Source organism: Panicum hallii, chromosome 6 (genome assembly GCF_002211085.1).
Source record: "Panicum hallii strain FIL2 chromosome 6, PHallii_v3.1, whole genome shotgun sequence".
NCBI classification, from domain to species: domain Eukaryota; kingdom Viridiplantae; phylum Streptophyta; class Magnoliopsida; order Poales; family Poaceae; genus Panicum; species Panicum hallii.
The window spans coordinates 41491329-41631826 of NC_038047.1; the positions used below are offsets into that span (position 1 = coordinate 41491329).

Sequence of the window (140498 nt, forward strand, 5' to 3'; positions counted from 1 at the left end):
GGGAAACAGATGTTTTGTACGTGGCCCGCGAAGTTTACCGCATCGGTACCAGTTTAAGCATTAAATGTTGCTTGTTTCCATGAGGTAAATAATGATGGGATAAGTAGGATTGATAAGTAACGTTTTTTGCCTTGGTCATTGTGCCCATCCCAAATAAGACTATCATCTGTGAATGGAGGGAGCATGTCGGAGCGGGGGTTATAATACCCTAGCAATATGAATATGTGACTAAAGAGTAAGAATTTTAATCGGGCAACTGTGCATCTCAAGAAAACAAAAATCAGGTCACACATGTAACAGAGTTCAGCGTGCATTGTCACCTGTGGGGGAGCTGCAGCCCCCTTTTGTGAAGGGATCACCATAGGTTCCATCCTTACATCGGCAGTGGAAATTTCCAGGCATATTTATGCAAAGTCCGTAGCATGAGTGTCGATCGGGATGTGCACACTCGTCAATGTCTGGAAAGATGCAGCGTAGCGAACATATGAACAAGTTACACATTGGAGAAGCAAGCCATACATGTACTGAATCAGTAATGAGCAGCAGGATCGATGAGAGAGATTTTCCATAGCAATTCAGTGGCCTGAATGAAGCTTCTCATACTATTTATTTGCGATATGGTACCTTTGCATCCAGTTGGTACAGAGGCGTTGCCCTCGAAGCCAGGAAGGCACTGGCACTGGTGTCCCCCTTCCGTGTTGCTGCAGACGCCATAACACGGGTACGTCTCTAGATCGTCGCATTCGTTGATATCTGAGCCAACAGTGAGCTTGTAACACCCATTATATTGGTATAGATGTTCATAAACAGGGATAGGAAATTAGTAACTCAAGATGATGTTGGGTTACTCCATCCATTCTAAACTATAGATGGTTATAAATTTTTTTTTAAGTATATAGCTTTAACTATACATATAGATATGATATATATAGTAAAAGTTAGAAAAGTAAAAAAAAAATCTCTATCTCTGTCTTTTCTCTCTCTATATATATATTATTACTACAGCAAGTAATGATTTCTTTGCCGTCAATCGAAGTTCTAATTGGAATCCGGGTGACCATATATTTAGTTAAGGGATTGAAACCGTTTAGAATTAGCGTTTGGCGAGTAAAATAGAAAAAAACTGGAGTCCCCGACCGACACGTACTATGTTATTATAAAATATATATACTAATCGATATATTTATATGGCTTCCCGTAACAATGCACGGGTATATTTGCTAATCTATAATTTAAAACTGCAGAGTTATCTATCTATTTAGTACTAGACCATTCATTACCTTTGCATCCGTTGGTAATGTAAGGGTTGCCTTCGTAGCCCTGAGCGCAGTCGCAGAGGTGAGCCTGAAGGCCACCAGTGGAATTCCGGCAAAGGCTGTGGCTGCTGTGGCACGCTGCCGAGGACGCGTTGCCGTAGCACGTCGTGTGGTTGATCCTCCAGTCGAGCACCGCAGGGTGCCGCCCCAAATGAAACCCTTCGTGGAAATTGGGATGGGAGCTGATGAACTCCGAATCCACTATCCAGACAATGGCGTCGGAGGTGGGGCCCGGCATCCCGTTCATCCGGAGTACCTTGAACTCGTAGCTGCTGCGCTCCTCCATGATATTCGCCTGGCAGCATCCGACGCCGGAGCAGTCCGGGGTCACGGGAGTAAACCAGCTGCTGTCGTCGTCGTCCCAGTCGCACAACGCGGCGCAGCTGCTCAGGGCCCGGCCGCGATCCCCGACGACGACGACCTGGACGTTGCACCCGCGCACAAACAGCTTGTTACTCCACCACCCTAGAGTGTAGGGTTCCCCGAGAGCGCCGCTCCATGTGCCATTTGTTATGTTGTTGGGCCCGATTCTGGGGTCGTAGGTGCCATTACTGCCGGGGAAGTAGGCGAAGGTGGCGTTGATGCGCACCGTGGCGTTGGGGATGGAGATCTCGAGCGCCTGCACGGTGCCGTCGCCGAGGAAGAGCTCGGGCACGCCGGACGTGCTGTTCCTGCAGGTGACGTTCAGGCCGGGGAGGAAGCAGCCGGGCTCCACGCCGAACGGGTGCGGGATGCTGATGTTGCCGCACCGGCTGGTGCAGCCGGGCAACGACGCTACATCGTCGTCGGTGGCCGCCCCCGCCCCCGACACTGGCGGCGGCGGCGGCAGCACCGCTGCCGCAACAGCAACCGCGAATAGCACCGATCGCGTGCTTATCATCCCCACCACCCTCCTCTCCATGGTCGCAAGCACCGCTGCTAGATGGCTCAGTCTCTCTCCACTAGCTAGCTAGTACTCCTAATGGCGACTGTACCGGGTTAATTAATTGTTCTTCCAACACTGTTTCTTCGAGTGGAGCACTGTTCAGCCACTATATAGTGTTGGCGTATGTACTCATTAGCCTCTGCTCCTCCACTATACCAAGCTAGCACATTAAATTAGACCAAAGTTACGAAACAACGAGGAAACGACGGGTCCTGATTCCGTGAATCACGTGGCTGGATTTGCCGATCCTGCATCCAACATTACAGTACTCTACACAGCTAATACCGACAAGCAATGCAAGCTAATCCCCTGTAATAATACACATACCTGCAGATATAGTTCAGACCAGGCCAGCTTTGGGCATCACGCGGGCACCAGAAAACACGTGGTGGTTGCACGACATGCTCATTAGCCCTTTTCACCTTGTTCTAAAGATTCTATCTGATGAGGATCATTAAGCCCCAGCTTTTGGCCCACGCAAGGGGCGCGCGTGCGATTTGTTTATGACCCGGCCCCTGCTAGCAGCTTTGGCAAAAAGGCGAATGAAACTACCTACAACTTTGGAGATGCATGTGTCATGCGCATACGAACAAGCTGAGCCTAACTCAGGTGGCCTGAGGTGTAGAAATAAATGACAAGGGTTTGTTTGGAAGCCCGTGTTCAATCTAAAACTCCTGTAAATTAAACCTACGGAAGTTTTTCCGGAAATTTGATGCTTGGGTGGCTGGTGAGCCGATTAATTTTACAGCTGTTTTGGACCAGACCGCCGGATAGAAATAGTTGTGTGCTGAGATCTGGGAAAAAAATACGACAAATATCGGGCTCCCGCGCTGCGGAGGCACAGCGCCACCAGGTGGCACCGCTTGCTCGACTCGGCGGAGGCTGGTGGCAGTAGCATGCAGGAGCGATCCTATCAAAGATGGCAAGCGATCGAATCCGCGGAGACGGCCGGGGAGGGAATCCACCGCACCCGCTGCAGCAAGGTGCCAATCCACGGCGACTGGGAGCGAGCGAGTCCGCGGCAGCGGCAACCAGACCGACGGCAGCGAGGAATTTTAGCCTCAATTCCTTAGTTTAACATCTTCCACTTGTGATCCACATCTCTACTCTTGTGTTTCTCTTCTTATGCAGCTGTGGCTGGCGAATCGACGGATCGTACATGGCGAGCAATTTGTGTGCTGGCAGAACCGCTGCAGCCACAGCCACCGCGATGCACTCCTGCTAGGTTTCGCGCGCTGTCATGATCGTCTCCATGATATATATCTCCGGCCTATCGCCGCCCTCGTCTCCATGATCGCAACCACTCCTGCTAGACATCTCAGTCTCTCTCCACTAGCTAGATATATATCTAGAGGCAGCTTCACCCATATGAGATTCTATTTTGAAGAAGTAGTACAAACTACTTTTCTAAAATAAGATTCTATTTTAAAAAAGTAGTACAAATATTTAAACTAAACAGGGTTGAGATGCCCCCTAATGATCACCGATTTGCACCCCCGTAAACATTGCGTTTCAGTCGAGCAATCACCATTAGTATCAGCGCATGCAGAGTTCATATCTCTGATCTGCCTCCTCGGTCGCTTTGTAGTAGTGTTCGCGTCTTAGACGTACTCGGTCGATCTCTGCCAATTAGCTATCAAGAACCAAACTAGTCACCAATTAAGCAACGAGGAAATGGGTCCTGATTCGTGAATCATGTGGCTGGATCTCTTTTTTTCTTCTTCTTCTGCATCCAACAGTACGTGCTTTACAGCTAGCTACCGGACATGCAAGCTGCTAATCCCCCAGGATAATTAATGTACCTGCAAAGTAAGTTCAGATTGTGCCAGGTTCGGGCGGCATCCATCACGCGGGGTGGCTACCGATGGATCGCAGCAGGATTCCCCCGCCGGCCCCGCGTGGCCATGCATGCTTGCAGGCCATGCATGCTTATGGCCTCTTCACTTTCAAATGAGGATTGTTAAGCCCCCAGCTTTTGGCCCACCCGTGATTTGCCACCGCGTTTAGTAGGTTTGGCAAAGGCGAAAGGCCCATCCTGCTTGGTGGTGCTATCGTCGATTCTCTCCGGCAGGCCCACGCTGCTGTAGCGTTCATCGCCCTTCCCGGTCATGTCTGATGCGCATGTAGCGTAGGGTGGCCCATAGACTACCATTCGGACCGCCCGACACGGTCCGGCACGAGCTCGGGCTGGCCCGGGCCAGACCCAGCATGACCCTGCTAACGGATCTTACAGTGCCGCCCATCGTACCGCGTCCTCGGCCAAGCACGAGCCCGCAAGTTCATTTTGTGATCCATTTTGTGCCGGGCTGGTCCGAAAAGCACGGGAACTCCGTCGTGCTCGTGTCGTCCACCGCCCGTGCGCCCGCTCGCTGCTGTCTCCACCGCCTGCGCGCCGTCTCCACCTCCTGGCTCCTGTGCTTCACCGTCGCCATGCTCGCCACGGCCACCCCTGTGCTCCGCCACTTGCCTGCTTCCTGTGGCCATCGCCTGCCAGCCAGCAGATGGGAGCCTGGGAGCACAAGCCACTGCAGCAGCAGCCGGGAGGGACGAGGGAAGGTGGAGGCGCGTGCGTCCGTGCGTGTCTCTGTGAAGGTGAGCGGTCCCTGATCCCCGAGTCTAGGAGCAATGGGTAAGGTTTGGGGTTGTGGGGAGAACCGGAACCGAGCACGTCGGGGTGATTTATGGGGTCGAAGTGGAGGTAAAGTTAACGGGACATTTCGGACCGGGCTCTAAAATCCGTGCCGGGCCGGGCCGTCCACCGTGCCATGGTGACAGCCCAAGCACGGTATGAAGTACCGGGCCGTGCCGGCCCGGACACAATGAACATCGGGCCGTGCTGTGCTTGGACTAGGCAAAAAAAATAGTGTCTCGTGCCGAGTTGCCGGACCTTAGGCTTTCTCATATATATATATATATATATATATATATATATATATATATATATATATATATATATATATATATATATATATATATATATATACCCATGACCTCGTCACCCTTTCGAAGACGAGACATGTGGATATGGGTGGGTGTCGCCTTCGTAACCACCGGCACATGACGAAGACTCGACGATGGGGAGTTGGTGACGGACTGACCGGAAACCTCTATGGAGAAAGCTTGCTGGAGCGGTCGCTGCACGAGCAAGAGGCCTTCGATGAGATCCCCGTGCCCGCACGACCAGGGCACCACCATATGATTGGCAGAACCGGGTTACTCGATGGACGGAGGAGAAGACCTGGCGCGCGTAAAGCCAAGTCAAGACAGCGCACGCGTTCTCTTTTCAATTTTTTTTTTCTCCTCGAGAGGCAGAAGGGAACCTCTGCAGTACTGCAGAATAGCTGATTCCACGACGACCACGACCAATAAACGGTTTTGTATTTAATAAGAAAGCAAGATAGCATTTTCCATCTCGCTTCTGCTCTCTCTCTCTGGCGGTCTGGCCTCTGCCTCATACTTGCTCCCAGTTCGTCACTGCTTGAGTATTTGCATCAAGCCGCCGCCCTCTTGTTCTGCTGCTCTGCAGTCCACATGAGGAAGGCAGCTAGTAGAGGATTTGCAGCCTCGGCTGCCATTGTCGGCACAGTACTGCTGCTGCTCGGCGGCGCGGCACCAGCGGCGGCGGCGACCACCGGCCCGGGGAGGAACAACTGCACCAGGAGCTGCGGTGGCACTGACATCCCGTACCCGTTCGGCGTCGAGCCCGGGTGCTACCACGCCGCCTGGTTCAACCTCACCTGCGACCGCTCCTTCCAGCCGCCGAAGCTGTTCCTGGGCGACGGCACCGTGCAGGTGCTGGAGATCTCCGTCCCCAACGGCACGGTGCGCATCAACAGCAGCCGGCTGCTGCACACGGTCATCGGCGCCGGGGCCAGCGCCGCGAGCGGGCTGTGGGGCCGGGGCCTCCCGCTCGGCGGGCCCTTCTTCCTGTCCGAGTCCAGGAGCAGCGTCGCGCTGGTGGGCTGCGGCGCCCTGGTCCAGCTCCGCGGCGGGGACGATGGCAGCCTGATCGCCTCCTGCGCTGCCGTCTGCCCGCTCGACGGCGACCGCCGGATCGTCGTCGAGTCCAGCGGCGCCTGCGCCGGCGTCGGCTGCTGCCAGGCGAGCATCGTCCTGGGCTACGACTCCTACAACATCCAGGTCAACAAGCTCAACGCATCAGCTTACGCCGAAGCTGCCGTCTACTTGGTTGACAAGGGGATTAGCTACGCCGACGAGGTCGCCGGCAGTGTCTACGGCTACTTTCCTGAGGCGCTCCCGGCCACGCTCGACTGGGTGATCAACCACACAGGGTGCCCGTCTGTATACAGGGACGGAGTCGCCAGCGAATGCGTCAGCTCCAGCAGCAGATGCGTCGACGCAGGTAATAATGTTCCCGATCGTGGGCGTCGGTGCGCCTGCGGTATTGGCTATCAAGGCAACCCTTACATCCTGGATGGATGCCAAGGTAACCATACACTCGCGCTCCCTTTGTTTTTAATTAAGTAGGCGTATTAGGATTTACTAAAGTCTGCGGAGGTATATAGCAAATTTTTATACCACCTTTGTCCCAAAATATAGCAACTTTTAGACTCAGTTAAATTTAAACATCTCCATCTTCGACCAATAATATCTTAAAAAATAATTATTTTAAAATAGAAAATGTTACATGTTAAGTAGGCTCATTACGATGTAGAACATCTTTGGAGGTATGTTTCGAACCATTGATTTCTCTTATCACCAATTGGCTACAAAGTCAACATCATAGTAAAGAATTTTTGGAATACGAATCTATATGTATAGCACGTGTGCACTAAGCATTCTTAATTTCTTATACGTTGAATGACTGTTGGTCAGAATTTGTGAAGTTTGATTTTATGAAATCATAGTATACACCTACTAATTCAATTTCAAATGGAGAGAGTACTATCCATACATGAATCTGCACAGTACGGTACTTAACATCCCCTCCTGATCAATGACGTTTTAATTTGTTCTTCTCTAGATATCGACGAATGTAAGTCTCCAGACATCTACCCATGTTATGGCATCTGCACAAATGTATTAGGGTCTTTTATTTGTGAGTGCCCTTCTGGGTATTACGGAAATGCTTCTGCCCCAGATGGATGCCAAGGTACGTACAAAAATGCAAACAAGATTGCTGATCGAACATTATCTCTACAACTAGTACACTAATTCTTGCCTGATTTGCTTTGCTTTGCTTCCGAACATACGCTATGTTCCCATGAATGATTATTGTATATTTTTTGTTCCAGACATAAACGAGTGTTTGAACCAGGAAGCCTACTCGTGCTATGGCACCTGCCTAAACGTGCCTGGAGCTTTCCACTGTCAATGTCCAACTGGAACCGATGGAAATTCTTCCAGAAAAGGGGGATGCGTTACAATAAAGAACTCATCCCCAGGTGACAAGCCACTTTGTGAACCTATCGCTAATTCATCCGATCCCCCACTTAATCTGTTCGCTTGCACGAGGTACATGAATTTTAACCCCCAAACATTTTATATTTCAGTTTCAGGTTTAGGCATCGGGCTAGGAGTATCTGGTGGTACAAGTCTTTTGCTTCTAGCATTTGGTGCTCCCTTCATAATTCGGAAACTCAAGCAGAGAAAGGTGAAGAAGATGAAAGAGAAATATTTCAACCAAAATCATGGTTTATTATTGCAGCAAATGATATCGCATAAGGCGGACATTGGCGAAAGGATGATAATTACATTAAGGGAGCTGGAGAAGGCTACAGACAATTTTGATAGATCTCGCGTAGTTGGTGGTGGAGGACATGGTGTTGTGTTCAAAGGAATTCTAGATCTGCATGTCGTGGCAGTCAAGAGATCAAAGATTGTAGTGCAAAGAGAAATTGATGAATTCATAAATGAAGTTGCGGTTCTTTCTCAAGTGAACCATAGAAATGTCGTGAAGCTTTTAGGATGTTGCCTTGAGACAGAGGTTCCACTACTAGTTTATGAGTTCATATCGAATGGAACTCTTTATCATCATCTTCACGTTGAAGGACCTGTATCACTTAGATGGGATGACAGGATACGGATTGCACTAGAAGTGGCTAGAGCGCTCTCCTATCTACATTCAGCAGCCTCAATGCCAATATTTCATAGAGATATTAAGTCCTCGAATATACTTCTGGATGACAATTTAACTGCCAAGGTATCAGACTTTGGAGCTTCAAGATATATCCCAATTGATCAGACAGGTATAACTACAGCGATTCAAGGTACAATTGGTTACTTAGACCCAATGTACTATTACACAGGCCGACTAACAGACAAGAGTGATGTCTTCAGCTACGGGGTTCTTCTTATAGAATTGCTTACAAGGAAGAAACCATTTGGGTATAGATCTGATGGTGGTGATGGCATTGTTTCATATTTTGTCTCACTATTGACGAAAGGCAAATTGTTTGATATAATAGATCCTCAAGTTATAGAGGAAGAAGACGGAGAAGTCCAAGAAGTAGCCACACTGGCAGCAATGTGTACTAAACTGAAGGGAGAAGATCGGCCTACAATGAGAGAAGTAGAGATGACACTTGAGAATCTATTACTAGTTAAGAAGAAACATGTTCCGTGGAATACAAAATCAAGAAAATATGGCGATGATGAAACTATGGCTCACTGGATGTCAACCGAACAAGTTTCTACTGAAGTAAGTAGGCAATATATAATTGAAGAGGAAACATTGTCATCAGCAAGGTAGATGATATTATGCTGTATTGAACAATGTTGCTTCTATATTCAGTCCAAATACCTAGGAAGTAGTAGGAAGGAAAAAAAAAAGGTCATTTCCTATGTTATTTTCTAAATTATAAATCCTATTTACCTTTTTAAAATTTTTATCTCCCGTTAATTTTGCATTGCGGGCTGGTTATAAACTATAGGATTAATCGGATATCTAACATTACAATTTTCGTAATTCGAAGATATACCATACTATTCACGATGATGTAAATATAATATTACAATTTCACAATTCAAGAAGATATACCATTACGTCCCACTTCAACCTGTTTATAAAAAATTTTAGACCAAAATACCCTCGTTTTTCTTCCTCCCCTCCCCTATCTCATCCTCTCCTCTCTCTCTCTCTCTCTCTCCAAGTCAAAAGCTACATCACAACTGCCACGTCCGCCGCCCGTCCTCCGACCCCGGCCCTGCGCGTCCACCGACCGCCGTCCTCCCGGCCTGCCCTGCGCACGCCCCGCTCCAGCCGAGCCCTGCGCATCCGCGCGCCGCCGCGGTCCGCTCTGCCCCTCGCACGTCCGCAAGATTCTCGGCGCGCTCCCTCCTCCCGGCCTATCGCGCCGCTGCCGCGATCCGGCTCGGCCGCCCGTCCTGCCGCGCCGGCGGCGCTCCGGCCCAGCTCCGCGCGTCCGCGCGCCGCGGTCTGGCTCGGCCACCTGGGCGGTCGCGCGTGCGGCTTTCCGGCTCGGCACCGCCCCGCGTGGCGGTGGAGGATGGGCACGCGTGGCGCCAGCAGCACCCGAGGGCAGCGCGGGGGCGGCAGATCTGGAGTAGGAAGCGCCAAAAGAGAAGCTGCGGTCCGGCAGCTTTACCACGCGATCGATTCGGCGTCATTCTACCGAGCTCCCTCTCCCTGCCTGAATTCTTGGCACTCGCTTGTGACTCACGCTAGAGAGAGACCAGGACATCGCAGCTTCTTTTGGAAGAAAGCGAAACACTACTATCTACTGGTCCACATGCCATGCACCAAGCATGCATGTGCCCTGCAACCATGTTCACCAAAGAGCCCGAATCGTGAGGGAGCAGACGGCCGCTACGCCGTGATGGTAACGAGGAGGCGGTTGGGGGAGTTGACGGAGAGGAGCGCGGCGAAGGGGAGCAGTAGCACCGGACGTCATGAGTGAGAGGAGAGGGGACGAGAGGAAAAAAAATACAGAGCGGGTATTTTGGTTCATAAGTTTTTTAGAAACACATGGAAGAGGTAAGTAAGTAGCGGTGTATTTTTAAAAATTGTAAAATTATAATGGCATGTTTATAATATCGTGAATAGTAATAGTATATCTCCGAAGCGTGATAATTGTAATAGCATAGATCCAATTAACCCTAAACTATAACGTGACCACTGCTTACTCTTTGTGTTTGTCGATTGAATACGAAATGGTCTTGCCAACTATGTGTTCCACTGATCCAGTCAGTTGTGAGGACTGGACAAAGGAGTTCCAAGCAGAGCATTAGAATGTCTCTTTATTCTTGCTGTAGTGCAGCCTAGCTATTTTTCTTGCGCAAGCCCCGACTAAAGATTGTGGTCTTTCAGGAAAAAAATAGAGAACTTGTTTGTGAATGTAACAGCATAATTTACATCAACTTTCAATCTGCAATGGAGAGAAGAAACGCTACCTGATCATACGTAGGATTCTGTTAGCACGGTAGGATTATGGTTTGTTGGTGTAGGCAGTAGTGAAACCAGGAAATAATCTCAACAACATAATACTTTTGTGCACGGAGAATTGTCTCGATGAACCAAAGTCAACGCACACAGGCGCAAGAGCATACTATCTGAAACGGGCATCTGTCTCGGATGCAAGGGTACCAACGAACCATCATGATCGGGGCAGGGAGCCTCCCTGCTACCCACCCAGAAAGCTCAACCATTGTCGCTTATAATCTTCCACGCAAACAGTCCGGAACATAAACTGGACCATGATGTTATCAGGTGCATCAAAAGACTATCGGGCTGAAGATGCAGAATCCACAGCATCCTGAATCAAACAGACATGGGGCTGAACATTTACCTGCTATTCCGGAGAAGACAGCAATCACCTTCCTACACACTGCAGCTGCACGGTGCCGTCTTGTACTAGTCGACTAGACACTAGTGTAAGCTGCACGGTGGAGGAGCCTCTGCTCGTGCGCAGGATGGTCGTCGGATGGACACGGACATGCAGCCTGCCCGCTACAAGCTGCAGCACGCGCTGGGGAAGAACGGCTAGGGGACGAAGAGGAAGGGACGGCGCTGGCGACGAACAGGCCACCGATGGCCGCTGCTCTGGGTCCAGAGGCCGATGCTGCACTGGAACTACCGGCCGGGGGCAATCGCACAAGGCCTAGCTAGGCGGCGCCGCAGCAGCCGGCGGCCAGCGCGCCCCCTGTTGCTCGCCGCCTCGCCGGATCGTCGTTACAGGCATCGCTTCGCCGGCGCAGCGAACAGCGAACATGCGTTTCAGACTAGTGCGGCACGCGCGCTGGCTGCTGGGCCTAAGATTTTGGGCCGGCAACTACGTGCGGCCCCTGCAACTGCAAAGCAAAGCTGTGGATCAAAATGAAGTGAAGAACCTGAGTAAAGTGGGCCCGGGAGTAAAGTGGGCCGAGCTGATTTAGCCGCACACCAGCCCGCGCGACGCTCCCGCCCATCTCCACGGGCTAAGGATCCTGCCGCCCGTTCCCGATCCGACGGTTCAAGTGGCCCCAGGGGTGGACGGTAAATGAAACACCGTCCACCCGGTCGATAAACGAAACACCGTCGTCCTCGGTTCCCCGTCCCTGCGGACACTGTCCTTCCCGCTGCCGTCCGCCGGCTGTTGAGGGGCACCGGGAGTGAGAGAACAGGATCGTCCTGCCGCGCCAAACTCAGCGCCTCCACGATGCAGCTAGACCATCCCCGTCTGGGATTTTCGAATCCTGCCGCCGACACTCAGCACAAGCAGTGGCGGAGGATGCGACGAAATCGTGGTATGGCGGCGGCGCGCGGGGGGGAGCAGGGGCGGCACCGCGCGGGGGGGAGCAGGCCAGCAGGCGGTGGCGGCGGCGCGCGGGGGAGGGGGGGAGAGGGGGCGGCTGAGCGCGGGGGGGGAGCAGGGGCGGCGGCGCGCGGGGAGGAGCAGGGGGCGGCGGCGCGCGCGGTGGGGGGAGAGAGGGGGCGGCGGCGGCGGCGCGGGGAGGAGCAGGGGGCGGCGGCGCGGAGGGAGCAGGGGGTGGCACGGGGGGAGCAGGAGCAGGGGTCGGCGCGCGGGGGGAGCAGGAGTAGGGGCGGCGCGCGGGGGGGAGCAGGGGCGGCGCGCGGGGCGGAGCAGGGGCCGGCACGGGAGGAGCACGGGGCGGCGCGCGGGGGAGCAGGAGCAGCGGGCGGCGGCGCGCGGGGGGAGCAGCCGAGCAGGGGCGGCGGCGCGGGGGGAGCAGGGCAGGGGTTTAGGGCGGCGGTGCGGGGGGAGCAGAGCAGGGCAGGGGCGGCGGCCTAAAAATTTTTCTCCCATTCCCGTGCGTAGGTATGGCGGTTGCCATACCTCGTCACATTAAATCCTCCGCCGATGAGCACAAGGGTTGCCAAGGGTCTCGCCGCGCCAGCGCGTTCTCGCCCACCGGGCATCGCGGCACCGCTACCACCGCCATCGCTGCCGCAGGGAAGGGTTCCTGGAGACGCCTGGCATATTTAATTTTACTATGCCCCAAGCGTACAGGTCAATTTAATCCGTCCCAGATTTGCGGCCGCCTGCATTGCCGGGCGTGCGTGCTTGCACAGTGCGGTGTGCGGAGGCTCAAGATGGGCGTGAGAGAACGACGGCCTGGCGTCCGCCGGCGCGGCGACGGAACTCCACTGATCCAGGTTGAACGCTTAGTGTACCGCTGCAATCGCGAGTTCGTTCGCCAAAAATTTTGCTGGTTTAAGACTGTTCCATTGTGTCTTCGACTCTTCGCGTGCCGTCGCTGTTCTCATCAGAATATTTCTTCTGTTGGTGCTTGTGGTGGAGCGAAAAATTCCCAAAGAGCCGTCGCCTTCTTACCATGTCTGTAGTTGGTCGTCCCCTACTCCGCCGTTGTTTCTTGGTTAGCTGATGCATGATGGGGGTGGACAGCCACTTCTCTCTGAAGAATATGCAGACACATCTGTGCTGGCTGTTCATCACATTATATTCGGTAGCTTCCAGTCCATAAATCAGAGATTCAGAGAGGTAGTTGCAGCAGCATGTAGCGATCTGTTTCTTCCACCAGGGAGAACTAACTGGAGACGCAATCACGAGGCACACACGGGCGCTGTAATGGCGGTTTCAGCCCGCCGTCATCGATCAACCTTCTGCTGCTGCTGACGGACATGTTCTCCGCCTAGATCCGGGAGCCAGGCGGTGGCGGCGGCAGAGACGGCGACGAGGTACCTACCAGCTTGCGGCCGCGCGCAGCCGCCGAAGCCGGGCGTCTGGCCGTCCCATTGCCCGTGGCCACGGACGCTTCTATTCTACCCAGAACGGATCGCGAGCGCTTCTCTTGTGAGCTCGTCTTGAACGATGAACCGGCGAGGTTTCCGGGGCCTCGACGGCCGGCGGGCCCTCGCCGACGAGCCCGAGCAACGCCGCGTCAAGCTCCCGCGCCTGCCTGAGGAGCGAGGAGAGGACGACCGAGTCGTTGACGCAGTCCACTGCCGATCTGGACCGCTCGTGTTTGATCGGACGGTTCTAGGGACCCCAGGGGTGGACGGTAGATGAAATACCGTCCACCCCCTGGTCGGTGTTTTGTTCGCTGTCCGCCCAAGGCCGTCCGCCTCCACGCCGGAGCTCCGCGGCGTCCCGGGAGTCGATGATTGATTCCCTCACGCCCTTTCCCCGGTGAGGCGTGACGACACCAGCTTGCATTGCACTGGCCATGGCCACGGACAGCAGGCAAGGGCGGAGCATGGGAGGCGGCGCGGCAGGCGCTCGGCAACGTGCACGGCCGCGCGCGGCGGCGCAATTGTCTGCGAGCGCAGGGAGAGATGCGCGGCGAGGCGCGGCGCGGCTTGCAGTGCCGGGATGATGTGTGACTTGCTGTTGTGCTCCGCCACGACAGGCGAGCACGGCGACGAGAGCCTCCGGGGTGGGACGTGGTCGTTGGCCACTGGCCAACAACTTCCTCCTCGCCAGCGGCGAGCGCGCGCGACACGGCTCCGTTGGCGCTGACCATGTGCTTCTGGACGGTGTCCACGTTCACGACACGGCCAGGACACGCTCGCGCTCTCGCCGGCCATCCAACGACCTCTGGTGCTGCGGCGTCGTGCTCTCCGTCCGCGAGCCTGACCGGGGAGAACTTAGCTTCAGAAGAAACGCTTCTTGGGTCGACGGAACACACGCCTCCCGCTCCTCCTGTACTCAGAGGAGCGTCCAGCATGAAACATTTGCATTTGGTTGCATCTGTGCAGTTCTTCGACACACGCTGAAGACCCTCTGCTCTGAATTGCCTACAAAAACTCACCTCTGAAAGTACATCCGCGCATCCATGATGCCTGAGTAATCGTTTCGAGCATGTGTTGCTCGAGTTCTTGCTTGCTTGGGTGAAACTGAAAGGCGGCAGTGGATGATTGAGGTCTGGGATGGTAATGTGGACGGCTGGACATGAGTGGACGACTGGACGTGTAGGTCTACGACTGTCTCCTATCAATCCATCAGCAACAAAATAAACACGATAGCCATTCACTTCAGATTACATTAGCAAGACAAGATACGACAGCCACTCACTTCAGATTACAACGCGAGGTCACCATCCAGAGGATTGCAACTTGAGGAAATTCATCATGTTGCTGACGTTGAGCATCCTCGCCGGTGAGATGGTGGCCTCGTGTAGACATTGCACGCGTAGCTTGCAGAGATTTTCGTCCTCAATCTCTCAGATCTCAGCCGCAGTAAAGCTGAAGCTTGGAACTGCAACGCAAGGCCAATCTGAAGTCTGAACCTGCAAAGCAATCCTCTGGTCTGGTTCTGAATGTCTGATGCTCCAATGCTCCAATGCACGAGACGATATGGAGTCTGAGCATGCAGAAGAGCACACTGCCGTTAGCGCTGCCTGCTCTGTTCCGTCGATCCTGCGTCCGCGTCGCACGTGCACCAGGAGGCAGCCGGCGCTGGCATAGGCGGCGGAGAGGCAAGGACAGTGTCTTGGAACATCTTGGCGTATGCTGCTTTTGCATTCACACAGATTCGTCATCACGGCACCATTGGAAATACTAGCTGCATTTTTTTTCTACATTAGTTGCTGATAATGTGGTTAATAATTGTACCTAGTTAGTATAATTGTGATTAAAGCCGGAGGATGTTTATCTGTATGGTAGATGGTGAGCTGTTTGGGTTCATGAATACTCGTAGCAACTCATTTGGTGCCTGTGTTCAAAGCTCCGGTTGAATTTCAGTGTACTGTGAAAATTGAAAAACGGTGGAGATTTGCCTGTCTGGAAAATGCTACGCCCTTTCGTGTCTCTTGATCTGTTAGGCTACAGGGTTGACGATGTGCTGTTTGGACCTGTGCTCCAAGCTAACAATTCAGTGGATGCTGATCGAACCTGTTGTTTTTGTGATTGACAGACGCGAGGGCTCGATCAAAAGCTTTGTGTTTGCAAAACCTTTCGTGATCCAAACCCATCAACAAGCACTCTTGCAGCACCTGTCTGCTGGTACCTCACTTAACTGCTCATGCTCTTGGGTGACTTAATTTTCCCTTTCTGCACGGCCTGAGCTTCGTGCCGTTTGTTCCCGAGCTGTGGTGTCTCGCATGTGTCACGCGCTGGTGCGGTGGAGCCTCGTGGGGAGGAACCGGCGATCAAGGACCGAGCATCGCCGTTCCTCGGGCGCTCCTCCGCGGGTGGTGTCCAGGCCTCTCCGAGGAGAGGCCATCACGCGTGACGGCGGCCGGAGCGTCTGCTCCGCTCCCTCCTGCCGCCGTATGTCCCCAGTCTACGCGGCCCATCGCTACAGTGGCTGCCGGAGCAAAAGCTGGCCTGGACAGCCGCCTCCGTGCGGTGTATGAAGAAGTCCCGTCGCCGTCTCAGGGCTGCAGACCATGCGGCCGGCCGAATCTCCGGAGGAGCTCGGACAGTGAGCACCGAGCGCAGTGAGCCGGAACGTCTACGGGTAGGCAAGCGGATGTTGACGAAAGCTCGCACGGAGCACACTCGCGGCACGGGGCTAGCAGAGCAGGGGTCGCCGACGGCGGTGCGGGCTCGTGCCGGCTGTGCTCTGCTCCGGCGCCACCCCGGAGTATTTTTAAAAGCTCCAGTTTGGATCGCGATTAATAGCCACGATCCGATTCAGGAGTCGTTTAATAAAATATGGGATGAAATATTTTTAAAATACCTCTGATTTGGATTGCGACTACTGGTTGCGGATCTTTTTCGAAAACTTTCGGATCCAATATTTGCAAAAAAAACCCCCCGAACTCGAACGGCCCCGCTGACGCCGTCGCCGTCCTGGACATTTTTGATCCGTCCGAAGGTGCAGAGATGAGAGGTCCATTCTTCGATCAGGCCCTGCTCCGCGTGAGGAATGGAGCTAATGGCCCCAGTCAACTCGGATTCCGACTCCGACTGGAGCATGGCGGCGGCGCTCCCGCCCCAAGCTCGTCTCCTGCCGCAAAGGGAGGGGACGGAGGGCATGGAGCCCACCTGACCGCGAGCGGCGGCGTTGACTCCACAAGACAACCCTGGAGGCTACGACGGCGAGCGACAACAAGTTCACCAACAACTGCGACGGTCACACCTGCAACTACCTCGTGGAAGACAGATTCAGTGAGTTCTCCTGCCATCCCGACTGATCCCTGTTGTTACCCGTGCGATTCGTTGGGGATTTTATCCGATCTGTGTGGATCAATGATGGTGCATGCTTGATATGGTCTACTTGGGTATAGATCTTCGTTCTGGATTTGTTGGATATATGATTAGGTCATTTTGGTTACCGTCGGTGGTCGGGTTGGTTGGTGACTTTATGCACTGCAGTTCGTGTCGTATGGGGAGAAAAATGCTCCGGGTTGTGCTTGTGCCCTTAGTTACATGGTGATGCTCTTAGCTGTTAGGCACTATTTGAAGACTCGAGTTTGATAATACGTCTTTAGGTGTGGGAGTACTGTGGTATTTTTTGTTGAACACTTGCTGTTTAGTTAAGCTCAGGGCATTTGCAATAGCCAAAAGCAGCAGTAAAGGAATAACAGTCCACCGGTTTGCCTATAGATATGTCTGCTATTTTTAGTAGACGTATTTGGTGGTGACTGCTGTGTGATTGGCTCTTTGCTACACATGCTCTGCATGCACATTTTTGACACACAAATGTACATTGTTCAGAGGAGATCTCATCAGTGATGAGTGATGACTTCATGAATAATAACTGGATATGACACAGGTGTGGTAGGTAACCTGTCTTTGCAGTGTAGTATTATACTAAGGGTTTGTTTGTCTGTTTGATTAGCGGTACATGGATCAAAATCCCTAGGATTCAGTCCAAATTTGAACTGAGTTCTAAGTTTCTGAAGCAACCCCCCCCCCCCCCCCCACCACACGCACGCGCCCACACACGCGCGCAAAACATGGGGTAAATAATTCCCTTATGACACTAAAGATTGATGCATCATGTTAGAACGACTCTTCTAAGAATATTTCTATATTGCAACAGAATAAAATGTTCGTTGTACAGGTACCCTCGTTTTTCCTTTTTGGTAGTTGTCATTTATCTTGTTTAGTTGTTTTGTTCTTTGGCTGGGCCTTTTCCATGTTTTCCATGCGATATCGAATAACACAAATGATAGGATGATTTGGAGGAAATGGTATTGGACTATTGAATGTTAATGTTTGTATATGTTGCCTGATTGTTGTTGCTTCACATGCTAAAATGGTGTATTGCACTTTAAAAAAAATTGTGTATTGTTCTCGTACTTGAAAAACTATCCAATGAGGGCTGATGCCAAAAGTTTTACATTGCAAACATTAGCATTTTCTTTTGTAAAAAGCCAGATAGTACTGTCCACTGCTCTGTCTTAAATTACGCTCTTTCTCAAGAAAAAAATTGCTCTCAGCAAAAAACAAACATCGAAGTACTCGTACTTACAGCTTACAATCTCCTTGCGGATGTGTAAGAGTAAAACACTTCCAAGCCAGTCAAAAGAGAACAAGTGCAACAATGCATTTGGGAATCAAATCGAAAGGCAACATTTTTGTTCAGGCCACGACGGTATCTCATAGAGGATACCTTGCCGACAATAATATTTCCTCTTCCATGGTGTATTGTCTGCTTGTGTCTAGAGTGAGTTCTCCAGATGACATGTAATGATCCTTCTTGTATTTCCTCCTTGAATTCGTATTATGAACCTTCTTCTCTGTGCCTCTCAAGTTTTCTAATGTCATCTCAACTTCTCTCGTTGTGGGCCGATCTTCTCCATTCAGTTTTGTACACTTCGCCGCAAGAACGACAACTTCATCGACTGCTTCACCCTCCTCTTCTATGATTTGAGGATCTATTATGTCAACCAAGGTACGTTGAGTGAGTAGTGATGCAAAATGTGAAACAAGACCTTCACCATCGTCAGACCGATAGACAAATGGTTTCTTTCTAGTAAGCAGTTCTGACCGGGCTCCACGCCGAATGGGTGCGGGATGCTGATGTTCCCGCAGCGGCTGGTGCAGCCGGGCAACGACGACGCTACATCGTCGGTGGCCGCCCCCCCCCCCCCCCCCCCCCCAACACTGGCGGCGGCGGCGGCAGCACCGCTGCAGCAACAGCAACCGCGAATAGCACCGATCGCGTGCTCATCACCCCCACCACCCTCCTCTCCATGGTCGCAATGCAAGCACCGCTGCTAGCTAGATGCCTCGATTAGTCTCTCTCCGATCCACTAGCTAGCTAGTATCTAGTAGATGGTGATGGCGACTGTACATGTACTGGGTTATTTGTTCTTCCAACACTGCTGTTTCTTCTTCCAGTGATGCACTGTTCAAGGGTTCACATCTGCTGCCTCGCCACTATATAGTGTTGGCGTATGTACTCTTTAGCCTCTACTCCTCCACTATACCAAGCTAGCAAATTAATATGTATATCCCCTAACTCAGGCGGCGTGAGGTGTAGAAATAAAGGACTTAAGATACCAACTTAGTCCCTTGCAGCAAAATTAAACTAACACTATGCCACAAATTATTTTGTGGGCGCACCTGATTTTCTTTCCCAGGATCGGCGGGCCCCATCTTATGAAGAATGGTATCGCGTTATTCAATATAAACAGATATATTTAGATCATGGAAACTAGCACACGTCTTACCAATTTTATGGCCAATCAAAATGCATTGAGAAGGTGAGCAAAAGCAGTTCCTCAATGTTGTTGAGAATAGAGAAGAGCAACATTTGTTCATTGCTCTTCTGCGCACCAGGAATAGATTTTAACATTGCTGTTCAGGACACCGAGGATAACCTGCCAACAGGAACATTTCCTCTTCCATAATGTATTTTTTTCATATGGCTAGGTGAGATGAATCATGGGTACGTAAAAAAATCATATGTAGGTAAAATGTACATGGGTAGATGAGGTGAATCAGTGGTTGGATGGAGAGAAATCAACGACTGAGATAAGGTATGTGGTCACATGTACATGTAGTTTTACATTTTTCGTTGTGTGAGTAGCAGCATTGTCATTGTCGAGCAACAACGGGAGTAGCATGTGTTCCTCCATGGTTGGCCGCGTTGACTACCTGAAAACGAAATTTTCATGAGAGTGAAAAACCATCACGAAAACTATGAATCCCGCCACGAAATTATTCCGTGGCGGCCACCCATCATGCAATAACCCTTACGAATCTAACGCCACGAAAATTGAGTTTTTGTGGGGGTCAACCGTCACGTATCTTTTTCGTAGCGGCCAGCCACCTCCACGAAAAAGGAGCATCGTCGGGTTTATCAAATCCTACCCATGATGGGTAAAAGTCACGGAAACATGACATGAAAATGATTCGTGATGGTCTAAAACACACGGGAATAATTATTTTCATGAGAGTTCAAATCCGCCATAAAAAATTGCTTGCACTGCCACATCATATGTAATTTCGTGGGAGCACAAACCCGTCATGAAAATGTATGTACCACCACGAAATATATCATTTTCGTGAGAGTGAAAAAAGGTCACAAGAATATGTTGTACCCTCACAAAAATCTTGACAAGCAGATCCACCAAATCTGGATACAGCACAGATGCATGCACATATGATCAACAACACAAATTCAGCAAAGATGTATGCACATATACTATCTACAGCTCACACCAACATTTCAAACCAGCGTACATAAGAATATGTCCCAATCATTTGACTAGCCTAGTGGCGGGTCCAGGGACCCGGGGTCCTCAGCGAGCTCACTTCTCGTTGACCAGCCCAAGGCCGCGCTTGGAACAAGCGTTCGTCTGCACGAGGCGACAACTTCATCTAGGCCGCCTTGGCCCACAACCCGGACTGACAGCTCGGTCGGGATGACCAAGGCCTATATCCCCGACCGTGGGAACAATCGGAGACCGGATCCGTACCAAGACTCCGACCGAGGACTCTGACTGGGCTCCGCCTTGCACGTGCCCACCTCCCCGACCGGCAGGCTGGTAGGGAGGCCAGGCCAGGCCCAGCGTACCAGCGGGCCCTAGGAGTAGGTGTGGAGGATAAGGATGAGCCTTGGGGTCAACTTGTCGTACACGGCCAACCACTCCCTCCACGCATGATACACCCTTCGTGTAGGTTTAGCTGCCAGCCATTTCCGAAACCGACCCCTAGTAAGGCAATAATATCTTACATATATAGCATGTTCTAGCCATCATAAAAAAGGCACAACATTAGCATAAAGGCTGCCATATAATACATGGCATGCCATAGTTTAGTCATCGGTACCACAACACCAAAAGGTTTGGTATGAATCAAAGGTACCAGTTACCAAAAGTAGCCATGCATCAGTAATGTCCCAACCAAAAGAGTCCAAAAGTTAGGAGTCATGTGCTGGTTTCATTCCTCCCCATTCCATCAATTGCCGTCAACCTCTTCACTACCACTATTGTTACCATAGCCATCATTTTCATCTGTGTCATCCAAGTCATCATCATCATCACAGCCATCTTCATCATCCATAATGCAGTCATCGTCTTCTTCACTATTCATTTCATTGCCATTGTTGTGCATATCGTCCGGGTTAGTGCCAGCATGTGATGATGCGGTAACCTGGAAAAATATACACATGTTAGAAAGTTTATCCACTAAAATAAATCTGATCTAGCAACAAACAAGTATGCTCATATTCTACCATTATTTCAGACATTCTATACTCAGGAATTGAAGGGGAGACCATAAGACCTTGCTGCCTACATTTAGCCAAGTATATATAGTCGTCTAATTTGCTCAGCCTATATTGCGTTGTGTTTACCTGCTAATGACGGGTATCAATATTTTCTAGACGGTTTACCAAATCAGCAGGTAACGCCTTGTCAAAATCTGCGTACAATTATCGATAGAAAAAGCTCAGCTCAGCCAAACATAACCATACATTTTCTGGAAGGAAGCCACAAAATGCAACAGGGAGCAAGCGTTCCATGAAGATATGGTAATCATGACTCTTTAGGCCAAAGATCTTCTTTTGTAATAAGTTAACCCCTCTCCTAATATTGGCTGCATAGCCATCAGAAAATTTAAGTGCTTGAAACCATTTCAAAATTTTTGTCTTTTCATTTTTGTTTATGGGCCCCACAGCTTGTCCGATTTACCATTGGCCTTCAGCTTTAAATGCTGTGATGGACGATGGCAAATGTCAGCTAGATCTTCCCTTGCCTTAGCATTGTCCTTAGTCTTATCAGTTACATCAAAGCACGTGTTCCATATAGCTTCAGCTACATTTTTCTCATTGTGCATCATATCAATGTTGTGTGGCAGCAACAATTTACAATAGTATGGAATTTGCCAAAGCCCAGACATATGGGTCCAATTGTGCAATATTACATAATTTTCTGTGTTACCTACAAATCTGTTCATTTGTGCAAAAATTTTCTCTCCTGTTAAATGTTTTGGAGCCTCATCTAGAACCACTGTGTTCTTACGAAATGCATTGACTTGAAATTTGAATTCGTGGTCGCTAGGTAAGAAGCGCCTATGGCAATCAAACCAGCAAAGCCTTGCGACCATAACGAAGTGTAAATGCTAAACTATCACACAAACAAACTGGACATGCAAACCAACCATGTGTGCTCCATTCAAAAAATTTACCCTAAGCAGGAAAGTCATGGACTGACCACCTATAGGCTGCTCGCATATTAAAGTTTTTTCTTCAGTGAAGCATCAAAAGTTTCTACCCCTGCCCACAAACACATTAATTCATCAACTAATGGCTGCATTAAAATGTTGAATTTCTTTCCAGAATGTTCAGGACCTAGGACCACAAGGGTAAGGAATATATATTCTGATTTCATGAGTGTGCCCGGCGGAAGATTCAAAGGAGTGACAAACACTGGCCAACATGAGTAAGGAGCTGCAGCCAAACTGAAGGGTGTAAAACCATCTGTTGCAAAAGCAAGCCACACATTCCTATGGTCATTACTAAAGTCTAGAAAGTCTCTTTCAAATTGCTGCCACGCTTCTCCATCACAAGGGTGCACCATCTTACCAGAAGTGCATGGCTTTTGAGACTGCATTAGCTTAGCTTTGTTCTTATGTGCATATAACATTTGTAGTCTAATGGTTATGGGAAGATGCCGCAACACTTTACGTGGCACTCGACTACTACCTTCCTCATAGCGAGAGGTACCACAAACATCACACTTGTCTTTACTTTCATTATGCTTGTAGTAAAGCATGCAATTGTTATAACAAACATCAATTTTGATGTATGGCATACAAAGTCCCTCTAATAATTTCTTAGACTTGTAGAAATCCTTGGGCAACTTAGATTCTGGTGGCAAAAGTTCATGGATTAATTCTAAGTTAGCTTCAAAGTGTGCAATTGACATGTTGTATTGAGATTTCAGAGCTAACAGACATGCTATGGCAGAAAGAGATGAGTGTGTTGAGTTCTCATGGACCGACTGATCAACACTCTCAACCATCCTATAAAAAGCTTGGGCATACGCTGTTGGCTCCTCATCAGTTGGCGGTGGATGCTCACCAGCTAGATCACCCAACATTTCAATATTTCATCCATGCGGTCAGTTTCACCAAATCCCTCATCAGGTCCACCTTCAATTAAACTATCAATAAGTCCCTCACCATGTGCTGTCCACGTTCTATAGTCATCCTTAAATCCAAATCTCCACAAGTGCATTTCTATTGTCAGCATTTTATTCCTAACACAGTTCCGACACTTAGCGCGAGGACACTTAATGGTTCGGTCTTCAACTATATTAGGTATAGAGAAAGCATAATCCATGAATATGTTAGTATTCCCAATCCACTCATTAGAGGGCGCTTGCGTACAAGACCAACCAGTGTACATCCACTCACGATCTTCCATTATTTTGTTCTGATTAAAAAAGATAACATATTTAGAATCACAATAATTTGACCCAAGTATGAACCTACTACAAATAGTATACAGATTTACCAAAAGATATTAGCTGTAACATATGAAAAGGAAAGGAAGCTGCAGCGTCTCTTTTTAGACTCACACTTTAGTGGTAAAGATAATGCAAAATAAATTTTAGTTTACTACCAGAACAAGCAGCACAACAATGCAACATTACATAAACATTGTATTGGTTGGCAAAACATTATCCAAAGAAATATTCAATTTTAACAATATGCATTCAATGGTAGAGCGCAATATACAACGATTTCTGAAGAAAATGAATAAGAATTACCTCATCAGATTGAAGGAATCTGACGGCTACGGTGTCGTTGTGGCAGAGGGGTCGCTACAGCAGGCCCTGCTCCGGTCTGGCGTTGGTGTCACGCGCTCCTCCGGTCCGATGTCGGCGTCATGGGGGCCCGAGGAAGGGGGGGTGGGGGGGGGGGAGCTGGGCGCAGGCTGCTGCAGCTAGTAGTCGTTGGCGGCAGCCTTGAGTGTTGATGGCTTTTAGATTTCAAACTTAAAATGTGTTTGTCACACAAACCATGGACACATTTTGAATCTGTTTAACCACTGTGGTGCTGAGAATTAATACATGACATTTGAGATCTAATACCAATATGTTTTACTTTTTTAAGAGTCAACGATTTGGCAGAGGCAAAACTAGTTCAACATATTGGATATACCACTTCAATATTTTCATATCAAATGCTGGACTAGTTTATCCAAAATGTGAAATTAGGTTTCTATGGATTATTGAATCAAGTTTCGAAATTGTTGAAATAATATAGATGTACAAATCATAATTCAATAAGCATGATTTTGAAATACATTCAACTTATTGACTATACGAGCTTAACTTTTTTATCTGAACTAGATTGAAATTTGTTGAACCAACCATTTTGTATTATTGAATTCTTTTAAAATGCACGAAATTATAAATATATAATATATATTAAAGTACACTATATGGATTAGGAAAAAAATGAAACACATGGTTTTTGTAGGACACCACAGCTTCTTCTTGGGCTGTGCTCTTGTAGTTGTTTGGCGCGTGGGCATTCAAGATGGGCCGCCCGTATTTCTGTTGTTGGGCTGTCGCTCACTCGCTCATTTAATGAAGCTTATCATTGGAGAACATAGATAGGAAAGCCCCAAAATCGCTGGGTACAAGGGGGTTCTGTGCCGATCGTCGGGGTCGGCGGACCCCCGCCCGCTCTCATCTTCTTCCTCCCGAGCACCAACCCTCCTCCTCGCCCACCTCCACCGCCACCACGGCCGCCTCGCTAGCACCGTCCCCGGAGCCGGCGCGGCCCGCCAACGACATCCAGCGCGGCCTCGCCGGAGCCGTCTCCGGCGCCTGCGCTGCCCTCCGACGGCCTCCACCGCCGCCCTCGTCCTCTCTCCGCCGGCTTGTCCTCGCCGGATCCGCTTATTAGGAAATGGGCATACCACCCTCACAAATCCTGGCTCCACGACTACCGACGCCGGGCCCCGTCCCGGCCGTGGAGGCGCCGGCTGCTCCCGCCGTTCCGACCAGGTCGCGCTGGGCCGCGGAGATCAAGGTCTATTCCCGCAAGTACCCCCGCAAAAACCCTAAACCTCCTCCTCCAGAACCAGGCCTCGTCCCCTCTCCAGCTCCAGCCCCCGCCCCCGCCTCAGTCCCTAACCCTAATCCCCTTTCCGAAACCCTATCTTCGATTCGCCGCTCCATCCGCCGCGCGGAGGCCGGGGGCGCTGCGGCGCGGCCCGATCCGGTTGCGGCTGCCTCGACTCTCGCCTCGACGCCGCCTGGGGAACGCGATGCTTCCTCCGCGGACCCCACGTTGGGGCGGAACCGGGACGGCGGCGGCATCGTTCCCAACGGCCACAGTGACGACCGGGAGGCTGAGAAGGCCGAGAAGGCACGGAAGCGCAGGGTGAGGAGCGAGCTGCGGCGGCGGCTGGCGGGGGAGCTCGATCAGGTCCGCGTGCTCTCTGAGCGCCTCAAGGAGGCTGCCGAGACCCTGGCACAGCAGGAGGCTTCCGTGCCCGCACCTTTGCCCCTGGTGGTAGTGCCGCAGCAGCAGGTGGTGGATGCTGGGTACGTGCAGTCACAGTTCTCAGCTGGTGATATGGTGACGCCCATGTCTGCGCAGCTCACTACTACGGTTCCACCTGTCCGCTCGCTGCTGCAGCGCAGGCCACTAACCGTGTCGGTAGTTCATAATGAAGCATTTGAGAAGGAGAAACGGACGCCCAAGGCTAATCAATTGTACCAGAACTCCGAGTTTTTGCTTGCCAAGGATAGGATCCCAGCCTCAGATTCACATGGGCGCAAGAAATCCAAACACCACAAGAAGAAGCACAGGTCCCTAGAATCTCGTGGCACAGATTTTGATGCCGAGCGGAGGTTATACTCTCATGCATTCAAGAAGTCCTCATCTCTTCTGAGCCGGCTAATGAAGCATAAGTTTGGGTGGGTGTTCAACAAGCCTGTCGATCCAGTTGCACTTGGTTTGCATGACTATTTTACAATTATTAAGCACCCAATGGATCTTGGCACGATAAGGGGGCGGCTCAGCCAGGGGCAGTACAGGAACCCAAAGGAGTTTGCTGACGATGTGCGGCTCACTTTCCATAATGCAATGACATATAACCCCAAGGGACAGGATGTTCATTTCATGGCAGAGCAGTTGTTAGGAATCTTCGAGGCACAGTGGCCTGAGATTGAGGCTGAGGTTAACTATCTCGCATCATGTCCTCCATTGCCAAAGAAGTTTCCACCTCCACCGATTGACATGCGCTTCCTAGAAAGGTCAGATTCCATGAGACACCACATGGCATTGGACTCTTCAAGGCCAATCAGTCATACTCCTACTTATAGCCGGACTCCATCGATGAAGAAACCAAGGGCAAAGGATCCAAATAAAAGGGACATGACAATAGATGAGAAACGTAAGCTTAGCGAGAACCTCCAAAATTTGCCTCCGGAGAAGCTTGATGCTGTTGTACAAGTCATTAAGAACAAGAATCTTTCAGTTAGGCAGCATGAGGATGAGATTGAGGTTGAAATCGATAGCATGGATGCTGAGACACTTTGGGAGCTTGACAGGTTTGTGGCTAACTACAAGAAGAACCTGAGCAAGCAAAAGAGAAAGGCCGAGCGTGCAATGCTTGCCAGACAAGATGCAGAGTTGCGCGCACAGCACTCCGTACAGCAACCACAACCAGTATGAGCACTTCATCATTTAATTTTAGCAATAGTACTATTGTTTTAAGCAAAACTATAATCAATAGTGAAAGCTACGGTTTCATGCTTTGCAGGTTCAGTTCACCCAAGAACCCAATGTTGGTGAAAAATCTCCGAAGCAAGTTGAGAAAGGTTAGCTCTATTTTCCACTTTATCTTAAGAACACATTACAAGTAAGAGCATAAAATTAAAAATTTTCCGGAAACAGATTCAGTTGCAGGTAAGCAACTGGCAAAAGGCACTGCACCAGAGCAAAATGATGAGAATAGACAAAACGCGAGTAGTTCAAGCAATTCAAGCAGCTCCAGCAGTGATTCAGGATCGTCTTCTAGTGGTAATACTTCCCTCAACTTCCCTTGCTGACGTATAGCTCATAACTGCTATGTTAAGGTGTTTGCATTAGTAGTAAGTATATGTACAGACAGCATAGTAGCCTGATCATCTACCATTTTTTTGGCAGACTCGGACAGTGATAGCTCCTCTTCAGATGGATCTGATGCTGGCAATTCTTGAGATATAGGTAAGTTTCAATATGAAGATTTTGTGCTTTTATTGCTGTATATATTTACCTTTCATGCAGTACTCTTGTTGCAAATAATATTGAAAGAGACATGTAGTGTTTGTACTATGCTGTGTTGGAACTCCTAGATGTTATGCTTTTGGAATGTTTTACACTTACAGACTTCATGCTGAATAAACAATCTTTGTAGTCATGTGTGTTGCCATAATTGCCATATTCTAGTTCACTTTTACCAGTGCCTGTATGCCTACCTTACTATCTGGTTACGTGGGATCTCGGAGGCCTGATTTGTTGAGTACCACTAAGTATTTGAGGTCAAACCAGATGATGATGTTATGAAATTATATTAGGAAATTATAGACCCATAATAGAAAGAATCATGGGGTGTGAAAGAAGATTAAGAAAAAGTCCCAATGCAGACCTTGGTTTCCTAAAATTTCATGACTTTGTGGCCCATCTTTCTCTTGCTAGGTGCTTGTATGCATTTGACTATGGGAAATTTATAAATAGGAAAGATAGATACTTAGTTCCCAAAATGGATTAGCTTATTTATTTGGTTTCGACCTGATTCTGAAAAATTTCCTAAAAAGATATTTTGTATTTTTTAGTTTTTCTGGAAATTAGTTTATTTAATTGTTAAGGATGTTTGTATATGATATGATGGTGATCCATATTTTCATGGCCAAGCGATGGAATAGGAAACTGTTTACCCCTGTTTGTTCACATGACCTCAGAGCCTTGTACAAAATGAGGCGAGCTTGACTGATCAATGGTGAACGATGTCCTTGTCTGTAAGGCCTTGCCCAAATCCTTCAAAGACTGGAGCCTAATCTAGTTGTTGTAAGGAAATTTCTTGGCATATGGATGGTTAAGACAATTCTTTGTTGGGAATTGGGACATCTGTAGGAGAGGGGTTCTTCATGTTCGCAGGACATGAGCAACATAATTTTACTTTAAGCAATTGTAACAAAAATGGACATTTGAAACCCTTCTTTTTTTTTTTTGAGATATACACACAGGTGATGCCAGAGTCTGTTTTGTGAGGATGTCCCACTAAGATTCTGTTTGATATTACGGTGACTTTTCCAAAACAATCTCTACCAAATTTTTGGATTTGCTAGCCTTTTTTCATTTTTTGCCGTCATAGCCTCAAAATCCTAATGCAGTTGACAGATTCCGCTAAGTAGTTAGTGATTAGATTCCAAGCACGACACACCACATCAATTGCAAACTGGCCTAATGTTACAAATTAACCTGGCATTGATCCCTTCTAGTGCCAAATAAGATATCTGCACACCTGCCAGCCATGTTGGCGAAGTGTTGACATTGTGATTTGAATAAGATGTATGTTTTCATTTATAGCTTGTGATTTATGGAGATGGGATAAGCAGTTTTGTTCAGCAAAGCATATTCAGATGTTTGTGTAGACGATGTCGTCATTTCTAACATAGTGTAATACTCCCTCCGTTCCAAATTATAGGTTGTTTTGTTACATAGATATATACTATGTCTAGATACATAGCAAAACTATGCATCTAGAAATGCCAAAACGACCTATAATTTGGAACGGAGAGAGTACAAAACAATGTTATTGTCATCATAAGCAATTTGAGGACTTAAAATCTTTTCTGGGATAGCTGAGTAACACCATGCAGGTATGGCAATTGTTGTCTACCATAAACCTGAGCGAGTGCTTGCACATCTTAACATTTCGTGTCAACATCTTGACGGTCTCTCTAAAAACTATATTTTGTGTCTCCAGAGGTGTAATGGAACAAAGTTCATTCTGTTGATTTCTTGTACATCTTAGAGAGTGGATCGTTATATCATTGCTAATCTATGGAATACCTTTTCCCCACTTTGATTTATTGAGCTTTTTTGCAATGTTTCTACTATTTTCCTGAGGTTATTTCTATTGTAACGCAGGTTACCTTGGTTCCCTTTGCAGGTTCAGAAGTTGCTCGAGTAGACAGCAACTGTCTAATTGTATTTGACATGACAATGGCTTCGTAAGATTGTACATGTTTAGGAAAAACCCATGTAGTTTAAGTAGCTTTGTATGTGGATTCACCCGCTGAAGGCTGTAACTTGTAGGTTCCAGGGTGTACCGCCTAATTAGACTGGGCTTGTTGCTGACACTCGTCTCTCTGTACACCGTTGTTGCCAGGAGCCCCCTGGCTGTCTCAGTAGCGTGGCTGTCTCAGTAGCATGGCTGTCTCAGTAGCGTGTACATTAGCAGCAGCTTAATCATGTTTTGCTGTGTCGATTGCAGTATGTAGGAAGGTTATTGCTGTCTTCTGCAGATTAGCAGGAAATGTTCAGCTCCAAGTCCGTTTGATTGAAGATGCTGTGAATTCGGTATATCTTGATCCCGATAGAGTTTGTTGATGCACCTGACGTTAGCATCATGGTCCTGTCCAGTTTTATGTTCTGGAGTGTTTGCTTGGAGCTTTGGTGGGTGCGTAGCAGGGAGGCTCCCTGCCCCCCCCATCATGATGGTTCGTCGGTACCCTTCAGTCTGAGATGGCTACCCGTTTCAGATAAATATGCTGTTGCGCCATTGTGATGTTGCGTTTGGTCATCGAGGTGGCTGGACTGGCGACTTGCGCTTGCAGGAACTGTTGGTGTGACGAATATGCGTAAAGGCTGGGATGCAACTGTAGACATGTCAGGCTGTTTCGCTTGCAGGAACTGTTGCTACCGTATTTTCCTCTCGAAAAGAAAAGCTACCGTCTGCGCATAAGACACAAATCAGTGCCCTGCTACTCCAGGAAGGCAGGAACGTGGTGCCAGCATCATTGGTGTTATATATGCATGGGAAATGAATATAATTGAACAGCGTTGGTGTTCAGGCCGCAATAGTAACAGTATATCTCATCGTGGATAACTTGCAGACAACAACATTTCCTCTTCCATGGTGTACTGTCTGCTCGTTTCCGCAGCGAGTCCTCCCAGTGACATGTAATGAGCTGCAGTTTGATCCTTCTCGTATTTCCTCCTTGAAGTTGTGTAATAATTTTCCTGCTTTCTTGCGACACTCAGGTTTTCAAGTGTCATCTCAACTTCCCTCATTGTGGGCCGCTCTTCTCCATTCAGTTTTGTACACTTTGCTGCTAGTGTGGCAACTTCATCAACTTGTTCAGCATCCTCTTCAATGATTTGAGGATCTATTATGTCAGCCAGGCAACCTTCAGCGAGTAGTGATGCAAAGTGTGAAACAAGACTGCCACCATCATTGGTCCGAAAGACAAATGGTTTCTTTCTAGTAAGCAATTCTACAAGAAGAACACCGAAACTAAAAACATCGCTCTTGTCTGTGAGTCGGCATGTATAATAATACATGGGATCTAAGTAGCCAATGGTTCCTTGGACGACCGTAGTCACTCCAGTTTGATCGATCTGGATATACTTTGAAGCTCCAAAGTCTGATACCTTTGCTGTTAAATTATCATCAAGAAGTATGTTAGATGATTTGATATCTCTATGAAGTATTGGTGTTGAAGCAGCTGAATGTAGGTAGGCCAGAGCTCTAGAAATTTCAAGAGCAATCCTCAATCGGTCATCCCATGATAATGACTTTGGTCCTTCGACATGAAGATGATGGGCAAGAGTACCATTTGATATGAACTCATAAACTAACAGTGGGACTTCTGTCTCAAGACAACAACCAAGAAGCTTGACGATATTTCTGTGGTTGATCTGAGAAAGAATTGCAACCTCATTTATAAAGTCATCAATCTCTCTCTGTACTATGATCTTTGATTTCTTGATTGCCACAACTTGTAGGTCTAGAAGTCCTTTGTACACAACACCATGCCCTCCACCACCTACCTTATGAGATGCATCAAAATTGTTTGTAGCCTTCTCTAGCTCTGCTAAGGTAATAATCATCCTCCCACCAATATCTACTCTTTGTGATATCAACTGCTGGAGTAGCAACCCATGATTTTGCTTGAAAAATCTTTCTTTCATCTTTTTCACCTTTTGTTCCTGGACTGTACGGAATATGAAAGGAGCAGCAATGGCCACAAGCAAAAGGCCTATGCCACCACCAACTCCTAGCCCGATTGCCCGAACTGAAAGATATGAATTAACCGCAAATATCAAAGAATTAGAGAACACGCTCGATTTTGAAAGTACTAATTAGTTGGTTAATGCTTGTCACCTGGGAAGATCTTGGTTGCGATGCATCCTCCTTTAGTCAAGGGGTCCCCAGAAGTTCCACTCTTGCATTGGCAGTGGAAAGTTCCAGGCATGTTTATGCAAATTCCGTAGCATGGATATGTATCTCTATGTGCACACTCGTCAATGTCTGGAAAAATACAATACATCATAACAGAAACCATGAACAAGCTACGTGTTGTAGAACAAGAAGATGTTATCAAGAAACTGAACAAAAGGGTAAACCAAGTAGATAAGGAAACCCATCTCTCTCCTATACAGCATGAACAACTAGCATTTCGAAGACTTAGTGGGCTCATTTTTTTTTTACATGAAGCCCTGACAATAATAGCCTGGTTTGCGTTACCTTTACATCCATTTGGTATGGAAGCATTGCCCTCGAAGCCAGGAGGGCACTGGCACTGATACCCTCCTTGTGTGTTCTTGCAATCGCCATAGCATGCCCCTGGAGACTTGCATTCGTCGACATCTGAACAAACAGCAGAACACATTAATTTGGAGAAATTAGATGCAAGCTAGCTGGGGGCAAAAAAAAGGTTGAGTTAGTTGATGATCGATTCAGATATACAGGTTGATTACCATGGCAACCGTTAGGAATGTAAGGGTTCCCTTCGTAGCCCCGAGCGCAGTGGCAGAGATGGCCCTCCTCTTTGCCAATGGTCGCGTACTCGTTGGTGATGTTCTCGCAGAAGCTGTGGCGGCTGCGGCACGCCGGCGAGGACTTGTTGCCATGGCATGTCCCCTGGTTGATCCTCCAGCCAAGCACCGCGGGCAGCGCCCTCGGATCCACCATTTCAAGCTGGTTGGGGTCAGCGTCGAGCTCCGACTCCACCACGCACGCCCAGCCATTGGATTCCGCCTCTCCGTTCATCATCCCGATGGTCTGGAACCCGTAGGAGCTGCGGCCCACCAGTATCTCCGCCTGGCAGCAGCCGACGCCGGAGCAGTGGCCGGCGACGTAGATGACCGCTCCGCCGTCCCGATCCTCGTTGCAGAAAGCCGAGCAGGCGCTGACGGTTTGGTTGGGATCGCCCGTGAGGAGGACCTGGACGTTGCAGCCATTCGCGACCAGCTTGTTCCTCATCTCCGCCAGGTAATACGGCCCGCCGTCGCCGAGAGCGCCTCCCCACGTGCCACGGGCACCGCCGCCAGCACCGCCAGGAAACTTGACGACGATGCTGTTGATGCGCACCGTGGCGTTGGGGACGGAGATGCCGAGCACCTGCACGGTGCCGTCGCCCAGGAACAGCTGCGGCGGGACGTGGGAGCGGTTGCAGGTGAGGTTGAAGCCGCCGGTGAGGTAGCAGCCGGGCTCGATGCCGAACGGGTACGGGATGCTGATGTGGCCGCACCTCCTGGTGCAGGCGCGTGGAACAGTCTCGGCGGCGGCCGTCTTCGCCGCTGCGGACAACGCCGGCGGCGGCAGTAGCATCGCTGCAGCCTCGACCGCCATGAGTAGCGCCACTCTCCTGCTGATCGCCAGCTTCACCTCCATGATCGCAGCCACTTATGTAAATGTAAACACTAAACAGAATATGTCTCTGTTAAGCTCAGTAATTATCATCGGAGAGGACATTATTCCCTGTCCCTGCGTCTTGCAGCCGGCATCGCACATCAGCCGAAGCGGGCTGGCGCCGCTCAGACTCTCTGGGCAGGCGGACGTCGACCCCCACTCCGGCCGGTCTCGATCGCGTCCCGTCCATCACCAATTCACCACAAGTGATGCAGGCGCGGCGCCCCGCTCCGAATACGACAGGCACCGTGGAGATGTGAAAGCCGCACCACCGGCCGCGCTCGCCGTCGGCCACTGATTTCCTCGTCGAATCTCCTGCCGGCCGGGCGCCACCGGTCGCGCCGCGAATCTCGCCACGCGTGCCGCGAAGCTACTGCTAGCTGGTGTTCGCGCGACATCATCTCTATTAAGTTTTTTTTTTGAGAAAAAAGGGCCAACAAAACCGAAACAGGCCAACAAGAAAAACAACCAAGACAAATCAGACCACACCGTCCCCGCGCACTTGGCAATTTCCAAAGCACAGCATTTTGGGCCGGATTCCTAGGGCCTACAAGGAAGGCCTAAGGGTGGGTTCGGCTCTTCATTGGGCTTCGTGTCTTGTTCACGGCCTCACCCGCACTGGTGACCCGGAGCCCACGAACCTGTGCGGCTCCGTCGCCGGCGACGAGCGCCAACACAACCATTCCCGCCGCCACCGCCGTTGGGGGTTCTCACGTCCCGTCTCCACGCGAATGGCAGGGCTTCCGTCGTCTCCTTCCCGCAGCGACCGCTTCCAACTCCCGCCACGCCCCCACACCATCCTCTCGATCTCCGCACCAGCCCCCGCCCCGCCGTCGGCCAATCCCAATTCCCAAGTATCACAACGCGAAGGTGGACGTGTGAGAGTGAGACGAGGAGATTGTGGAGCTCCAGCGTAGGTTCAGGCGGGAGGTGGCTCACACCGGCGTTATGGAGGAGATCAGGCGGCGGTGGAGTCACGATGAGGCGAGGGACAGGCGCAGGCCTGCTCCGCTGTCCGGACCCTGGAGGTTTTGCAGAAAGTGAGCCCCGCATCAACCGATCGATCGGAAACTTGCTTCCACGACCTTCCTGGCACCGAGCAAAAATTACTTTTCGGTAGCTTGCAATGGCTGCGGTCTTCTCCCCTGTGCTCCATTCCATATATTTCCATGCGATTATCATTTAGGCGGTAATAAATCATGCAATTCATCAGTATCACCAGAGTACCTTTGATCCGTCTAGTGTTTGGCGTGGCATGGTTCGAGAATTTCATCTCTTGTTTGTGTTTCACTTTAGGTTCCTGCGGAGGCTTTTTATTAGCGACTGATTTCATTAATAACACCAATGCAACGCTGTATCTGAATCGGGGAATTCATCTCATTTTAGATTTTATGATGTATTGAGAATTCCTGAATATCATTTTTAGGGCATATCTGAATATCGTTAGCATTTCAGTCTTGTAAAATGGTCATGCTCCAAATGCGTCAGTTGGATTATGCTATAAATTTTCCTAAAATAAGACTATTATAAGTCACTCCAGTTCTGAATGGAAGCAATATTTTGGTTATATTCCGAGCCATGAATTCATGATGGCAATGTGCATTCTCTACATGTGGAAATAACTAAGAAGCACCAAATTGATCATCCGTTTTACACTAGCGTAGTGAATAACTTAACTTTGCAATGTGCATGAGGATTGTGGAACATTTCTGCCTTTCCTGGCATTCTACTTGGCCATTTTAATCATCACAATCTCCTCATTCGCAGGAACTTCAAGGGTCAATATTCATTTGATGAGTAGCGGCAACCAAATAACGGCATTGTGCACGCCGTTGAGCTTGACAATCCAGAACTTCATGGAGAAGAGTTTCCTTGATACAGAATGGCACGTCATACTGGTGTTTTTTACCTGACGGGTATGGACACTTCAACTTCACTTTTCTGTCACTAAAATCTAGCACCATGAATACATTAATTATGAGAGCATTTGTTGCAAACATATTTTGTGAAGTGTTTGGAAGGTGTTGGAGGGATGACTTTGAAATGGTCAACAGTTGATATCACTTCTTTTAAGAAGAGTTGGTATTACTATGGAGTGGAAGTATATCTAGTATCTAAGCACCATAACAAGAACATGGATTACGGTTAGCACTGTCATGGTGGTTTTGATGTTATTGTAGAATAAGCGAATTTGTGTACAGTGACCCTCATCTACCTCTTGGACAATTTGTGTAGCATCACTTTGGTTGCATGTACATCTGCTATCCTATCTCTTGGTTGCATATCTTATCTAGTTTAGATAATTTTCACCAGTAGTTGGAGCGTTAGATTATTTTTTTAAGTCATTAAGAACCGAATAAGAACTAGTATATTCTCCCCAATATTCATCCTCCCTCATCCCTAGCTGCCATGCTGCCAGAATATCCTCCGGCAGTGTTTACCCTTCATGATCTCAGACCATGACACAACATGAATATGATATGCTAGATACATTGCGATGACATAATATATCTTTGAATAATTAAGCACTCACTAGTGGCTACAATCACAATTCAGATACAAAGGGCTTCTGCCAACTGCAGAGCTTTTGGGCGTACGTTGAGGACTAACTAAGTGAAGATGATGGTACAGATGGGATGCATGGTGTAACATTATGGCGTCACAATTAACCATGAGTGCCAAGCTATGAAGCCAACTAGCTTAGTTACTGCTGGCGCTGCTTGAGAGAGAGAAGGGTTTTGAAGATACCCACGAGGACACCGATGATGGAGAACACAGTGACGATGGTTTTGAAGTTGTGGTAGACAAACTTGTGCACAGCGATCCTCAGCCACCTCTTTTGCTTGTATGCGTCAAGATCTTCCAAGAGTAGGGAGTGCTGGTTGGTTTTGCAGATGAAATCAGCAGCATTCTTTAAGAGCCTGAGTGTGCGCTCGTCACCGAGATCGCCATGCAGGATGTGCTTCACTCGTAGCTCATGCACATCTTCCTCCCGGTTGATGAGCATAGCGAGGAGAAGTAGGTATGAGCTGACAGTGTATTCCTCATTCTTGCCAGCTGTGGCCGAGCAAGCCTCTAGCGCCACCATATTGAGGAGCCAAGATGCATTGAGGTCGTCCACGACCAACGGCGCTAGAAAGAGCTCACCAAAAAGGAGGCCTTTCCTGATGTCCATGTCTTTGAACTGTGTTGTCTTGCTGGGGACCAGCTTGATGCCGATCTCTGCAAGCTCAATTGCACTGCTAGGTCGGTGGGGCGCAGATGTTGACTCCCTCCGTTCTGGGACACTGACGTCCCTGCTTTCACCATGACCTGATTGGTAGCACCGAAGGAGGCCAAGGAGATGTGCTGGCGTGTTGCTTTCATTTAAAGCAAGGTCAGGTTGTCGTTGTTTACCAGCTGAATTTACCTGGGCTGGAAATCTCCCCCCTGCAGATTGAGTGATGAACTCCGTCACCATTACGGGCCTGAACTCCATGAGAGCTTGAAGCACCAGCCAGGGGAGCTGGTTCTCCATCATAAAGATGTCCCTCAGGATTGCAGTTTCGTTGGACCTGAACCAGCGTTCCAAGGACAGGGCGACATTGCCACCAGTAGTTTTCCACATGATTACCTGCAGCAAGAAACAACCATCGCGGAGCAACATTGCTGCAAAGTCAGCTTTGCGGTAACCCATCACCGCGTTGTCATCGTAGCAGCTTCGTGTGTCGTCTGCGAGGGAGAGGATCTTCTGGTACACTGCCGCCTCATCCGAATGGTCCAAGCCCTTGCAGAAGTAGTATGCTGCTGTGCCCTTCACTTCCTCCGCCCTTTGGAGGTGATCTATCTTGTGGTAGTACGGGCCAATGGCCACACTGCTTGGAGTGTAGGGCTGGTTAACACCTCTGTCAATTCCACGCCTGATTGCTGGAGGATACCTATGCATCTTGGTTTTGAACTTGGAGAAGTCGGCGTCGAACTTTTCTGCAGCTCTCTTCAGCTCCTCTATAACTGAAATCTCTACGATTTCCTCCTGTGCAGCAGCGCCCATGGTGTTTAACGGTTGGTGTTGCATTAGCTATAGTAGCCCCCAGCTATGCCTGCCCTCTGCTAGGAGCAGTGACAGAAAGGTCTGCTATTTCTAGCTTAGGTATGGAGCTCGGTTGCTGTTCTCTTCCTGCTACTTGCCACTTGTTTTTGATGTGGTTCAGTGTTTCCTAATTCATACTGGGTGCGCCGTTGGTTTTGCATGGACCAGTTCCGTGGCTTAGCTCGAGGCTCAAGAGCCATGCCTCAATAACAAACTAAGTGGAAAGTGCAAATACCGACTCAGTTCTTTATGTGTCCTGAAGTGCCATGCCTCAATAACAAACTAAGTGGAGAATGCAAACACCAACTCAGTTCTTTATGTCTCCTTTCATAATATACATGTACATGCAAGTTTCTCAACATGAAGCGTGCTAGCGGCTGGTTGACTTTTTTAGACCAAATACCATTGGCCCTAGCGGCTAGTTGACTTCATCGATCCGCGGCGATCTTGCTTCCATTCTTGGAAAAATCAGCCTTAAGCCCCTCATTTGTCTTCTTCAACCCTCTCTTTTACAGGCCGTATTATTGTCGTCACCTCTGCAGCATCAGGCTCACGTCTAGTGTTCATGGCGGTTCATTTTGGTCAGTAAACATGTAAACCATATAGCTTCCTCTTCCGATCCTCTGTTTATGTACGAGTGGAGAGATGTCTATGGTAATCCATATATTGCTTTATCGGTTCATGTTCCTGCAGTTTCAACTTCAGTAATGCCAGATATTTCTGCTGACATATTCAAATTTACATACCAACATACTTATACTTTGAAACGGTATGAAATTAAAGTATGAATGTATAGTGGTGCAAATTTTATACGCCCACACTGAAGGCAGCCCATCCAGCCTTGTGCAGCTGGTTAGCAAATAAATTATCATGCGTAGGTAGAACTAGTGACTTGATTCTGTTCAGAGCTCTGTAAATAGATGAAGTTGGAATTTCAATTTGTGAACTATGTAATGATTCAAATTGTCAGGCCTGTTGCATGAATTAAAACATACATTATTGTGATGCTCTGTTATGCGAACTGTTAGGGATTATTGCAAAGCTTCTGCATTTCAGTGGTACAAACATCATTACCGATCACAGCTAATAGTTTTCGTGAAGTAGAGGGGAGATGTGCCAATCTTTGAGCTCACATCAATAATCAATTCCCTATTTCTGACCCAATGTGATGCTGATACCACGTGCAATACCAAAGATTCTCAGGAACAGATCAACGCAAGCTCCCTCTTCTGCCGATCCGTCAGGGCTCGAGACGCCGCCGTCGGTGGCCAACCCGGCCGTCCCTCAGCGCGCGACCTCCGCCATTGCCTCACGCGGTCACGCCCTTACGGCCTCAACCCTACTGTGCTACGCGCCGCCACTTGCATCGCATTGCCTCCTCGGCTCCGCCGGTCGGCCGCCTCCTCCGCGCTCGACCAACACCCTTGTCGCCTCGGCTGCACTCGCCGGCTCGCCGCGTTCCGCGGCCGCGCCTTGCGTGAAGGGCCCAGCTTCCATTTGCCGCTGTTGGCTCGAGGGCAAGCTCTACGGTATCCATCGGACATGGGGGTCGGGGGAGAAGGCGGAGCAGTCCGACCAAAGCGTCCTCGCCTTCCCCACGCGACCCACGACCTCTCCCGACATGTCTCCCCGAACCCTCGACGACGGAGTAGGAGGGGGCGCGGCGGGGAGATCCAACGGGGCAGGAAGGGAGCCGGAAGCCCATTCTCCGCGGCGAGGCGGCTGTCCCCGTCGCCGGAGCAGAGACGGGGGAGTAGATATGGCACCCGAGAATCCGAGATGGACCGTTTTGCAAAAAGTTAGACCCAAGTTAAGGGGTTTTATATAAAAGGTCGGATCGCGGGATTAATAATCGTCATCCAATTTAGAAAAAAGTTATATAAAAATATTTAGGTCGCAATTAATAATTACGATCCGTTTTTATAAAAATATTTGAGCCACAACTGCCGACCAGAAACCGTTATGCAAAATAATCCGCACCACGTCGGGTCTGCCTGGCGCGGCCGCGATCTCACAGTGGCCGCCGGCTCCGGTCACCCACACCCGTTGAGGCAACACCGCATCAACTCCATGCCCCCTTCATTGCCGGTTCCGTCGCCTCCTCCGCGCTCCATTAACGAGAGATTTGCGATTTCGCCATTATCATAATTGGACTTCGCCAAAATGATATCTCGCATTTGGATTTCGCTATTATCATAATTAGGCTTCGCCAAAATGCTATCCTGTATTTGGATTTCGTCATAATAGTATTATGAAATGGTGCCAACACGCTGAAATGACTTTTCAACCTTTACCATTTCATTTTATCATATTTCACTTATCTTTTAGGTTTGAACTACCCAGACTGCCTCCGGTCCTTTTGATTGAACTCGTTGGCTGTTCTGCACGAGTCCAACGAGACTTGCTTCATTTATTTTTTCCTCACCGTCCTCCTCCAGCCTTCTTCTTGAGCGCCACCACCGGCCACCACCGGCCACGGACCTCGGCTTCCCGGCGTGCCTTGAGCCGGTTCACCGCCTCGGAGTCCTCGGGTGCCCGCAGCCTCGGGGTCGCCGGCCCCGGCTCCCACGAGGATCGGGGGATGACGCTTCCCACAGCTGTGGACGCTGGGTGACGGCATGGCGGTGTTAGTGGTGCTCGTCCAGACCGCGATTAGCCCTCCGGCGCTCCCACGGTTAGTACATGTGCATGTTCTATGCGAACCTACCTCGGCGCGGCGTACCTCGAGGTACTTCTTCGCGACCGTGCCGATGAGGAGCAGCTCTGGCTGGCACCGGAGAAGGAGCTGTATTTCGCCGTCCTCAGGTCCTCTCCATCCGTATCCCTTGCCCAATGGTGCTAGGAAAGAAAACAGGAAGTAAATCGAGCACAAATGGTGAAAGAAAAAATAGTAGAGAGCAGCTCAAAGCCCCAAATCGAGACCCAACCAAGCAGTCTTATAAAAAAAAGCAAGAAAGAAAACAGGAAACGCAAGCAGGCCCCGTGGAGCAAGAGCCGGATGAACCAAACAGAGGGAAGCTCAAATCAACCTCCGTAGAGCTTGCGGCTAGATTGCCTCCATCTCGGGGTGTGCAGATCCTCAATCGAAATCGAACCACGCTTCTGCAGCACCTGGAACGAGTTGCTGCATCTGCAGAAGGACTCGGCTTCCAATTTTAGACGGGATTAGGAGGGGCAGCGTGCCCCTGCACCATGACTGTGGCAGTGGCATGCAGGACAGAAGAGAGAGGGAGAACGAGAAAGAAGAACAGACAGTGAAGAAAGGGAAGGATAAGCCTGTGTGGTCCAAGAGTATATTGATCAGGTTATATAACTAAATTATTCATAAATATAAAACAAATTGATAAATATTGAGAAGGCATTCCAGCAGTCTGGCATCCTTTCATACTGGCATCCGGAATGCGGGATGGCGTTCCAGCGAAACCCAGCGAACGGCGAAATCCCAAATTTCAACACCTACTCCTCCACGGCGATTCGGCAACCGTAAGCATCTCGAGGAATCCAGTTTGTTGGAGATGCTCGCTCGCCGTCATCGGAACGCGCGTTACGCATTCATCCCCTTTCGCGTGTTTCTGCAGCGACGGACGAGGTCGAGGGCTGCCGAGTTCCGATGCAGCCCGCCACTGCTTCCCTCGGCTCCGCTCTCTGGGTAGCTCTCTCGACTCGAATCCCACCCCGGGGCGGAAGACACGCACCGAGCGGGTGTGATTCACGGCCACCAAGCGGCATCCTCGCGCTGCAGCTGCCAAAGCAAGCGAATGCTTCAGTGGGCTAGTCGGGTCTACGCTGCGCCGGCGCCGGCGGTGGGGGATGGGGAGGATGGGGATGCAGGGGTGAGGAGTTAGAGGCTCGCGGTGCTCGTGTCCGGCGGAGGCTCCAACAACCGGGCGATCTACGAGGCTGCTGTCAGTGGGAGGGTGAACGTTGGTGTGGTTCGCCATAAGCCAGGCGATGATGATGCTTGTGATTGCTTGCTTCGTCTTCCAGCTCTTTGGGTTGTGGGACAGTGAGGTGGCGTGGCTGAAATTGGACAATTGGGATTTTCTTACCTGTTAGTGTGTTGCAGAGTTTGCAAGGGGGAATGGCGTCCGGGTTCCACCCACAGGATTGCAAGAAGGCACTGGCTGGTATCAAGAATGTATTTGTTGACATATGCAATCAATCTGAAATGCTTTTTATGTCTAAATTTTTACAAGGAACTCAAGGTAGATTGTATTCTGCTTGCTGGTTACTTAATTTATGTTCTTGTTGAGCTTGTTCAGGCGTATCAAAGATCAATCCTGAATATCCACCCTTCTTTGCTCCCAGCATTCAGATTCAAAGTTTATTATGGTTTGAAGACGCATAAAGCAGTCATTGCATCTTTTTTTCTCACACACTTCTTTTTTTCCTTCGAACACCAGCAGTTAGTGCATCTGGAGCAAGGTACATTACAATCTGTAAATGCCCACTATTATTTTAAAGTAAAGTGACATCTTAGAGTTACCTCCAATAGTCCACTTTATATGTTGCACACTGTAATGGGAATATTGGTGTAACTGTTTTACAATGTATGATTAAGTTGGTTTTTTTCTATTGTATTTATGCTAAACCATTAATTCTATTTAACTTCTAGAAGAGTTTATTCTTTAAACCTGATCATAATTCCCTATAATTTGCAGGTACTCAGGACCTACTGTGCACTTTGATGAGCATAATGACACAGGGATAACTCTAACCCAAAGAATTGTGCCTATGTTAGCCAATGATACCAGTGAGCAATTGCCTGCTAAAATCCTTAATAAGGTAACATAGCACATTTATATGGTGCATTATGATGGATATCCTGATTACTTAGTACTTAACAGAGGTTGGTATTATTTATATTCTGTAGACTAATATCTCAATTGAACATTTCAGGAGCATCTTGTTTATGTTGAGGCAGTTCCTTCCCTGTGTGATGACCAACTTGTGTGGCGTGAAGATGGTGTTCCTCTAAACAGAAGCCATACAGATCCAGATGAGTGCACCTAATTCATTATATTGTTCCATGGACTGCTGAACACCAGGAAATGAGGCTTGTAGAACTGATACTGTTTGGGAAAAATAACATGTTTATACTCTGACAACAAAAACACGATGCCTTGCTCGTTTTCAAATGACACGTTGTGTGGCTTGCCATCTCTTCAACTATAATTTATTGTTGTATGCCTTAACTAGACAAGAGCAGAGCTTCATGGAGCTTCGCCCTTCCCTTAGTACAGTTGCACTTTACAGTTTCATGTTATCATTTGAGGAGGCTTGCTGCCATGTATGGCTACTGCCAAATCAATTGTAGAGGATAGTGAATCTGGTTGTATGCAGAAAACTTCCGACAAGTGTTCCACCTAACGAGCTTTCCATATCCTATTTTCCTTCTTAATTCTACAGATGTTAACACTTAGCACCAGTGATGTTTTTTCTTAGGTGCTGTGTTGTTTCTTCAATTGTAATAATGTAGCTTTTGTGAGAGGGATAGAAGAAGGGGGTGGTGCAAATGGTAGCCATTCTTTGCGAACCCTCTCGAACAGAAAGGTTCTGTGGCGTCTTCGGACATAGATATGACATTGCTGTCTCTATCCAAGTTGCCTCAACTAGCTTTGGATGAAGGCTTCGTCTATCCTTCTTCCTCCCTTGTTCCTGCCGCTAATCTTGGACCATACGATTCCTTCACGTTCACACCTCATTTTCCACTCAAAGTCTCGTGTATCGACTTGTGATTACTGAGTGTTAGTTCAGGAGGGTTGCTAACATGGCCCCTGTGGATCTGTCAAATTGCAGCGCTGCCATGCCGCGGCGCTTCAGTTTGAACTCCGAACATGAACCCTCTCGGCGGTGCTCGCCAGTCAGCACAACACAAGCTCAGGACATTGGCTGATGGAAGGCTGGCGGGCGCCATCATCCCTGACACTTACTAGCATTGCTAGCCCTCGGTTTCTGGGGTTCAGAAAAAAATTCACATTGGCACCAATGGTAAGTGGACTTTGCTAACAGAACGAAGCAAGATAACCGTCCAGGCAAGATGCACAGGTGGTTTTGTCATTGCGAGGCAATCAGCATATTTTCTCGATTGCATACTGGGCTAGTATTTTAATGCACTAATTATCTGCATAAATGATTATCTGCAGTGGAGAAAAGAAAAGCGAAATGATCCACGAGCATGATCTGCAATGGAGAAAAGTCTACTGGTCATCCAGGCAGGAGAGGCAGGTGTCCTCATCACTAAGGCTGTAAGGCAAGCAGGATTTCTTTTCTCAGTTGCAATTTGCATAAACTATTGTACTTTGCTGATGCACACACAAGCCTCAAGAAAACAATAATTATGGCATTACCCCATGATTACGGAGACACAAACATTACTCTCTGGTCGTTTAACTTCGTGTTCATTACAGCAAAATGAAAAAAATTAAGAAAAAATTATGCTGGATAAACTACACACGATACTGCTGTGTCTATAATATCCGTGAAAGAAACTGTTGGAATATTTGGGCCCAACGGTGCAAAAGTCCACCATGTAAATCCAAATAATTCTAATAAAATCTTAAAGGGCTATTTGTGCAAAGGTGTATGGCAACAAGTTAGTTCCACCTTACTAGTGGAGGTGGAGGAAATCCACTTAAACAGTTGGATGCTTTCCATGCTCTTGCAAGTTTGGGTGAGAGGAAAAAGAAAAAATATGCGCGTGCTCGCTCGCCTCGCCTCGCCGGGCACGGGCGAAGGGCGCACACGACATGCGCGTGAATGGTCCCCCAAAATCCGGTCCAATCCTTGCGGGAACGCGGCTTCCTTTTGCAGATTTGTTTTGCCACTTTGAATCTGTTACGGATTTCACGTGCGGAATTTTTGGGACTCGTAACCGACTTGATTTTTAGGACGCCAAAAATCCTAGCAGTTCTTTCATATAAATATGCACGGGTGCTGGCTAGAAACAGAACACAACAGAAGACGCACAACACGCCTCGACCTGCATGCTGCGCTGCCGCGTACGCTACTTCATCCCGTTCGTCGGCATGCACCGGCGATCGGGAGAGCAGGTCTCCGGAACCTCATCCTCAGCGATCCTGCACCGGGAGAGGGGGAATAAGGTTTTTGGGAAGCGCTCCGCGCGACTGCTCGAACGCTTCCACATCGCCGTCCTCTACGTCCTCGTCGCCACGGCTCGTCTTCCTCCTCGTCAGTGGGGCGCGACTCGGCGTTGTCAAGCGCGTGAAGGTGCTAATCGTCGCCGTCGTCTTCTTTACCCGGTTATTCCGGTCAGCCTAGAGACGTACGGTTTTCTGTCCCTAACTATGTCTTTCATACCTAGTATGATCTGGTTATAGTTGATCTTACTGCTGCAATATTTTATCTTAAATTATTTGATCAGCATGTTTACATATGTTCATTTTCCGTACGCAATTTTCTTCAGGCTGGTGCTAATGGGGGGCGGTACCGCCCCCCTGTCGGCCCAGCCCAGGCGAGAGGCAGGCGAGAGGGAGAGAGAAGGCGGTAGCAGTATCGCCGGGCGGGAGCGGGCGCTATCGCCCCACTCTCACCCGCGTTGGCAGGTGCGCGGGGGCGGTAGGCGGGCGGTAGCGAGGCGGTACGCTGGCGTCGGGCGAGAGTGGTGGGGCGGGAGTGACGTGGCGCGTTTATATTGGTCCACGTGGAGGTTGAAATAATTAAATTTAGAAAAGAAAAACTGACGTGGAGAAGAGAGAAGTGAGAGCTGGCACTATAGCCTGTGCATTGGAGGGGTGGGGTGAGAGTGGGGTGAGAGTGAGGGTGAGAGCTGACGTGGCGGGACGATATCTCCCCCCCCCCCCCCCCCCGTCATTGGACTCAGCCTCATGATCATGATTTATTTTCGGATAATTTAAAACTAAAACTCTTATTTATTCCATCAGAAACTATATATGTAGGATCAACCACAAAGCAAATGCATACACCGAAAAAAAATCACAGAATAATTTGTATGAACGAAGGAAGTTCATCGTTGTACATGGCTGCAAAACTTCATCGGGGGTAGCTTTCCGACAACAATACCTCCTCTTCCATAGTAAATTGCCTGCTTGCTTCACCAGTATTCGCTTCTTTAATAGTGTGTTGCCTGCTCAATTCGTTACTAACCAGTTCAATTGACATGTAGTGAACAGGAGCTTCAACCTCATCATGCCTTCTTGTATTAATACATGGAACCTGCTTCTTCTTAACCAGTATGCTTTCGAGTGTCGTCTCCACTTCTCTCATTGTTGGCCGATCTTCTCCCCTCAATTTAGTACACATTGCTGCTACAGCAGCTACTTCTTGGACTTCTCCATCTTCCTCTCTCATGACTTGAGCATCTATGATGCCAACAAGGTTACCTATTGCGAGGAGCTTTCTAAAATGTGAAACAAGGTTGTCCCCATGTTCGGACCGATAGATGAATGGTTGCTTTCTAGTTAGCAATTCGATAAGAAGAACACCAAAACTAAACACATCACTCTTGTCCGTTAGTCGACCTGTGTAATGGTACAAGGGATCTAGGTAACCCTTTGTTCCTTGAACCTCTGTAGTTACTCCCGTCCGATCAATTGGGATGTATCTTGAAGTTCCAAAGTCAGATACTTTTGCTGTTAAACTTTCATCAAGAAGTATGTTGGTGGACTTAATATCTCTATGAAATATAGGTATAGAAGCAGCTGAATGTAGGTAGGATAAAGCTCTAGCAACTTCCAGTGCAATCCTTATTCGGTCAACCCATGGTAGTGATATCGGTCCTTCAATATGGAGATGCTGATAAAGGGTTCCGTTTGAGATGAACTCATAAACTAGCAGTGGTACTTCTGTCTCCAGGCAACATCCAAATAGTTTCACAACATTTCTATGGTTCACTTGAGAAAGAACAACAACTTCATTTATAAATTCACCAATTTCTCTTTGTACTACGATCCTTGATTTCTTGATTGCCACGACCTTTAGATCTATAATTCCTTTGAACACAACTCCATGCCCTCCACCACCAATCACACGTGCTCTATCAAAATTGTTTGTAGCTTTCTCAAGCTCCCTTAAGCTAATAATCATCCTTTCCCCAATATTTGCATTCTGTGATATTAGCTGCTGCAATAATAATCCATGATTTTGCTTGAAAAATTTCTCTTTCATCTTTTTCACCTTCCGCAGCTTTATTTTATGCATTATGAAGGGGACACCTAATGCGAGAAATAAAATACTGGTGCCACCGCCAACTCCAAGCCCTATGCTTAACCCTGCAAAAAAAAAAGAGAAAAGGTAATGTGGGCCAAATTTACGTACGAATAGAACCACAAGAAAGATTTGGTCAGGAAATGATTACGACGAAGCTCTATATTGCAGAAGCATATTTGAAGCTGTGACGATACGTATGAAGAAAGTAAGGTAATACGTGCATACAGTAGTTGACTACCTGTGAAGGATTTCTTGACGATGGTAATGCATCCCCCTTTTGTGAAGGGATCGCCATAGGTTCCATTAGGACACTGACAAAGAAAACTTCCGATGGAATTTAGGCAGATTCCATAGCATGGGTAGGCTTCTGGGTGCTCACACTCGTTGATGTCTAAAAGAAAAGAAGTGCTATAGATTAAAAAAATTGAACCCAACAACTACAGGCAAGGAAATTAGATAATTCAGTAAGCTGTGACATTGCAGTACCATGTTTATCAAAAGGGATAAACCTATGAATGACACTGAATATATAAGAAAGCTAAATTTATAGTTGAAGATCAAAGCAAAAGTCATGGTAGACTTGATAGCTACCACTTCCTCCAATCCAAAATAAATGATGCCCTATTCTGATCGAACTTAATATTTTTTTCCCTGGCAATAACTTTCAAAACTAGTATATATATTATAAACATTGATATTATATGAGTATTGTCTTCAAATGCACTTGTGTAGTATTATGATATATTATTGATTGTATAAATAAATTCTAGTAAACTAGTGGTAGAAGCTATATCTAATGGCCGTGTTATTGTCGGAAACATGAAGTGTTGTAACAGATCGAGCAGTAGTAGGTTGTAACTGTCTTTTCAGTTTTCGCCATGTACCTATACATCCATTTGGGACGGAAGCATTGCCCGTATAGCCATGGCTGCATTGACAACTAAAATTTCCTGGTTTGTTCTCGCAAATACCATAGCAAACATATTTGTCTGGAAATCGGCACTCGTCGATATCTATAGCAAAACAAGAACACTAATCAGAAGTAAGAAAGGCTGAATGTAGTATAGTTTATTAGAAAAGTTAGTTAACTACTGTACCTTGGCATCCATCAGAAACATAAGGATTGCCTTCATAGCCCGTAGAGCATTGACACAGATACCCACTATGCACCCAGGAAGTGTGGTTTTGGCAATAGCTGTTGGTACTGCGACACTCGAAGGCGGTCTCATTTGTTGGGCATGTCGAATTACTAACTATCCAGTCTAGTGTGGCCGGAAGCGCTTTAGGATCTTTCCCATTAATCATGTCCAGGCTGAAATCGAAGCTCTGGTCAACTATGTAGGCAGCAAGAGTTAAGGCTATGTCACCAGGAAGCCATTTCATCTGGATGGTGTAGAAAGGGTAGCCGAGGACGATGCTCGCCTGACAGCAGCCGATGCCCGTGCAGCTACCATTTCCCGCAGTAACGCTGCCGGGGCCTATCGATGGGCATATAGCAGTGCAAGAACTGACCAACCTGTTATTCCCACCCCCAAGGATGCTAACCTGGATGTTGCATCCTATCGCTTCGAGCATGTTCGTCGACTCCGACAGGAAGAACGGCCCACTCTCCGGAAGCCCGAGTCCCCATGTGCTGTTCGTGGCGCGACCACTTCCATCATACGGCAACTCCACGACGCCGGTGCTGTTGATGCGCACCGTGCTGTCTTCAACGGAGACCTCCAGCACTTGCACGTTGCCGTCGCCGAGGAACAGCTCCGGCGGGCCGTGCCGACGGGAGCCGTTCCTGCACGTGAGGTTGAAGCCGGGACCGTGGTAGCAGCCGGGCTCGACGCCGAACGGGTAGGGGATGCTGATGTTGCCGCACCACCTAGTGCAATTATTACTCCCCGGCCCGGTGGCTGCCGCAGCTGGTGCCGCGCCGCCCAACGGCGGCAGCATCAGCAGCAGCGTGGCAACTACAGCAGCGAACGCTACGACGACCATCCTCTTACTTTCTACCTTCCCCATGTTTTCGTGTATGCAGTTATGCAAAGATAGCGCACAATGATTTCCTTTTTTGGGGGTAAGGAGGAAGCACCTGCTACGACTATACAAATACAAAGTCCACGTGTACTGTTCGTCGATGGAAAATTCTTCGCGGTTGCTTGACTTGGACTACAGATGCTCACGAATTGGTCTCTCGTTTTTGGCATCTCTTCAGTTCCAATCCTCTGATCGATACAAGCTGTGACCTTGACTAGTTAGCCGGTTACTCTCAAGATCGATCGGCTTGTGGTGTAGGATGATCATCTAGATAGGCCGCCTCTGTTTTCCACCCATCTTCCTCGCTACAGCTAAAACTACCGACCGGGTTCTACCTGTGATTTTCGGTACATATCACAGTCGTTTACTCGTTTGCTAACGAGTCAGTCCACTGTCCACTCCATCCCCAGAGACACACGTGTTTGTCACTGCACCCCCGTGCTCCTTCCTGAAGACCTTGCTCGGTCGTCGCTCCCCCACGGCCACACTGTACCTATCAACGCCGAGAGAAAGTGCCATCGGGAGTATATACGGCTTGAAGAGCAGCTTCGATGCGTAGCTGCGTACGCTATACCTTGTTGTGTTCCGTTCCTAAGAGACGCGCGGCTTCCTCTACGAAACTTCTGATACCGAAAATTCCTCTTGTCATTCAAGCAAAACCATATTTTAGTCAAAATAAACTATGAGGGGGTTAAGCAATGACGGATAGATTTCTAAAAATGATATAGTGAAATCATGTATGAAGTACGTCTAGAATAGGGGGCCACCCCGGGTCTCGACCCTGCTCCTCTCTTTTCAGTTTGGTGCTAATGCCGTTAGTGCAGCTACTTCTAGGACCACTCCATCTTTCTTCTCTATCTTCAGGATCTATAATGTCAACTAGATTGCTTTGTTGTATGAGCAGCGTAGCAAAATATGAAACAAGATCACATCTATTATGTCCACTTCTTTTTTTTTGTTGGAGGAGAGCTCCTCGTATCTTACTATTCATGTGTTCATATTTGACATGATGTTTTGAGTTTCAACTAGTGTTGTGGTGCTAAGCTCATGTATGTTTAGTTTGCAAACCGCTTATGCACGCTACGATCTTGATTACTTGACTTGTACGCTGGCCTGTACATGGATAGCCATTAGTTAGACAGGTCCTTGGTTCACACTTAATCTTTTCTGTCGCATTTGTTAGCAGACTTCGATGTACATTCTTCACATCTCCTTGTTCCATCCCTGAAAAAAATTGTTCACCAGGCAAGCTGCATGCATCTCCTTAATTGTAATTTGTACTTGTTAGGCCTAAATTCAGAAACGTCCAAACTATAGTATTAATGAGTTTCCATCATTACATGAACAAATAGGCCTGGAGAAAACAGTTGAGTTGCATTATATATCTCTAGAATATAGGCACATCATTTACTATGATTTTAATTTTATGGTGCTCACAGCAAACCAGAAAAAAAGAGAAAAATTTACGTTCATAGCAAACATATTACACACAACACTACTATCTTTATAGTATTCATGAAAGGATCTATGCAGAATCAACGATCAATAAGCAAACACATCTACCGAAAGATATATAAAACACTATAGAAGCGTAGTAGAAGTTCATTGTTGTACTACAAGACTGTACAAGTTCATCGGGGATAGTTTGCGGACAATAATATCTCCTCTTCCATAGTGTATTGCTTGCTTGCTTCACAAGTATTCAACTCTTCCATAATGTATTGCCTGCTTGCTTCAATAGTAACCAGTTCAATTGACATGAATTGAGCTGGAGTTTCATCCTCATCATGCCTTCTTGGTGTTATGATACATGGAAACTGCTTCTTCTTAACCAGTATGTTTTCAAGTGTCATCTCCACTTTCCTCATTGTAGGCCGGTCTTCTCCCCTCAATTTAGTACACAATGCTGCTAGTGCAGCAACTTCTTGGACTTCTCCATCTTCCTCTTGTGTGACTTGTTGATCTATTATGCCAACTAGGTTACCCATTGCAAGCAGCTTTATGAAATGTGAAACAAGGTTGTCACCATTTTCGGACCGGTAGACAAATGGTTGCTTTCTAGTTAGCAATTCAATAAGAAGGACATCAAAACTAAAGACATCACTCTTGTCCGTTAGTCGACCAATGTAATAATACATGGGATCTAGGTAGCCCCTTGTTCCTTGAACCTCTGTAGTTACTTCAATCTGATCAATAGGGATGTATCTTGAAGTCCTAGAGTCCGATACTTTTGTTGTTAAACTTTCATCAAGAAGTACGTTAGTGGAATTAATATCTCTACGAAATATAGGCATCGAAGCGGATAGAGTTCTAGCAACTTCTGGTGCAATCCTTATTGGATCAAACCATGGTAGTGATATCGTTCCTTCAACATGAAGATGTTGATAAAGGGTTCCATTCGAGATGAACTCATAAACTAGAAGTGGGACTTCTGTCTTGAGGCAGCATCCTAATACCTTCACCACATTTATATGGTTGACTTGGGAATTCATTGATTTCTCCCTGAACTAAAACCCTTGACTTCTTGATCACCACGACCTTTAGATCTGTAATTCCTTTGAAGACAACATCATGCCCCCCTCCACCAATCATGAGTGCTCTATCAAAATTGTTTGTAGCCTTCTTTTAGTTCCCTTAAGGTAATAATCATCCTTTCTCCAATGTTAGCACTACGTGATATTAGCTGCTGCAATAGTAAACCACGATTTCGATTGAAAATTTTTTCTCTCATCTTTTTCACCTTTTGCAGCTTGATTTTACATATTATGAATGGAACACCTGATGTGAGAAATAAAATTGTGGCACCGCCGACTCCAAGCCCGATACCTAAACCTGAAAAATAGATTGCGAACTGAAATCCTTAGTTTGAGTGAGTAGGATGCGATAAAGATTATTTTGTTTCTGGATGATTCAATGAAGTTTTATATTGAAGAAGTATGTTTGAACATGTGAATGATACAATTACTGAAAATAAGGTAACATGTGCACACAATAGCTGACAACCTGCGAAGGATTTTTTTCTTGATCGAAATGCATCCCCCGTATGTGAAGGGGTTCCCGTAAGTTCCGCTAGGACACTGACATTGAAAACTTCCATTGTAGTTTTGGCAACTTTCCTAGCACCAGAAGGCTTCCAGATGCTCACACTCGTTGATGTCAAGAAAAAAAGTTCAATTTACAAAAAATATAAACACAACGACTACAATCTGAAAAACATCAAGTGCTGTAACTACTAGAGTAAAAGTACCCCCTCCGTTCCAAATTGTAAGTCATTTTGGCAAATCTAGATACGTAAAGTTTACTATGCATCTAGATAAACGCTATGTTTAGATACATAGAAAAAATTAAAACGTCCTATAATAATTTGGAACGGAGGGAGTAGTATATATAGTAGCAGTAGCTCATAACTGTTTTTCCGATTTGCATCATGTACCTGTGCGTCCATTCGGGATGGAAGCATTGCCTGCATAGCCAGTGCTGCCCATACAAATAAAACTTCCTGATGTATTCTTGCAATCACCATAGCAAGCATAGATGTTCAGAAATTCTTATTCATCAATGTCTAAACAAACACATGGGCATCAAATAGTAAGGGTCCGAAGATTCATGAAGATAGGGGAATAAAGAATGAAAATAAAAACAATTTCATTGACTATATTGTGTACCTTTGTATCCATCGGGAACATAAGGATTGCCTTCATAGCCCTCAGAGCATCGACACAGATACCCATGATGGATGAAAGAAGAGTAGTTTTGGCAGTAGCAGTGGGCACTTCGACATTCGGGGGCAGTCATATTTGCTCGACATTTAGAACTACTAATTATCCAGTCTAATGTGGCCGGAAGCGCTTTAGGACGACCTCTCCCGAGAATCATGTCCGTGCTGGAATGGAAACTCCGGTCGACTATGTAGGCAGCAAGAGGAAGGCCTAGTATGTCAGCGTCAGCGAGCCATTTCATCTGGATGGTGTAGAAAGGGTAGCCGAGGACGATGCTCGCCTGACAGCAGCCGATGCCCGTGCAGCTCCCATTTCCTAGATCAACCTCTCTGTCGAGGATTATCGCCGGGCAGATCGCAGTGCAGGAACTGACCAAGCTGCTACTCACACCCCCCAGGATGCTGACCTGGTTGTTGCACCCTACCGCCTGGAGCATGCTCGTCGACTCCGACAGGGAGTACGGCCCGCTCTCCGGGAGCCCGAGCCCCCACGTCCTGTTCGTGGTGCGGCCGCTGCCATCACACGGCAGCTGCACGCCGGTGCCGTTGATCCGCACCGTGCTGCGCTCAACGGAGACGTCCAGCACTTGCACGGTGCCGTCGCCGAGCAAGAGCTCCGGCGGGCCGTGCCCGCGGGAGCGGTTCCTGCAGGTGAGGTTGAAGCCGGGACCGTGGTAGCCACTGCACGAAAAAAGCGAACTTCCGACGGCTAAACCGTCGGAAGTTACGGCTAAACCGTCGGAAGTTCCCTCGTCGGATCATATTCGTCGGAAATTTTCAACTTCCGACGGCTTGACACCAAAACAATAGGAAGTTTATTAACTTCCGACGGCCAGGTACAACCATCGGAAGTTAGCCGCGCAGACGGCGACTGACAGCCGTCTCTTAACTTCCGACGGTTTCCCTGGCCGTCGAAAGTTAAGCCCCGCAAACTTCCGACGGCTGCCCAAAAACCGTCGGAAGTTAAGCTTTCCTAGCTAACAGCCCCAATTGAAACCCCAAATCCAACGACAAACATTATATATAATCAAATTTCATCCACAATTATAATTCACAATCAGAAATTGCACGCAAGTACACAATTTATATATCCACATATATAAACTTCATAGGTTCATAATCAAAGTTCACAAACTTCATACAAGTATCATATCGATCAAATTCATACGACAATAATGTTTCACTTAAGTTTGGCCACCTCCATCACCTGGTTGAATTGATCCGCCACTTCCAATGAATTGATCCGCCCAATTCGATGTTGGATCAACGTGTGAGTCTCCCGATGCCGCTAAGTTAGCTGGTGGGGTGTGAAAAGGCTATAAAAGATAAATAGACAAGATTAGTTTCAAAGATAACTAAACCATATTTTGCAATGACTATAAATTAACATTTGAATCCTTGACTATCATACCTGAGTAGAAGCTGACGGCCAACCGGCCTGTGCAAAAGGTGGAGGTACCAGTGGTGGCACTTGTATTTTCTGTTGGGTCGCTATTTCTCTGGGAAATGCTTTTGAACTCATCTGTGGTCCAATAGTGACATAAGGCATGATAAGCCTCCTCACGTGTGGCCATCCACGGAATCATTTCCTGCACAACAATATTTCGTTTCAAGGTAACAAACTGAATCATACTAATTGCACTATTAACAGTTTACCTCGCGGTATTGCTCCTCAGTCAAGTAATATTTTCCAGCATCCCATTTCTTCTCAAATCTTCTCCCTTGAGTCCGTTCCAGATAAGAAACAACAACCTGAATTCTGGCATAAGAAATCATATCTCTAACCACAATGTGTGCGTTATGGTGGAACACACGTCTGGCATGATCATCATAAGCTCCATCCTCAAGCAACTTGTAATATTTCTGCAAAAAGTTTACACAATCAGTAGCCATCGTATGTAGAAAATTAAATCAGTACATAAGAGCAATCATACCCAAAACTCAGCCCAAACTGCCTTTTGGGTATTGCCGAACGTTACATTGACACCATATCTATAATGATTCCAAGATGTAGCAGGGATCCGTTCACCAGATAGAAGTTCTACCATTCCAGGCCAAAGCATACGGCATATGTTACCTAAAATTTTGTTCACCTGTCTTAAATATCCAACACCTGGGAAATTAAGCTCAAATCAAGACCTACAAGTATATAAAACAATTAGAATCAATTCGGAATAAGGATTATGTACTAAAACATAGAAAAAACATACTAACCCATCTCCATTCGGTGTGATCACGCACTTTTCTTCTTCTCGTGGAGGTTTAGGCGGCTGAATCCAACCAATCTTTGATCGCCGCCTACATGTCCGACCCTGCCCTCCAGATCCCCCAGCTTCTGACCCTCTAGCCCCAGCCTCTCCAGCTCCTACCCCTTCATCACCAGCTCCTGTCCCCGCATCACCTATCCCCGCATCACCAGCACTAGTCTCTCCAGCTCTTGACCCTCCAACTCTTGACCCTTGACCTGCTGACCCTCCACCTGCAGATCCTTCAGACCATCTATCCCAACCACCTAAGTCATTCTCCCGGCCCGCCTCGTCTGACTCCTTGCTATTTGTCTCCTCGTCCGTCTCCTCTTCACTCTACAAAATACATAAAATATTTCAGTAGTTATATTGAATCTCAAAATTAGAATAAACATATGAACATTACATATATACCTCATCTCTCTAGAACGCAATCTGCCCCTGCATCTCTGGAGGTAAGTGTTCCAGCAATTGTCTACGCCTTGAAGCTCTCACAGAAGTGCCCGCAAACAGATCGTCATCTTGTCTTTTTGATAGCTTAGTGCTTTTCACGAAACTCTTTGCTAGATTTTTTTAGCCTTTTTGACATCCTGTTAAAAAAAAGAAGTTAGTATATCAATACAAATATAATTAATAGTACATATAAAATAAAGGAAACATAAGATAAAGGAAACATAAGGTATTTACTTATCAATCATATTCAAAATTAGGACGCCAAGTAACTTTTTTCTTCCTTGGCACTCGTTTTCTTTTTGGAGGAACTACTGCATCATTTTAATCTCCCACTAATGCATCTGACAACAACTCTATATCTATATTGAAAGAGCTCGGGAGTTCATCTTCTTGATAAATTTCTTCAAACCTGGAGGTTGTAAGGCTGCGTGAAAAAGTAAGACAACAGGAGCTACAACAGCAGTGGTTCCAAGCTCAACTTGCACAACAGAATGCAATACTGCAGGTAAATCTTAATTGTTACGACTTAGGTTAAGTTACATTCTTACTGAAAAATTTGATCTTTCAGCAAATAGCAATCCAACAGAATATACAAGTGCCACCACTAGTACCTCCACCTTTTGCACAGGCCGGTTGGCCATCAGTTTCTCCTCAGGTATGATAGTCAAGGATTCAAATGTTAGTTCATAGTCATTGCAAAATATGGTCACTCTAAATAAATGTTATCCAATTAGTTATCTTTCAAACTAATCTTATCCATTTATCTTTTATAGCCTTTTCACACCCCACCACCTAACTTAGCGGCACCGGGAGACTCACACGTTGATCCAACATCGAATTGGGCGGATCAATTCATTGGAAGTGGCGGATCAATTCACCCAGGTGATGGAGGTGGCCAAACTTAAGTGAAACATTATTGTTGTATGAATTTGTTCGATATGATACTTGTATGAAGTTTGTGAACTTTGATTATGAACCTGTGAAGTTTATGTATGTGGATATATGAATTGTGTACTTGCGTGCAATTTCTGATTGTGAATTATAATTGTGAATGAAATTTAATTATATATAATGTTTGTCGTTGGTTTTGGGGTTTCAATTGGGGCCGTTAGCCTAGGAAGCTTAACTTCCGACGGTTTTTGGGCGGCCGTCGGAAGTTTGCGGGGCTTAACTTTCGACGGGCAGGGAAACCCTCGGAAGTTAAGAGACGGCTGTCAGTCGCCGTCTGCGCGGCTAACTTCCGACGGTTGTACCTGGCCGTCGGAAGTTAATAAACTTCCGACGGTTTTGGTGTCGAGCCGTCGGAAGTTGAAAATTTCCGACGAATATGGCCCGACGAGATAACTTCCGATGGTTTAGCCGTCGGAAGTTCGCTTTTTTCGTGTAGTGCATGTTACTGCATATGCATATGATTAAGACGGCAAACAAATAATTTAGGCATAAGCTAGAACCTTAGGTGCACTATTACTGAAAGAAGTAGACGCCATATACACAAAAAATGATTTATTCAGTAGATATCAATGCACACTGCATGGTTACTAGTTCATACGTCATAGTAGCTACTAGCTAAAGACAAAAGCACTGCCCAAATCCCTTCAAAATGACATGGTTTGTAATGTACTAAATGTGTGCACAAATCTAGAGTTATCCTGTCTTGCTACCACTGCGCTGTTAGCAGTAAACCTGATGCGTGCGTGCGTGTGTTAGTGATCAATAAGTCAGCCATTTGCCAACGGCTGTGCGTGTGTGTAGGAGCTCGGTGCATGGAAACATGCAGAGCGCGTCCTCAGGGATGGCACGGCCTGTTCGCCGGACGTGGGATGGCACGTTCAATGCTGTGGCATGCCGGACTTGTAGGAGTTGGTTAGGGTCTGTATTTTCTTTATAATGATGCAATCAAGGTCAGAAAACGCTGCTAGTTAGCAGCCCGAAAATTCTCTGTTTTTCTTCTGTTCTTGTTGCGCCTGTGAGCTCGAGCGATCTTGGGTGAACGCCGGCGACGGGAACTCGCCGGGTTCTCCAACAGTTGGCATCAGAGCCGAGGGAGGAGCCGATCTCGATCGCGGTGAGGTACCGCTGCTGGAATCGTGATCCGGCGATCCGCTACGCACTCATGGCGGGCGACGGGAAGAAGACACCTCCCAGCTCACCGAAGAAACCTGGCTCAGGCAAGGGTGACGGTGGAGTTGGTGGTAGCGGGAAGGAGGAGGTCATGCGCGTCATCCGGGAGGTTGGCGGAGGCACGGCTACCTGGCCGATGCTGACCAAGACCAACTACACGCAATGGTCGTTGGTCATGAAGCTGAAGATGAAAGCACGCCATCTATGGGAGGCAACGGAGCCCGGCGGCGTGTCGGAGCATGTGGATTGCCAGGCGCTCAACGCGATCACGAGCGCCGTGCCGATGGAGATGGTGGCGTCGTTGGCGGCGAAGCAGACCGCGCTGGAGGCGTGGAACGCGGTGAGGGACCGGCGGATTGGCAGCGAGCAGGTCCAGAAGACGGAGGCGCAACGTCTTCTTCGGCAATTCGAGAACATGCGTTTCACCGACGGCGAGTGCGTGGATGACTTCACGCTCCGACTCCAGAACCTCGTCGCCGCATTGGAAACGGTGGGGGAGACGATTCCGCCACGGAGGGTGGTGGAGAAGCTCCTTCGAGTTGTCCCCAAGTCCTTGCGTCAGGTGGCCATCGCGATTCAGGTCACGGCGAACCTGGCGATGCTGACGCTGGAGGACGCCAGCGGGCGGCTACGTGCGGCGGAGGAGTGCGAGGCCGAGGATGATGGGCCACCACCACCATGCGCCGACGGCAAGCTGTACCTCACGCGGGAGCAGTGGGAGGCACAATCGCGGCAGAGAGGTGAGGGCTCCTCCTCCGGATCCAAGTCCGGGAATTGCCGGGGGTGCCCGCGGAGATCCCCGTCCGGCGGCGGCTCGAGCGGTGGTTCAGGCTAGAAGATTGGGGTGGACCAATGCCGGAGGTGTGGGAAGACGGGTAATTGGGCCCGGGAGTGCCCGACAAAGCCCAAGAACCAGGCGACCCATGTGGCACAGGCGGAGGAAGAAGAGGGAACGCTACTGATGGCGAGGATGAGTTTGATCCAGATCTCATTCCCCTCTCCCGCAGCGCAGGTCAACGCGCCGCAGCCGGCGACGAAGAAGCCGGAGGCTGGGGGCCCTGTGCGGCTCGTGGAGGCGAAGGTCTTCGCGCAGCTCGACGGTGATGGATCCGTCGACGACGCCCTCTGGTACCTCGACACGGGCGCGACCAACCACATGTCTGGTTCGCGTGCCGTCTTCTCCGAGCTCGATAGCGGTGTCATCGGCACGTTGCGGTTCGGGGACGGCTCGGTCGTCAAGATCGAGGGGCAGGGGACGGTGCTGTTCTCCTGCAAGAATGGGGAGCACCGCCAGCTCAACGGGGTCTACTTCATCCCGCGTCTCGACACCAACCTCATCAGCGTGGGGCAGATGGACGAGGAGGACTACGACATCCACATCAAGCACGGGGTGATGCGGATCCGCGACGAGCAGAGGCGCCTTCTTGCTCGGGTACGGCGCTCCCCCAGTCGCCTGTACACCATCCGGCTCGAGATTGCCCGCCCAGTGTGCCTAGCAACGCGGCGGGTGGATGATGCTTGGCGCTGGCACCAGTGTTTCGGCCACATCAGTATCCAGGCGCTTCAGAGGCTCGAGAAAGGCGACATGGTGCGCGGGCTGCCGCACATTGATCACGTCGATCAAGTGTGCGACAGCTGCTTGGCCGGGAAGCAGAGGAGGAGCTCTTTCCCGGGGCAGGCGCAGCGCAGAGCGGAAGGCGTCCTCGATTTGGTGCACGGTGACATCTGCGGGCCCATCGCGCCAACGACACCAAGCGGGAACCGCTACTTCTTGCTGCTGGTAGACGACATGAGCCGGTTCATGTGGCTCTGTCTTCTTGCAAGCAAGGATCAAGCGCCGACAGCGATCCGGCGGTACAAGGCGGCGGCGGAGGTGGAATCAGGCCGCAAGCTGAAGGTGCTGCGCACCGACCGGGGTGGGGAGTTCACCTCGGTGGAATTCGGGGCCTACTGCGCGGAGGAGGGAGTCCAGCGGCAGCTCACGGCCCCCTACTCTCCGCAACAGAATGGGGTCGTGAAGCGCCGAAACCAGACGGTGGTCGGCATGGCAAGAAGCATGATGAAGGCGAAGGCACTCCCGGGCGCGTTCTGGGGCGAGGCTGTCAACACGGCGGTGTACATCCTCAACAGATCGCCGACACGCAGCCTCGATGGCAAGACGCCCTACGAGGCCTGGCACGGCGAGCGTCCCGCGGTGAGTTTCCTCCGCACCTTCGGTTGTATTGCTCATGTGAAGAACACGAAGCCCCATCTGAAGAAGCTCGAGGACCGGAGCACGCTGATGATCTTCGTTGGCTATGAGGCGGGATCCAAGGCTTACAGGGTGTACAACCCTGTGAACGGGCGTGTAAGCGTGACACGCGACGTCGTGTTCGATGAGGACGCCCAGTGGGACTGGGGTAGGGAAGCTGGGGGAGAGCAGGATGGCGGCGCGGAGGTGTTCACCGTCGAGTTCCCGGTCTACACCGAGCCTGCAGGAGGGAGTCCTGCAGCCGCGAACTCCCCGCCCGCGGTCAAGACACCATCGACAGCAGGGGCGCCCACGACACCGCCAGCGCCCACGATGTCGCCCACGGCTACACCGATCGCGACGCACGCGTCGCCCGAGCCTGTCGAGTTCGCGACGCCACCAAGCAACCTCCACGACGCACTGGACGCCGACCACGACGACGAAGCCCCAGTGCGGTTCCGCAAGCTCGACAACGTGTTGGGGCCTGAGTCTCCGCCGGGGCTGGCACCCCGTGTGCTGGACGGCAGGGAGCTGCTGTTTGCGTCGGCGGAGGAGCCAGTGTCTTTCAAGGAGGCGGAGAAGGAGGAGTGCTGGAGGCGAGCCATAGCGGCGGAGATGCAGTCGATCGAGCAGAACAAGACCTGGAGTCTCGTCGACCCACCGCCAGGCAACAAGCCCATTGGCCTGAAGTGGGTATTCAAAGTCAAGAGGGACGAGCACGGTGCGATCGTGAAACATAAGGCGCGCCTGGTGGCAAAGGGCTACGTCCAGCGACCAAGTATCGATTTTGAAGAAGTTTTTGCACCTGTGGCAAGGCTGGAGTCTGTGCGGATGCTGTTGGCATTGGCGGCACATGAGGGATGGGAAGTGCATCACATGGATGTGAAGAGCGCCTTCCTGAATGGAGAACTGCAGGAGGAGGTGTATGTGGCGCAGCCTGCAGGTTTTGTCATCGAGGGTGCAGAGCACAAGGTACTGAAGCTCAAGAAGGCACTCTACGGCTTAAGACAGGCGCCCAGGGCCTGGAATGCCAAGCTTGACAGCACTCTGCTGGCACTTGGTTTCCAGAAGAGCGAGGCAGAGCATGGTGTGTACTTCCGTGGCTTGGGAGAGGCAAGGCTCATTGTTGGAGTGTATGTGGATGATCTGATCATCACTGGACGCTCTGGAATCAACAAATTCAAGGCGGAGATGAAGAAGATGTTCAGTATGAGTGATCTTGGATTGCTGTCATACTATCTTGGTCTTGAGGTTCGGCAGACGGAGGAGGGGATCAGAATTGGACAGGCTGCCTATGCTGCTAAGCTTGTAGAGCGGAGTGGCCTAGCTGACTGCAATGTCTGTGCAGTCCCCATGGAGCCAAGGTTGAAGTTGAGCAAGAACAGTGAGTCCTCCTGTGGACGCAACGGAGTACAGAAGCCTTGTGGGAGGGCTTCGCTATCTGATGAACACACGACCTGACATTGCTTTTGCAGTCAATTACGTGAGCAGATTTTTGGAGAAACCAAAGGAGGATCATCGCGCTGCTGTGAAACATCTGCTCAGATATGTTGCTGGAACCTTTGATCATGGGGTGTTCTACAGAAGGGGAAAGAAAGGAGATTACCAGCTGATTGTGATTATGCTGGTGACATTGATGATCAGAAGAGCACTAGTGGCATGCTGTACTGTCTTGGAGGGAGCCCTATCACCTGGAATTCTGGGAAGCAGAAGGTGGTGGCTTTGTCTTCATGTGAAGCTGAGTATATAGCAGCTGCTTATGGTGCCTGTCAAGGAGTTTGGCTGGCTCGGTTGCTGAAGGACCTGGTAGGCGGCAAGCCTGGAGCACCAATTCTCAAGGTAGACAACAAATCTGCCATTGACCTTGCAAAGAACCCCGTCCACCATGAAAGGAGCAAACATATTGAAACTAAGTATCACTATATCAGGAAGAGTGTGGAGGACGGGAAGATTGTTCTAGAGCAGATTCCCACCGGTGATCAGCTCGCGGACATCTTGACGAAGTCACTTGCTCGTGTGAAGTTCCAGGAACTGTGGGATCGAATCGGCGTCATCAACATCAAGTTTCAGCATCAGGCTTAGGAGGAGAATGTTAGCAGTAAACCTGATGCGTGCGTGCGTGTGTTAGTGATCAATAAGTCAGCCATTTGCCAACGGCTGTGCGTGTGTGTAGGAGCTCGGTGCATGGAAACATGCAGAGCGCGTCCTCAGGGATGGCACGGCCTGTTCGCCGGACGTGGGATGGCACGTTCAATGCTGCGGCATGCCGGAATTGTAGGAGTTGGTTAGGGTCTGTATTTTCTTTATAATGATGCAATCAAGGTCAGAAAACGCTGCTAGTTAGCAGCCCGAAAATTCTCTGTTTTTCTTCTGTTCTTGTTGCGCCTGTGAGCTCGAGCGATCTTGGGTGAACGCCGGCGACGGGAACTCGCCGGGTTCTCCAACATGCGCGTGATTCAGAAGACAAACAAATGATTTTTATATGTTAATAATTCAATAACTGAAACTACATTAAAAAATGATGCTACGCCGCACATTCCTGGACATCGATATGTGAACTGAACTAGAAAAGTTAAAATCCAATACGTGATGGTAGCAGATCCAAGCGAATGAGAAGATCGAGAAGGGGAACGGGAATGCACACAAGAATTAGAAGAGCAGAATTGTGAAGATGGGAGAGAAGTACCCTGGAACGAGAAGATCCATCGGAGACCACGGGTGTCGGGGAGCAACCCAGAAGCACGGGGAGCCGAGCATGAGTAGATACCTTCCGGCGGCGCACCTGCCCCTAGATTCCAGCGGCGCACGACCGGAAGCGTAGTTGGATTGCGGCGGGGAGTGCGCGGGGACGCCGAGCGCGGCCACCATGCCCGCTGCCCGAATGTGGGTTGCGGCAGCGCACAACCGGCAGTGGTAGCTGGATTACGCCGGAGAGGTTGACGGGGGCGCCGGAGCCACGGCGGCGAGCAGCGACCGGCAGCGCAGCTGGGTTACGCCGGAGAGTTTACGGTGGCGGCGGAGCCTGGATGTGAACGGATAAGGGCCCGGCAACGGGTAAAAAAAACCTGCGGGTCCCACGCATCTGGGAAATACGAGGTGCGGGAAAAGCAAAATACGGTTGAATACCAGGAGAGAGGTAACGGCGCACGGATCTCGATGCGCGGCATCCATCTACGCGAAATGAACGCTACGGCCGCTGAGCGGGTACACGTTGGCTTGTATTTTCGCTTGCTAAAGATATTTTAATTAGTTGGCTCTTCCAAACATAGAGGTAGCCTCCTCACGTCATGCTCGCTGCGAGCTGACTGTCATTGATTCATGGCGTGTGTTACGAGTATCTCAGTTAGTTCTTCCCATCATGAAGAGACAGCAGTAACCTTACTTAAAACTGATTTGTTGTGCAACGTACTTCCATCATTATCTCGTCCAATTATGAGTACAACAGACCATTAACTACTCACACTGTGACTCGACTGTGAGTCGGTGGCAGTAGGACTAAGTATTCTTATTTGCAAAAAGAAAAAGAAAAGCATGTGGAGTAGAAGAGAAGAGGTCAAGAATGCCAACACAGCAAAGCAAAAAAGATTTGTTTTTTCATGTCTTTCCCTCTTAGTTGTCTCCTTATAACTCTTGCTCTTGCCCTTCGTTTTATTTCGACCTTCAACTGTGGGTGGTTGAAGAATGTCATACTGTTCTTGATCCTTGAGGCTTGAGGTTTCATTCATTTTTTTATTTCCGTCCAGATTTTCGGCCCACCGCCTCGGGTACACCAAGGCCCATCACGGCAAACACCAGGCAGCCCAACACCCCCAAGAAGGCCCTTGCCGGACTTTCCAGTCACCCCTCGGCCCTCGCTCGCTCCCACCAAGGCCCACAGCCCACGCGAGCGTGCGCGATGCGTCGTTCCCACCGCGCGTGAGGTGCAGCGGCGGCCAGCGGGTGGGCGCGCACGCCGCACGGGGGGAGGCACGGCGGAGCCGAACGGAGGAGCGGCGTGGAGGCTGCTTAGCCGGCGCGGGTCAGGCCGCCTCTGCTTGCGCCGTTCGAGCTCGCTCTCCACGCCCACCATTGCATCCGCGTGAGCCAACGCCACCGGCCGCCGCTTCCTGCTCCAACTTCGGCCGCTGCCGGCCGGGAGCCTCGCCGCCGGTCGCCCTCTCCGGTCAGGTCAGCCGGAAGCCGATGGCCGAATGAAAATCCGGGTGCCCGAGATCTCGGTCAGATTAGCATTTGTCAATATTTCCCCACTTTCTATAAAAAATATTTTCCGATTCTGGAAGACGGAAATTTACAAAAACCGAGGGAGCCGGACAGAAATCATGGGTTAAAACTTAAAACTTCAAAACTTTTTTTTTTGCGTAACTTCAAATCCGCCTCGTCGCCTGCGAGCAAACCGAACAGTAGCTCGCCTCGCACCTCGCTCCCTTCGATTCCCCCTTTTCTCTTTCCCCGGCCAACAAGGGTGCCCGCGAAACGACTCCTCCCTCCACCATTCCGCACCCTCCTCACTCCCACCATTCCGGCGAGGCGGCTCCCCTCCCTCTCCGGCGGAGCCTTCGTCAGCTGCGGTGGCGGCTGCCCGTGCCCCGGTGCCCGCGCCTCGGTCGGTTAGTCCCCCCTCCTCCTGCACCTCCCCTTCCCCCACCCGTCTGCCCCGGTTCCCATCCCCGTGCGAGTGTTCCCCCCATCTCACTACCCCTGCCCCGGCCCGCAGATCTGCCGCTCGTTGGAGGGCCTTGCAATCCGCCGTGGCCTCGCGCTGCTGGAACTCGCACCTGCTGACGCGAGGCAACGGCGACCCCGATTTGAGTGCCGGCCGGAAACGCGCGGCTCCCGTCACCTCCGGGGGCCTCCCCGGGGCCGTGAACCCTTCTCTCATCGCCTGCTGAGGGCCAAGGTCTCTCCTGGTAAGCCCTAGCTGCTGCCTCGCTCCACCCCCGATTCCCGAGCGGGCAGTTCAATCAAGCCCCCGGCTTTATGTTGCTGGGGTTACACAAATTCGCGGTTCCTGTAGTTGTTGATCGGGGGCTGCACTTGGTCGTGGGCTTAGGTTTTTATAATTCAAATAATGTCAGTCTGACCTATCTGGCTGTGTCTCTGCTTGCAAAGCTTCCTTCAAAACGCCTAAAAGACATGCTGTGTTAGAATGTATTGCTAAATTTCACTCCTGTATAAAAGCCAGTTTCTGTTGGATTTTGAAACAGTAAGACGATCAATGCCATTAGATTTTGTTATACCTAAATATGATGGTACAGAGATTCATCCTTGAAAGTTGAAACGTTTTCATTGTACTCACACTAAGAAGATACCGGGGCTAGCTCTAGGTACCTCTATAAATGGTGTAAATCATGGTAATCACTTAAGGGCCACAAGGTTTCTTCTGAAATGATGAAAAGCCCTGCACCTCTTGCTTATTCTGTGATCTATTGTACTCTTTCCTGGTCTAGGTCAACTTGATACATATTCTCAAAATGATATTGCATCTTAATGTTTAGTGCTGTTTAGTGCCAGTAATTGACGGGCACTAAAAGTTGTTGATTTTGCATTTAGTAGCATTGATATACCCTCCATGCCTCTTGTATCTTTTTTTCCCCTTTCCATGCTCAAAGTGAACTCAGAGCTCACTGAAGATGAAGTTAGTTGAGGACACTGAATCACTGATGGATCAGAGGCTGACTGAAATGGACCAAATTTTCAGCATCATGGCATAACCTTATGCAGAGGCTATGAAATTCCCGAGCAGGCACACCTTTAAGTTGTACTCTGACTCTCTGAGAATAGCTATCCTAATTCCTAAATTAAAAATGGAAGTGCTTTGGTAATTGTGATGTCACACATATTCTAAATTTTTATAAGCTACCTGTGGAAGGAAGGTGCTTATTCCTTGAGTGATTACCATATAAAGGATGCGTTAATTCCCATTGTTCAACAATGTCCAAAACCTTCCAAGCATGTATTTTTTCCCCTGTTGTGAATGCAACTTATACGTTTCCATCTACTGATTGATAATATCAAGCGCCGTATATTATACTACTTACCATGCAAAATGCTTAAATATATGGTTAGCGGTAACAAGCAAAACATTGGCAATGTAATACTTCTAGATCTTATTGTAACAATCTTAGTGGACAGTGCAATACTCCTATGATATTTATCAAGGTTGCTTTTCTGAGTTGCCAAATGCCAACTGGAAAAGGCCTAGCCAAAAGAAAAGGAATTTACTTGAAGCAGATAGGCTGAGATCAAAGCAGAAAATTTCTTCATTGTATGGACATGGTTGCACCAGAGTATTTATTAGGATGTCTCTTGTTGCCTCATTGGGTGATGTCGCTGCACCCAACCTTGGTGACGCCATGGCTTCCACCACTGCTCTAGGATGAGCTGTTGCAAAGTGAAGGAGAAGTTGTCATGTGCAGCTCATTAATGTTCTTGTGATGTTGGAAGGGATTGTACCATACCTTCATAGGGCTCTTGACAGCTAACTTTATTGTATCGTATCTATGATGAAGTTACAGTATTATTTTCTGTTATGCAATGAATGCTGAGAAATGTCAAGGGTTTAGGTCTCAAAGACATGTGATTAGAAAAGGCTTAGACATTTGTTCATGTAGGTGTACGTACCATCTTAAAGTGCCTCCTGATTTGTGCATGGACGTTTGGATGATTATATTTCATGGTGATTCCAATATTTGAAATTAGTGCCAATCTCGAGGCATGTTTGATTTTGGTGATCATACATGCACCAAAATAGTCTTGTCATCCAACTATTCTCTTGAATTTCTCCTTTGCCTCTTTTGCTAATGTAAATGAAGAGCTTAGCAATAATCTCTAATGGACTGTGTTTTTAGGTAGTTTGAGTGATTTCCAATGGCTTCTGCAAGGAAAGTGAGAAATGCGAATAAACGCTATGCCAAAATCAATGACGATTGGAAGACTGAAGATACAGCAAGTGTACCTAAAAGTAAAGTGCGAGTAAGTATACATGAACACCTATATTTTTCTTCTCACATGCAACTTTTTATTCCTTTTCCTTTATCTTCAAAGAACATAATTGACGTCTATGGGATTATGTGACAGTATGAGTGTATGACATAGTAGTACTCTATGGACTATCAAGTATATTTTTTCTAGGTATCTTATGTTTTCTAGGAGAAAGTGTGGTTTCAAGCATGGTTTTGGGTAGTGCGAATGCATTTGAGTAGTTAGCAGTACCTTCACTTCATTGTTAATCATTGGTAAAAGAAAAAAGAACTCATTTGCAGAAGAAAAAGTTATCAGACATGCTTGGGTCTCAGTGGAGTAAAGAGGAGCTCGAGCGCTTCTATGGTGCCTATAGAAAATATGGAAAAGATTGGAGAAAGGTATGTCTTGAGCTTATCTAGACAGAATTGGGACAAGGGAAAGACACCTATGTGATATGTACTGATTTTTCATTTCACTTTCCAGATTGCTGGTGCTATCCGTGATAGGACATCTGACATGGTGGAGGCTCTTTACAACATGAATAAGGTAAGAATTGGGCCTTTTACATTATATAACCACTCGTATTTCCATTTGATAACCTAAATTTTCCTAGATCAGTTCAGTGGATTGCGAAAGTAGCAATGCTTAATTTGACTGTATTCATGTTTGTCTGCTAACTTCACAACTATTTTCATATACACACTTCATTGCGCTAGATTAACATGTGCGTCATATCCAGGCCTATTTGTCTCTACCGGAGGGAACAGCAACTGCAGCAGGGTTAATTGCGATGATGACTGACCACTACAATATTCTGGTGAGACTATATTTAAGTGGATTACTATACCTACAGCTTCTGTAATTCTTTTCTCCACTAGAAAATCTTGTGAATGTTTATAAAAGTTGGTGCCTGAACAAGACATTCTGTTTGCATCTTTGTGACCATGGACTAAAAAGTACTTGTTCCAGTCACAAATATAAGTCCAGTAGGACATCGACACGAAAATATCTATAGAAGTATGTTATCTTAAATGAAAAGCGTTATATGTTATGAAAGTGTATTTCATGACGAATCTATTAATATCAACATTGTGTTCTCAATCTATATAAATTTTTACATATTGATGGTCAAAGTAAAAAATGTTTGACAAACATCAGTAACATCAGTAACATAAGACAAACCTAGATAAACTTTATTTGTTATCAAAGGAAGTATATCATATTCAAAGTCTCAAAAACATGTTCTTTTACTTTTTGGTACATGCAAGATCAGTAACTTTGGCATCAATCACAAATTCTAAGATCTAGAACTATTTGTTCCATCCATGAAAACAGTTTTACTGAATTTCCTGGCTGTCGGGTCTACTCCTTATGTGGCATATGCAGCTTCAGCAGCCGTGATGTGCATTTGAGAATAATGCTATATTCTTTCACTATATTTGCTGAAATTACTCACAAGGACATCTGCTATGGATTGTAGGATGGAAGTAACAGTGATCATGAAAGCAATGATTCGCCAAAAACTTCTAGGAAGCCACAGAAGCGTGGTCGTGCAAAGTTTCAATCTGTGTCTAAGACATCAGATACACGTTATCCTGATCAATTGCAATCTCAGCCTGCATCATCGAGCTATGGATGCCTTTCTTTGTTGAAGAAAAAACGTTCTGGAGGTAATTGGAGATATTCCTATGTGCATGCCTGGTCTTTTTATCAAGACACCGGTAATGGTTTGTACATTTAGCAAATCTACATGATCTGATATATTATATTACCTTGCTATGTGGGAATCTGAGGCATACATAATCCTGTAGAATAGTTTGGTCTTGGTTTCACAAATACAAGATTAAGGGAGCTAGTTCTAGCAGGCAATGAAAATCAATCATTTTTCTCTACTATCATTGTACTCATAATTGACCTTGATGTCACTTATTTGCTAAAATTGGAGTGGACAATTTATTTTCGCTCTGAAGAATACAATCATACAATCCTATATGATACTAGAATGCAGACACAGTTATGAATTATGTTTTTAGTTTATTAACTTCAGTCATTTCGGCACTAGAATTTTTAGGCAGGAACTTATCAGCCAGTTGAGATCTTGACTGCACATGCATCTGTCTTAAGTTTGGATTTACAATAGTAAGAAATTAGTAGTACCCTGAATCTATGGCACTGCCTATCCTGTTCTAGAAGCCAACAGTATGAATAGCTTATGATGATCTTAATTCTGAATTTCTGATATAAGATCTCTCAGGATACAGTCTTGATACTAGATATGATTCTGCAAGTGCTAGAAGCCAATAATATGAATATCTTACGCAGATAGTGCAATCTTGAGTCTAGACCTCTTTGTGATTTGTTATTATTACTACTTTACTAGGCATCTGAGTTAATTGTCTAATTTTCTCCTTGAATATATCATCTATCTTTTACTGTTAAGTTATTATTCTTAAATTGATTCTGCAACTTCTTCTAGAGCACAAACAGTAACATCTGATTCCTTACCAGTCCAGTCTTGACGTCAATATAGTCTACCCTAAGCCTTGCAAGTCCCTCTGGACCTTCTTTTTGCACATGAGATTTGTGTCTGTTTCAGCAAAGCTAATTTTTTCACAATTTCATATTGTTCCTGGACCATAAGTAGACAACCCAGAACACTTAGGCCCTTTTTGGATCCACTCTAGATTGTGGAAGCTAGCTTTAGATTGTGGACTGTTGAAAGCTGGATTGTAAAAGCTGGGAGGTTGTTTGTATTCGTGGATTGTGGGGTGGTTGGAGCACACAAACTGGTAGAAAGCTAGGTTGAGGCAGCTTGTGGGATTCAACAATCTGGGGTTGGTGGATTGTAAAAGCTGGACCACAATAGAGTGTTTGGACTTTGGAACAAGCTAGATTGTAAAAGGCTGTATTCAATAATCTGGGTGAATCCAAACAGGGCATTATTTTGCCCTTTTTTTCTGTAGAAGTTTTCATATTTGCACCTGATTTATGTGGTTGCATTATCTTCCTTCAATATCAACAACTTATAAGTGCTTGTGAACATGACCTTGCGACTTAACTGAAGTTAAGTACTTGCTTTCTATCAAATATTAGCACCCAACGCTGTCATAACATAAAAACGAAGATGTTGCTGTTTTGCTTTCCTCAAACACTGATGATTGGACTGACGTCTTGAAATCTTTGTAGACCTGTTTGTAGGGAACAGGCCACGTGCCGTTGGAAAAAGGACTCCAAGAGTACCTGTTGCCAGCATGTACCATCGAGATGAGAGGGGTGCACCAAATAGACAAGCAAAACCAGATTCTAACAATGGTGATGATGAAGGAGCTCATGTAGCTGCGCTTGCTTTGGCAGAGGTATATCAAAGAGGAGGCTCACCTCAGGTTTCTCAAACACCTGGGAGATCTGGCGATCATATGTTCCTGTCTCCCATTAAAAGTAATGACAGAAAAGTAAGAAACTAGAATTTTATTATACCTTCTCCCATTTATGTTAGTCACTCATTAGTAAAGTAATTGCATGATCAAGATACCTGTATGGCACTTGCAGAATGCTGATTCAGAGATGGGTAGCTCAAAGTTGCATGGATTTCAGTTGGATGCTGATTACCCTGAAGCTAGCTTAGGAAGTAGGGAAGCTGAGACTGGTGACTATACTAAAGGTGCATCCTATTTGATGACTAACAAAGGATCTCCATCTGGCAAGCCTCAAAAGAAAGTAAAGAGGTCTCAAAAGAGGAGGAAAAAAGCTGCACGCAAAACAGGTGATCAGTATGAGTATGACAGAGAGGCTTGCAGTGGTACTGAAGAAGGGCATAGTGGAAGAAAGGCGAAAGAGGAACCAGAGCTGGAGACATTGGGAAGAAAAACTGCATGGCCATCTAGCACATCAAATAAAAGAAGCCGTCAGCTATTTTTTGATGGTATGTCTGTATTCTAGCAGTTACCTTTTGTTTCCTATAGAGCAGTACTGAACTACGAATGACAATAGCATTCTCTTTCGTCATGTATGAATTGAAATTTGGGCAATGGATAAATGTGTTTATTTTATTTTCTGTAATTGTACTGCACAATATTTTCTCGATCTTTGAAATTAAAATAGAAAGTATTAAAGCAAACATGCCTTGTATTATGATATGACAATTTCCTTCTAGTGTGAGAAGAAAGTTTCAGCAAGTTGATCAAACATGTGAAATAACCATGTTCTGAATCATCTTTTTCACCACCCAATTTCTATTTCAAAATATTGGTCGTGTCTTATGTGTTTGTTGCACTATAAAATAAGATTTAATGATTTCTGTAACCTTGGAAACATAGATAGAACCATACTCTGTTGTTACTTATCACACTAAAAAAGTATTCCTACTGTGGGGTGTCCTGATTGGGTTCTTGCTTTTGGTCCATCTATACAGCGCAAACTGAAATCCACTCTTGTTTTGCAGATGAAAGTTCAGCTCTAGATGCGTTACATACTTTAGCTGATTTATCTGTGAACATCCTACAGCCATCTTCAGTTGTTGAATCTGGTTAGTCTTATCTTATACTATAACTAATTTTTTGTGTTAATGTTTTAAATACTAGTTCAGATGCAACCAATTTTACTCCTTTATTCCATTACCATTTTGTTTTTTCTTGTACTATGTGGCAAGATGGCAGAACAATGCAATTGTTGCATCTTAGCAGGTGCAGTTGTTTATTTTGTGCGTGCAACTTTATCTGCCACTCTTCTCACTCTGATTTGCATAAAGGTTTGGACAGTTTATAGACATGTTCAGAGGTATTAAGCTACGTGACTTGACAGTGCTGTATTTCACCAGCAATGCAGTAATGCAGGGTTTTGTTTTCTAATTACTGACCACAGGAGGACATTGCAAAGTTAATAATTCTACAAGTGACACTAAATAAATCAGGGTCATTTCCTGGAAAACAGAGCTGGCAAAATAGTTAAGTGAGGGTTCCCCTCCTAAAATGCTGTTATTGAGAAAGTCATCTTTACTATTTGAGACATGCCCTATTTGGATGTGAGATTAACCAGCACTCACATGGTGTGCTCAGATATATAGAGCCATAGAGGGGCAAGTATCTATAGGCAAATATGAATTGGAATAGCTGCTGCCTTCCCCATGCCTCCAAATCGTTGCAAACTGATAGTTTAATGGACATACGTTCTGGAAATTTCTGAAATTTTGTACGGTCACTTAAAAAGTATCAACTCTGTGATGTCCTCCAGCCAACGCCACAATCGATGGCATAAAACCTATACAACTTTTTATACCACAACCCCATAACTCCATGCATAGTGATAGACCATTGCTCACATAGCGCTTTTTAGCACATTGCTTCTGTTAATGATAGTATCATTAATAGTTCACCTAATGATCTTCCAGAATCGTCAGCACAGATTAAGGATGAAAACAAAGACAATGATTCTGATGGAAAGCCTAGTATGCCTGCCGCCGTATCGGTGTATGAGCAGAAAGATAACTCCAAAAGTATAGCAAAAAAACTCAAAAGGCAGTCAGAAATTGCAAGCACTGATATGGTTACTAGGAAAAAAGCCAAACATTCTAAAGATCCTCATCATGATGGGAGCACCACTTCTGAAGTAAAGCAGCAAGGTTGTACATGTGGCGTTAAAACAGAAAAAAAGAAGAGGAAATCTTCCACGGGAAAGGTACTTTCTAAATTATTATTTGTTAAGCATTTCTTCAAGAAATAGTATTGTTTGCTCTATAATTGAAGGTTATTAATTGTGTAGTCAAGTTTATAAACTGCGGATTGATTTTGTTGTGGATTTGTTGTAGTGTACATGCTGCCATTGGTTGCTGTAGTCTCATATGCTAATTCTAAAATTACTCACAATTTATGTTTTAGTATTATTTGTTTCTTATGTCATACTAATGCGAATAGATATTGTGCATCGATTTGTGAGCATAATATATGTATATAGATAACCTCATGGGCTATATGGTCCTATAGTATTACTAGCAAATATGTACGTGCGTTGTGACGGCCGAACAAACAATATATACATTATCGTACGAGGTGCGATCACCCCCTCGCAAGTATGAGATACCCCTCAAAATTCTCGTGCATCACTAAGCACCGGTTGCCATCCACTGCTCGCATGCTAGTTTTGAAGCACATTCCGACCGGTTCTGTATGTACGTACGCGAGGCTTGGTTGGCAGGACCTCGGGTGGCTGTGTCAGCTTATATGGAGCTGGCGCGCGAGGAACACGTTCCTAGGTGGAACTCGATCAGACAAAGTGCAGCTATAAGACAAACTCTGATTAGGACTCCGACTAGAACTGAAACAACGTGTGGTGATTACCTAGGTTCCGATTAGTACTCCGATTGTCGGACCCGGTGCTGATTAGAATTCCGATTGACAGACCAAGGAACCATTGCTTGCTTTAGTAATAGTAGAGATGGGCTTTAACATATGTTACATAAAATTTGCCAACACAGCCTGCAATATTGGTAGGACTGCAATATCGGCTCTTACTGTGATAGCACCACTATGTTATATATGTAGTTTCTTGACCTCACTACTGTTATTATGTATTCTACAACCATTATTTAGTTCCTTGCTTTAACCCATTTATGGTGTGCAATAAACCTGTATGCTTTATTTATATACAGGTTTCAAAAGATGAAAAAAATATACTAAAAGATGTGGAGAAGACTGAGGTATCTAGCCCAACTCTTTCTCTCTTTCTTTTTTGCATTCTAGACTTATGCAATAGATTAAAGGGTTATTTGTTTGAAGTTCAAACCACCCCATACTAGATTGACATGTCCATCATAGGATCACTCAATTCTTCATGGGATGGCCGTGTGCTTTTTTCCCCTACTAGCTTTGTTCTTATTAGAGACAGGTTGGTTTGTGATAGACCAACTTCTTCCATTAAACCAAATAGCCCATAACGTTCTGGGACGCGTACTCAACTAAAGTCTAAACCTGGATACGAGTTTATTTTTGCATACAATGGATGTAAATTAGTGATGTAGGCATCCTTATCCTGTTTAGTTTGACTGGTTTTTAGAGCTTGGGTTTGGCTATACAGAATCTTCTCTAAAGTGGTAAAGGCCTTTTTGTTGTTGGATATAGTGAAGAAGTTAAAATGTAAGTGTGTAGGCTAGGTCACAACTGTGATTTGATTTGTAGACTGGCTGCTATCTGTAAGCTTTTCAGAGTTTTGTTCATAGTTTCTTACTGTGCAGCTGTTCGTAATAATTGTCATATTCCTATAAAAGTAGAATACATTCCTTTTTTCTGTTGAATTTTGTTATGTTGTAAATCCTTCACACGCAAATGATATATCTAGATGGAAATTTATTTTTACCAACATCAGCATTTCAGCCATGTCTGTACTTTTGGGATTTAGCTTTCAAATTTATTGGTAGTTTGTTGTTTGGATCACAGCTTGTGACTCCAACTGTGACAATCATAATACATGCTATGAAATTGAATTTTAAATTCTGTAACAATAATATCAAAATGGCATGCATCATATGCCTTGATTGCAATATACACAATTATACCAAGCCTTCACTGAATAGCTCTCTAGCTATTTATTGTGTCAAATTTTCACCCACCAATGCACAGTCAAATTTTACCCCTACAAATCTTGTTATGCTTGCTGGGTACAACATAATTCTTGTTCTGGTATATCTGTATATTATAGGTTTCTGCTGAAGAAGGGAAGACATCTTCTAATAAAGGTAGGCATACTCATATTAGTCCAATTCTAAAATAAAATAAGTTCAAAGCACCTGGATGTTCTCTAGCACATACTGATTTTGGAAAAGTGTTCATGGATATCACAGAGACAACTACACAAGGTGAAATGACTCCGCAAGCTGACTTGACCTCAAAGGTTAAAAGCCGTCGTAAATTAGGCATTCAAAAATCGCTAAGTCAAGAATGTAAACCTACTGAGGGTGCTGGTGATTCCGGAAGTGAGAAATTGTCTTATTCATTGAGTAATATTATTGATGTCAAGGTATTGCTTTTTTATCTTGTTACATGTGCTGATTGATGTGTTTCATTACTTGGCATGGTTGAAGAGTCTTATTTACTCTAACCTGTTGCAGGACAAACTCTCTCACTGCTTGTCATCACGTTTGCTCCGTAGATGGTGCATGTTTGAGTGGTTCTATAGTGCAATTGATTATCCATGGTTTGCAAAGAGTGAATTTGTCGAGTATTTGAATCATGTCAAGCTGGGTCATGTTCCAAGACTGACTCGTGTTGAGTGGGGTGTCATACGGAGGTTTGTAGTCTTCAATATTTTTGTTAACTTTAGTTGTATTTGTCCCCTAAATTTAATGTTTTGCAGTTCTCTTGGAAAGCCCCGTCGGTTGTCAAAACAGTTTTTGCGTGAGGAGAGAGAGAAGCTTTCCCAGTATCGTGATTCAGTCAGACAGCACTATGCTGAACTTCGATCTGGTGTTAGAGAAGGTCTACCAACGGATCTTGCACGACCTCTAGCAGTTGGGCAGCGTGTTATAGCCTGCCATCCTAGAACACGGGAACTTCATGATGGGAATGTTCTGACTGTTGATCATAATCATTGCCGGGTGCAGTTTGATCGACCTGAACTGGGTGTTGAGTTTGTGATGGTAATCAATTACTATCTCACCTATGTTTGTGATCATTTAGTTTTAGTTCCATTTAGTGTCTTTGGACTTAAATGCTTTCAGCTGATCTTTGTGATTACTTATACTCCAGAAATTACCGTGACTTGCAATAATTTAGTAGAACAGTTAAGTATAGAAGATTGTTATGTCTTATTTCCGCTGGAGACCGATATGACTAGATACCTTAGTCTTCTTGACACTGATTGCTTGTTAAATATGGTCTATTGAGAGGAAATTGTTTTTGCAGGATATTGATTGCATGCCCCTGCATCCCCTGGAAAATTTCCCTGAGTCTCTCAGACAGCAGAATATTGTCAACGAATATTATAGCCGCTTATCGGAAGCAAATGAGGATCAGATTAAAGAGTTGGGTACCGGAGGTTTAACAAGATTCACATCAAATTTGAATAGTGCTGATGCAACCTTCCATATCCCTTCTAGTCATCCGATAAGTACTTTAATGAAGCATGCAAAGGTAGAATGTTTGACATGGAAGCTACTTACTTTTGTATAGCCAATGTGGAATAAGCTAACTGTACTCCTTTTGGAATTTACGCAATAGGGTGACTCAATTGATTCCATTGCACAGGCCAAAGCGACAGTTAATGAGGTTACAGCTGCTACACAACAGGCAATGTACAATCAGCCATCCACTCTCTCACAGATACAGGAAAGAGAAGCTGATATAAGAGCCCTTGCTGAACTATCACGTGCTCTTGATAAAAAGGCAAGTGCAACAAGGCTTGTGCCTTATTTTTGTCTCTCTCTAATGTTTGCAAATGGACACAAATCGCATAGCTCAAATTGGAATCTCCAACATCTTTGTTTTCTAATAAGTTCAGTGTTTTAAAGGTGACCCAAGGTGAGCTGGGTACGCCTGGACGCCTAGGCGGCGCCAGCAGCCGGTGCCTAGGCGACAAGGCGTAACTGTTGCCCAAGGCGAGCTGGGTCCGCTGGACATCTAGGCGACGCCTTTGAAACACTGAATAAGTTACAGCTGTGTTGCATTGCAACCAAGAATTCGGTGTACACAAATCCATACACTTAGGTTTATACTGCAGTTGACACTGAGTTGACCATAACTTTTACAGTACTGCACTTTCAACAATCTGTCAGCTGATATTGACGGTTCACCTATTAGTATATATTATTTTCCAGTAGTGTTGCCTTAATCTTATCTATTCAGGCTGGGTTATTGTGTTGTCTTGATAATCCATCAGCTGTCTGATACTTAAAATGCGCTGCCAGCCGTAGAGTATAAAATGGGGATAGTCTGCTCGTCCGGTATGAGAGATTAGTTCCTTTTAGTTCCCAGATTATGTTGTGGCTACAGAGCACTGTAATCGTTTGAAGCATGACATCGGTTCTGCAGTTTGTAGTGGCTGACATCTATTATTATTTTTTGAATATACATGCTTTTGAAATTTACATCATTCAAGTGGGTTATGGTGAACTACAAATCTGTTGTAGGAAGCTTTACTAGTAGAATTGAGGCACATGAATGAAGAAGTGTCTGGAAAGCAAAAGGACGGGGAAATTATCAGAGACTTGGAGCATTTCAGGAAGCAATACGCTATGGTGCTTGTGCAGCTTAGAGATTCCAATGATCAAGTAACATTCCCAAGTTCAAGCTATCACTTTAATAACTTCAGTTTCATGTACTTAGGTGAATGACAACATATTTTATACTCAGGTAGCTGCAGCCTTGCTTTCACTTCGCCAACGTAACACATATCATGGGAATCCAGTACAGTCATATCCTAAATCCATGGAAAATGGCATGGCCTTTGCTGGAGCACCAGATCCGTATAACCTTTTCGGTTATATTAATCCAGAATCTGGTTCCCAAGTAATTGAAGTTATTGAGACTTCAAAATGCAGAGCAAAAATGATGGTCAATGTTGCTATCCAGGTCTGTTTGCCAGAATTGTTTGTATTCTTTTCTGTATCATGTCATTCTATCTGCACCTACGATTCCTCATGGTTCTGATCTGCTTATCGCTTTACTTAGCTTGAATTATCAGCTCTGATTTCCACATTTCTGAAGGGGATGATAAATTTTAAGATTTACATTGACAAGAAATCAATAGACTGGTGCTGTATTACTCGGTTCTCACAACTCGCTACTCTGTAGTGGCTACTTAAAGAAATATGAAACTGCCTGCCTAACTTCTAGATGTTGAGTTCATGATTTAACCTGAGACCTGGTTTTCTATGCCGATTACCGATCATCTCTGTTTGGAATCTTTAAATGGGTCATGAACCTGTTTTCAGGTGGACATTTGCTTTTGAAATGCACTGCTGTCAGCTTGTTGGGGCAGCTTGCGTATATTGTACTCTTGTTAGTTATTTCTATTGTGTGGATTAGAGCATTGCCTATTTTATTCTCCTTTTTTGGTGTTACATAGATGTAAGTCTTTTTTCCCTTTCATGTTTTAAATTTATTTCGTCCCATTGAAGTCATTGCTGTTTTTTTCCCCCTTTACTCTTTACCAGGCGATGTGCAAAGTTAGTGAAGGAGAGAATGCTTTTGCCAAAATAGGTGAAGCACTGGATAACTTGAATAGCCGTGGTACTGGCTCTGGTTCAAGCATACTTGGCATAAGACGGATACCTCCTGATTCAGGTCAGTCAAATGCATCGTATCAAGATAACGGCACACCTGCTCCTGCAACAAATAGCAATTCAAGATTGCCAAACGGGTGTGATTCTGATGGCCAATTTCCTACCGAGCTGATTTCATCCTGTGTGGCTATGATGCTTATGATAAAGGTAAATCATCCAAGCTCGGTATGTTGTTCAGAATTAACATTCCAACACACTTTTGCCTAGTATCTAACACTGCCATCGGTACCATTCGCCAGAACTGCACGGAGAAGCAGTATCACCCTGCTGAAGTCGCGCACATCCTCGATTCAGCGCTTTCTGGCTTGCAGCCATGCAGCTCCCAGAACATCCCGATCTTCAGGGAGATCGAGATGTGTATGGGCATCATCAAGAACCAGATGCTGGCGTTGATACCCACTCCAAGTGGCTAGCTCCACTCCTGCTGCGAGCATCCTAGCTAATGTATTTGGGAAGCGAACACCCAGACAACTGTATGTGGCGTGTATTATTCATTTTTCTTTTTCTTTTTGCTGTCGTACAGGATGTATTTTATGTGTACATTATAGATTAAACTGCTGAAAAATATGTGCGCACACTTGCATGCTCATGTGGTTGCCCCAAGTTTTCTGTCTGGTAGTTTTTTCTTGGGATTTAGAGGTAATTATTTCATGGGGACGGGGGTTGATCAGGTGCAAACCTGAAGCATATGAGGAGCTTCTGGTTCCGAATAATTCAGTTCAAATTCATTACTTTTTCTTTTTACCGTTCGTCGATTTATCACAATGAGTCTTTGCTGAAACTATACAAGTTTTGCACATGCCAATACCCGAAAGTACCCATCTCCATTTGAATTTATAATACCCATACCCATAAGGGTTAGAGAAAATTCACGATTTGATACTAGTAAAGTTGAGGTTTACTTATTTCGCCAGTATAGGAGGCATGACTGCACGTAGACGAGTTCTGTTGATTTCGTCTTTTTTCTTACCCTTGTACACCCGAATGCATGCAATAATCGACTTGACCAAACAAAACAAGGCAATTAACGGTATATGCAAAATCATTTACAAGACAACACAAACAGCATTTGCCTTCACCTCCAAAAAAAAGGAAGAATATTTGTCCCTTTGTTGATAGAAAAAAGAATATTTGTTCTTTGGCTATACATTCATCGGAAATGACTGCCCCCTTGTAATTTTACTGTTCACGAGGATCTGGAAAAACATCACCGAGCATACCTTGCTGACAGCAAGATTTCGTCCTCAATGGTATACTGTCTACTTGTTTCATTCGCAACCCCTTGAGCTTGCACGTAACGAGTTGCGATCTCGTCCCCATCGTATTTCTCTGACGAAAACAGGGTATTTCGTGGAGCAGGATTCTTCTTAACTCGCAAATTTTCAAGTGTCATCTCCACTCCTCTCATTGTGGGCCGACCTTCTCCTCTCCATTCAGTTTAGTGCACGTTGCCGCTACTGCAGCTACTTCTTGAACTTCAGAGTCTCCCTCTTCCATGACCTGTGGATCTACTATGTCAACCAAATCACCTTCTGTGAGTAGCGAGACAAAATGTTAAAATAGGCTGTCACCACTGTCAGAGTTGTACAAGGACCGTTTCTTTCTAGTGAGCAACTCGACAAGAAGTACACCAAAGCTCAAAACATCATTCTTGTCTGTCAGCCGACCGGTATAATAGTACATGGGATCTAAATAACCAAATGTTCCCTGAACAGCTATAGTCACTCCTGTCTGATTGACTGGAACATACCTTGAAGCTCCAAAATCTAACACTTTAGCTGTTAAACTATCATCTAGCAGTATATTAGAAGATTTAATATCTCTGTGGAATATTGGTATTGTACTAGCTGAATGTAGATAGGCTAGCGCTCTAGCAATTTCAAGTGCAATTCTTAGTCGATCATCCCATGGTAGTGATATCGGACCTTCAATATGAAGATGATGAGAAAGTGTTCCATTTGAGATGAACTCGTATACTAATAATGGAACTTCTGTCTCAAGGCAGCATCTTAGAAGCTTCACAACATTTCTATGGTTGATTTGATAAAGAATTGCAACCTCATTTATGAATTGGTCGATTTCTCGTTGTACCACTATCTTTGATTTCTTGATGGCCACTACATGAAGGTCTAATATTCCTTTGTACACAACACCATGTCCTCCACCACCAACCTCACGAGATTTGTCAAAACTGTTCGTGGCCTTCTCCGGATCTGCTAAGGTAATAATTATCCTTTCACCAATATCTGCATTCCGTGATATTAACTGCTGCAGTAGCAAACCATGATTTTGATTGAAAAATCTTTCTTTTGCTTTTTGGGCCTTCCGTAGCTTGACAAGAACCAATAAAACTGAGCCACAACCGACTAGCAGGCCTATGGTTAAACCTGAATTTTTTTTTTGAAAAATAGTGTTACATATTGCGCCCATCACTCTTACTTTATAGCACAAAGAGCATTAAATACTGTTAAAGAATACATTGTGTAACAATTTCTCATGTATAAATGGCACTTGAAAAAATTAGCCCAATTGATTTCCCCATCTATGAAGTTGGTGTGTAAAAAACTTAGGTAATCCATGATGTGATTGTCACCTTGAGAGGAATTCTTGATCTTGATGCATCCCCCTTCCGTGAAGGGATTCCCATAGGTTCCATGAGGGCATTGTCAAGGAAACGTTCCAGTCATATTTATGCAGGTTCCATAGCATGAGTGGAGTTCCCAACGTGCACACTCGTCGATGTCTAAACAAACAAAAATACAAGACCATGAGTTAACCTAGAAGATTGGTAAACCTGTTTAGTAAAGTAGTAACTCCTACGGTAGGCTTAGATATACCTAAGCAAGTATAAAACTGCCATCACATCAATCTAGTATCATTTAAACTTTGTACTGCTAGTGTAAGGAATTGAACCTAGATTGGTTTAACATGTATACCTTTGCACCCGTCTTGTATGTATGGGTTTCCTTGATAGCCAGCAGAGCAGCGACAACGGTAGCCATTGTAATCATAGCTCGTATAGTTTGCACAGTAGCTGTTTCTGCTGCGGCATGCAGATGCGGTAGGTGGATGTTTGCATGTTGAGTTGCTTATCACCCAATCCAGCAAGGTTGGGAGAGTATCAATAGCTTCAAAAATCAGGCGTGTGGTGTTGTAGGATCCCTCCTCAGCTATGTACACCGAAGATTCTGCATCAAACTCAGAAATACTATTGGGGGGTTGGACTTGGACCTCGATGCTGTGTGAAGTGTAGCCTTTTGGGATGGATGCACTGCAACAGCCAATTCCAGAACACTCATTGCGCAGTGGGTACTGAAAAGATTGGGTTTTCCCGGGGGCTGGTGGACAGTAAGTGGCGCAGGCGTTAACAGTGCTGTTGTCCTCTCCAAGGAGGAGGACTTGGACATTGTTGCATGACAACACCAGGAACCTGTTCTTGTCTGGTGAGACGAAGAATGGACCACCCTTTCTGAGGCCACTCCATGTGTGATAGCTCCCTGACTTGTTCATCTTGCCATCACTAGAAGCACTAGGACTTGATGGCACGATGCTGCTGCTGTTGATGCCTATGAGAATGGAGATCTCGAACACTTCCACTGTGGCATCACCAAGGAACAACTTGGGCGGGTCATGCGGATGATCGCAACTGAGGTTGAAGCCGACAAGGTAGCACCCAGGCTCAATTCCAAAAGGGTAGGAGATGCTGATCTTGCCACAGCTGGTGCTGCAGTTAGCTGTTGCTTGTACCGCTGCAACTGCACGCGATAGCTGCAGCAACACTGCTGCAACTACAGCCACCTTGAGTACAACTCTCACTCTCCTATTTGATAAAACCATACATCCAACTGTTGAGAGATCTTCACAAACTGATTGTTACGAATTGATGATCATGGATTTCTTCTAATCTCCATTCTCCAAGCTATCTACTTATTTCTTACACTCTACCCACCACAGGAAGGTACATGGAATAGGGGAAGCATCCACATGGCTAAGGTAACTTGGGCTGACACGACATTTTGTGTTTTATCAACCACACACCCAAGCTTAGAATACTACCTTTTATCCCGAGAGGAAAGACAGTCAATGTCTCATCTTCTACCGCATCAGCCCCTGATAAGACAGGCTATCTCCAACCGTCCTTCTCTATATCTTTCTCTATATCCTTCATTTACAGAATTCTCTACAAGATTCTCTCCTCTATATCTCATTTCTCTCCAACAACGTTCTCTAAATCTCGTTCTCTATACATTAAACCCTATATTAAAAACGTATTTTGTTCCAAATTTTTGTACGTACATATTTATCATACCTCAAATGCTATGGACATATTTTATTTTATTTAATTCAGTGTTTAAAACGTAAAGAAAAAATAGAGAAGAGGAGAGAGAATCTCTATATATAGAGGAAACCTGTAGCGTTCTCTATTTTAGAGAACCATTTAGAGAACGCTGCTGGATTAATAGAGAATGGAATCTTCTCTATATATAAGGTAGAGAACGATTTAGAGGGCACCGTTGGAGACAAAGAACGGCACTCTACTTTTCCAAAGGATAAGACAGATCTAGTGTTTAAAATATGAGCGCAGATTACGATAGTACAAGTATACAACCAACAGGGGATTCAAATGGGTTGCATTTGCAGGAATTCCAAAGCGTGATGTTATTGTCTGCACTAGATTTATTTCTACTTTCAGCATGTTGCAGCTTAAACCTGAGAAAAATGCTAACACAAAATTATTGTGCCATTCATTATCATTATTTGGATTTATGGAAATACTGTGCGCGCACTATTTCTTTTACAAAACTTATGTAGCCATTGATTTCCATCACTGCTCTTGATCTTCAATGTATAACAATATTTCATAAATAGTATCTAGAATGGTGTGTAGCATTGCTCTTAACTGACATAGCTAGTGAATCTACCTTTTGTTAAGTTGAAAATTCTAAGACCATACCTTACTTTGGTTATTCCCTTTTTCTTCAGAATGAATGCATGGTATAGCTATCCAAACAGGACCTGTATTGTCTAGATCCGCTAAAGATTGTTTTGTGTTGAAAGTATGATCTCATTTTAATTCCATCTATGTACTTCAATGTGAATTCAGAGCATAAAGGTTGATACGTACAAAGTACCAATGTTGTATTATCAACACAGCAGTAGTATGTATAAGTCTGCGAATATAGACATAAAATAGGTGGACGATGCTACATATCGATATCAGAGGTCACCTGAATAGTACTTATCCACCTTGATGCATCCTCCTTGTATGGAGGCATTTCCATAGGTCCCCTATGGGCAATGTCATTGAAATGTTCCAGGAACATTTGTGCAGATTCCATGGTGAGTGGACTTCAGGATTCACACATTCATTGATATCTAAACAATTCAGAATACAGAGAAAAGACCATTAAACAAACAATAAGCAAGAAGAGTAGGCCATCTAAACCAAAACTGATGGGTGAAAATGTGAAAGGAAAATTGCATCAAAACCATTTAGCATGGAAAATAAGACCTTGTAAACTAGCAATTCGATGGTGACGTGACATTAAAGCCATCATGGTAGCATTCCGGGCTCAACACCAAATGGGTAGGCAATGTAATGTTGCCACATCTATTGCTACAAGCTGATGCTGGTGGCACTAGCAGCACTGCAACTACATCCAAGAACAGCATCTTAATCTCCAGGAGCAGATGCGAATTCTTCTAATCTCCAGGTCCAGGAGACCAGGACCACTATTCCCATTATATATTCTGCCTGCCCAAATAAGCAGAGGAGATTGGATCCAGGTTCATCTCATGAAGCATTCACATATTCAAATGAACTCATTCTGACTATGCACAGAATTTCATGCTCTATCAGTTAGAATACTACAGAAGATGATACACGAGATTCGTTCAGTTTGCACAATGTGGATTGCTGCAGGATTCCTGGACCTGATGGCTATATTTCGCATTCCTGGTAATTATTTTTAGACTCAAAATCACACGGAGCGGCGAGAATATGAATTTTATACGAAAAAACAAATGACAATCAATAATTCAATATAAGTGGGGAGATGCATCAGTTTAACTGATGCTATGGTAAACTAGTACAATCACATGTAGTATCCCCGGGAGCACAGCAACAGAGAAGATTATCTCAGCGCACGATGTATCAAAGTTCACGAGTAACTTTTTTCCAAAAAAAAAAAGAAAAGTGGGGGAAAAGAGTAACAAAACCTCAGCCAATCCGATTGGGACGCCAGTGGCGGCCATCCGACCGTCCCCCAGCGTTGGACCTCCATTATGGTCTCACCCGACCGAGGTGGATGCCGGCGCTTTGCACCGCCTCGGTCAGTCCGCATTCCCCTCCGCTCTCGATGAACACCTTCCGTAACCACTGCTCTTGCCCTCGTCGGCGGCCGCGGATGCAGCACCGCCCTCCGGAGCGCCACCATTTTCTCCCGCGACGGAGACATGCCGCGCGGTCTCCATTGGCGCTGGAAGTCCATTCGCCGCGACGAGGTGGCCGGCGTCGCCGCCGCCGGAGCAGAGCGGGAGAATGTACAGAGAGGGACTCTTTTACAAATAATCAAGGACACAGATAAAAGTTGTGATTTAACTTAAGGACTTTTTGTAAATATTTAGATCGAAATTTTTCATATAACCTTCTAGTTTGGATCGCAATTAGTAATCGCGATCCGAACTAGGGATTTTTATATAAATATGAGGGTGTATATGTAAATATTTGGATCGCGATTCCAGTTTAAGGGGTTTCGTGGAAAAAAGTTGCATCGCTCCGAATCCGCTGTTCCCGGCCGCGACGGCGCGACCTCACCGTGGCGGGCTGGCGGCACAGACCGCCCGCCCCGAGGAAGGAGAAACTCGCCGCGGTTCTCAGCGCGCATCCACTCGTGCCCCCGGCTTCGCAGCTTTTCATCGCCTCAGCCAGTCCGTTTCCTCCTCCGCGCTCGATCGACACCCTGACCGCCGCCACCGGCCTCGCCGGGGCGCTCCGCAAGGTCCCGGGCCTCACGGCTCCTGCCTCCGCGTGCTTCCCCATCCTGCGTTCCCGTGCCTTGAGGCTGTAAGCCGCCGCCGTTTCAGATGGCCAAAAGAGGAGGGAGCTCCGAAATGTGGCCGAGGTTTGGTGAATCCTTCCTGTAAAGTTCGAGTTCAAAATTTCATTGCTCAGTTCAAAGTTTCTGTTTGAACTCGTAGTCTTGCGGTTGCAGTTGAAAGTTAGACTAACTAGCCTTGAATCCCAGTTGGAAGGTCTTAGATTGTACGTCTGCACTGTCCAAATTTCAGTAAATCAGAAACTGCAAGCGCTACCTCTGTTTATGGTGAACCATATGCAAATCAGAATAAGATTTACAGTTTTACACAACCCAAAGTATGTACATTTACACAACAGAATGTTTGCCGTTGTCAGCACCTATGTATGTACATATACTGTATCTTCAGTTTGGTGAATCTTTTGAGTGTGGCCAAGAGACGATCTAGAATTTTTTGTTCCATCCCAAACACTGTCATCGTCTCATCGAGGATAGCGTGCTGACAGCAAGATTTCCTCTTCCATGCTGAATTGTCGGCTTGTTTCCTCCGTAAAGAATCCTGCTCCGGTTGTCACACATTGTCCCACAATGTGGTGCCGATAACACTTCCATACCTCTGCATTATGTGCTTGCAGACTCTCCAGCTCCATCTCCACTTGCCTCATTGTTGGTCTTTCTTGTCGTTTCAATCTAGTGCACCTTGCCGCAAGCTCAGCGACTTCTTGGACCCTTCCATCCTCCTCTGTGACCTGTGGATCAATTATCCGTACCAGATTTCCCTCTATTAGAAGTGAGTGGAACTGTGCAACAAGGCTGCCATCATTACAAGTGAAGATGGATGTTTTTTTCCTGGTAAGCAACTCTATAAGAAGAACTCCAAAGCTGAAAACGTCACTTTTGTCTGTCAGTTTACCGGTATAATAATACATGGGATCTACATAACCCATGGTTCCTTGAATGCTGGCTGTCACTTCAGTTCGGTTAAGTGAAATGTATCTCGAGGCTCCGAAATCTGATACTTTAGCAGTTAAACTGTCATCGAGAAGTACGTTTGAAGACTTGATATCTCTATGAATATCGGTATTGATGCAGCAGAGTGTAGATAGGCTAGAGCTCTAGCAACTTCGAGCGCAATCCTCAATCGATCATCCCATGATAGCTTTGACGGGCCTTTAGTATGAAGGTGATGATAAGACTGCCATTTGAAATGAATTCGTAAACCAGTAGAGGCACTTCTGTCTCAAGACAACACCCAATGAGCCTCACAACATTTCTGTGGTTGATTTTGGAAAGAATGGCCACCTCATTTATGAAATCGTCAATTTCTTTTTGTATTATGATCTTCGATTTCTTGGACAGCAACAACGTTTGGGCCATGAATTCCTTTGTACACTGTTCCGTGTCCTCCAAAACCAACCTCATGAGTTTTGTCGAAATTGTTGGTTGCCTTCTCTAGCTCTTCCAAGGCAATAATCATCCTTTCAGCAATGTCTGCCTTTTGGGATACTAATTGCTGCAGCAATAGCCCATGATTTTGTCTGAAGAACTTTTCCTTCATTTTTCTTGCCTTCCGTAGCTTGAACTTATGTTTCATGACACGAAGACTGACAACCAGAAGTAGAAGAGCAGAGCCAACCCCGACCCCTAGACCAACACCAAGTGCTGCAAAGATATTGTCATGTTGAGAAGAGCCCATGATCAACTTATATTTCTGTCATAGGAATAGCAGTTTATATTGAAAAGAGAAGAAATAATTGGTTCAACATCACATCTGCACCTCTGGTTTGCCACTCAGAAATAGAGCATGAATCATCTTACTCTAGTTTAATGATTCACTACAGCCCATTTCATCACAGGTTTTTTCTATCATACAATTTTTAAACAAAGCAAGTTCTTTTTGTTTGAAACATGCGGAATTATGCTAACTATTTGGTTGATATCATAGCAAAGTCTAAAAATTCTTAGATGTGGACTACTATAGCTAGCTATTTGTACCTGTGTAGGATTTTTCTACTGAGATGCATCCTCCTTTTCTCTTGGCATTCCCGTGTGTCCCAAATGAGCATCTGCACTCAAATGTTCCAGGCAAATTTATGCATACGCCATAGCACTGGTAGACATCTGGGTGCGCACATTCATCAACGTCTAAGAAAATCAGAGTAAGTTCTCAATCTACCATGTTATCCTGTCATGTGTAGAGGTCATGCAAGTTTTAACCAATACGTTGGAGTATACCTTTGCACCCATTTGAGACAGAAGCACTGCCTGTATAGCCAGCAGGGCAATAGCATTGGTACCCACCCTGAATGTTCTTACATTCACCATAGCAGTAGTAGAATTCTGGATACAAACACTCATCGGTATCTATACAAATCAGAGGGTAAGGCACTGCAAAATTTGTGCACATTTTGCAGTGGTGCAGACAAAACTGAAACAAAATCTAGTGACCAGTCTTCAGAACCTCACCTTGGCACCCATCTGTGACGTAGGGGTTGCCGGCGTAGCCGGCCTTGCAGCGGCAGATGTACCCTCTGTGCCCCTCGGCGGTGGAGTTCTGGCAGTAGCTCTGGCTGCTTCGGCACTCCGGCGCCGGCGCGTCCGCGGGGCACATCGAGTTAGCGCCGGCGATCGCCCACTCCAGCACGGCCAGGAGCGCCGGCGGCGGCGCGTACTCGGCCGCGGCCGTGCTGATCGTGTAGTTCACTCCGCGCTCTGCGACGTAAAAGATGTTGGTGCGCGTCGCCGCGCCATTCAGCTTGCGGACCTGGACGGGGTAGGAGGCGTAGCCGAGGGGGACGGTCGCCTGGCAGCAGCCGACGCCGGAGCAGCCGCCGTTGTAGTACAGGTACCGTTGCTCCGGCGTGCTGCCATTGTTGTTGAGCTGCGGCAGGCAGAGCGCCGAGCAGGCGCTGACGATGCCGCCGCTGTCCGCGCCCAGGAGGAGCACCTGCACGTTGCAGGCCACCACCGCGAGGAAGTACGGGCCGCCGGGACTTAGCCCGGCGCCCCAGGCTGTCCCGTTCGCGAGGTCGCCGCCGCCGGTGCCGGACGGGAGCACCAGGTCTCTGATGTTTATGTAGGCGCTGCGGATTCGAACAGTACCACTGGAGACGAATATGTCGGTGACCTCGGTGGCGCCGTCGCCGAGGAAGAGCTTGGGCGGCTGGTAGGAGCGGTCGCAGGTGAGGTTGAAGCCGTCGCGGTAGCAGCCCGGCTCGACGCCGAACGGGTAGGGGATGCTGATGTTGCCGCAGCTGGTGGTGCAGCTACTCCATAGATCATCTGCCCCCTTCGTCGCGGCCGTCGCGTCGCGCCGGACGGCCGTGGCAAAGCAGCTGCTGCTACCGCAAGTGAAATTAGTAAAGCCCTACACGCCATTGATGATCGATGTAGCTGCTTGGTCGTGGTCTTCTGAAGTCTAGGTGTTCAACTATTTATCCTTGCTTTGGTTCAGCACAAGGTATCCTACGTATGATGTACGGCACGAACATAACAAAGGTTATTTTTACTGTCTTTCGTGTGTCAGAACGTCATTTGCAGGCAGGCGATACGCCATGGCCCATCAGAATTACCGTCATTCAGTTTGGGCAGGTAGTAATTTATAGTAGTGCCCCATCTCACAAACTTTATGGTCCATCAGAACGATTGTGCTAATGTTGGATGCATGTGGCCTGAAGTCACATCTTCATTCTCTTCACAAATTACAATGCAGGCCTTGAAACTCATGATTCCAATCATTTTCTGATAGTTTGAGGCTTTTCACATGCAACTTCTTGAGTTCTAATATAACATTCTTCGGAAGATGCACAGATGTTTCTGCAAACTGTATTTTTTTTCTTTGTATTATGATTTTTAAAAAGACAACAAAAAGGGAGCAAGCCCTGCTGATTATAGTATAAAAAACACGCAGCTCTCCTGCGTATTTGAGAAAAAAATTATAATATATCAAAAAATATCTGTATAAAACACAAAACGAAAAGGGAAAAAAGCTATATTACAAAAAAATAAGACTATACAGTTACTGATATCTGGGAGGCAAATCATCTTTGTCCTATGCATAAGCTTGGCAAACTCGTGGCTGAATGGCCTTCCCTCCAGCTATTCTTGGAGCAATGTGATTGAAGATGGGGTCAATTCTGTTACAAAATATCTTTATTTAACAATTAATGCAGCCATAAGGGATTCAAGACCATGGTAACAGCCATGGTTAAGGATATGAATTGATCTTATTGCTGGGTTATGGATCAACTTTATTGCTGCCATAAGAATGAGAAACTGATGTACTAATGCCTAGGAATAACTAGGCTTGTAATCTCCCTATATAAGGGAACCTTGAGATTAATAAGAATTACCAATTTCACTATTCTCTTGGTCTCTTTGTTCCTACACTTATATTTCACAATAAATTCTAACTGTCCGAATAAATGTTGCAGGCCATTAGGATAATCACTTCCATGAAGAAAGGCACCTGTAGATTGCATCTGAAGAAGTGCTGTACTCGGAAGGTATTACGAAATTTTCAAATACTTAAACATGACACTCTGTTCTAGAGTGGCTTAAGTGAATTAAAATCAATAGTTTGAGTATTGACTGCCGAAGCAAAGTAATAGGATATGATGCCATGATCATCTTTGCAAGCTCGCTGATAACATGATTTCTTCCTCCATACTGTACTGCCTACTTCTATAGTTGTCGCCAACTCCGGCATCGCCTCCTTGACACGTTTGGCCATTCAGGTCACCCAGCTGCTCTTCCATCCCTGAAATGTAAATGTCTGAACCTTGCAGTCCTTGAAGCCTCATCTCCACATACCGCATCATCGGCCTGTCTTCTCCCTTCATCCTCAAGCACATTGCTGCTATGGCGGCCACTTGTTTGGGCTCGTCCTCTCCTTCTTCCGTGATCTGCTCATCAAGTATCTCGCTGAGCTTATCTTGATTCAGTAATGTGACAAAGTGTGCCACTAAACTGACACCTTCAGACGACAAGTACATACTTGGCTTCTTTCTCGTCAGCAGTTCAACAAGCATAACGCCGTAGCTGTACACATCACTTTTGTCAGTCAATCGTCGTGTGTGGTAATACTCAGGATCCATATATCCGTGTGTTCCTTGTACACCAGTTGTCACTCCAGATTGATCGATTTCGATGCCTCTTGAGGCACCAAAGTCTGAAACTTTTGCTGTCAGTCGGTCATCTAGTAGTATGTTGGATGTCTTGACGTCCCTGTGCACCACTGATGTCGAAGCGGCTGAGTGAAGATAGGCCAGAGCACAAGCAACTTCAAAGGCAATTCGTAGCCGATCCTTCCATGGTAGTGATTTATGACAGCTTTCAACATGGAGGTGGGCATAAAGAGTTCCATTTGGAATGAACTCATAGACCAGCAATGGCACCTCTGTCTCGAGGCAACATCCGAAAAGCTTCACTACATTTCTGTGGTTGATCTGAGAAAGGATCGCCACTTCGTTTATGAACTCATCAATCTCCTTCTGAATTACAACTATTGACTTCTTAATGGCAACAACATGCTGGTTTGACAATATGCCTTTGTAGACGGTGCCATGCCCTCCGCCACCCAGGATGCGAGCCTCATCAAACATATTGGTTGCTTTCTCAAGCTCTTCCAAGCTGAAGATCATCTTTTCGGCAATGTCTTTATCTACTAGTTGTCGAAGAAGCAGCCCATGGTTTTGCTTGAAGAAATACTCCCTCATTTTCCTAGCTCTACGGATCTTGAGTCTTTTGGTTGCAAAAATTGGTGCAAGAACCAGAAGCAAAAGGAACATACCAATGCCAAACCCCATCGCGAAAACTACTCCTGTGGAAACATATGATCCTCTAATCTCAATCTTGAAAAATCATCATCCTCAGTGGACATCAGAGTTGAAGGTGATTCGATCAAACTTACCAGATCCAACATGTCTTCGAGGCCCCTGGCATCCATCTGACACGTATGGGTTGCCATCGTAGCCGTCGTTGCACCGGCAGACATAGCCGTAGGCGCTGCTCGTGGAGTTGATGCACTCGCTGTTCTTGCTGACACAGCCGAAGTCCGACCGCTTCGCCGCCGCCGCGCACGACGACTTGTTGAGCGTCCAGTCCAGGACGGCCGGGATCACCAGCCCGGCCGCGTTCCCGGAGGAGAGAAGCGACATCTTGACGGCAAACACGTTATCCCTGTCGCGCCACCACTCCTGCTCCACCGTGAGCACGCTCGCGCCGGGCGTCACCCACGGCGGCCGTGCCGTGGCGTTCTGCTCCTGCCAGGAGAACCGGATACGGAAGGACCTGAGACCCGTCGGTATGGGCGACTCGCAGCAGCCAACGCCGTGGCACACGCCACGCCGGAGCTTCTGCTGCAAGTCGGCGGGACAGGACGGCGCGCACGAGCCGAACGTGGCGGTTCCTTGCCGCGACGGCGCCGCCGTCCGCGCGGCGGCCTGGAAGCCGCAGCCGACAAGGACGAAGCTGTTCCGCGCGGCGGAGAGCACGTACGGACGGAGTTTGGCGGGGAAGACCCTGACCCTCACGTCGCTCGCGTTGCCGGCGGCGAAGGGCCAGGCCGTGGCGCGGACGCGCACCGTGCTGTTCCGGACGGAGATCGCCAGCACCTCCGGGCCGTCGCTCTGCAGGAAGAGCCTGGGCGGCTGGTACGCGCGGTCGCAGGTGACCTTGAAGCCCGTCCGGTGGCAGCCGTAACTGGTGCCGAACGGGTAAGGCACGTCGACATGGCCGCACTTGCTCTCGCAGCCGGCCAAGGCGATGTTCGCCGCCGCCGCCGCCGTCGCGAGCTGCACCAGCAGCAACGGCACGACGAGGCTGCGCATTGCACCTAGCAGATGGCTGTGTTCCTCTGAGATAGCAGATGGCGCGGCGTGCGGTAGCTGATAAACAGTGGAGTGGGTGCGCAGGACCGTGGCCTGCCGGGTCAGGACCGTTGGCCAATTATTCAAAGTCAACCGTGCCTCCGCGACTAACAAAAAAATTACAAAGCTAATGATAAGATTAACTAGTATATCTGCATCTGCATGTGTAAACATGAAAGATCTTTACATTTATGCACACCTACGTCGACAGAAAACTTCTGAAATTTCAGTGAAATTTCTGACGTAAGTATCGTGCTTGAAGAATTCTGTCGTCCTTAACCTTCTTGGCTATGAGTTGGAGTTCAGATTCACCTGGCTATTGCTAGAGATGCTTTTACTATTTTATAGAATCAGCTATGACGTCCTGCTTCATTGACAGTTTATTTGGAGGAAGTCCAGGCTGTCTTAGCCTGTTGTTTCAGTTTAAGCTCCTTTTCTAACCAGGAGTATATTGAAAGGCAAAACTCCGGCCATTTTGCTTAAAAATATAAGAAGTACAGAAATGTGTTCTGTTATAGGCTCCAATTCAAATGCCACGAAAAGTATCTAGATATAGCGTTTACCTTGATGCATAGTAAAAGCTCCGCATCTAAATTTGACAAGACGATCTACAATTTAGAATGGAGTAGCATTTTCATGTCAAGATCCCCCGGATGGCTCGCTCGGCCTTGAGGGGACGCCGGTTGCCACAGCTCTCCAGAAGCCTGGCAAGTTCTGCAGCCAGACAGCGAGAATGGACGAGCAAGTCAAGAAAGAAAAAGAATTTAGCAGACTAGTCATCTACTGTACTTCTAGTGGAACATTCAGAAAAAAAAAAGAAACTGAAGATTTTTTTTTCTCTTTACAAGGATATATTGATCAGAGAAAGCTGTTGGTGTGCAACGCCATCTTATGGCACGGACACAAGGCCTGGAAAAACTACCGTGGCGCGCCGAAGCCTGGAGAATCTTAGCCGCCGCACTGCCGCTTGCCAATTCAAAGTCGACCAGCGGTTCTCTGCTTGTCTAGAGAGGTTACCAGGTGAGAACTCTGAAAGTACTATAGAATTGAAGGATCTTCCCGTTAAGCATGGTTGCGTATACAGCTCCCACTAAATGACTAAAATAATGCTCCTAAATGGATTGGTACGCAACCATACATCGGGAGAAAAAAAAAAGCAAAATTTTAGTCAGATTTTTTGACTTTAAGATCGTGCATTTGTGCTTGAAGAACTAGTCTACCATGCCTCCCTTATCAATCAATTACAAAGATTTCTTTTTTTTTGAAACGGAATCTACAAAGATTTCTGAGTTAGCTATCAGTTGAGTTTAGGTTGTACAGCCCTACGGCCCGAAAACTAGCATGGGTGGCGGCGGCCCGGCAATGGGAGGCGACGAAGCGATGGTCAAAGGAGGGCGCTGCCATTCGCTTGGTTTGCTGTCTGTCTGAATATTTGTTTGGGTCTACAGAAGCTCTGACTACGACATCTGGTCCGTCGTTCAGAACGTGATTGGAAGCACAAGAACGTTTATGTTGGAATTCAGATGCATGAATGAGTACACACTGTTGCAAGCTTGCTTGTCTTCGTGACGAATTGATGACAGGGTTAAGAATCTGCTTTCTGAATTTTGGCGTTCTTGTTCCGTGTGTTAGTGCCTATGGTCGTGCTTCTTTTGAAATGTTGCTCAGAGTTTGTTCGGTAGACTATGCTCTGCAGACTGCAGGGGAGTCACACCTCCAGTCTTCACAAGCATTATCGCCGGAATTTTGTATTGGTGCCCTAAGTATTAACACATTTTATATTTACTATACTATTTTTGTTAACTGAGCTAACTGCTAAAGGGGATGGCCAATTATATCAACATATGCCTATGAAGCAACAAGAAACCATGAATTGGAGCTGAGAGTTTCGTTCAACAATTTTTGGAAACGTAAATTTGAAACATCCCATTGGGGTTAGATTTAGGGGCGTCAATTCATAAAAAAAGAAATTCTTATTCCTGAGGCCTAATATGCTCGTTGCTGCTGTCTTTTTCTTTTTGGAAAAAATAGCAGGAGCGCTGCCATATCATTTTGTTGCTACAATCTTGCTAGATACGAACACGGCAGCATTAATCATCGCAGTGTATGGAAAAGTTAGACATGGACTACAGCTTTCCAAGCAGTTGAAAATAGCAAGATTATTGCTCTTTTTCTTTGACCAATGCAGCTTACAAGTCGAATTATTTACTTTCCAAGTTCTGAAACTGCCATATTTTCTCACCACAAATAGAAAAATTCTAATATTTGTAGAATGGTGCAAGTGGGATAAAAGCCAGACGTCTATTGGCTGGGTGAGTACTAGTCTGCATATAGGCAACCGACTATAAAAACAGTATACTAGAGATGACTTTGCTGTTGGATGGGAATGTAGCATGACGATCAGCGCTCCAAGCTCGCAGAAAATAAGATCTCTTCCTCGATGCTGTACTGTCTGCTGCAATAGCTGTCGCTGGCATTGGCAGTTCCTCCTTGAAATGTTAGGACGTTCAGTTCATTCACCTGATGATCCTCTTCCATCACTGAAATGTTAATCTCTGAACCCTGCAGTCGTTGAAGTCTCATCTCCACGTTCCGCATAGTCGGCCTGTCTTCTCCCTTCATCCTCAAGCACATTGCTGCTATTTCTGCCAATTGTTTGCCCTCCTCTTCCCCTTCTTCGGTGACCTGCTCATCTAGTATCTCATTGAGCTGACCCTGATTCAGTGACGCGACAAAGTGTGCCACAAGACCGACACCTTCAGGCGAAATGTACACAACTGGCTTCTTTCTTGTTAGAAGTTCAACGAGCATGACACCGTAGCTGTAGACATCGCTTTTGTCAGTCAATCGCCTCGTGTAGTAGTACTCGGGATCCATATAGCCGAATGTTCCTTGTATGCCAGTTGTCACTCCTGATTGATCGATTGCGATGCCTCTCGATGCACCGAAGTCTGACACTTTCGCTGTCAATCGATCATCAAGTAGTATGTTGGATGTCTTGATGTCCCTGTGCACAACTGATGTCGAAGCAGCTGCGTGAAGATAGGCCAGAGAACTAGCAACTTCAATGGCGATGCGAAGCCGATCTCTCCATGTCAGTAGTTTTTGAGGGTTGTCAACATGAAGGTGGGCATAAAGTGTCCCGTTTGGAATGAACTCATAGATCAACAACGGAACTTCTGTCTCAAGGCAACATCCGAAAAGCTTCACTACATTTCTGTGGTTTATTTGGGAAAGGATGGCAACTTCATTTATGAATTCATCGATCTCCTTTTGAATTACTATCTTTGACACTTTGATGGCAACAACGCGCTGATTTGACAGTATGCCTTTGTAGACTGTGCCGTGCCCTCCACCGCCCAGGATGCGAGTCTCATCAAACCTGTTTGTTGCTTTCTCAAGCTCTTCCAAGCTATAGATCATCATTTCGGCAATGTCCTTATCTACTAGTTGCCGAAGCAACAGCCTGCGGTTTCGCTTGGAGAATTTCTCCCTCATTTTCCTGGCTTTATGAATCCTGAGTCTTTTTGTTGCAAAGATGGTAGCAAGAACCAGAAGCAAAACGAACATACCAATGCCAATCCCCACAGCAAGAAATACTCCTGGGGAAACATTTGACCATCAAATCAGAATCTTGAAATTGTGATCGTGAAAAGGAATTGAGAAGGCGATTGGATCAAACTTACCAGCTGCAATGTGCATTCGAGAGCCTTGGCACCCATCTGGCACGTAAGGGTTGCCATTGTAGCCGTCGTTGCACCGGCACACGTAGCCGTAGGCGCTGCTCGTGGAGTTGAGGCACTCGCTGTTCTTGCTGACGCAGCCATAGTCGGACCCCTTCGCCGCCGCCGCGCACGACGACTCGTTGAGCGTCCAGTCCAGGACGGCCGGGATCACGAAGCTGGTGGCGTTGCCGGAGTTGAGAAGCGTCAGCTTGACCGGGACCACGTTCTCCCTGTCGCGCCACCACTCCTGCTCCACCACGAGCACGCTGGCGCCGGGCGCCACCCACGCCGGCCGGGCCGTGGCGTTCTGCTCCAGCCAGGAAAACCGGACGTCGAAGGACGTGGCGAGGCCCGTCGGGATGGGCGCCTCGCAGCAGCCGACCCCGTCGCAGGGCCCGTGCCGGAGCTTCCGCTTCTTGGCTCCCGGACAGGACGGCGCGCACGAGCCGAACGCGGCGGCGTCCTCCCCTCGCCGCGCGGCGGCCTGGAAGCCGCAGCCGACGAGGACGAGGCTGTTCCGCGCGGCGGAGAGCACGTACCGGCGGAGGGTGGCCGGGAGCACGTCTACCTTCGCGGTCCTCGTGGCGCCGGCGGCGAAGGACCAGACCGCGCCGCGGACGCGCACCGTGCTGTTCCGGAGGGACACCTCCAGCACCTCCGGGCCGCCGCCGCCGCGGCCCCCCAGGAAGAGCTTCGGCGGCTGGTGCGCGCTGTCGCAGGTGACCTTGAAGCCCGCCCGGTGGCAGCCGTCGCTGGTGCCGAACGGGTACGGCACGTCCACGCCGCCGCACTTACTCTCGCAACCGGCCAAGGCGACGCCCGCCGCAGCCGACGACGACGTGGTGGCGGCCATCGCGAGCTGCGTCAGCAGCAGCAGCGGCACGGCGAGGCTACGCATTTGCATCTCACGCGTAGTAGACGACTGTTCCTCCGTTCGTTTGAATTTGCATGCGTGCAGTGCCATGTTATGGCGCGAGCACGAGGTGTGTTATGCACTTAAGCAGGGGTATGGTAGATTAGCAGGACGGGGAGGTATCACCATGTCCTGGCGAGTCAGGAGAAACTTTTGCTTATTCAAAGTCCACCAGCAGTTGGTAATTTTTTGCCTTGAGAAGATAGCAGTAGCAGGTGATACCGTAATTTCCGTGAGAAGAAACGTAAACTACAAGACTTACAGAGCTGATGAACTGAAGGTCAAATACGTGCCTGCATAGACATGAACGATCTTTTCGTACGGGCAACTTCCATTTGAATAACAAACAGACTAGGTGTCCATACGGTGACATAAAATTTTTGGAATTTTCCATCCAACCTCTGACATTGGAAGGTGTTTGCTGAACGTCAGTATAGGAGGGAGCAGTACCACAGCACGAGAAAGAGGCCCAAGACTACCAGCAAGCAACTCCGGTGCCTTCTCGCCAGTCGCCACCTTCAACCAATGAGTTGCAAGTCGAGGAAGCATTTCCTCCGGTGCCTCATCAGTCGTCATCCACCTTTGCCCAAAAGTGGCCAGCAGCCGCTCCGATCCAGAACATTCGCAAGACGTCAGGAAACAGCAGCTATGGCGCCTCCTGCACCTTCATCACTTAAGAGAGTCCTGTCCAAAGTCCAGCAGTTGGTACTTCTTTTTGCATCGAGAGTTTAGCAGTTGAGACCGTAGCTCCGTCAGATACTAAATTACAGACTTACAGTGCTGATGATCTGCTGCAGGTCAGCACGAGATGCTTAATTTACAATCTCATGAAACAACTTCCACTTAAACAACAAATCAACTAGGTACGCATCCGGCGACATAAGATTTTTGGAATTCGGTTCCAATTTCCAAACCCTGACATTGGCTGGTGCTTGAATATGTCGCTCAACCATTACTGATGATGTGGTATTGTAGTTGTAGATCGTATGGGATGCTATAATTTTTATATAAATATCAACTTCATTCGTGATCATATGAAAGAATTACAAACTTTTTAAGATCATCTGTGGATGGATTCAATGTCACCCTTTCGATGGATGAAAATTAGATATTTTTGCACCACGATTTGGTGAAAATTGGTATTTTTTATCGCTTCATTGTGCAAATATAATTTTGCACTTCGAAATGGAGAAATTTAGTTTTTCTGATTTTCTAAAATTTTGTAATGCAACGGTGAAAATTTATTTCTGTCTATTGAAATGTTCACAGAGATACATTTTTGTATTTTTTTTGTATCAAGATTTATTCTTATAATTACTACATCAAGCAATATTATAAATAATAATAATAATAATCTGGTTTTGACTGTAGAATACCGGAAGAAGGGAAATTCCCATGGATATCCCTAAGAAATGCACAGATGGGCATAGAACATTGCATCATTGTACAAACTTCATGACAGGTAATATATACATAGAGGAAAAAAGTTAGGAGATGCAAAACTTAAGACATAATGATCTTTTGCTCCTCCTTCAATGTGTATAATACATATAAAACCACGATTTCATAGTGTCCTAGGATCAATATCAGACATAAGGGTGCCCCATTGGAAAAACCATGTTTGTTCACATTTGGAAGAAAATTGTCTTCCAGGATGCCATAAGTGAGTTAAGTATGTAGGTCAGGTACCGCACAAGCAAAAAACTGAAGAACCATAAAACAAAGATACAATAGATAAATTTGATATTGGATCTGGACGTGCTGCCAATATCATCGCTCCAGGCTCGCTGACAGCAGGATCTCCTCCTCCATGCTATATTGCCTACTGCAATAGTTGTAACTGGCTTCACCATTGCCTCCTAGGTATGTGAGGTGTTCCTCCACTCCAGAAATATCAATATCTGAACATTGAAGTCTCATCTCCACATTCCGCGTTGTCGGCCTGTTCTGTCCATTCAACCTTAAGCACTTTGCTGCAATTGCAGCCACTTGTTTGGCCTCATGTTCTCCTTCTTCGGCAACCTGCTCATCTAGTATCTCATTGAGCTTATCTTGATTTAGAAGCATGATGAAGTGTGCCACTAGATTGACACCTTCAGGTGACATGTACACACTTGGCTTCTTTCTTGTTAGTAGTTCCACAAGGATGATGCCATAGCTGTAGACATCACTTTTCTCCGTGAGACGTCCTGTATAGAAATATTCAGGATCCAAATATCCATGTGTTCCTTTTATACCAGTTGTCACTACTGATTGGTCTACAGAGATGCCTCTGGGGGCACCAAAGTCTGAAATTTTTGCTATCACTCGATCAAGTAATATGTTAGTTGTCTTGATGTCCCTGTGTACCACAGAAGTGGTAGCAGCTGAATGAAGATAGGCCAGAGAACTAGCAACTTCAAAGGCAATCCGCAGTCAATTTTTCCATTGCAGTGGTTTTTGAGGGTCATCAACATGAAGGTGTGCGTAAAGTGTTCCATTTGAAATAAATTCATAGACCAGTAACGGAACTTCTGTCTCAAGACAACATCCAAACAACTTCACTATGTTTCTGTGGTTGATTTGAGACAGGATGGCGACTTCATTTATGAACTCATCAATCTCTTTTTGGACTACTACTCTTGATTTCTTAATGGCAACAACATGCTGATTTGACAACATGCCTTTGTAGACAGTACCATGCTCTCCATCACCCAGGACTCGGGCTTCATCAAATTTATTCGTTGCCTTCCTGAGCTCTTCCAAACCGAAAATCATCTTTTCAGCAATATCTTTATCTACTAGTTGTCTGAGCAACAACCCACGGTTTTGCTTGAAGAAATACTCTCTCATTTTCTTTTCTTTACGAATACTAAGTATTCTGTTAGCAAAGATGGCAGCAAGACCCAGAAGCAGAAGGAACAAACCAATGTCAATTCCAATTGCAAGAAATACTCTTGCAGAAACATATGGTCCCCTCAATTCAAAATCTTGAATTTTGTAATTGTGTAATGGACCAGGAAGGTAATTGCATCCAATTATCCAACTTACCAGCTGTAACATGCTTTCGAAGAGAGCCCTGGCACCCATCCGGCACGTAAGGATTGCCGTCGTAGCCATCGTTGCACTGGCAGACGTAGCCGTAGGCGCTGCTTGTGGAGTTGATGCACTCGCTGTTTTTGCTGACGCAGCCAAACTCAGGACGCGTCTGGGCCGCCGTGCATGACGACTGGCCTACCTGCCCGATCAGTGCCTCAAGGAGAGAAGCCATACCTTGAACGCAGACGTGTTCGTGTCGCGCCACCACTCCTGCTCCACCACGAGCACGCTCACATTGGGCGTCATCCATGGCGGCCGGGCCGTGGCGTTCATGTCCAGCCACAAGAACTGGATATTGAAGGACGTTAGACCTGTCGGGATGGCCGCCTCGCAGCAGCCAACGCCAGCGCACCTGCCAGCAGGCTGGACCTTCTGCTGATCTTGTACGGTACAGTTCGATGTGCACCAAGGGAACATGGCGGCTCCTTGCTGCAACGACATCGTCGTCCGTGCGGTGGCCTGGAACCCGCAGCCAACGATGACAAGGCTGTTCCGATTGGCAGAGAGAACGTAGGGCTCGAGGTTTTCAGGGACGACATTGAACACCTCGTCGCTCGTGTTGCCGACGGCGAAAGACCAGACCGTTGCGCGGACACGCACCGTTCTGTTCTGGACGGAGATCTCCAGCACCTCCAAGCCCACACTGTCGCCACCAAGGAAGAGCTTGGGAGGGCTGGACGTGCGGTCGCAGGTGACCTTGAAGCCTCTCCGGTGGCAGCCGTAGCTGGTGCCAAACGGGTAGGGAACATCCACTTCACCGCACTTTCTCTCGCAGCCATCCAAGGTGATATTTTCCGCCAATGGCGTGGCAGCAGCAGCCGCGAGCTGCATCAACAGCATCGGCAAGACGAGGCTACGCATGGCATGTATGAAACTGTTCTGGAAATGGTAAGGTAGTTAGCAACTGTGCAATGGCAAGAGGAGTGTGTAAAGGCCAGCGTGCTAATCTGTTACGAGCTACTGTGTATATATAGTAGTCTAATACTCCCCACATTTCAAAACATAGGATGTATTAGGATTTGAAATGTCAAAGTTATAAATTTAACCATAAATGAATCAAATTATGCGCATATTTAATGTACAAAAGATGCATCTACAGATTCGTTTTACATATCTCTCAATAAAATTCAATTTCATAGCAATTGATAACATATCATAGCTCACAAGAGAAATTGAGATCGATTTATACTTTGAAATACTTTGTTATATTTTAATATGCTACAAAACGGAACGAGTAGTAGGTAGTTTTGTTCATTGGAAATGGCAAGTGTGCAATGCCATCAATCAGTGGCTGGCATTTTTTTTATGGGGCTATGGAGCTTCCGGCATACTAGGAAAGGAATCGGGACTGGGTCCGAACCTGGGTGGCATCAGGCAAAGCGACCTACTCTACCAAATGAGCTAGACTCGTTCAATATAGCGCAGGCAGGTAGAAACTGGGCGGGAGGTTATAGCAGTAAAGACCGTGTTTAACATACATTACAGATGATGGCACAAGCGTCTCAATCAGCTTGAAATACTTAATTGCTATCAGCATACCCGTAATGCCAGTGCAGAAAACGGACCTATGCTTATGGGAATATTTAGTGATTCCAGCATGAGTTTATTGTTAGAGATCCACTTGAAGATAATTAGTATAATTAAACTTAGTAATAAATAAGCAATTCTTAAAACTCACCGTCAGTATAGGTTTTCCTGATGATGTATATCATGGAGTGGGTCTTCTTGAAGCTTTCAAGTGCTATCTTCATCAGTCTTGCTGAGTTGCTGCAGTGTAGTTCGCTTTTGTCCTTCAGTTAGTACGCATTGGCATTGGTCTTCCTCGTCCAGATTTTATAGTCTTTAGTCCATCACCACTGGGACCAAATGTGGAAGACAGAGTCATATCACTATGGATCTTGAAGATGAATGGCGCCGTTGTAAAAAAACAATTCCACGAGAAGAATTCCAAAAGTGAGAGTGCCTGTTTCGACAGTCAGCTGACCTGTATAGTACAAAAGATCTGCATAACATAATTCCTTGAATACTACTAGCTATCACTTTTGTCTGATCATCTGGGGAGCGCCTGGAAGATCCTAAGCCTGATGCTGCTAATATTTAGCACTCTGAACATTAGCCGAAATGGAAGAACATCCAGCTCGAATGAACTAACCAATGGCACTGATGCTGCTATTGACAATAAAGTGATTGTAGGAGTTGTAGTTGTAATGTACAGTTTTTGGACCCGGTTTACCTATAAACTGGTTCAATTCTCTTCTTCTTATTAATATACGCCGAACAATAAAGTGATTGTTCATACAACATCGATATGGCTATCTTCTCACCAGAAAGCTTCCAACGAGAATCATGATATTGACCAGCAGCATGACAGTCTCTATCGCCATCTTCCTTTTTGAACGAATAAGATCGTTTGGTAGAAAACAGAAGCATTCTTGTACCAGAGCCTGCTAACTGTACATACTTTTTGATAAAAGTTTGCAATGCAATGCAAACTTTTATCAAACAAACACAGTGACCATTGAAGAGGTAAATATTAGGATCAGACCACATTAAAATATCCCAAGCCAGCTCATCAAACAACGAATCAGTTTTCAAAGACTGATTAAAGTGGCTTCCCACATTTGAATGTTTCCTTGCAGACTTCGATGCAACTTGAAGATAATACAGTAACTTCAGAAGACCGCAGACTAACTATCTCACAAAGCATCTGACTATCCCATACATTACTGCGGAGTGTAAACACCGGGGCCTGATAATGGGAGGTATTTGCAGCTGAATTTCATATTGTTGTCTAAAACAAAACTGAATTTCCCATTGTGGCACATTGAATCCAATAGCTCACCAATCAGGCCTGTATAGAAGGTTCACAAGGCCTGTCCTCAATGTCGACGATACCTTTCACAAATGCAGCACTCCAAGCCATCTCCAAGAAAGCTGATTATCTGCATCCTAGTTGAAGCATAGCAAACCAATTCAACCTCTTTGAATCCCTGACAGCAAGGACAATACAGCACTGCAGCCTGTGAGCAACACGCCAGCACAATTTCCTTGTACCTACGATCCTACACCATCTCCTCATCAGCATCCAAGACAGCCACCCGTATGCATTCCTGAATCAGCTACGCCCCGTAGCACCAGGCAGACTGTAAACAAGACGGCCCTCTCGGTGACTACTACTCCAATGTTCTCGTGCCGAATGGCAGCCTGCATGGTGCACCGAGGTTGCAGAAGAATAGGTCAGACCTTACATGGCCCATGGGGACACCACCACTTCGTAGACATTTCGTCGAGCAGCTTGCGGCCCACCCGTTCTGGAACAGTGGCGTGTACAACTCAGAACGTAGGTGCGAAAGCTAGGCTCGTTTCCCTGCATCTCCTTGCCGGATCACCACGATGGCAGCGCACGCGGCGGCGGCGGCGGCGGCGGCGACCACGCCCTCGGCTCATAGGAGCATGGGCATGACGTGTTAGAGCTTAGTGATCGACTAAGTGCTAGATGGCTCGGTGATTAGCCAAACAAGATAGTATTTGGGACTTACCGAGAGTGAAACAGAGAGAGGGAGAGAGAGATTGCAATGTGTCGTACCTCCGGTCGACGAACCGGATTCGTTGTTGTTTGCCATAGCGAAGAAGAAACCCAGCCGGAGTCAAGGACGAGGAAGCGCTTGCGGCGGTGATGCAGTGCGAAGACGGCGGCGCTTCCCGTCGCTTCAACGCCACCACTAGATCGGATTAGGCTAGGGTTTTTTTGGTGGGGTTACAGGCAACACGGTAAACCTCATGACGTGTGCCCCGGCCCCCACCTCTTGCTTTTATTTGGCGCTGCGCGACGGGGACCCACATGCCATTGACTTGGCTGTGCGGCCCCGATCAGGGTGCGTAACGGACTCCGGATCGGTCGTTGGACTGATCCGGGGTCGAGATCAAACTAACATTCTCCCCTTTGATCTCTACTCACTTACTCACCTCTTACGTCCGATTTCATTCAGATTAGTGCATTGAGCATGCCTCGTCTCAACAGTTAATACTGTTGGATTAACAGCCACAACACACTCTTCTATTTGAAATAGAACCTTGCTTTTGGGCCCTTACTGTCCAGGAATCATAGGCTTTCCCGTAAACCCATGCCGGCTAAGTGTTCTCTGAACACATTGGGTGGTAAGCCTTTTGTGAGCGGATCCGCTAACATCTTCTTTGTGCTCAAATACTCAAGACTAATTGTATGATCCTGGATTTGCTCTTTAACAACATAAAACTTTATGTCAATATGTTTGGCAGCTCCACTTGACTTGTTGTTGTGAGCGTAAAATACTGCAGGCTCATTGTCGCAGTACATCTTTAGTGTTTTTTCTATGCTGTCAACCACTCTTAATCCGGGTATAAATTTTTTTAGCCATTTAACCTGCCCCGATGCCTCGTAACAAGGTATGAATTCTGCATACATCGTAGATGATGCAGTGACTGTCTGTTTGGAGCTTTTCCATGATATAGCTCCACCTGCGAGAGTGAACACGTAGCCTGACGTGGATTTTCTATCATCCTTATCTCCCGCAAAGTCTGAGTCTGAATAACCCTCTATCACTAGGGATTCAGATCTCCTGTATGTTGGTATGAGGTCTTTCGTTCCTCGCACATAACGCAAGGCTTTCTTAACCATTTTCCAATGTTCTATCTCTGGATTACTCTGGAATCTGCCAAATATCCCGGTGACAAATGCTAAGTCAGGGCGCGTACATACTTGAGCATACTGTAGACTTCCGACAGCTGAAACATATGGTACCGCTTTCATTTGATCGATTTCATACTGATTTCTGGGACACTGAAATTTCCCATAACTATCGCCCTTGACTACAGGAGCAGGTGTTGGCTTACTCGCATGCATACCATACTTCTTTAGTACCTTTTCTAGGTATGCTTTCTGCGATAATCCTAAAACCCCCTTACTTCTTTCTCGGTGAATCTCAATTCCTAAAACAAATGAGGCTTCATCTAAATCTTTCATATCAAACTTTGAGGATAAGAATTTTTTTGTCTCCAATAGCAGATCAATATCACTGCTAGCAAGCAGAATATCATCCACATACAGAATAAGGAAAATGAATCTTCCATTCTTAAACTTTGCGTAAATGCAGTTGTCCTCCTCATTTTCTTTGAAACCAAACTTTCTTACGGTTTCATCAAATTTCAAATACCACTGTCTGGAGGTTTGCTTTAATCCATAAATGGATTTCTTTAGACGACATCCCATCTTTTCTTTTCCTTCCACAACAAAACCTTTTGGCTGTGCCACATAAACATTCTCATAAAGATTCCCGTTGAGAAACGCCGTCTTTACATCCATCTGATGTAACTCTAAATTATAATGTGCCACTAACGCCATTATAATTCTGAAGGAATCAGGAGAAAATGTTTCATTATAATCTATCCCTTCTCTTTGCGTGAAACCTTTCGCCACAAGTCGCGCTTTATATCTTTCTATATTCCCTTTGGAGTCACATTTTGTCTTGTAGACCCATTTACAGCCTACTGTTTTGGCTCCTTTAGGAATTTCTTCTAGATCCCAAACATCGTTGGTACTCATCGATTTCATTTCATCTTTCATGGCTTCCAACCATTCAGATGAATGATCACTTCTCATGGCTTCTTCAAATGAAGTGGGGTCACCCTCCATCTGAATTTCCTCGCTATTATAGATTTTATAATCGTTTGAAATAGCGGGGTTTCTAGTTCTTTGAGACCTTCTCGGTGCCACAGCTATCGGCACTTCTTCTACTTGGGGCTGCTATTGCTCCCCCTCATGTGCGGCTATCGGTTCTGTCGAATCCTGAAGGACAGGTTCCTGATTCTGGCTCGTCGCCGCAGCTGGAGGACTAACAACAGGTGCTGACACCGTAGGTGAAGCAGCAACAGGTGGAGAACTAACAACAGGTGCTGACACCGTAGGTGAAGCAACAACAGGCAACACGAAAAATGGATCTTGGATCATCGGAGTAGGTACAAAGACCCGCTTCTCCTCAAGGTCAATCTTTCGAGCTACCGTGCTCCCCCTCATCATCTGTTCCTCCAAAAAGACAGCGTGTCTCATTTCTACGAACTTTGTATATCCATCGGGACAGCAGAAACGATAACGCTTCAACTTTTCTGGATAACCAATAAAGTGACAACTTACTGTTTTAGGGTCTAACTTTCCAATATTTGGATTAAATACTTTCGCCTCAGCTGGACAGCCCCACACATGTAAATAATTTAATGTGGATTTTCTCCCCGTCCATAACTCATACGGTGTTTTAGGCACCGACTTACTCGGTACGCGATTAAGAATATGAATAGCGGTTTTTAACGCCTCCATCCATAAATTAATCGGTAACGTGGAGTAGCTTAGCATACTTCTCACCATATCTATTAAGGTACGGTTACGTCTTTCAGCGACTCCATTTTGCTGAGGCTCGCCCGGTGTAGAATACTGAGCTACTATTCCATTTTCCTGTAGAAACCTTGCAAAAGGTCCAAGAATTTGGCCATACGGGGTGTGTCGACCGTAGTACTCACCTCCACGGTCAGATCTTACTACTTTTATCTTAAGATTTTGCTGATTTTCTACTTCAGCCTTAAAAATCTTGAATTTATCTAACGCTTCTGATCTTTCTTTAATTGGATAAATATAGCCATAACACGAATAATCATCTGTAAACGTTATAAACGAATCATAACCGTCTACAGACTTTATGGGAAATGGACCACAGATATCTGTGTGCACTATCTCCAAAACCCCCGAACTGTGTTTGGCTCCTTTCTTTATTTTCTTAACGTACTTTCCTTTAACGCAATCGATGCAATGTTCTTCATGTGAAAAATCTAACGGATGGAGAATATTTTCTTTAATTAATCTCTCAATTCTCCCCCTCGAAATATGGCCTAAACGACAGTGCCATAATTTCGCTAAATTTTCGTTGTCGCATCGTTTGCGCTTATTGCTTGCATCGTTAGTCGTACGTTCAATACTCGTAGTATTGCTAACAGAATTCACAGTCTCATGCATAGGCAACATATAAAGTTTGTCTTGTCGGATAGCAAGACCAACACACTGACTATTAGATATAATCTCACATTGTTCTTTGCCAAAATGGCAATCATAACCATCATCTGCCAAACATGATACTGAAATTAAGTTTCTAGACAAAGAGGGTACATAAAGAACATTATGCAGCTGGAATCTAAAGCCGTTCTCTAATTATAACGTGAGTTGACAAACTGCTTCAACATCGGCTCTAACTCCATTGGCGACTTTCAACCATCTATCCCCTCTTTGTAACATCGTTCTTATACTTATACCCTGCAAGGAATTAGCAACATGAACAGTTGCACCTGAGTCAATCCACCAAGTAGATTTAGAATAACTTACGTACAGGGTCTCATCTATAAATGTGATAACATTCTCACCTTTCTTAATTAAATGCTTTAGAAAATCTGGGCAATCTTTCTTGTAGTGTCCTGTCTTATGACACCACATGCATTGATCTTTCTCAATGTGCGGTTGATCTTTCTTTGCACCCTTGCCAGGGTGAATCGAAGAAGAAGAAGAGGAACCCCGTTGAACTGAGGTTTCCCTTGTGGCCTCGTGAATTTATCAGAAGAGTTGTTTCTTTTGTTGTGCCTAACATAGTTAAGCGTGTCACCATGCGAGGCTTTAAGTCTTTTCTCTTCTTGCACACACATCGCGATGAGCTTCTCTAGATCCCATGTCTTTGGGCTGATGTTGTAGTTAACCACAAAGGTTTCAAACTCTTTTGGCAGGGAAGCCAAAACCAAATGGACAACGAAAGCATGAGGAAGATCCATGTCCATAGGTTTGAGCTTATATGCCATGTTGCTCATCTTCAGTATGTGCTCTCTCACACCACCGCCAGTGTACTTGTCATTTACTAACCTCTGAATCAGAGTTTGCGCATAAGCTTTTGAAGAGCCAACAAATTGACTCTCAACTTTCTTCAAGTACTCAACTGCGGTGGCGCAATCTGGGATTGCTCCCCTGATACTGTCTATAATGGAACTCTTGATGACCATCAAGCACTTTCTGTTGGAAGAGTTCCATTTTGCTCTCTCAAGATCATACTTCATTTGAACATTTGCATGTTCTCTCTGGCGAGCTTGCCAAGCGGCAGAGCTCTCATCCGGGTCCCTCACCAGCTCCTCGGGACCAACGGGAAACGGTGAGGTGATGGCTAAGTCAATATCTGACAGTGCGAGAGCCACTTCTAGCTTCTGTGCTATAACATCCCAGTTTTCATCACTATTGAAAGAAATGCAAAACAACACTCTAGTTCCTTCTCCATTAAGTAAGAGTGGGATATTTTCAAGGCAACACTCTAGTTCCTTCTCCATTAAGTAAGAGAGTGGGATATTTTCAAGGTAACAGCCTAGTTCCTTCTCCATTAAGCAAAAGTGAGATATTTTTAAGGCAACCCTCTAGTTCCTTCTCCATTAAGCAAGAATGGGATATTCTCAAGTCAACCCTCTAGTTGCTTCTCCATTAAGCAAAAGTGAAATATTTTCAAAGAATACTCTAGAATTAGTAATAAGTAAAATTTTAAAAATGCTAGGATATTTTGGAATTCTCTAGAAAGGGGATACTTGTCCTAATACCATTACTTCCCTTGACCTATAAATAGAACCCCCTTTGCCATGCCATCCACCCACGAGCAAGGTAGATAAGTTGTGGTAAGGCTAGAAGGGCGAGTGCTGGACTAGCCACTTAAAGGTGTGCGTTCCTTCGTGACTTCGTCGCCCCAATAAGGTAAGTGTTAGTCTCCTGGTTAAACTTGAGTACTTAGTATATAGGTTGTGATTCATCTGTTGGTAGGCTCCACCTCGCCATAAATCGGGGTCGTCGCACACCATGCCGGCCGAGATATTTTTCCGCCGCGCGAACCACCTCACCTCATTTAAAAAGGAAGCCGACGCACCTCCCTGCCGTCCCCACCCGCGCTCGCTTTCGCTCATGCACGCGCGACACACCGGCCCCACGACGGGACCGCGCACTGCCGCCGGCACCGCGCCGTGCCGCCCACCTCCGCGTCCCCACCTCGCCCACGCCGCTGCAGCGTCCTCGCCGGCTTTGCCGCCTCGACGCTCGCACCTTCAGTGCTGCCACTGTTTGAGTTGACGGCGAGCTGCCGCAGCCCACGCCATCGCCGGTCCCTGTGCGACGCCGCTGCTGCTCTCCTCGCCTATAAAAGGAGCGAGGCCGTGATGAGCTCCATCATCAGCCCAAGCACACCGAGCCGTTTCACTTCGCTAGCTAAACCACTTCTCACGAGCCCAGTTCACTCATGAGACGAAGCCCCAACAGTTGAGCCTCTTCCTCGAGCTGTTCCACGCCAAGGTGAGATGGCAGGCAGCTCCCCGGTCGTTACCTCCGCAATACTAATAAAGGCCCAAAACACCCACCAGGCCGTGAGCACCTAATCCAAATCGTTCTATATAAACACCAACCAATGCTGTAAACCCAATATCTCCTTCGTATCAACTCCTTTTCATATAACTCTTTTTCCTAAACTCTCCTCAAATCATATAATATCTATTCCTCCTATTTTCATCTCCATTTGAGCTTATTTTATAGCTTGATTGTGTTTGTTTTCCGGTTGTGCCATTTCCACCGTAGATCATGGAGTGATCGAGGAGGAGCCGACCAAGGAGTACGAAGGCCAATACAGCGGGCCGGAGCCAGAAGACCCGTACCGCGAGCAGGAAGCCGCCGCCGCCGACGCGTACGTAAGTGAAGGCAAGTTTCATCGACCCCTACGTGAGCGGCTGCATCCATGTGAGGACGTCTAGTTGTAGCTCTGGGTTAGGATCGATTACATATACCCGTGCTTGAGTGATTATAAGTGTGCTCATACATGCATATGAGTAGTTATGCATATCCAGAGTTGAGACTAGGATATGAAGGGATTTGACTGAGGCTAGGGCAGCTGGGTATGCTGGAGCTGGTGCTACCATGGTGGTAGACTGGCAGGTGAGTGCTACCGTGGAGGTAGGCTCGAGTTGACATGTTGAGGGATGGTTGCTGCCCTGGCGAACCTTAAGGACCGAGTTGTTTTGACATCTCACCTAGCTTACTTTAGTACGACCACAGGTTCCGTTATGGGCCGGACTTAGCCTAATCCCACTGGTTAGCCTGGCGGTCGCAAGGATGGTTCACGGGTATAGACCATTGGGGTCAGGGCCCGAGGGTTTGTGCGGCCGGGCTGGGGCGTGACCACGGCTGGGTGTCGGCTATGTCGGTTGTCCGTTCGGGCAGTCGAGCTTGTGGGTACAGTGTACGACCTCTGCAGAGTATAGAATCCATTCGAATGGTCCGTGTCCATGGAATGGACAGGCTACGGTGTGGTCCTGACAACTAGTGAGCTACCTACTGTGGGTTATGTCGGGAAGAGTTGCATACCATAAGTTGTATTACTAATGCTTTGTGCTTAATGTGCATCGTGCATGTCATTTCCCCTCCCGTAGGGTGAGGTGGAACTTGCTGAGTACTTTTGTACTCACCCGTTTATGACTTGTTGCAGAGGATCCTGATTTCGTGCCTGAGGAAGGCGAGTAGTTCGTGCCCTATACCCAAGTCTGGAGTGGTGCCATTGCAGTAGAAGCCACCATGTCAGTTGAAGAGTTTACCCTTGCGTTTATCACCGCTGCTGTTGTATTCCTAGTTTATATTATTATTGTAATCGAACGTATTAAATAAAGCTATGTATGACTGTGGCACCACTTGTGTAATGTATTTTCACCAGAGACTGTTTTCTGGTGTTTAAATACATGTTTAGCTCCGGTTGTTTAGACCGGGGCGTTTCATGTGCCCATATCCCGTAGTTGGAACCATCCAACGGCGGTATAGCATTAATGAAAGTCATTGCATTAGATCCTAAAATTTAAATCAAGAAAAGCGAGAACTGCTTTATAAAACAATAATTGCATATCTCAATTCAACGTTGGTCAATATTAAGACATACAAATGACTGGCTGCATTAATTCTAAATCACCGTTGGGCAAAATCAGAACAAATGCATGGAAACTTACTGAAAAATTATAATACTACTATTATCAACGTTGGTCAGAAAATAACAATATTATAACGGAGGAAAACATAAAACTGACTCCTTTAATTATAATATCTCGTTGGTTCTAAAATAATTAAAAGATAGAACTTAATTAAATTTGCAGCGGAAAAAATAAACTATGCTTACATTCAGAAACTTTCTGACTTACTATCTCTCTATATACTTTATCACGTTGGTGAAAAAAATAAAATAGAGATGAAACCATGCATGAAATGTCTAAAAAAAATGTTTCTGAAAAATTACTTAACAAAAATTACTGTTCATCTGGCCCAACACGGCCCAATGCAGCCCAGCCTGTCAGACCCGGGGCTACCGGGCTGGGCATGTAGCGTAGTCTATGGAGGTTTAAGAGATTAAGTCCGTCTTATCTCTTATTCATTTTGTTTATCTCTTGTTTATCCCGTTTAAATAGGAGATAGGGCTAACCAACACGGAGAGGATCTACTCGAGATCAGTTCTGGTGTGATCCCTCGGTGGGGGTTGGTTAGCATCTTTGTAACTCTGACCTCTCGGGTATATAAGGGAGGTCAGGGACCCCCTCAAAACAGAGATCATTAGGTCATTCTACACCAAAAGGAATACAAACCATCATACAGGACGTAGGGTGTTACGCTCCATGCGGCCCGAACCTGTCTAAGTCTTGTGTTCCTTGCACCTTCGAGTTCCTGATCTCGGCGTTCCCTCACCCAAAACTTACCACCTTGGGTCTATCCCTCGGTGGGCAGCCGGTTAAACACCGACAGCTGGCGCGCCAGGTAGGGGAACGCGTCGAAGATCCACCGGCGAGCTCGATGGCTTCGTTCAGATTCGTCAGGTCGGTTCCCTCTCAGGGCACGACGTTTGTTTTTGGTTCATGGGTCTGCATCGCAGATGGTGCGGGCAGTTTCCGGCGATTCCTTGTCGACATGAAGCCAAGGACCTCCGCTACGGATTTCCGCAGCGACCTCGACAAGTTTGTCGACGACCTCGACAACTTGCCGCTCCACGCTCCCGCAGCACAGGACAAGGTGGAGTTCGCTTCAGCCTCGACTTCTTCTGGTGTTGCGGCAACTCTCCCTGGTTTGGACTTGTTCCAACCTAGGGATTCGCTTAGCCGATCTCAGCTCGGTTCGTGCGAATCGGCCACTGGTCTTCAGGAGGCCGACGCCTTTGGGTCCCTTTCCATGTTTGAGAAGGACCTGAACTTGTTACTCCAGATCGGAAAACTCGAAGCCAGCGCGTGTCGGGGGGCTTCGGGCTGTTCCGATTCCGGTGATCTGGTGGTCACCTCCTTGCCGGGGGGGCACGTGGTGCACTGGAGGGGCGTAACGCTCCCCAAACCACTCGAAGCAGAGGATCGACTCGTGGCTCACCTCGAGCCCTTGCCTTTTCAGGAAGGCAGGCCGTTGGCCACCGCGGCGGAGGGGACGACTGAACTAGTCGACGAAGGTTCTCACGAGCTTTCCTCCCGCCAGGTGCTGATGGCCGAAGAAGGCGAGGACGGTGGGGATTTTCTCATCGACAATTTTGAAGCGATCTCCGAGGATGAGATCACGGCCAATGTTGGTGACGAGAACGACGCCGATCGAGAAGCGCGGAGGGCCAGAAACAGGGCCCGCACAATCCGGCGGAGGAAGGCCAACGAGCGTAGGCGATCTATGCATCGCGAGCTTGATCCTGAGTTCGCCGCCGTCAGCGAACGGGGGTTTCGGACTCCGGTGGCCAACATCGCTAGGGTTACGGCCATCCTCGAGCGCAGCCATGACCCGGAGGTACGTCAAGCACTCTTGTACGCGCAGAGGGCTTGGATCCAGTTGGATCAACACAACCCGGCGCCTACCATCAGGGAGGAGCGTGTGGGAGAGAGTCGAAGTCAGGCCCACAGCCGAACGGCTGGCGGCCGTCCTCGACGTCAACCCAGCAACGACAACGCTTGCGGGAGCCAGACCCCTGGCGGGAGGCAGCAGCCACCGCAAGGGGGTCAGCCACGACAAGCCCATCATCGACTCCTTCCGGAGGATCTGCGCCAACATATCAATGAAGGCCGCGATGCGCGCACCGTGATTTCTTCCAGGCGCAAGACCCGTGAAGAAGTTGAGAATGAAGGTACTGACTGCAGCGATCGATTTCCTGCTTTTTCTGCTCGTTTCAGCAGCTACAAGTACCCGGAGGGCTTCAAAGCGATCGGCATCACCAAGTACGACGGCAAGCAGGCTCCTCAGCAGTGGCTTCGTTGCTACTCCACGGCCATTGACGTCGCGGGGGGCTCAAATATCACCAAAGTCGTCTACTTCCCGATGGCTTTGGACCCTGCGCCGCTCACTTGGCTGGAGAGCCTTGGCAGCAACACAATCGACTCCTGGGAACGACTTAAGAAGGTCTTCATCGATAATTTCCAGGGAGCAATTACCCGTGCAGGTACTCGACACGATCTTGCCCAGTGCAAGCAGGAACGTAATGAGCTTCTACGGTCCTACACGCGTCGCTTCTTCGACGTCCGCGCCACCATCGCGAACATCTCGGAGGAGGACATCATCGACTGCTTTTACAACGGCATCACCGACCCGAGCATATACAGAGATTTCGGGCGGAACAGGCCGAAGACCGTTGCGGGCCTTCGTGATATGATGCACGATTGGTCCGAGCAGGAGGAGAAGATGCGGGAGCGGTTCCCGCGGCGCCATGATAGCAATCTGCGGCGCCCAAACGACAACCGCAGCGACAAAGGCCAGCGGGACTTTTCCGGGCCACCCCGGAAACGAAAGCCAGATGATGTCATCGCGGCTATCGATCGTCCTTCACGGGGCAAGAAGTCGACGACGCAGGAGAAATTTGAGAAACTCCTGCAGAAGAAGTGCCCATGGCATCCGGGCGCCAACCATGCCGCCATTGACTGCTACCACCTCCGGAGGACGTTCACCAACACCGGTGGTGGAAAGAAGAATAAGAAGCCTGCTGACAAAGAACCCGAGGATGACGATCACGATGACCAGGGGCGTAACCCGAAGTTTCAGGATGCCTCGAAGGTCGTCAACGTTATCTTCGGCGGTGATGAGGATTTCGGTTCCAGGAGGGACCAGAAGCTGCTTCTTCGGGAGATCTTGTCCGTCGAGCCGGCGGTGCCACGGCCGCTCCGTTGGTCGGAGGTCCCCATCTCGTTCTCTCGCGACGATCAGTGGACGAGCTTCTCGGAGCCCGGTAAGTTCCCATTGGTCCTGGATCCTGTGGTGGCAGAGGTCAAGCTTACCAAGGTCCTCATCGATGGCGGAAGCGGGCTCAATCTCATCTTCGTCAGTACTTTGAAGAAGATGGGCCTGGATTTCAAGGATATGCTGATGCCCAGCTGAAAGGACCTCAAGATGCCTAGAGGGGGGGTGAATAGGCTAATCTGCAACTTAAAACACTTTGAACACGGTTAGTAACACAGGTATCCGGATATTCCGGATATATGTCCGGATACTCCGGATATAGAGTCCGGAGTTTCCGGATATATTGTCCGGACTATCCGGGTATGAAAAACCGTACTACTAATTACTGTTGTAGATGCTGTAAATTGAATCAGGTAAATTTAGAGAGACTAGGGGTACCTCTGGAGTGTTTCTCACCAGTTTTCTTTCTCGTGAAACTTGTACAAAAGTAGATCGGCCTCAAACCCTAAAAGGTTAGTCTTACAAGCAAATAATCACAAGAATGAGGTAGAAATATGAGATTGACACAGAATTTGTTTCCCGAAGTTCACTCCCAAAGGAGCTACGTCTCCGTTGAGGAAGAATTCAAGAGACGGTGCTCAAGAACTCCTATTCTCCTCTCCCAAGGGTGAGACCAACGCTCAAACCCTAGGGACACTTACTATGAATTCCTCGGAGACGAAGGAAGATTACAAACCAGCTGTGATGCTTACAAATCAATCACGCAATCACAAGCGACGCCTAGCCGTCTAGGAGCACGAAGCTCCAAGAGTAATAAACTAGAAACCACGAGCTAGACTTGGATTGATGTGCTCAAGAGATGAAATCAAAGCTTACTTGCACAATCTTAGCTCTTGCAACAATCTCACTTCAAACCCCAACGGAAATCACTTAAGAATGAAGCAAATGGGGAGTGAGAGGGCTCTCTTTAGGCTTTCTGAAAGTCTGGTCGTCAAAATGAGCAAGAGAGAGAGAGTGAGAAGGGGTATGGAGGTATTTATACCCCCTCTCCCAGAAACTAGCCGTTGGGAGAGCGGTACCCGGAAACTCCGGGTATATGTCCGGATACTCCGGACATAGGGGTCCGGAGACTCCGGACAAAACTTGTTTTGCAGACCGGTAACAGTAACCCGGACACTCCGGGTATACGTCCGGATACTCCGGCCCTTCTGTCCGGACATTCCGGACTAGTACCCGGACACTCCGGGTTTGTCACAGAATTTCACATTTAAGTCCCTTTTTGAGTGTTGAGATGGTTTCTTATGATTTTTGTGGGTTCTCTTGAGCACAACTACCATGTCTACACTAGTGGATCACAGTTCCCCTTGATAGTACGGCGTTTCCTATACTCAATTTTCAATCATAAAATCTAATCTTTAAAAACTCTTGAGGACGCCGCTTTTCATATCCTTTTTGAGGGCTCACGCTTCTCTAAAGCTTTGCTCAATCACCATTAGCACCTGCACACATGCTTAATGACACGATTAAATATACATGTGCTTTGTCATATATCACCAAAACCCACTTAGGGGCCTAGATATCTTTCAATCTCCCCCTTTTTGGTGATTGATGACAACTCACATGTATCTCATTTGATAACCATAAAAATGTAATCTTAAGCATGTAAAGAGCTCCCCCTTAATGTATGCCATGAATTTGAGTTTCAAATTTACTTCTCTAAAGTCAAGATTGGCATATATAGAAAAAGATATGGAAGCTCTTTATACATTCTACAGTGGGGTGAGCATGTGTGTGCTGAAGAGTGTGTGATGCAAAAGACATGTCATATAATCAAGAATCACTAGTCTTTGATCAAGGCAATCCGGAGACTCCGGGTTTCAATCCGGAGACTCCGGACCATGTGTCCGGAGTATCCGGAATAATATCCGGAATATCCGGACCATCAGGTCAGAACTCAGAAACAATAAACTTGCATCATAATCAAATTAAGATCACACTATCAGCTCATCCTTAAAAACAAACTGCAAACTAGTAAATCACAGAGTGGCACACATTACAAAGTTCCTCACACCACATGGTCCTTACATGAATAATTGTTCAAAAGAAACGCATAAAGTTGATACATAGCCCAAATGAGTACATAAATGACATTTTCACTCCCCCTTTGTCATCAAGTGCCAAAAAAAGGAAATGAAAAATGGCAAGAAAGTCTTCTACTCATCATCATCTTGGGCATCCTCATCGGAGGTATCCTCATCTTCATCCGAATCGGGGATCTCGCGGTAGTTTGGAGGTGCTTCCTCCTCGGTTTCTTCCTCTTCATCAAATATCTCTTGGCCACGAGGAGGAGAGCGACGGGATCGTGTAGGGGCACGGGTGCGCTGACGTGGGCGAGGAAGAGGAGCATGAGCAGCAGCAGTGGCGGCCTCATCCGCAGCATCCCATTCGGCAAATGGGTCATCAAACTCGGGCAACTCATGGTATGGATCCGCCGGAAGCCCCAAGTGACTCTTAATCTCAATAATGTCACGGCGGTTTTCATTGATCTCTTGAGTTGCAGTCTTGCACATGCAGAAAATGCTCTTAAGAGCCCTCTTGATAAAAGAATCATGATGACCACGGCGAGAAGAAGATGGACCCGAATAGGATGGAGCTGGGTCAAACCTTGGGTTCCTTGTGGCACCGGCATGAAGAGGAGGGGCGTGCGGTGCATCACCGGAACGAGGACGAAGGTGAAGTGCAGCATGCTTGCAGTCCTTGGGAAAGGTGACCTTGGTGACCCTCTCAATCATATACATGATGTAAGGAGCAGATGGTAGAAACTTTTGGGGATCATTCATCGTCCTCCTTAACTCATTCCAAATGAAATCCATAATGGAGAAAGGTCGCCCACCGGGCATGACACGGGCAAGGAGATTGCAAGCAAAGTACCTAAGAGCAGTGGCATCACCATCCTTTGCATCAATAGTGGCACGAAAAAATTGGTTCATGGTGTAGTAGAATGGTTGGAGAGTGCTTGCATTGCCGGCTTCCGCTAGAATAGGGTTGTAGAAAAGAGCCGGTAATTGACTTGGTTTCAACTGATGTTCCACATGAATGGGATCTCTCTTCTCATCCTCTGAACCAAGTCCAAGGAGTCTAGAGAATGTCATGTAATCGACTCCATACTTCACTCCCTCAGTAGTCCAAAAGAAGGCAACTTGCCTTGCATCATAATATAGAGAGGAGTGAAACTGAGCAAGAATCTCCTCATTCCAATCATACCGAAAACCCATGATGTCATAAAGACCGAATTCCTTGCACTTGGCAATAGCTTGATTAAAGAATGGATCATTCATCCTCTCAAAATAATCCCAATCAACATACTTGCAAGGAACAATGGGAGCTTTGCCCTTGCGCATGACAACGGAGGAGTAGAAATCTTGATGCAGCTGACACCAAAATCTCCTTTCCAAGTTTTCAGCCTTCTCATACTTGTAAACATCCTCCTTGCGTGCATCCGTAAGAGCCACAGTCTGCTTGAAATAGTTCCGTCCCATTGAAACAGTGAACTCGGTGAGAATTTGAGGACGGTGAAGCTTGGGGCACCTTGGATATGTACGTTGATCTTGTGGATATTCAACTTGAAGACGTGGAGGGGTGCGAGGGCAGATTTCCCAAGCAATTCCCCGTCTCGATGGATTAGCTCGAGAAGGAGGAGGCGCTGCCATACTCGGCATCATGTAAGGAGCTTGGCGAGGTGGACGGGCTTGTGAGCTGCTCCCTGCAGGCTCTTTGCCCGGACGGTGACGAGAACGAAGTTCTCGTGGAGGAGGACTAGGAGGAGAAACTTCCTCCTCTTGGATTTGAGGATCATGACGGCGTTTTTGCCGTCGCTGACCGGAAGAAGCCTGTGCACGCTCACGTCCCATAGCCTGAACATAGGATATATCGATTAGGAGCAGCTAGACGAAATAGGAATGAGACAGATGGGCAGAATCTCTAGGAATCCGGAGAGTCCGGATATATGTCCGGATACTCCGGACAGTCCGGAGTATCCGGACTGAACATCCGGAGTCTCCGGGCATCGACATGTAAACCCTACTTTCATGAAATCTAGAGATTTGACCATGGGATTTGAATGAAATTTGGGGCACAAGCAGCTGCACATGAGGGAAGATAATGCCCCAAAGGATATCTAGTTTTGACCACTACATTGAGAGATCGGGCGATTTGAAGTTTGAATACCTTAATGAAGAGGAAAACGCGGGAAACTTCAAATCCAAAGCGTTCTCCGGAGATTCCGGACGAGATGGAGCACTCCCTCCAACGATTCGCAACCCTTACGCGAAAAGATGGTGGAAATCTCCCCTTGGGCGAGTGGGAGACAGAGGAGAGTAGGAGAGGCGCGGTGGAGGTGAAAAATAAGAGATAGAACGGTTTTTGACCGACCCCCGCCGCGGTATATATAAGAATGTTTTACCATCCGGAGTATCCGGACGTATGACCGGAGTATCCGGATATCCGGAGTATCCGGTCCAGGGTCCGGAGAATCCGGCTCCTCCTAAAACTGCGCAGAATTCCAATGAGAATAGGATTGAATTTTGATAAGAGAGATCTAGTGATGTGAGTGGCTTGCTTAACTTGAGACTAGCCAGCAATCAACAATGGGAACAATAGTCTCAAGCAAGTAAGAAAAGATTCAAATTATTTTGAAAGTCACACTCCTACCAACTCTAGTAGATTTTTCAACACAATTTCTCTATAGCACTCAAACATGTGCATGATCTCAAACTAAGTTACGAGAATCCAAAATATTTAGCTCACTCCTCAAGGTACAAAACCTTTGCTCATCAAGTGGTTTAGTGAAGATATCGGCTAGTTGTTTATCGGTGCTCACATGACTTAAAACGATATCTCCTTTGGCTTCATGGTCTCTCAAGAAATGGTGCCTTATGTCAATATGTTTGGTTCTTGAGTGGTTAACGGGGTTGTTAGCTAGCTTGATTGCACTCTCGTTGTCACACAAGAGTGGAATCTTGCTAAACTTACAACCAAAGTCTCTCAGGGTGGATTTCATCCAAAGTAATTGTGCACAACAAGCACCTGCAGCAACATATTCGGCTTCGGCAGTGGATAAGGCAACGGAATTTTGTTTCTTGGAACTCCAAGACACAAGGGACCGGCCAAGAAATTGACACGTCCCCGATGTACTCTTCCTATCTACCTTGCAACCGGCATAATCCGAATCGGAGTAGCCAAGTAGATTGAAAGTGGAGCCCTTGGGATACCACAAGCCTAGGTACGGAGTGAAAACTAAATATCTTAGAATTCTCTTAACAGCCATAAGATGACATTCCTTAGGATTAGCTTGAAACCTTGCACACATGCACACACTAAGCATGATATCGGGCCTAGATGCACAAAGATAAAGAAGGGAACCAATCATGGAGCGATATACCTTTTGATCTACGGCCTTGCCATCCTCATTTAGATCGAGATGTCCATTAGTCGGCATGGGTGTCTTGATGGGCTTGGCATTCTCCATGTCAAACTTCTTCAACATATCTTTGGTATACTTGGTTTGACAAATAAAGGTTCCTTCCTTGAGTTGCTTGATTTGAAAGCCAAGAAAGAATGTCAACTCTCCCATCATGGACATCTCGAATCTCTTTGTCATGATCCTACTAAAATACTCGCACCAAGATTGATTAGTAGAACCAAATATAATGTCATCGACATATATTTGGCACACAAAAATTTCTTTGTCAACTTTGCGAGTGAAAAGAGTAGGATCGGCTTTGCCTATCTCAAAGCCTTTCCTTAAGAGAAAATCCTTAAGGCATTCATACCATGCTCTAGGAGCTTGCTTAAGCCCATAGAGCGCCTTATGGAGCTTGTAGACGTGATTAGGTAGCTTAGGATCTTCAAAACCCGGTGGTTGCTCAACATATACCAATTCGGAGATTGGTCCATTAAGAAAAGCACTCTTCACATCCATTTGGTATAGCTTGAAATCATGGTGAGTTGCAAAGGCAAGCAGGATACGAATTGACTCAAGCCTAGCTACGGGTGCATAAGTCTCACCAAAATCCAAACCTTCGATTTGAGTGAAGCCTTGAGCAACCAACCTTGCCTTGTTTCTTGTTACCACACCATGTTCATCTTGTTTGTTTCGAAAGACCCACTTTGTTCCAATGACATTTTGCTTGGGTCTTTCTACCAAGGACCAGACTTCATTCCGTGTGAAGTTGTTCAACTCTTCTTGCATGGCCATCACCCAATCCGGATCATCCAGAGCTTCTTCAACCTTAAGTGGTTCCAAAGAAGAAACAAACGAGTAATGTTCACAAAACGTTGCTAAACGAGAACGAGTAGTTACCCCTTTGTTTATGCTTCCAAGAATGTTATCCACGGGATGATCCTTTTGAATAATTTGATGAATTCTTGGATGAGGAACTTGAGCTTCATGTTGTATAGGTTCGACTTCTTGTTCAGCCTGAGGTTGATCTTGATGTGGAGATGATGGTCGATCTTCTGTAAACCGGATACTCCGGCCCTGTGTCCGGATACTCCGGACAGTTGATCCGGAGTCTCCGGATATATACCCGGAGTTTCCGGGTTGCGCCGCGGAAGTTGAAGTAGATGACCCTTTGAACATCAACACATCATCATCGTCTTGATCCTCTTGTTCTTGTGGCTTTATTTCACCAGTGGCTAGCTTCTTGATCGCCTTGCTTGGTGATTCTTCCACGCCTACAACATCATCAACTTGCTCTTCTTGAGAGCCATTAGATTCATCAAATGTCACGTCACACGCAACTTCAACACAACCGGAGGTTTTGTTGAAGACACGATATCCATGAGCATTTGAGGCATAACCAAGAAGAAAACCTTCATCAACTTTAGATGCAAATTTAGAGTTCTTGGGCTTCTTGTTGAGAATGAAGCACTTACTTCCAAAAACTCTAAAATATGACACATTAGGCTTTTTACCAAGTAGAAGTTCGTAGGCCGTCTTGTTCAAGATCTTGTGAAGATAAAGACGGTTGATAGCGTGACATGCCGTGTTGATTGCTTCCGCCCAAAATTGATCCGAGACCTTGTATTCATCAAGCATTGTTCTTGCGGCTTCAATAAGAGTTCTATTTTTCCTTTCAACAATTCCATTTTGTTGTGGAGTATATGGAACGGAGAACTCATGTCCAATGCCCTCTTCTTCTAAAAATTCTTCAATGTTGGTGTTCTTGAATTCGGTGCCATTGTCACTTCTCACTTTCTTGATCTTGGTCTCGAATTCATTATGAGCTCTTTTTGCAAATTTCTTGAATGTCTCTTGCACTACACTTTTGTCATGCAAAAAGAATACCCAAGTGAAACGAGAATAATCATCAACAATAACAAGTCCATATTTGTTACCACCAATGCTTATATAAGCCACCGGACCAAAAAGATCCATGTGTAGTAGTTCAAATGGCTTGACGGTGGTGATGATGCTCTTTGACGGATGAGGAACACCAACTTGCTTTCCGGCTTGACAAGCACTACAAATACGATCTTTCTCAAAAGAAACATTTGTTAGTCCTAGAATGTGATCCCCCTTTAGGAGCTTGTTGAGATTTCTCATCCCAACATGAGCTAGTCGGCGATGCCATAACCAACCCAAGCTAGACTTTGCCACTAAGCATGTATCAAGTTGAGCCTTTTCTTGTGAAAAATTCACTAGATAAAGCTTTCCCTTGAGTACACCCTTGAAGGCAACGGAGCCATCGCTTCTCCTAATGACGGTCACACCTTCGTTAGTGAATAAACAATTGAAACCCGATGCACAAAGTTGTGATATGGATAGCAAATTATACCCAAGAGATTCGACTAAAAGGACTTTTGAAAGAGAGAATTTTGAGTTTAGATCAATACTACCGGTACCAAGCACTTTTCCCTTTTGATTTCCGGCAAAAGTAATGTAATGATCATCATTTGATTCTTTCAAACTCTCAAATATGCTTCCTTCTCCGGTCATATGATTGGTGCATCCGCTATCAATCACCCATGTTGATCCACCGGAGAAGTATTCCTTTGAGTTCTTTGCCATCAAGCACATAATTTGGTCTTGATCTTCATCATCGGTGAGATCTTCAAACAAGCTTGGTTGATGTGAAGATAAAGTCTTGAATGCCATGGTTGCAATGTCTTCATTGTCGGAGTTGCTTTCTTCATTTGAATCCCATTCTTGACCAAGATGAGCTTCACCGACATGCTTTTTATATCTTGGCTTATCCCTCTTGGACGAACTCTCCTTGGCATTCTTGTTCTTCTTCTTTTCTTCCGGACAATCCGCAATGAAATGCCCGATTTTCTTGCAACCGAAGCATGGTTTGCTTGATCTTCTTCTTGATTCATTCTTGTTCTTGCCAAAGTTTCGAAAGTTGCCCTTCCTTAGAACTCTTCTAAAGTTCTTGATGAAAAAGGCCATTTGCTCATCATCAAGCTCATCATCTTCACTATCACTAGAGTCATCAATCTTTGATGGTTGAGATGCTTTTTCTTTGCCTTTCAACTTAGCTTGAAGAGCCAACCCATTATTCTTTGCAGCTTGCTCTTGTAGGTCGGCTAAATCTTGATTTATTTTGACTCTCTTCAATTGATCATGATGAGCCTCAATTCTTCCAAGAACATTCTCGGCGGTGAAGTGCTTGAAACCTCTTTCCGCTCTTATCAAACTAGGTAATGTGACATCCCTAGCCATGTAGACGGTTAAAAGCTTATCCACTATCTCACGATCACCCCATTTGTCTCCACCAAGAGACTTGATTTGATTGGTGATCTTTTTCATGCGGTTGTACATCTCCTTAACGGTTTCATCTTTCTTCATGGAGAATAAGCTCAGTTCATCTTCCAAAGTCTTGATTCTTGATTCTCGGACTTTCCTTGACCCTTGATGATTTACTTGGAGAGTGTCCCAAGCATCCTTGGCGGTGGAGCAATCTTCAATTTTGTCAAACTCTTCCGGACTCACGGAAGTGTGAAGAATGTTCAAAGCTTGATAGTTTCTTTGTAAGACATATGCTTGAACGGGTGTTGTGGCTTCTCCATCTTCCGGGATCTCACACCCTACTTCAATGATTTTCCATAGATCCTTGTGAATTGCACTCAAATAACCAAACATTTTGGTCTTCCATTGATTATACCCCGTTCCATCAAAATAAGGGGGCTTTCCCATGTGAATTGAAGCACTATGATCGCTAGGAATTTGAAAAGTATAGTCATGACCAACTTGGTGATAGTTGGCTCTTTTCTTCACCTTTGAAGAGCTTGAAGATCTTCTCTTATAGTCTTTGTCCGAGTCATCACTTGACTCTATCATAACCTTGGTGCTTGATTTCTCTTTCTTTCTTTGCAATTTCTTCTTCTTCCTCCAAGCCTTCCATTCTTGAAATGACATCTCATCGTCGGTTGTTTCCAAATCTTCTTCCTCTTCTTGTAGCCTGTTCTTTTTCTTATCCTCTGATTTTTCAGATGACTTCTCCCTCTGAACTTCAACCATTGGATCGGCTTGACCCTTGGATGAAGCGTCACTCGACATCTTGACTCTCCAAGCGGTTAGGCTTCAAATATGGAGAACCTTGCTCTGATACCAATTGAAAGGACCTCAAGATGCCTAGAGGGGGGTGAATAGGCTAATCTGCAACTTAAAACACTTTGAACACGGTTAGTAACACAGGTATCCGGATATTCCGGATATATGTCCGGATACTCCGGATATAGAGTCCGGAGTTTCCGGATATATTGTCCGGACTATCCGGGTATGAAAAACCGTACTACTAATTACTGTTGTAGATGCTGTAAATTGAATCAGGTAAATTTAGAGAGACTAGGGGTACCTCTGGAGTGTTTCTCACCAGTTTTCTTTCTCGTGAAACTTGTACAAAAGTAGATCGGCCTCAAACCCTAAAAGGTTAGTCTTACAAGCAAATAATCACAAGAATGAGGTAGAAATATGAGATTGACACAGAATTTGTTTCCCGAAGTTCACTCCCAAAGGAGCTACGTCTCCGTTGAGGAAGAATTCAAGAGACGGTGCTCAAGAACTCCTATTCTCCTCTCCCAAGGGTGAGACCAACGCTCAAACCCTAGGGACACTTACTATGAATTCCTCGGAGACGAAGGAAGATTACAAACCAGCTGTGATGCTTACAAATCAATCACGCAATCACAAGCGACGCCTAGCCGTCTAGGAGCACGAAGCTCCAAGAGTAATAAACTAGAAACCACGAGCTAGACTTGGATTGATGTGCTCAAGAGATGAAATCAAAGCTTACTTGCACAATCTTAGCTCTTGCAACAATCTCACTTCAAACCCCAACGGAAATCACTTAAGAATGAAGCAAATGGGGAGTGAGAGGGCTCTCTTTAGGCTTTCTGAAAGTCTGGTCGTCAAAATGAGCAAGAGAGAGAGAGTGAGAAGGGGTATGGAGGTATTTATACCCCCTCTCCCAGAAACTAGCCGTTGGGAGAGCGGTACCCGGAAACTCCGGGTATATGTCCGGATACTCCGGACATAGGGGTCCGGAGACTCCGGACAAAACTTGTTTTGCAGACCGGTAACAGTAACCCGGACACTCCGGGTATACGTCCGGATACTCCGGCCCTTCTGTCCGGACATTCCGGACTAGTACCCGGACACTCCGGGTTTGTCACAGAATTTCACATTTAAGTCCCTTTTTGAGTGTTGAGATGGTTTCTTATGATTTTTGTGGGTTCTCTTGAGCACAACTACCATGTCTACACTAGTGGATCACAGTTCCCCTTGATAGTACGGCGTTTCCTATACTCAATTTTCAATCATAAAATCTAATCTTTAAAAACTCTTGAGGACGCCGCTTTTCATATCCTTTTTGAGGGCTCACGCTTCTCTAAAGCTTTGCTCAATCACCATTAGCACCTGCACACATGCTTAATGACACGATTAAATATACATGTGCTTTGTCATATATCACCAAAACCCACTTAGGGGCCTAGATATCTTTCACCAGCAAGTCTCCCTTTTATGGGATCGTCCCAGGTAATGCGGCGCATCCGCTTGGCACGGTGGTCCTCCCAGTCACCTTTGGTACGCGGGAGAACTATCGTACCGAGTTCATCAAGTTTGAGGTGGCTACTTTTGATTCCTCTTACCATGCAATATTGGGTCGTCTGGCACTAGCTAAGTTCATGGCAGTGCCGCACTATGTTTATCTGCTTCTTAAGATGCCAGGACTCGGTGGAGTGCTCACCCTCCGTGGCGACTTGAAGAAGTCATACGACTGCAACCAGGAGGCGATCCAATATGCTTCGACTACTCGTGTGCCAGATGCTTCGGGAGAAGTACTCGCGGCCGCGCAGCAGCTTTCCCAGTCTGGGCTGGAAATTCCCTCCAAGAAGGCCAGCAAGTCGAGCATCCAGTCGACTGATGGCGCGGCCCTCAAGACGATCCAGCTCCAGGAGGGAAATCCATCTAAGACCGCCGTCATTGGTGCGGGCTTAGGCGACAAATAGGAACTCGCGCTCGTCAGCTTTCTTCGGGCTAATCGAGACATATTCGCATAGAAACCTGCGGACATGCCAGGGGTGCCCAGGGAGTTGATCGAGCATGCTTTGAATGTAGACCCGAAGGCCATGCCCAAAAAGCAACGCCTCCGGAGGTTTGCTCAAGACAAGCGTGAGGCCATTAAACGAGAGATCGCTAAACTCCTCGCGGCTGGATTCATTAAAGAAGTAATTCATCCAGAGTGGGTAGCGAATCCCGTGCTTGTAAAGAAAAAGAACAATGAATGGAGAATGTGTGTTGACTACACCGATCTCAACAAGCATTGCCCAAAAGATCATTTTGGGCTGCCGCGCATTGACCAAGTCGTCGATTCGACGGCTGGGTGTGTACTTCTTTGTTTTCTTGATTGCTACTCAGGGTATCATCAGATTGCGCTCAAGAAGGAGGACCAAATCAAGACTGCATTTATCACCCCATACGGGACTTATGCGTACAAAACAATGTCTTTTGGGTTGAAGAATGCAGGAGCAACATACCAACGCGCGATCCAGATGTGTTTCGTGGATCAGCTGCACCGGAATGTTGAGGCTTATGTGGACGATGTGGTCATCAAGACCAGGGACTCCGATAGCCTGATCGAGGATTTGGAAGAAACATTCAGTAGTCTACGCAGATATCGGTGGAAACTCAATCCCACCAAGTGCGTCTTTGGAGTACCTTCTGGGAAATTGCTTGGGTTCATCGTCAGCAACCGGGGCATCGAGGCCAACCCTGTCAAGATCACGGCCATCACTGATATGGAGGCTCCGGCCACAATCAAGGATGTGCAGAAGCTGACAGGTTGTATGGCGGCCCTGAACAGGTTCATCTCCCGACTCGGGGAGAGAGGACTACCTTTCTTCAAACTCCTAAAATGCCAAGACAAGTTTCAATGGACGGAGGAGGCCGAGCGAGCTCTACAAGACTTGAAAACTCACCTCCAGTCGCCTCCAATCCTTACCGCTCCGCTACCGGAAGAGGATCTACTACTCTACATTGCGGCAACAACCCATGTTGTCAGCAGCGCTATTGTAGTCGAGCGAGGCGAAGAAGGCCATGCGTTCGGAGTGCAGAGGCCCGTCTATTTCGTCAGCGAAGTCCTCTCCGAGTCAAAAGTACGGTACCCAGCTGTTCAAAAACTCTTATATGCAATTTTGATCACATCAAGAAAGTTGCGCCATTACTTCGACGAGTACAAGATCACTGTGATTACGGACTTCCCGCTGGCGGATATTCTCCATAATCAAGATGCCACGGGACGCATATCTAAGTGGGCAGTGGAACTGGGGGCTTTGTCAATTGACTTCAAGCCACGCATTGCCATCAAGTCACAAGCTCTAGTCGACTTCATGGCTGAATGGAGGGAGAATCAAGTCCCAACCCCAGTAAACAAACCAGAGCACTGGACCATGTATTTTGATGGGTCCCTCAAGCTCGACGGCGGAGGCGCTGGTGTCTTGCTCATCTCCCCACGAGGCGAACAATTGAAGTACGTCCTTCAGATCTTATGGAAGGTATCTAATAATGAAGCCGAGTATGAAGCCTTGCTTCACGGGCTTCGTTTGGCGATATCACTAGGGATCAAGCGATTACTTGTGTATGGCGATTCTCTTCTTGTCGTTCAGCAGGTCAATAAGGAGTGGGACTGCAACAAGGAAACAATGGAGGCATACGTCCAGGAAGTGCGCAAGCTGGAAGGCAAGTTTTCTGGTTTGGAGGTTCACCATGTGCTACGGGAGCACAACGTTGGCGCAGATATCCTGTCCAAGTTAGGGTCAACACGCGCTCAAGTCCCGCCGGGAGTCTTCGTCCAGGAGCTTGATCAGCCATCCATCAAACCTTCTCCGCAAGTAACCATCGACTCGGGTTCCCAACAACCCGATCGAGAGGTTCTGATGCTGGGGGAGGACTGGCGAGTGGCTTTCATCGACTTCATTCAAGACCAACGGCTACCAGCGGGAATTGATGCTAAGAGCGCGGAAGCGGCGCGCGTCTTAAGAAGAAGCAAGGGCTTCATCCTGGTCAACGGCAAGCTCTACAGGCGTGGCGCTCGGTCAGGAGTTCTTATGAAGTGCGTCACGAAGGAAGATGGGTACGACATACTACGAGAGATCCACGAAGGCGTCTGCGGCAACCATGCGGCGTCAAGAACGCTGGTTGGGAAAGCATACAGGGCCGGCTTCTGGTGGCCCACTGCAGTAACCGACGCGGAGGATCTCGTGCGCAGGTGTCAAAACTGCCAATTCTTCGGCAAACAGACCCATGTTCCTGCTCATAGCCTCATCACTATACCACCATCGTGGCCTTTTGCTTGTTGGAGTCTCGACATGATCGGGCCCTTCACGACGGCGCCAGGCGGTTTTACTCATGTTCTGGTGGCTATCGACAAGTTTACGAAGTGGATCGAGTACAAGCAAATCGCCAAGCTCACGCCAGACCGGGTTGTCGACTTCATTTCGAATATTTTGCACCGGTTCGGCTTCCCCAACACTATCATCACGGACTTGGGGTGAAACTTCACGGCCAACCATTTCTGGGAATTCTGCGAGAACGCTTGCATCGAAGTCAAATATGTCTCAGTTGCACACCCGCGGGCCAATGGACAAGTCGAACGGGCGAACGGCTTGATAATCGACGGTCTCAAGAAGCGACTATACGATGAAAACAGCAAGAAGGGAGGCAAATGGGTACGCGAGCTGCCGCATGTAGTCTGGGGGCTTCGGACTCAGCCGTCCAAAGCCACAGGCCAAACACCTTTCTTCCTCGTATATGGATCTGAAGCCATTTTACCAGCCGATATCATGTGGAAGTCCCCAAGGGTTGAAATGTACAATGAAGGCGAGGCGGACGAGGCGAGGCAGTTAGAGCTCGATTCTGTGGAAGAAGCTCGTTGCACCGCCCTTGTCCAGTCAGCCAGGTACCTGCAGGGGATCCGCCGATACCATGATCGTAACGTCAAGGAGCGGTCATTCAGCGTTGGCGACCTGGTTTTACGTCGTATCCAGGACGAATCTGGTCTACACAAACTCAATCCAAGGTGGGAGGGCCCGTTCGTCGTCAAGCAGGTCACACGGCCAGGATCGTATCGACTACAATACCCCGAGGGCCAGGACATCCCAAACTCCTGGAACGTCCAACACCTGCGCAAGTTCTACCCATAAGCAAATACCTGGTGATATCCGAATTCCTCAGGGGCTTGGACGATCTCCTTTTTTCGATGCATATTGAAGGCTATGAGCCACAATATTCGGGTTGAACATTCATTCTCCGGCGCACGACGGCCACGGCCACGAACCAACACTCGTGTAAACTGGCCGCTCGTCGTGAATAAAGTTGCGACTACATTCACAACTTATCGACTTTACTTTTTGTCGAACCATCTGCTCCGGCTACAACTCCTCGATATATCGAGTTCCGCCACGACCTTGGGTGGTCGCACGCGACCGAAGTCGCACCTTGTCCAACTCAGTTGATCCGCTCGACTGGCTCAAAAACAGCACGTTGGACAGGCTCGCATGAAGAGCTACCTCGACTACATCCTGAGTGGCGACACTCAGAACAGTCATGTTTTTGCCAAAAGAATGGCCAAAACGCGGCAACGACCGCACCTGCTCCTAATAAGCCCAATCCGTCCGCCCGGGTCTCACACAGCTTACGGAGCACGCTCATAAGCAGGAGCGATTTTCGACTACACTCAGAGTCGCCGAACTCGAGCTAGTCCTAATTTTTTGCCCTACGCACGGCAAACCCGCGACGATGCTCGCGTTCCTCCCTAACGAGTGTAGGCCTACAATTTCGGGTTGTGGGCCACTTGTTAGACGAGTTCCTACACGGAACTACGGCTACCTTCAGGGTCGTTGCACCCCGGGGTAGCGTCCGCTACTTGCGCCTTGTAAGCCTGGACATTCGCTCAGCATAGGCACACACACACACAAGTAGAGACAACGACATAAACATGTATACAAGAGAACGAGTACTTGTTCCTCATACCCTAATCCTGCAGTACACTGTGTACAATTTGTTCTGCTACAGGTTGGGCTTCACGCAGGTACTCTTCAAAACGCTCGTCCGAGCAGTCTGCCGCCATCCCCTGCGCAAAAATGTCTAACTGCGCATTGGGCACGAAGGACTTTACATATGCAAGGGCGTTGCTCACGCAAGCGACTGGAGCTTCGGATAAAAACTTGAGCATTTTCTTCGGGGCTTCATGGAGCCGTCCCAGCAGGGGCCGCGGGCCTGCCTCGCCTTCTTCTGGCGGGTCCACCATGTCGACCAGTTCCTGGGCGGCTCCCTGAAGGTCCTCCAGCTCCTTGCGCCGCTGCTCGTCCTTCTCGCCCAGCGCTTTGACTTGCTGAAGGCAGTCGACGAACTGACGTTCAGTGTCGTCGATCACCTTCCGCAGCCTTTCGACTTCATCTGTACGACGATACAGCACATTCTTCACGTCAGTAAGCAGCTCCTCTTTGTGTTTTATTACTTTCCTAAGCTCTGTGGTGAAGATGTTTCAGCAAGCAAGTGAAATCACTAAGCAAAAGTACTCGAGGGAAACGGGGCCTACCTTGGTGCGCTTTCTTTTCGGCCTTGAGCTGCTCCTGGTACTCTGCTTGTCGCTCCTTGACCTGTCGTTGGAGCTCGGAGTTGGCCTCTTCAAGGTTCTTCAGGTCACTCTTGAGCAGCCAGGTCTCTCGAGTCCTTTCCTGCTTCAACATATCAAGCTCGCGCTGCAGATAGCAGTTCTTCGTCTTCTCCTCGGAAATGCGCTTGTGCAGGGCACCTAACTCCCGCGCGTCGTTCACAACCGCGCGGAGTTTCTCCGACTTCTTCTGGGATTTGGTAATCACATGCTGCGCCAAAGGAGGAGAATGAGTACTAAACAACTCACCAACGCACACACCCGGAACTTTACGCGAGTACTACCATAGAGAAGTTGTATAACTCCTTGAAGGTGCTCTTGAAGGTCTCCAGGTTCTCGGCCGTTAGCAGAAGATCATGCACCAGGTCGGTGGTGATGATGTTCTGGTACCCTGGCCCGGTCCTCAGCACCTCACGGGGACTCTCCGAGGGCCCGGCGGCATCCCCGGACGGCGGCGGCTGGACACCTGCAAGCATACGAAGTAGTCACCATATTGTCCTCGGACCCTGGCATCAAGCCGCGGGCAGGTAAGCGCGTACCTGTACCACTGGTAGGAGCGGCACCAGGGGCCACGACTTGTTCCCCGCCACTGGGCCCGGCTTCCTCTTGCCCGGACCCGGGTGGCGGCAAGTCGGGGAGCCCCGCACCCGCTGCCGGGGCCACGACTTGTTCATCGCCACCGGGTCCGGCTCCTTCTTGTTGGGACTCGGGAGGCGGCAAGTCGGGGAGCCCCGCATCTGCCTCAGGGCCCACCTCCGCGGGTACAGGCCCCCCAGGCGCCGAGGGCTCGGGGGCTGCTGCAGCCGAGGCAGGCGCCGCAGCCCTGCCCGGTTCCAGCTGGAGTTGCACCGCACTCGCAGCCCTGGCGACATCGACAACATGGTTATCCACGCAGGCGCGGCCAAGCTTTTCAAGCGATCGAAGCAAAACTTACAGTGTCGACTTCTTCTTGGCAGCCTTCTTCACCCGCCAGGCCCGCCGAGGAACGCTCGTCGCTGATGGCGAGGCTTGGCCGGCCGATGGAGGGGTTCCCGCCATGGCAATTGTCACCGCCGCGACGTCGGAGGGGCCTGTCCCCACCCTTTTGGGTTCAGATCCGGGTGGTGGAGCAGGAAGACTGCAAGGGGGTGCTGTTAGTGTTCGGCATCATTGGAATTTGGTAAACTGGCCCAAACAACAACTCCGTACCTGGAGGACTCGACTTCTTCGGCCTTGTGTTTGCGCATCTGCCGCTGACCTTTCGGCACCGGTGGCAGAACGCCGGCCAACTCCAAGCTCTGGTCGGAGGAGCTCTCCCGGCGCGCTCCCCCCTCGGTTCCTTCACTCGCCGGCGAGTCCACGCACTCGGAGGACTCGCCGCTGCCTCGAACCGTAGCAGGGCGAGTTGCCTTGGTGGCAACGGCGGCAGCCGGGCGCGGTCCTTCTCCCGGCGTCTTCCCCCGCCCGCGGGCCCGCGCTCTCGGCGGACTCGTTGCGGCTTTGAGCCGCAGCAAGGCGAGCCTTCTTGGCGGCTGCGGCCGCAGAGGGGAGGAGGTGATACGCTCGGGGGAGGTCCGGTTGCGGCGGGTAGCTGCAGTACAACTCCGAGTGCCCCTGCAGAAAAGTTTTTCAGTACACCATCGGCGCAAGTAACAGATTTCCTCAGTAAAAGAAGTCGAACACTCACCGGCGGGGGCGGATTTTGCGCGGAAAACAGAGTGGGCACGTATGGCACGGCGTTCACGTCCACCAGCACCCGCTGAACTCGCTGGAGCGCGACTTCGTCGGGTACCTCTTTTGTGCACATACGAGAAGTGTCAGCGGGGCCGGTGTACTCGAAGCCCAGATTGCAGCGCTGCTGGATGGGTTGGACGCGGCGCTTGTAAAAGGAGAACATGACGGAGGCGCCGGTCACCCCCTCCTTCTTCAGTGCATCGATGGCCTCCAGCAGCTCCTTGACTTGAATCATTTCCATGCCGGAGGGTTCAAGGTTCCACTCCCCCCTCACCACGGGCGGTTTGCTCGACTTCGTCGGCAGGGGGGGAGCATGGTTTTCGATGTAAAACCAGAGGTTTTTCCACCCAGAATGGTTGGAGGGGAATCTATATGCAAGGTATCTCTCGCCGGCCTGCTGACGCAGTTGGATGCCGGCGCCCCCTACCACGGCGAGTTTTTTCGTGGTTGGCTGGGGTTTCACGCGGAAGAGGAAGCGGAATAGATCCCAGTGGGGCTCAATTCCGAGAAATGCTTCACAAAAGTGGATGAAAATGGAGATGTGGCAGATGGAATTCGGGTTGAGGTGATGGAGCTCAAGCCCGTAGTAGTAAAGAAGGCCGCGGAAGAAAGAACAAGTGGGGAGGGCCAATCCCCGTTCGGAAAAATGGAAGAATGTGATGATTTCGTCGACATTCTCCATGGGGAAAGGTTCACGGAAAGAGGGGCGCCAGTTAACAAGGTTTTTCTCTTGGAGCAACCCCTCGGAAACCAGTTTGTTCAGATTGTTAAGGGAGCACTTACTGTGTGACCATTCCTCGGTCGATGGTTCTGCCGCTTTCTTCTTCCCCTCGATCTCCGACTTCTTAGGCGCCATCTCCAATGCGCTACACCACGAGATGCTCGGGGGCTGCAGGGAGAGGGCGGGGGAGTTGAAGTGGGGGATCTCCTTGGCAGTGGCGGCGGCGTTCGGCTCAGATTGGGGTTTTGGTGGTTTTTGGCGGAATGCGGACTGAAAGCACAATTTTCCCTCCTATGGCCGCGGGTTAAGTAACCTGCGGACGGGGAAAAGTTACTGTTCAGAAGACCAAGAGTCATTTTGTGGAATATTCCGAGGTGAGGGGTCACTTGGTGGTCTGGTTAGATTGAATATTTGATTAATCATTTTTTCAGGGCCAATTAGCCCGAAAAAAGGGGTTTTTCGAATCTTTGGTCTAATTGCATCATTTGTACCATCACTTTGGTCTCCCCTTACAGTGTCATTGTTTAGCCTGTCTGCCACGATCTTTTGGACCCTTATCTCCAATTTCGGGGGATTTGGATTCAAGGCTCGGGGCTGTGGGTACGTGGCATCGACTACTTATTTTTCAAGTTTCTTTGAAGGATAAGGAGGATTATAAATTAATGGGACCCTTAGCTTGATTCTCCGATTCAATCTGAGGCTCGAGGGCTACTCCATATGGAGTGCGATTTTTCAATCGCACGCCATAACAGAACTAAAATTCGGAGCATGAGCACCTCATAGCTTCGATGCGGCCAAGGAAGTACTCGAAGCAGGGTTTCAAGACGAAGCTTCAGAAGAAGTCGAAGACTGCTTCGAAAGTACTCGATAAGCCTGCAGTACTTAGCTACAAGAGCTCGGGGGCTTGTCAGACCCGGGGCTACCGGGCTGGGCATGTTGCGTAGTCTACGGAGGTTTAAGAGATTAAGTCCGTCTTATCTCTTATTCATTTTGTTTATCTCTTGTTTATCCCGTTTAAATAGGAGATAGGGCTAACCAACACGGAGAGGATCTACTCGAGATCAGTTCTGGTGTGATCCCTCGGTGGGGTTGGTTAGCATCTTTGTAACTCTGACCTCTCGGGTATATAAGGGAGGTCAGGGACCCCCTCAAAACAGAGATCATTAGGTCATTCTACACCAAAAGGAATACAAACCATCATACAGGACGTAGGGTGTTACGCTTCGTGCGGCCCGAACCTGTCTAAGTCTTGTGTTCCTTGCACCTTCGAGTTCCTGATCTCGGCGTTCCCTCACCCAAAACTTACCACCTTGGGTCTATCCCTCGGTGGGCAGCCGGTTAAACACCGACACAGCCCAACGCGGTCAACCGCACGCGCAGGGCGCTGACCTGCGCACCAGGCCGCAACCTGGGCCTGGGCCGGGAAAGCTGTGCCCCGCCTGGGCCAAAAGTGGCCCGCACCTGCGCGGGACGACCGCGATCGTCCGATCACGATCGACGGTCACGCGTTGATCTCGGCGGATCAAAAACCCCCTCGCGAGCCGTTCTCCCGAAACCCTAGCTCATTCTCTCTTCGCTCCCCCAGTGTCTCTTCCTTTCCACTCACGCGAGCGAGGGCGACGGCCGGCGGCCCGGAGCGAGCGGGCGCGCGCGCTCACGGCAAGGTGAGCGCGCCGCCGTCAAGCGGCGTCACTGTGGCGCCCAGATCTACGGCGTGGCGAGCGACCCATGCCAGGTCAACGGCTCACACGGCCTCCGTCCACACGAGGCAGGGGACCTCGTGGGATCAGGTCAAGGCGCTGGCGTCCCGGGCGCGTTGACGGCAAACGGCCCAAGAGGAAAACTGGTAAGTTCCCCTTGTACCGCCCCTTTCTCTTGTGAGCTAGGGTTTTGGTTTGGGTTTGCGGGTTTGGCACGGGGTGCGTGTGTTCTTTCACCCCGAAAAGGGCTCAATCTTTCTGTTCTTGCTTTCTTTCGTGTTGATACGAAATCCTCTCCTTCTAATTGCTATTCTTAGATCTTACCCGAGCCTAACTACACTTAGTTAGGCCTCTGATACCATTGTTAGAGCTTAGTGATCGACTAAGTGCTAGATGGCTCGGTGATTAGCCAAACAAGATAGTATTTGGGACTTACCGAGAGTGAAACAGAGAGAGGGAGAGAGAGAGAGAGATTGCAATGTGTCGTACCTCCGGTCGACGAACCGGATCGTTTTTGTTTGCCATAGCGAAGAAGAAACCCAGCCGGAGTCAAGGACGAGGAAGCGCTTGCGGCGGTGATGCAGTGCGAAGACGGCGGTGCTTCCCGTCGCTTCAACGCCACCACTAGATCGGATTAGGCTAGGGTTTTTTTGGTGGGGTTACAGGCAACACGGTGAACCTCGTGACGTGTGCCCCGACCCCCACCTCTTGCTTTTATTTGACGCTGCGCGACGGGGTCCCACATGCCATTGACTTGGCTGTGCGCCCCTGATCAGGGCGCGTAACGGACTCCGGATCGGTTGTTGGACCGATCCCGGGTCGAGATCAAACTAAGGGCCAGTTTGGCACGGCTCCCCGCTCCCGATTCTCACTGAGAATCCAAGGATCTGTGCCAAACAACGTTTCTTGGGGAGCGATTCTTCCTGGGAGCGAGAGAATCGATCGCTGTTTTCACGTTGAACCCAGGGATCGGATAGAACCCGCTCCCCCGCGCTCTGAAATCGCTTCTCAACCAACGACACTACGGACCTCGCCATCAACTTGCAGACTATTTACCCGCAATTGCCACTGAACAAAACCAGGGCGCCCTTCTCCCCCGCCCGATCCCCCTTCTCCCCCGTGAGTCGCCCGCACACGCTCAGCAGTTGTCCGCCGCCCTCCTACTCCGTCCGCCCCCTCCTCTCCCTGAACTCCGGCCGCCTCCCCAGATCCAGCCGCCGGCGGGCACCTCCACTCCGGCCCCCTTCTGCTCCGCACAGGAACGCCCGAACCAATGGTGGCTCGCTAGGTTTGGTGGCCGCCCTCCTGTACACCGGCCGCCGCCCCAGATCCGGCCCGCGCGCGGGGGGGGGGGGGGAGCAGGGCCAGCGCCGGCCCGCGCGCGGGGGGGGGGGAGCAGGGCCAGCGCCGGCCCGCGCGCCGGGGGGGAGGGAGAGCAGGGGAGCGGCTGCGCGCGGGGGGGGGGGGGTGTGGGAGCAGGGGCCGCGCCGGCGCGCGGGGGAGGGGAGAGCGGGGGGCGGCTGCGCGCGTGGGGGGGGGAGCAGGCCAGCGTCGGCGCGCGCGGGGGGGGGAGCAGGGGCCGCGCGGGGGGGGGGGAGCCGGGGGAGCGCCGCCGCGCGGGGTGGGGTAGCAGGGGCCGCGCCGGCGCGCGGGGGAGGGGGAGAGCGGGGGGCGGCTGCGCGCGCGTGGGGGGGGAGCCGGGGAGCGCCGCCGCGCGGGGGGGGGAGCCGGGGAGCGCCGCCGCGCGGGGGGGGAGCAGGGGAGAGGGGCCACGCGTGGGGGGGAGAGCAGGCCAGCGCCGGCGCGCGCGGGGGGGAGTAGGGGAGAGGGGCCGCGCGTGGGGGGGAGAGCAGGCCAGCGCCGGCGCGCGCGGGGGGGGAGCAGGGGCCGCGCGGGGGGGGAGCCGGGGGAGCGCCGCCACGCGGGGTGGGGTAGCAGGGGCCGCGCCGGCGCGCGGGGGGTGGGGAGAGCGGGGGGCGGCTGCGCGCGCGTGGGGGGGGAGCCGGGGGAGCGCCGCCGCGCGGGGGGGAGCAGGGAGCGCCGCCGCGCGGGGGGGAGCAGGGGAGAGGGGCCGTGCGTGGGGGGGGAGCAGGGGCCGCGCGGGGGGGGGAGGGGGAGCAGGGGAGGGCCGCCGCGCGGGGGGTGGGGGAAGAGGAGCGCCGCCGCGCGGGTGGGGGGAGCAGGGGAGAGGGCCGCGCGTGGGGGGGGGAACAGGGGAGCGCCGCCGCGCGGGGTGGGGGGAGCAGGGGAGAGGGGCCGCGCGTGGGGGGGGAAGCAAGGGCCGCGCGGGGGAGGGGGGAGCAGGGAGCGCCGTCGCGCGTGGGGGGGGGAGGGGGAGCAGGCCAGCGCCGGCGCGCGTGGGGGGGAGCAGGGCAGGCCAGCGCCGGCGCGCGTGGATGATCAGGGGGCGGCGGCCTTCTTTTGCAGGGAGGGAGGATCCTGGACTCCCTGTGCACCCTTCTCCTCTCACACGACGGCCTTCTGCTTTTGCAGGGTAAGGTTTCACCGGCGCTTTTGCAGGGTAAGGTTTCACCGGCGGCTTCACCAGTCCTTCCGTTGCAGTTTCTCGTCTGGTTCGGTCTCTACTTCTCCGGCCTAAGGTACAGACCGCTCAACCTGATGCTCGTGGTATTTTTTTTTACAGACTGCTACATTCTTTGTACAGACAAGTGCATTTGTTTGATCACATAAAAGTATTGTGTAATTGTGTGCTACATATTCCTGTGGTTAATATGTTGGTACAGACAGTTGATTTTTCACATGTCCTACTATTGTGCCACTTCTTTGTTACAATTGTATTCGCTTAATATGTCGGTACTCGCCATGAACTATTTTCTGTACAGCGAGATGGCTGAAAACGCTGATTGGAATGAGGAGAATACTAGACTTCTATGTGAGTTGTTTGCTGAACAAGTGAGAGCACACAATCGCAGCGGCACTCATCTTAACAGGACTGGGTACAAAAATGTTATGGAAAAGTTTAAGGAGAAGACTGAATTGGATTATAGCAAGCTGCAATTTAAGAACAAATGGGATAAGATGCGGAAAGAGTATGGTAACTGGAAAAGATTGTCCAGGGAAACTGGGTTAGGATGGGACCCTGTGAAGAAGACATATACTGCACCTGACTCGTGGTGGAGAAGGAAAATAAGGTACCAATAATTATGATGATATCTTTTGATAGTCTTGAAATCTTGCAAATATGTATGTAATATTCTCTTTGTTTGCAGGTATACAAAGGAATTGCCAAGTTCAAGGATGGTCCTCTTCAGCATGAAGATTTAAAGACCATTATGTTTGAAGACATTCGGAACACGGGAGATGATCATTGGTCTCCTTCAAGTGGTGCTGCACCTAACACTCAAGACACCGAACCTGATGATGACAAAGATGAAGATTACGAGGCTAACGAAGCCAGTGATGATTGCCATGAGATCTCCCCTGAACCTTCGAAAGGAAAGCGGCCTGCACCTACTAGCCGAAAGGATAAGGGTAAAAACCAAAAACTTCAGGAGGACATTGGGTGCAGGATCAACTGACCAAGCTTGTTTCCATGAGCGAGAGGAGTACTGCCTCATGTGAGTCTTTGGCAAGGAGGGAGGATACTTCTGGGTGTTCAATCAAGGATGTCATGGTTTTGGTTAGAGAGTGTGGTGCTGTTCCAGGAAGCAAAGAACACTTCATAGCTTCTCAAGTCTTCATCAAGCGAGCTGAGAGGGAGATGTTTATGACTTTGGAGACGCCGGAAGAACGGTTTCAGTGGCTTACAATGAAGCATAATTGGCTCACAAGGAATGATTCGACCATGTAGTGTCAGAACAGACATGTGGCGTGTTCATTGTATCATTTTTCATGAGTTTGTTACATTTTTCCCTACTGCGTGCAAGCTGTCATTTTTTCCCTTAGTAGAACATTTACCATGGTATTGTGCTGTAACAATTTTTCATGAACCTATCATAATTTCCTGCTGTCTTGTAATATTTTTTCTATGAGATGCATGACATGGTTCGTGCTGTATGGAATGTATGACATCTTATATGGTGCTACAATTACATGATAATGCTTCTTGTTCTCATAATTGTTATGTGTGTATTGACAGATGTCTTCTTCTGATAGTGGGATGGACTCAAGTGACTCAGAAGTGGATGATCTGGAAGTCATGTGGCTGATCATGGACAACCAAAATAGTATTCATGCTGCTGCATCTCTCTTATCATGGTATTATGCATCTCATGTTGATAAGAATGATCCAAGGACTGCAAATTTTTCTGGTATGGCTTGGGTCATGGAAACACTCAGCAATCCTAAAGAATGTTATGACATGTTCAGGATGCCCCATGGCTATTCTACAAATTGCATGATGAGTTGGTTAGTGATTTTGGCCTACAATCCTCTAGTCATATGAACTCCATAGAATGTCTTGGGTTGTTTCTTGTGGTTTGTGGTCATAGTTGGTCAAACTCTGCTATCCAAAAAGATTTCAAGCACTCTAGTGAGACAATTAGTCGCAAATTCACTGATGTTTTGCACTGCATGGTGGCAATGTCCAAAAGATATATACAACCAAAGGATCCTAATTTCCGTACAGTGCATAGTAGAATTACCAACGATCCAAGAATGTGGCCACACTTCAAAGATTGCATAGGAGCAATTGATGGCACTCATATATCTGCAACCCCACGGAAGAGGGACCTCATTAGATATATTGGAAGGTCTGGAAAACCTACTCAAAATGTAATGGGAGTTGTTGATTTTGACATGCGTTTCACATATGCCTCTATTGGTCAACCTGGTTCTATGCATGATACTACTGTACTGTACCATGCACTTGAAAGTGATGAAGATACCTTTCCACATCCTCCTTTAGGTACACTTCAATTATATCTTGAGTTCTATTTTCTATTATTTCTGAATATTGTTTTCACCAAACTTAATATTTGTTCTCATATGACACAGGAAAATATTATGTTGTTGATGCTGGTTACCCAAATAGAGATGGCTATTTAGCTCCTTACAAAGGTCAGAGATACCATGTTCCAGAATGGAGGAATAACGCAGCACCTAATGGTGAGCAAGAGAGGTTTAATTACTTGCACTCAAGTCTTCGCAATGTAGTAGAGCGCACATTTGGTGTATGGAAGATGAAATGGAGGATTCTTCTTAAGATGCCGACATATCCAGTTGATAAGCAAATGATGATTGCTGCTGCCACAATGTGCCTTCATAACTACATCCGCGAGAATTATGCTCTTGATGAGGATTTTCAAAAATGTGATCGAGACCCTGACTATGTTCCTACAATTCCAACCCGATACAGAAGACATGTTCCTCATAATGCGTCCGACACATCCACCACAGCTTCTAGTAGTAGGAACATGAATAGGTTTCGTGATGATCTAGCTAGAGCAATTTGGGAAGCAAGGTGATTGCTTTACAAGTATGATGTATTTTGGTTGACTCTAGGTCTTTATTTCGGTTCACTGTAGACCCTTAATTGTATTTTGTTGGATGAAGGTCTTTAATTGTATTTGGGTTGACTCTAGACCCTTAATTGTATTTTGTTTGACTCTAGATCTTTATGTTGTTTGACTCTAGACCTTAATTGAATTTTAGATGCCTTTTAAATACTCATGTAATATTTATATATATTATTCCAGATTTATACAACCACAATTTATAAAAGAATAGGTAGCGAAGGGTATTATAGGTAATCAACGCATAAGAATCAGTTTTGCAGCCAAACGATTTTACAAACTGATTCTGATTCTCGAGCAGGATCAGAAGAATCAGCTCCCATAGAGAATTAGGGAGCAGATCAGGAGAATCAGGGAGCGGAGCTCTACCAAACTCCCCCTAACATGACGCTCTCAAGAGCTGCATCACATGCTGCCCCTAATGGAAGCCGCCCGCCGCTGCGGGGACCAAAACGGGTGATCGGCTTCTGGTAGCCACGTACAAGGAGCGCCCACACCCATACGCCTCCGCAGGAAGCGGCCAAGCGCGCTGCCGGTGCGGCGAGTCCGGCATCGGGCACGGTGGAGAAGAGGAGGATCGCGCGGCCGCTTCATGGCGTGGTCAATTTGATCGGACGGCTACTCCCGACCCACTTTTCGACCCCTTCTCCAGCACACCTCGCATGTGCGGCGCGGCGCCGCCTCGTCGCCGGCTGGCGGCGGCGGAGCTCCGGGGTGGTCGCTCATCCGTCCCAGTACAAAGGCATGCCTGTGGACATTCGTTTCGATCTGTGAGTAGTTCACGCCTTCACGGACCTAGAAGTGAAATTTGTGAGCTATTTTTGTACCTAGGTTATGCATCTTGTGTTTGAGCAGTTCAATGGTTTGATTCCCTAAACTCCGGGGATATCTCAAAGCGATGAACTTGTGAATAATTTTGGTGCCATGGCCCGGCTCTTGTTCCCCTAGAATTGCATTTCTACACTAACCTATCAAATCTGCTTTCTAGCATTTCTTTATAGTCTCCTCTCCTGTCCTCATTTAGTTTTGTTGTGGCCGGCATGTAAAACCACCTTTTATTAGTCTCGGGGTTAAAATTAGATGGAATTGATAGTTGAGTGCCAGTTGTAGATTATCGCAAAAAAAAAAAGAGTGCCAGTTGCAGATGGCATCGGAGTTTGGGATTAAAGTTAAAATTAGACAAACGGAGTTGACTTGAGGGACCAAAAATAGACTTATTCCTTTATTTTTCTGTGTGTTGCTCTGGTCTATTTATTTCCTTGTCAACTTAGACATTTATAGTTACCTTTTGAACTTTCTTAAGTCCAAGTGATGCGAAAACTTAGGGTGCATCACCAACTAATATGAACCAATGGAGGTGGTTCTCTTTTCTGTTCACTTGTCATATTCGGCTTGTCTGTCCTTGTCGACGACGTCTCTTATCGTACGATGATCTGATATTCAAGTATATATTTGATGCTTCAAATCTATCCTAACTCCATGCAATCAAACAGAGTCAAAAGTTTGAGTGGACATGCTCTTACTTTCTCAGAGAGCTACTGATTGATGTGCACTTATAGATTGATAGATAGTCTTAGCTTTCACTTCGAGTGTGTTATTAGAGCTCAAAGTTGA

At 47.5% G+C, this 140498-nt stretch overlaps 11 protein-coding genes, 1 long non-coding RNA gene and 6 pseudogenes across 16 annotated transcripts in view; 7 read left to right on the forward strand and 11 right to left on the reverse strand.

Annotated features, from left to right (window-relative positions):
• The window catches only part of LOC112896775 (wall-associated receptor kinase 3-like), a 3792-nt gene extending 1596 nt beyond the window's left edge, over positions 1 to 2196 (reverse strand). The window contains exons 1-3 of the mRNA XM_025964907.1: positions 1281 to 2196; positions 625 to 753; positions 321 to 458 (exon numbers count right to left, since the gene is read on the reverse strand). Of these exons, the coding sequence (XP_025820692.1) occupies positions 321 to 458; positions 625 to 753; positions 1281 to 2196 (1183 nt within the window). The remainder of the gene's footprint in view (positions 1 to 320; positions 459 to 624; positions 754 to 1280) is intronic.
• Positions 2197 to 5690: 3494 nt separating this feature from the next.
• On the forward strand, positions 5691 to 9116 carry LOC112896773 (wall-associated receptor kinase 3-like). Its single transcript, XM_025964905.1, has 4 exons — positions 5691 to 6688; positions 7226 to 7354; positions 7497 to 7646; positions 7755 to 9116. The coding sequence occupies exons 1-4, from the start codon at positions 5773 to 5775 to the stop codon at positions 8951 to 8953; spliced, it is 2394 nt and encodes a 797-aa protein (XP_025820690.1). The 5' UTR covers positions 5691 to 5772; the 3' UTR covers positions 8954 to 9116.
• A 15525-nt stretch (positions 9117 to 24641) lies between these two features.
• Positions 24642 to 29617, forward strand: LOC112896777 (transcription factor GTE4-like). Of its 2 annotated transcripts, none has more exons than XM_025964909.1 (5): positions 24642 to 26716; positions 26811 to 26868; positions 26945 to 27070; positions 27197 to 27256; positions 29183 to 29617. In XM_025964909.1, the coding sequence occupies exons 1-4, from the start codon at positions 24947 to 24949 to the stop codon at positions 27247 to 27249; spliced, it is 2007 nt and encodes a 668-aa protein (XP_025820694.1). In that variant the 5' UTR covers positions 24642 to 24946; the 3' UTR covers positions 27250 to 27256; positions 29183 to 29617. The 2 variants fall into 2 exon arrangements, with proteins under 2 accessions (XP_025820694.1, XP_025820693.1); XM_025964908.1 differs by having other exon boundaries at positions 24643 to 26716; positions 29205 to 29617.
• Positions 29618 to 30067: 450 nt separating this feature from the next.
• LOC112896774 (wall-associated receptor kinase 3-like) lies at positions 30068 to 33216 on the reverse strand. Its single transcript, XM_025964906.1, has 4 exons — positions 32018 to 33216; positions 31785 to 31907; positions 31422 to 31568; positions 30068 to 31332 (listed from the first exon to the last, which is right to left on the reverse strand). Exons 1-4 carry the CDS (start codon positions 32931 to 32933, stop codon positions 30131 to 30133), a joined length of 2388 nt encoding a protein of 795 aa, XP_025820691.1. The 5' UTR covers positions 32934 to 33216; the 3' UTR covers positions 30068 to 30130.
• A 2439-nt stretch (positions 33217 to 35655) lies between these two features.
• LOC112898326 lies at positions 35656 to 36981 on the reverse strand. The gene is made up of 2 exons (XM_025966668.1): positions 36630 to 36981; positions 35656 to 36545 (listed from the first exon to the last, which is right to left on the reverse strand). The coding sequence occupies exons 1-2, from the start codon at positions 36979 to 36981 to the stop codon at positions 35656 to 35658; spliced, it is 1242 nt and encodes a 413-aa protein (XP_025822453.1).
• A 4107-nt stretch (positions 36982 to 41088) lies between these two features.
• On the forward strand, positions 41089 to 43422 carry LOC112896781. Of its 3 annotated transcripts, XR_003229544.1 has the most exons (4): positions 41089 to 41445; positions 41682 to 41805; positions 41920 to 43011; positions 43167 to 43422. It is a non-coding gene; the product is annotated as an uncharacterized LOC112896781 (long non-coding RNA). The 3 variants fall into 3 exon arrangements; XR_003229543.1 differs by having other exon boundaries at positions 41089 to 41805; positions 41920 to 43068; XR_003229542.1 differs by having other exon boundaries at positions 41089 to 41805.
• A 1535-nt stretch (positions 43423 to 44957) lies between these two features.
• Positions 44958 to 48259, reverse strand: LOC112896772 (wall-associated receptor kinase 2-like). The gene is made up of 4 exons (XM_025964904.1): positions 47307 to 48259; positions 47094 to 47222; positions 46448 to 46600; positions 44958 to 46271 (listed from the first exon to the last, which is right to left on the reverse strand). Exons 1-4 carry the CDS (start codon positions 48217 to 48219, stop codon positions 45034 to 45036), a joined length of 2433 nt encoding a protein of 810 aa, XP_025820689.1. The 5' UTR covers positions 48220 to 48259; the 3' UTR covers positions 44958 to 45033.
• Positions 48260 to 49865: 1606 nt separating this feature from the next.
• LOC112896780 lies at positions 49866 to 51957 on the reverse strand (annotated as a pseudogene).
• Positions 51958 to 63404: 11447 nt separating this feature from the next.
• On the forward strand, positions 63405 to 77829 carry LOC112896771 (protein ALWAYS EARLY 2-like). Its single transcript, XM_025964903.1, has 22 exons — positions 63405 to 63609; positions 63717 to 63909; positions 65851 to 65974; positions 66265 to 66363; positions 66449 to 66511; positions 66705 to 66782; positions 67446 to 67635; positions 69152 to 69417; positions 69515 to 69887; positions 70407 to 70490; positions 71352 to 71638; positions 72609 to 72656; positions 73655 to 73691; positions 73797 to 73972; positions 74064 to 74242; positions 74309 to 74591; positions 74857 to 75084; positions 75172 to 75336; positions 76080 to 76220; positions 76303 to 76521; positions 77106 to 77381; positions 77474 to 77829. The coding sequence occupies exons 3-22, from the start codon at positions 65870 to 65872 to the stop codon at positions 77645 to 77647; spliced, it is 3471 nt and encodes a 1156-aa protein (XP_025820688.1). The 5' UTR covers positions 63405 to 63609; positions 63717 to 63909; positions 65851 to 65869; the 3' UTR covers positions 77648 to 77829.
• A 551-nt stretch (positions 77830 to 78380) lies between these two features.
• Positions 78381 to 84276, reverse strand: LOC112898327 (annotated as a pseudogene).
• A 143-nt stretch (positions 84277 to 84419) lies between these two features.
• Positions 84420 to 87849, reverse strand: LOC112898328 (annotated as a pseudogene).
• Positions 87850 to 88779: 930 nt separating this feature from the next.
• Positions 88780 to 91614, reverse strand: LOC112898329 (wall-associated receptor kinase 3-like). Its single transcript, XM_025966670.1, has 3 exons — positions 91582 to 91614; positions 90183 to 91194; positions 88780 to 90092 (listed from the first exon to the last, which is right to left on the reverse strand). Exons 1-3 carry the CDS (start codon positions 91612 to 91614, stop codon positions 88897 to 88899), a joined length of 2241 nt encoding a protein of 746 aa, XP_025822455.1. The 3' UTR covers positions 88780 to 88896.
• A 1926-nt stretch (positions 91615 to 93540) lies between these two features.
• Positions 93541 to 95769, reverse strand: LOC112898330 (putative wall-associated receptor kinase-like 16). Its single transcript, XM_025966671.1, has 3 exons — positions 95323 to 95769; positions 94827 to 95271; positions 93541 to 94742 (listed from the first exon to the last, which is right to left on the reverse strand). The coding sequence occupies exons 1-3, from the start codon at positions 95767 to 95769 to the stop codon at positions 93541 to 93543; spliced, it is 2094 nt and encodes a 697-aa protein (XP_025822456.1).
• A 1616-nt stretch (positions 95770 to 97385) lies between these two features.
• Positions 97386 to 98934, reverse strand: LOC112896778 (annotated as a pseudogene).
• Positions 98935 to 98971: 37 nt separating this feature from the next.
• On the reverse strand, positions 98972 to 102314 carry LOC112896779 (wall-associated receptor kinase-like 6). Of its 2 annotated transcripts, none has more exons than XM_025964912.1 (2): positions 100535 to 102314; positions 98972 to 99730 (listed from the first exon to the last, which is right to left on the reverse strand). In XM_025964912.1, the coding sequence occupies exon 2, from the start codon at positions 99715 to 99717 to the stop codon at positions 99004 to 99006; it is 714 nt and encodes a 237-aa protein (XP_025820697.1). In that variant the 5' UTR covers positions 99718 to 99730; positions 100535 to 102314; the 3' UTR covers positions 98972 to 99003. The 2 variants fall into 2 exon arrangements, with proteins under 2 accessions (XP_025820697.1, XP_025820695.1); XM_025964910.1 differs by having other exon boundaries at positions 98972 to 99735.
• Positions 102315 to 136124: 33810 nt separating this feature from the next.
• LOC112898331 lies at positions 136125 to 136949 on the forward strand (annotated as a pseudogene).
• A 1078-nt stretch (positions 136950 to 138027) lies between these two features.
• On the forward strand, positions 138028 to 138836 carry LOC112898332 (protein ALP1-like). Its single transcript, XM_025966672.1, has 2 exons — positions 138028 to 138277; positions 138367 to 138836. Exons 1-2 carry the CDS (start codon positions 138028 to 138030, stop codon positions 138834 to 138836), a joined length of 720 nt encoding a protein of 239 aa, XP_025822457.1.
• A 440-nt stretch (positions 138837 to 139276) lies between these two features.
• The window catches only part of LOC112896726, a 5303-nt pseudogene continuing 4081 nt past the window's right edge, over positions 139277 to 140498 (forward strand).

Coding starts and splice junctions, on each gene's coding strand:
- LOC112896777 (XM_025964909.1), top strand. CDS start 24,947: ATGGGCATACCACCCTCACAAATCCTGGCTCCACGACTACCGACGCCG. Junction 26,717..26,810: donor CCGTACAGCAACCACAACCA/GTATGAGCACTT, acceptor CATGCTTTGCAG/GTTCAGTTCACCCAAGAACC. Junction 26,869..26,944: donor TCCGAAGCAAGTTGAGAAAG/GTTAGCTCTATT, acceptor TTCCGGAAACAG/ATTCAGTTGCAGGTAAGCAA.
- LOC112896771 (XM_025964903.1), top strand. CDS start 65,870: ATGGCTTCTGCAAGGAAAGTGAGAAATGCGAATAAACGCTATGCCAAA. Junction 66,783..67,445: donor CTGACCACTACAATATTCTG/GTGAGACTATAT, acceptor TATGGATTGTAG/GATGGAAGTAACAGTGATCA. Junction 67,636..69,151: donor GAAGAAAAAACGTTCTGGAG/GTAATTGGAGAT, acceptor AAATCTTTGTAG/ACCTGTTTGTAGGGAACAGG.
- LOC112896774 (XM_025964906.1), bottom strand. CDS start 32,933: ATGGAGGTGAAGCTGGCGATCAGCAGGAGAGTGGCGCTACTCATGGCG. Junction 31,908..32,017: donor CATTCCTAACGGTTGCCATG/GTAATCAACCTG, acceptor CTGTTTGTTCAG/ATGTCGACGAATGCAAGTCT. Junction 31,569..31,784: donor CATACCAAATGGATGTAAAG/GTAACGCAAACC, acceptor GTATTTTTCCAG/ACATTGACGAGTGTGCACAT.
- LOC112898330 (XM_025966671.1), bottom strand. CDS start 95,769: ATGCAAATGCGTAGCCTCGCCGTGCCGCTGCTGCTGCTGACGCAGCTC. Junction 95,272..95,322: donor CGCGGCGAGGGGAGGACGCC/GCCGCGTTCGGC, acceptor AAGAAGCGGAAG/CTCCGGCACGGGCCCTGCGA. Junction 94,743..94,826: donor TCGAATGCACATTGCAGCTG/GTAAGTTTGATC, acceptor ATGTTTCCCCAG/GAGTATTTCTTGCTGTGGGG.
- LOC112896773 (XM_025964905.1), top strand. CDS start 5,773: ATGAGGAAGGCAGCTAGTAGAGGATTTGCAGCCTCGGCTGCCATTGTC. Junction 6,689..7,225: donor CATCCTGGATGGATGCCAAG/GTAACCATACAC, acceptor GTTCTTCTCTAG/ATATCGACGAATGTAAGTCT. Junction 7,647..7,754: donor AATAAAGAACTCATCCCCAG/GTGACAAGCCAC, acceptor TTTATATTTCAG/TTTCAGGTTTAGGCATCGGG.
- LOC112896779 (XM_025964912.1), bottom strand. CDS start 99,717: ATGCGTAGCCTCGTCTTGCCGATGCTGTTGATGCAGCTCGCGGCTGCT.
- LOC112898332 (XM_025966672.1), top strand. CDS start 138,028: ATGTGGCCACACTTCAAAGATTGCATAGGAGCAATTGATGGCACTCAT. Junction 138,278..138,366: donor CTTTCCACATCCTCCTTTAG/GTACACTTCAAT, acceptor CATATGACACAG/GAAAATATTATGTTGTTGAT.
- LOC112896772 (XM_025964904.1), bottom strand. CDS start 48,219: ATGGGGAAGGTAGAAAGTAAGAGGATGGTCGTCGTAGCGTTCGCTGCT. Junction 47,223..47,306: donor TGTTTCTGATGGATGCCAAG/GTACAGTAGTTA, acceptor GTTTTGCTATAG/ATATCGACGAGTGCCGATTT. Junction 46,272..46,447: donor CGTCAAGAAATCCTTCACAG/GTAGTCAACTAC, acceptor TTTTTTTTGCAG/GGTTAAGCATAGGGCTTGGA.
- LOC112898326 (XM_025966668.1), bottom strand. CDS start 36,981: ATGGGCGCTGCTGCACAGGAGGAAATCGTAGAGATTTCAGTTATAGAG. Junction 36,546..36,629: donor CTGCTACGATGACAACGCGG/TGATGGGTTACC, acceptor TGTGGAAAACTA/CTGGTGGCAATGTCGCCCTG.
- LOC112898329 (XM_025966670.1), bottom strand. CDS start 91,614: ATGGCCGGAGTTTTGCCTTTCAATATACTCCTG. Junction 91,195..91,581: donor TGCCTTTCAATATACTCCTG/GTTAGAAAAGGA, acceptor CTGACCCGGCAG/GCCACGGTCCTGCGCACCCA. Junction 90,093..90,182: donor TCGAAGACATGTTGGATCTG/GTAAGTTTGATC, acceptor ATGTTTCCACAG/GAGTAGTTTTCGCGATGGGG.